The 133,044-nt window shown below is 54.3% G+C and overlaps 2 protein-coding genes and 1 non-coding gene across 6 annotated transcripts; all 3 read right to left on the bottom strand.

The window, feature by feature from the left end:
* Positions 1-16,252: 16,252 nt before the first annotated feature.
* LOC120365652 (U6 spliceosomal RNA) lies at positions 16,253-16,359 on the bottom strand. Its single transcript, XR_005580542.1, has one exon. It is a non-coding gene; the product is annotated as a U6 spliceosomal RNA (small nuclear RNA).
* Positions 16,360-22,243: 5,884 nt separating this feature from the next.
* On the bottom strand, positions 22,244-44,178 carry CLPTM1L (CLPTM1 like). Of its 4 annotated transcripts, none has more exons than XM_074387466.1 (17): positions 43,943-44,178; positions 43,631-43,731; positions 40,998-41,187; positions 38,730-38,878; positions 37,851-37,929; positions 35,176-35,293; positions 34,440-34,534; positions 32,849-32,933; positions 31,042-31,145; positions 29,928-29,993; positions 28,957-29,007; positions 27,792-27,874; positions 27,008-27,042; positions 26,055-26,110; positions 25,861-25,905; positions 24,966-25,148; positions 22,244-22,850 (listed from the first exon to the last, which is right to left on the bottom strand). In XM_074387466.1, exons 1-17 carry the CDS (start codon positions 44,102-44,104, stop codon positions 22,833-22,835), a joined length of 1,620 nt encoding a protein of 539 aa, XP_074243567.1. In that variant the 5' UTR covers positions 44,105-44,178; the 3' UTR covers positions 22,244-22,832. The 4 variants fall into 4 exon arrangements, with proteins under 4 accessions (XP_074243567.1, XP_074243576.1, XP_039323670.1 ...); XM_074387475.1 differs by having other exon boundaries at positions 38,730-38,875; XM_039467736.2 differs by having other exon boundaries at positions 24,966-25,081; positions 43,943-44,177.
* Positions 44,179-85,115: 40,937 nt separating this feature from the next.
* Positions 85,116-131,552, bottom strand: SLC6A3 (solute carrier family 6 member 3). Its single transcript, XM_039469079.2, has 14 exons — positions 131,270-131,552; positions 129,732-129,863; positions 121,097-121,331; positions 111,034-111,172; positions 109,647-109,781; positions 108,023-108,126; positions 106,674-106,798; positions 103,404-103,516; positions 101,110-101,238; positions 100,312-100,411; positions 97,831-97,931; positions 93,577-93,744; positions 91,548-91,619; positions 85,116-85,139 (listed from the first exon to the last, which is right to left on the bottom strand). The coding sequence occupies exons 1-14, from the start codon at positions 131,550-131,552 to the stop codon at positions 85,116-85,118; spliced, it is 1,860 nt and encodes a 619-aa protein (XP_039325013.1).
* Between the last annotated feature and the right edge of the window lie 1,492 nt (positions 131,553-133,044).

Here is a 133,044-nt window from a genome sequence, read left to right as displayed (position 1 = left end):
CGCAGGGTGCAGGGACCCCAGCGAGGGCCCCGCAGAGACGGGTGGCGTTAGCCCAGGCGCGGGGTAACCCGAGGCAGGGGCGATGGCCCTGGGCACAGGTGCGCGCGGCGCTCCCTTCATCGATTTCCCAGATGGGCCTGACCCCGAGAGCCAGGGCTGTCCCCCGGTCCTGACGGGGGGCGTCGGGAAGGAGCAGGCGGCGGGCCCCCGGCACTGGGAACGCAGGGCGCCAGGGGAGGACCCCCAGGGCGCAGCGCTCCCCGGACGGGCACGCGGGGCTCCCGGAGCGCCTCCCTACCCGCGGGCAATACTTCCCCGTGACTTGGTCTCCTCTCCTTTTCTCTTTGCAGGTTCTCAGGCGTCGAGGGGTCCCCACCACGAGCAAACCACCCCAGATCTGTTCATCACCCACCGGGGCGGTCCCGTCGAGGAAGGGTGGGACATGGAGTCAGGTACTCCTCTGGCCCGGCACTGGGTGCCTCACACCTGCCGCAGCTGCCTTTACCCTGGGCCCCGGCGCCGTGTCTACCAGCTGAGGCCAAACTCCGGTCACTCCCGCCCACAGTGGGAGGAGGGCAGCCTCGGGGGTCCGGGCATCTGGCTACAGCTGAGCCAGAAGGCCCGACCTCCAGCCCAGCTGTGGAAGGCACGCCGCCGCTGGGCCCCTGCAGACCTAGGGCCCGGGCACAGCCGAGGACTTCCCCGAACCCCAACTCTGGCTGCTCAAGTTTGGATCTAAGAGGCAAGAAACTTCTGGGTCTCCGGAGGCTTTGCGGGGAGGGTGTAGCTGAGGTCGGCAAACACTGAAATGCTAACAGATGCAACCTTCAATGTAACCTTTCCCACTTTCCGAAAGTGTCGGCGGAAATTGCTTTATTTATGGACCTAGCATTTGAACAGGCCTGGCGCCCTGCCTGAGCCGTCACACTCGCTAGGGGTTCGGCTCACCTTGTAAATACTTAGGATTCCGGGTCGCTCTTCTAGAAATCCCCTTAGTGAACCCGCAGCCTTTTTAAAGGGCTGTGTTTGTGAATTGTCTCTGCCACTCGGGCAAAGGGGCTCTTGTGGAAAATTTGTTCCAACAAAAGTCAAGTTGTAGCTTACTCTGGTCCCCCCAGAGAAACCAACACAGAAAACCTAATTTTAAAAGAGGGAATAGAAGAAACTCAGGCAGAAGATTACACTGGAATAATTAACACCATGTCCCTGGTGAGGAAACGTCTCCCAGCTTTCAATGAAAATCGAAGATGCCCCAGTATTACGGGTGCAGTTAGTCTATCTTTGAAAAGCTGATGATGTCTTAGTCATCACAATGTAAAACATTAAGATGTTCTAAGAGACCGGGTGCGGTGGCTCTCGCCTGTAATCCCAGCACTTCAGGACACCAAGGCAGGTGGATCACCTGAGGTCAGGAGTTCAAGACCAGACTGGCCAACATGGTGAAACCCTGTGTCTACTAAAAATTCAAAAAAATTAGCTGGGTGTGGTAACAGGCACCTGTAATTCCAGCCACTTGGGAGGCTGAGGCAGAAGAATCGCTTGAACCTGGGAGGCAGAGGCTGCAGTGAGCCGAGATGACGCCATTGCACTCCAGCCTGGGCAACAAGAGTGAAACTCCATCTGAAACAAAGACAGAGCGGATTCTGTACCAGCAGTGAAAAATAACAAAGTAAATTGTTCCTTCTTCCACAGAAGGAGTGAGAGGAGCTCGTCCGCCCCTGAGGGGACAGGGAAGGGGCTCAATACCAGTAGAGTAGGCAGAATGGACTTTAATTTCTACTTTAATTTCAATGTCTCAGCACACACTGAGTCGTTGAGACTCAGGATGGTGTCCACACTTGCACCCTGATTCTACATTGGCTTCCTCCTGGCAGACGGTGACCCTGCTGGGACCTGAGGCCTGCAGCCCCCCCAGCCACTGGAAGGGTGGGGGCATCACGGCCCCTGCATTGGGTCCCACAGCATAACAAGTGGTCACAGAAACTGTGGATACGTCAAGAGACAGTGTATCCCGTCTATGAGGAATTACAGAAAATATCAAAGGGCAACTTCCTGAGTAAAGGGGAAACTGAACTCCATAAACTCCCGACCAGTGGGTGTGACTTGAGCCCAGTGACGTTTCAAAATGGTTCAATAGGCCAGGTAGCTCACATCCATAATCCTAGTACTTTGGGAGGCCGAGGTGGGCAGATCACCTGAGGTCAGGAGTTCAATACCAGCCTGGCCAACATGATGAAACCCCAGCTCTACTAAAATTACAAAATTAGCCAGCATGGTGGTGGCGACTGTAATACCAGCTACTTGGGAGGCTGAGGCAGGAGAATCACTTGAACCTAGGAGGCAGAGGCTGCAATGAGCCAAGATCCCGCCACTACACTCCAGCCTGGGCAACAAGAGTGAAACTGTTTCAAAAACTAAGTAAATAAATAAAATACAATGGCTAAATAAATCACTCAAGCCTGCCCTTTCCTTTCCCAAAGGCACTTCAGCTCTGTCCTCGGACGTTTCTGTAAACTTTTGTTTTGAAATAATCCCAGGTCCGCAGCGCTTGGGTTTCCTGTTGCTGCTGCAAATCCCCACACGCTTTGTGCTAGAAGGTGCAGGTGCCCTCCCACGGCGTGAGTGCCCTCCTTAGGCGAGGGCGTGGGTGCCCTCCCACGGCGTGAGCGCCCTCCTAAGGTGAGGGCGCCCTCCTACAACATGGGTGCCCTCCTGCAGCGATGGTGCCCTCCTGCAGCATGGGTGCCCTTCTACATCGAGAGTGCCCTCCTACCATGTGGAGGCCAGAGGTCCACGATGGGCCCTGGTGGGCTAAAGGTAAGCTGTGCCTTCCTGCTGCAGACCCCGCGGAGGGTCCCTTCCCTGCCTTTTCCAGCTTCCCAAGGTGCTCACAGGCCTGGGCTTGAGGTCTCTCCTCCCTCTTCAGCCTGTGACTGACTCTGCCTCCATCATCCTGGCCACCGCCCCCCAACCCTGATGCCCGCCTCCTCCCAGAACCCCTGGATTACTTTTCTGGCCTTCGTGTAATCCCGAATGATGCTGGATGGTTCCAGGGCCGGGCGGGTTCTGTCCATCAGGACGCCGGCATCTCTGGGTCATTATCCTGCCCAGGACACTTGGGTGTGGCAAAGGTGGCACATCGTCTGGGTTCTCCCATCCCCATACCCGATGGTTACGTCCCCCATAACTAAGCCAATACTCCGTTAAAACCAGGAACTTCCTGCATTCATGAATGGCGTGTTCTCGTCACTGCTGAGCAACTGTCCACGGCACAGATGGGCCAGTCTGTTTAAGCATTTTGTCCAAGGACGTTTCAGCAGCCCTTTCCCCACTTCGCAGCCCTTCCAACTGCTGTGGTCGGTTGTGGGTGCGAGTTTGTGCACAACGTGCATGATCATGTGAATTCCCAGGGCTCTGGGATCAGTGCCCAGGAGTGTGACTGCTGGGTCTCTTGGCAAGAGGATGCTTAGCTCTTGTGGAAACTGCCACCCTGTGCTCCAGAGGGAGGGGGCAGGGAAGTGCTGGGCATAGAATGGTGGGTCCCTGGCGAGGGCTCCAGCCCCGGCCTGTGCCCACAGACCCAGGTGAGGACAGGCGCTCCTACCTTCATACCCAAATGTTGCATTTCCCAAGACCACCTGGCCACTGCACACCCATCCTGTGCCTATAAAATCCCCGAGACCCTAGTGGGCAGAGAAGACACAAGTGGCTGGACGTGGCGGGGAGCACAGCCGCAGAAGAACATGCTGACCGCCCGGCAGACACCAGGAGAGCAGGAGGGTCTGGAAAGGGAGGCCCGGGCGCAGCCGGACACCAGGAACCTGCACCTGCCACAAGCCAGGTTGAGGCTCAGAGGAGCCAGTCTAGGAGGCACAGAACCTCCTCCCTTCAACACGTGTCGGTGTTGGGGAAGGAGACAACACCCAGTGTAAGGAGGAACTGTGTGAGCCACGTTGCTGAGACAAGGCACAGCGGGGGAGGGAGGCGGCGGGGCTGGGACACGGGCCCACCCGGGGCTGCTGCAGACTCTGAGCCCTAGAGACACTCAGGCCTGGAGACACTGAGCCCTGGAGGCAGAGGGTGTGGGGGCACAGCTGGCCTCAGTGTGGCACCCCAGGATGAGTCTCCAGGACAGATGCCTCCCTCGGGAAGCAGCAGCCAGGCCCTAGTATCTGGGGAACTGCCTGCCGGGACAGCCTCAGGGTCCTCTGTCTCCCAGGCTCTCCTAGTCTAAAGAAACAGACTGTCCCAGCCGCTATTGTGACCCACCTGCTGGCTGAAAGCAGCCTGTCCTCTCTCCTGTCTCTATCCATCAGGAACGTGGGCAGGGCTCTTTGGTCCAGTGAAAGAATGGTGTTTGTACTGAGTTTGCTGTGGTGTGTCCCGCCTGAAGACGTTGCTAGAATCGTTGTTCAATCCTTAGTGGTGAAGACGAATCATGATGGGAATGATGGTCCCCATCAGTGGAGTGGTGTAATTGACATGGCCATTGCATGCACACGACCTCCTTACCCTCAACCCCCAAGGGGAGCGGGCAGGCAAGGGCCGTGTCCGTTCCCACAGGTTCCAGGCTCCGTGACTTCCTGGGCTGGTGTGGGCGGGTGGCCTCATGCGGCAGCCCCCATGGAGGATGGCCAGCGGTCCTGCTGTCGGCCACCCAGGCCTGGGGACGCTCTCCCTGGCGGCTTTGCCACGCTCATGGTCCTGCCGCCCGCCCCTCTCCTCGTGTACCTTCCCTTGCACCATAAGCCACCTTATGAAAACCAATAAAAAGTACTTAGGGTGAAAAATCCCTCTGAGTGTGGGGATTAAACCCTCGGACCTTGGCAAACACAGCTCAGTTCCTGTTTTACGCCTTTGGGTTTCTGCACTCCGGAATGCTATTTGATGAAATTTGAGAAAATGGTAAGATAAAATTATCCATTCGGATGCTGAAAGGTTGCATTTACTCATGGAATTAAGTCTTTCAACCCCGCCGTCGCTGTCTGCTCCCAGCCACATCCCGGTTTGTCATTAAGCCAGGAACAGACTCCTCTCTCCGGGGCGGGAGTCTGTGGAACCCTTTGCAAGAGGATCCTCAGCAGGGGCTCAGAGAAGCTCCTTGGGGTCGCTCTGTCCCGAGAGGAAGAGAGCAAAGAGGTAAACGGCCACAGAGCCGGGCGTCTGGTTTTCAGTGTGCTTCCGTGACTTTCTGTTTTAAAGAGGACATCTAACTCAAGCTTCCTTCAGAATACACCTTGATCTGTGCTTACGATGAAAGAGGCCGGGCGCGGTGGCTCACGCCTGTCATCCCAGCACTTTGGGAGGCCGAGGCAGGTGGATCACAAGGTCAAGAGATCGAGACCACCCTGATCAACATGGTGAAACCCCACCCTGTCTCTACTAAAAATGCAAAACATTAGCTGGGCATGGTGACGCGTGCCTGTAATCCCAGCTACTCGGGAGTCTGAGGCAGGAGAACTGCCTGAACCCAGGAGGTTGCGGTGAGCCGAGATTGTGCCGTTGCACTCCAGCCTGGGTAACAAGAGCAAAACTCCGTCTCAAAAAAAAAAAATGAAAGAAAGATTTAAGCCACACTTCCGGTGCCCTTGACAGCTCTCCCTCAGGTCCGCGCTGTGGTGAGCTGACTTGGGTTTGTGCAGGAAGCTTCTGACTTCTTCCGTTCCTGCTGGCCGCCGTTTCCAGGCGGCATCCAGAGCCGCAATCTTTGAAAAGCATAAAAAAGCATAAAAAAGGGCCCTTCATGCCTTGCTCGGCACCCGAGGCAGCCCCTCGTCGCCCCTCCTCGCCCTAACCTCCCTGCGCTCCGGTCATCAGGCCTCTGCCTTGCGCCTGGGTCTTGGGCAGGGACCCTGGAGTGTCTGAAGCGGCTCAGGTCCACACAGCCACCTGCTTCCTGTCGGGACTGTAATGCTTCCTGGAGGAAATCACCCGCACTTCTGGTTTCAGGATCCAGTGACACAGAGTAAGTTTAACCAAACCTGAACATGCAATCAAAAATCCCCAAGCACAGGAGAAGAAAATGGATGAGAGGCGGAAGAAACAGGAGAAACACAGAAACGCAGTGTGGTCATGTACGATGGTTCTGCGGCTCTGTTTTAGAGAAATCTGTAATGATTGGTAATTAGTAAAGATCACCTTTCACCACGATTAGCAGTTGTTTGAGGGTTTGTAGAATGCCTCTTTAACTTCTCCCAGCCTGTCTTTGGTTGAAATTTAGTCACTTGCAGAGAGTATGAGCGTCTAACCACAGTAACTTCCACGGCCCCTCCTGGCGTTTCTGCCATTGTGGCGATAACTTTACTTGTCCGGAAGCTAGAAACCCCACAATACATTGTGCTTATTTTAGATTAAGTGGTTAATTACCTTTCATAATTGCTTTAGTTTTAAATTTCTAATATATTAGAGTATATTTTTATAAGGTACATAAAAGATAAAATTTTAATTTTCTTTTTTGTTTTGTTTTGTTTTGAGACAGAGTCTTGCTCTGTCACCCAGGCTGGAGTGCAGTGGTGTGATCTCAGCTCACTGCAAACTCCACCTCCCGGGTTCAAGCAATTCTCCTGCCTCAGCCTCTCAGTAGCGGGACTACAGGCGCACACCACCACGCCCAGCTAATTTTTGTACCTTTAGTAGAGACAGGTTTTCGTCAAGTTGGCCAGGCTGGTCTCAAACTCCTGACCTCAGGTGATCTATCCGTCTTGGCCTCTCAAAGTGCTGGGATTACAGGCACGAGCCACCACACCTGGCCATTAAAATTTTAATTTTTAATATAGTAGGGTTTATAGGCACATGAGATATATTGATACAGGCATATGACGTGTAATAATCTTATCCGGGTAAACGTGGTATCTATCAGCTCAAGCATTGATCCTTTCTTTGTGTTACAAACAATCCAATTATACTATTTTAGTTATTTTAAAACATACAATAAATTATGTTGACTCTAGTCACTCTGATTCCCACCCCTCTGGGTGCACGGTTCTACTCTCTATTTTCATGTCAATTTTTTAAATTTTTAGCTCCCGCAAATAAGGGAGAACATGAAATGTGTGTCTTTCTGTGCCTGGCTTATTTAACTTAACATAATGACATCCAGTACCACCTATGCTGTTGCAAATGACAGGATCCCATTCTTTTTTATGGCTGCATAGTACTCCATTGCATATGTGTACCACATTTTCTTTATCCGTTTGTCTGTTGATGGACACTGAGGTTGCTTCCAAGCCTTGGCGGTTGTGAACAGGGCTGCAGTAAATGTAGAGTGGAGTTAGCTCTTTGATACACGGGTTTCCTTTCTTCTGGCTATATACATAGCAATGGCTTTGCTGGGTAATATGGTGTCTCTATTTTTAGTATTTTTGAGGAACTTTCAAACTCTCCTCCACAGTGATACTAATGTCCATTCCCACCAGCACTGTCCCGGGGTTTCCTTTCTCCGCATCCTCATCAGCATTCGGTATTGCCTGTCTTTTGAATAAAAGCCATTTTAACTGGGGTGAGGCGACACCTCATAGTGGTTTTCATATGCATTTCTTGGATCATCAGTGACGTTGAGCACATTTTCAGATGTCTGTTTGCCATGCATATGACTTCTTTTGAGAAATGTCCACCCAGATCTTTTACTTATTTAAAAAAACCAGCTTATGAGGTATTTTTTTTCCTATAGGTTGAGCTCCTTATATATGCTGGCTGTTAGTCCCTTGTAACATGAATAGTTTACACAAATTTTCTCCCATTCGGTGGGTTGTCTCTTCTCTTGCTGATTGCTTCCTGTGCTGTGCAGAAGCTTCTTCACTTGATGTGATCCCGTTTGTCTGTTTCTGCTTTGGTTATCTGTGCCTGTGGGACATTACTCAAAAAGTCTTTGTCCACTCCAGTGTCCTAGAGTATTTTCTTTAAGTAGTTTCAAAGTTTGAGGTCTTAGATTTGATCCATTTTGATTTCATTTTTGTATATGGTGAGAGACAGAGTTCTAGTTTTGTTATTTTGCATATGGATATCCAGTTTCTCCAGCACCATTTATTGAAGAGATTATCTTTTCTCCAAAGCATGTTCTTGGCATCTTTGTCAAAAATGAGTTCACTGTAGATGCATAGATTTGCTTCTGGGTTCTCTATTCTGTTCCACTGGTCCATGTGTCTGTTTTTATGTCAGTACCATGTGTTTCGGGTTACTATAGCTTTGTAGTATAATTTGAAGTCAGGTAATGTGATGCTTCCAGTTTTGTTCCTTTTGCTCAGGATAGCTTTGGCTATTCTGGGTCTTTTGTGATTCTATAAAAATTTTGGAATTGTTTTTTCTTTTTCTGTAAAGAACATCATTAGTATTTTAATAGGGATTACACTGAATCTGTAAATTGCTCTGGGTAGTATCAACATTTTAACAGTATTTATTTTTCCAGTCCAAGAACATGGAATATCTTTACTTTTTGTGTGTGTCCTTTTCAATTTTTTTTTCAATGTTATATAGTTTATATTGTAGAGAGCTTTCACTTCTTTGGTTAATTTCTAGGTGTTTAATTTTATTTGTAGCTGTTATAAATAGCATTGCTTTTTTGGTTTCTTTTTCAGGTTGTTTGCTGTTGGGATATAGATCACAGGTGTAAGCCACTGTGCCTGGCCTGTATGTTTCTTGTATACCTGTTTTTTTGAGGGTTTCATCATGAAGGGATGCTGAATTTTATCAAATGCCCTTTCTGCATAAATGGAAATAATGATATAGTTTTTGTCCTTCATTTTGTTGGCATGATGTATCACATTGATTTGCATATGTTGAACCATCCTTGCATTCCTGGAATAAATCCTACTTGGTCATAATGAATGATCTTTTAAATGTGTTGTTTAATTTGGTTTGCTAGTGGTTTTTTTTTTGAAGATTTTTGCATCAATGTTCATCAGAGATATTGGTCTGTAGTTTTCTTTATTTTTTGTTTTTGTTTTTGATGTGTTTTTGTCTGATTTTGGAATCAGGGTAATACTGGCCATGTAGAATGAGTTCAGAAGTATTCCTTCCTCTTATTTTTCAGGATACTTTGAGTAGGATTGGTATTTGTTCTTCTTTAAATGATTAGTAAAATTCAGCAGTGAAGCCACTGAGTCCTGGGCTTCTCTTTGCTGGGAGACTTTTTATTATGGCTTTAATCTCATTACTGTTATTGCTCTGTTCAGGCTTTGGATTTCTTCATGGTCGAATCTTGGCAGGTTGTATGCATCTAGGAATTTATCTGTTCTTCTAGGATTTTCAGTTTATTAGTGTACAGTAGCTCATAGTCGCTTCTAGGGATCCTCTGAATTTCTGTGCCATCAGTTGTAACATCTCCTTTTTCATCTCTGACTTTATTTATTTAGGTCTTCTCTCCTTTTTTATTAGTCTGGCCAAAAGTTTGTCAATTTTATCTTTTCAGAAAATCAACTTTTAATTTTGTTAAACTTTCGTATTGTTATCTTTGTTTCAGTTTCATTCATTTCTGCTTTATTTCTTCTTTTCTTCTACTAATTTTGGGTTTAATTTTCTCTTGCTTTTTTAGTTATTTAAGATGCATCATTAGGTTGTGTTCTGAAGTTTCTCTACTTTTTTTTTCTTGAGATGGAATTTCACCCTTGTTGCCCACACTGGAGTGCAATGGTGTGAACTCAGCTCACTGCAATCTCTGCCTCCTGGGTTCAAGTGATTCTCCTGCCTCAGCCTCCCAAGAAGCTGGGATTATAGGCAGGCAGCACCACACCCAGCTGATTTTGTATTTTTAGTAGAGATGGGGTTTCTCCATGTTGGTTAGGCTAGTCTCGAACTGCCGATCTTAGGTGATCTGCCCACCTCGGCCTTCCAGAGTGCTGGGATTACAGGCATGAGCCACTGCACCCAGATTTTATACCTTTTTTTTTTTTTTTTGAGACGGAGTGACAGGTTGGAGTGAAGGTTGGAGTGAAGTGGCACAACCTCGGCTCACTGCAACCTGAGACTCCCTGGTTCAAGGGATTCTCCTGCCTCAGTCTCCCAAATAGCTGGGATTACAGGCACACACTACCACGCCCAGCTAATTTTTGTAGTTTTAGTAGAGGCAGGGTTTCACTTTGTTGGCCAGGATGGTCTCAATCTCCTGACCTTGTGATCCACCTGCCTCGGCCTCCCAGAGTGCTGGGATTACAGGTGTAAGCCACCATGCCCGGCCTCTACCTTTTTGATGTAGCTGCTTATAGCTATAAACTTCCCTGTTAGTACTGCTTTTACTGTATACCATGGGTTTTAGGATGTTATGCTTCCATTATTTGTTTTTGTTTTTGTTTTTTTTTTTGAGACAGAGTTTCGCACTGTCATCCAGGCTGGAATGCAGTGACACAATCTCAGCTCACTGCAACCTCTGCCTCCCAGGTTCAAGCAATTCTCCTACCTCAGCCTCCCAAGTAGCTGGCATTATAGGCACCCAGCACCACACCCAGCTATTTTTGTTGTATTTTCAGTAGAGATGGGGTTTCACTATGTTGGCTAGGCTGGTCTCCAACTCCTGACCTCATGATCCATCTGCCTCGGCCTCCCAAAGTGCTGAGATTACAGGTGTGAGCCCCACGCCTGGCCTATCATTTGTTTAAATAAATGTTTCAATTTCCTTTTAATTTCTTAATTGACTCACAAGTCATTCAGGAGCATATGGTTTAATTTTCATGTAATTTGCATAGTTTTCAAAATTCCTCTTGTTGTTGATTTCTGGTTTTATTCCACTGTGGCCAGAGAAGATGCTTGATATTATTTAATTTTTTTTTCCAGACAGGGTCTTGTTCTGTCGCCAAGGCTGGTGTGCAGTGTTGCAATCATGGCTCACTCTAGCCTTGATCTCTTGGGCTCAAGTGATCCTCCCACTTCAGCCTCCTAAGTAGCTGGGACTACAGGGCACACACCACTATGCCTGGCTAATTAAACAAAAATTGTAGAGACAAGGTCTCACTATGTTGCCCAGGCTGGTCTCAAACTCCTGGACTCAAGTGATCCTCCCACCTCAGCCTCCCAAAGTGCTGAAATTGCAAGCATACGTCATCATGCCTGGCCCAGTTTTTTTTTTTTTTTTTGAATTTTTAATGGGTTGTTCTGTGGCTTAATATATGCTCTATCCTTGAGAATGATCCATGTGCTGAGGGGAAAAAATGCATATTCTGCAACCACTGGATGAAATGTCCTATAAATATCAAGTAGGTACATTTGGTCTGTATTAGAGATTAAGTCCAATTTTTTTGTTGATTTTTTGTGTGACCTGTCCAATGCTAAAAGTAGGGTGTTGAAGTCTCCAGCTATTATTGCATGGGGATCTATCTCTCTCTTTAGCACTAATAATATTTGCTTTATATATCTGGGTGTCCCAGTGTTGGGTTCATATAAATTCACCATTGTATCCTTTTGCTTTATTATTATATAATTACCTTCTTTGTCTGTTTTTATACTTTTTGTCTTGAAATCTATTTTGTCTGATACAAGCATAGGTATTCCTGGTCTTTTTTTGGTTCCCATTTGCATAGACTATTTTCCCATCCTTTTATTTTCAATCTATGTGTATGTTTATAGGTGAAGCGTATTCTTGTAGGCAACAGATCATTGAGTCTTGCTTTCTTTGTCCATTCAGCCACCCTATGTCTTTTGATTGGAGAGAGTTTAGTCCATTTACATTCAGTGTTATTATTGATGAATAAGGAATTACTCCTGCTGTTTTGTTGTTTGTTTTCTGGTTGTTTTGTGGTTGGCTCTTCCTTCTTTCCTTCCTTCCTGTGTTCATTTTAGTGAAGATGATTTCTTCTGGTGGTATGATTTATTTCTTGTTTTTTATTTTTGGTGTATCTGTTGTATGTTTTTTTTCATTTGAAGTTACCATGAGACTTATATATACCTTGAGTCTTGCAAAGGTGACCAGCCAAAAGTTCTTATTAAAAAAGACATATTTATATTTTATAACATAAATATAAATATTTATATATTTTTTATAATATAAATATATAAGTATATTTGTATTTATAATATACATATATTTGAGATGGAGTTTCAGTCTGTTGCCCAGGCTGGAATGCACTGGCCCACTCTTGTCTCATTGCAACCTCTGCCTCCCAGATTCAAGCAATTCTCCTGCCTCAGCCTCCTGAGTACCTGGGATTACAGGCATATGTCACCACACCCAGCTAATTTCTGTGTTTTCTGTAGAGATGGAGTTTTGCTATGTTGGCCAGGCTGGTCTTGAACTCCTGACCTCAAGCAATCCAGCCACCTTGGCCTCCCAAAGTGCTGGGATTACAGGTTTGAGCCACCACACCTGGCCTAAAATGTGTTTTGAAATATACTTTCAGTGGGTAAAAACAAAAAATTAACTTAGCATTTTTTTTCTTTTGGTTTTAAAAAACGTCTTTTCTCTTGTGTTGTTTCCTACAAGAAATCTATATTGTTTTCATTGTTTCTTTGTCATGAATCTCTTTTCCTCTGACACTCTAGTAACATTCTCTCTTTGCTGCTGGTTTTCAGCAATTTGACGGTGACATGACTTTTAGTTTCTTCCTGTTTCTTATGCTTTGTTTCGTTGAGCTTCTTGGAGCTGAGGTTTTATATTTTTCATCATATTTGGAAATCTTTTAGACATTATTTTTTAAAGTGTCTTCCCCCTGCCTCTGCTCCTTCAGGGCCTCTGCTTGCACATGGTAAGGCCTGCGGGACTTCTGCTGACGCTCGCCGACGCCCTTCCCTTTTCAGTTCTTTATGTCGTTGTTTTTTTTTTTTTTTCTGTTTCACCTCACATAGTTTTTGTTGCTGTGTGTTCAATCCATTCAGCTTTCCTTCTGCCGTCCCTCATCTTCCACTGACCTCATCCAGTGTATTTTCTTCTCAGGCATGACACTTTTTATCAGAATTTGGCAAGGGTTTTTTGCTGTCTGCCATGCCTCTGCTTACCATCTTAACCTTTCCTGTAGCTACTCGAACACGCGAGATGAAGGTTAATCACGGTTTTAGTGTCCTTTCCTATCGGTTCTGTCCCGTCGGTCACTCCTGGGTTGGCTCCGGGTGGCTCCTTCTCACTGCAGGGGTTGTTGCCTTGCTTCTTTGCATGCCTGGTAATTTGGATGCACACAGTGCAAGGTTCTTCCTGTTTGATTTTGTATATTTTTGTGTTCCTAAAAATATTATTTAGTTTTTTCCTGGAAAACAGTTACATTCCTTGGAAACAACTCCGTCCTTCCAAATCCTGCACTTCAGCTCCAGTAAGTGGGACCAGGGCAGGGTTTAATCCATGAGGAAGGTTTTTTTCTCGACCACTGAGGCCGGACTTCTGAGTACTCCCATCAATACCTTGTGAATTGAGTTTTTCTAATCCACAAGGTATTGATGGGAGCACTCAGAAGAGTCATCATGCCAAGATAATTGGCATTTGGGCTGGGCATGGGGGCTCACACCTGTAATCCCATCACTTTGGGAAGCTTAGGTGGCTGGATTGCTTGAGCCCAGGAGTTCGAGATCAGCATGGACAACATGGTACAACACTGTGTCTACAAAAATACAAAAGTTAGCCAACTGTGGTGGCATGTGCCTGTGATCCCACTACTTGGGAGGCTGAGGTGAGAGGATCACCTGTGCCCTGGGAGGTTGCAGCTGCAGTGAGCCAAGATCGCACCACTGTACTCCAGCCTTGGTGATAGTGAGCCCCTGTCTCTGAGATCAGGCTCTACTGAGTACTCCAGTCAATATCTGGTGAATTAGGGCTGGGCACAGTGGCTCACACCTGTAATCCCAGCACTTTGGGAGGCTGAGGTGGGTGGATCACTTGAGGCCAGGAGTTCAAGACCAGCCTGGCCAACATAGCAAAACCCTGTCTCTACTAAAAATACAAAAATTAGCCAGGATGGTGGCACACACCTGTACTCCCAGCTACTCAGGAGGTTGAGGCAGGAGAATTGCTTGAACCCAGGAGGAGGAGGCTGCAGAGAGCCAAGCTCGCACCACTGCACTCCAGCCTGGGTGACAGAGTGAGACCCTGTCTCAAAAAAAAACTTGGTGAATTAGGAGCGTTTCTACTCTGGCTAATTAGAACCAGCACTACTCCCCTACAAACAGTATTCCTCCCACTCCTATAGGGCGGTTCTTACTTGGACCTTTTTCTGTAATCCAGTTCCTTTTCTGACGCACATGTGAATCAGCAATCAGCCACGTGCTGCGGGAGGACCCTCCGCCGGTCCGGAGCCCAGTCTCCACACGGCTCGCTCCTCCAGTGCTTCGTCAGACCTCAGCCACCTTGGCCTCTCTGGTCTCCAGCTCTATCTCCTTGCCCCAGGGAGACGACCAGGCCCGGCCTTGGGTAGACACAGTTGTCTGGACAGTCTCCCAGGTAGGCGGCTGCAGGCTTGCCGCAGTTGGCTCCTGCCTTTTGAGGTTCACTGTCTCCCCCGACTGAGGTTCAGGATCTGTAGGGCTGTGACTTCACACATTCTGTCTAGTCTGTTGTTGCTGGTGTTGTCATATTGAATGGGAGGCCAAGTCCTGCTCCTGTTTCTTCATTCTGTCCAGAAGTGGAAGTCCCTAGAACAAGGCTGAAGATTAACGAGCCCATTCGCCAGCTCAAAAGGTATGAAATGAAATATGAAAATAGACCAATGAATGTACAAAGAAGTAACGGATCTGAGCAGAAATCAGTGAGGGAGAAAACAAAATATCAAAACTAGCAAAGCTAGTTTCACTCCCATTTACTCTTCTCGGAAAGACTAATAATAATAAAAATAACAAAAATACGTCATTCAAGAAAAATGAAGACACGAATCACTATGTACGTGATGCAGGACGGGCAAGCCCCAAGGTGGGCTTAGCAGGGGCGGGGTCCTGGCTCCACCCAGGGCAGAACTCAAGGATGAGCCTGGAGTGTTACTGGTGGAGGTTCTTGCTGTTTTGAACAAAGAATTGGACAAAACACACAAACAAAGCAACCAAAAAATCCACACAGATTTATTAAAAGAAAAGTACACTCCACAGAGTGGGTGTGGCTCAAGGGCCCACTTACAGAATTTTGGGGGTTACATACCCTCTGGAGGTTTCCCATTGGTTACTGGTGTATGCTCGATGGAAATGAAGTCGTGGTTCATGAATGGTCTGCTTGGCTTTGGGAAGTGACCAATCAGAGGCTGAAGCGAAGTTACAGCCTTACGCTCCTAGGCAAATGAAGGCTTGGCCCACGACCATCGTGATTGGTGGTTGCAGGAGGGGACTAATCAGAGGTACTTTGGATTTTTCATCTGTCACTCAGAAAAAATGGGGAGGGGTTGCAAAGGGAGTAGTAGCCTCTGGTCCTTTGGTTACTTGGGCATGGAAAGTTGGGGTTTTCCTTTTGATTTAGTTCTAGGAAGTCAGTGTGAATTGGCCTTAGGTTCCTGCCTCCAGACCCTATTCTCCTGCCTCAGTAGGGTGGAAGGAAACAGCTGTATGGAAGCAGCAGGGTTACAGGGCAGGCAGTGTGATGGCTCCGGGACTGCTCCTGTAGGGCAGGGCTCCAGACAGGTGGTGTGCTGAGAGCAGGGCTCCCCACAGGTAGTGTGACACCCCTGGGAATGCTCTTGCCCGGCAGGGCTCCCCACAGGCGGTGTGACAGCTGGGACTGCTCCTGCCCAGCAGGGCTCCCCGTAAGCTGTACACTGAGAGCAGCGGCTCAGGGCAGGTCTGCAGTCAGGTTTGTACCCACATTTTTTTTCTAATGTTTAAATTTTTTTTATAAAGACGGGGTTTCACCATGTTGGTCAGGCTGGTCTTGAACTCCCGACCTCAGGTGATCCACCTGCCTTGGCCTCCAAGGTGCTTGGATTACAGGCGTGAACCACCGCGCCTGGCCTGTACCCACTTTTAATTACATGTAGATTAAGGGCCGTTTATGCAGACATTTCCAGGGAAGGGGTAGTGGGGTCGTTGCCACGGAAGGGAGAGGTAATGCCCAGGTGCTGCCACAGCAATGGTAGACTGACGTGGCACTGGTGGGCATGCCTTACGGAAAGCAGCTTCTGCCCTGGCACTGTTTCAGCTAGTCCTCCGTTGGGTCCGGGGTCCGAGTCCCACCTCTGACCTCATAAGGAGTTGTTACAGGTTGTACTGTGTCCTACCCAAATCTACGCATTAAAAGCCTGACCCCCAGGACTTTGGAATCTGCCGTTATTTGGAAACAGGATGTTTGCGCGTCTGAGTAGTTAAGATGGAGTCACTAAGCCAGTGATTGGTGTTTTTTTTTTTTTTTCTTTAAAAAATTTTTTTTAAAAAAAATATGGAACCCTTCACGAATTTGCCTGTCATCCTTGCGCAGGGGCCATGCTAACCATCACCATATTGTTCCAATTTTAGTATATGTGCTGCCGAAGCGAGCAGAGGTGTTTCTATAAGAAGGAGAAATCTGGACACAGAGACAGACGGCCGTCAAGGGAAGACGATTGAGGGCACAGGGAGAAGGCGGCGTGTGCCAGCCAGGGAGAGGCTGGACCAGACCGTCCCTCACAGCCTCGGAGGGGCCCGTCCTGCCATGCCTGATCTGGGACCGTGGCCTCCGGAACCGAGGGACCAGTGTCTGCTGGTCCGAAGCTGCCAGCTGTAGCGCTTTGCTGTGGCTGCCCCGCAAACTCATGCAGGGGTGGAGGAGCCGACATTGCCACAGGCATCACATAAATCAAGACAGTGCTATGCCAACATCATGCCAAGGTAGTTGATATTAAGGCCAGGCCCGGTGGGTGGCACACGCCCATAGTCCTAGCACTTTGGGAGGCTGAGGTGGGTGGTGGATCACTTGAGCCCAGGAGTTTGCGACTAGCCTGAGCAACATGGCAAGACCCCATTGCTACAAAAAAATACAAAAATTAGCTGGGCACGGTGGCTCACACCTGTAATCTCAGCACTTTGGGAGGCTGAGGCGGACAGATCATTTGAGGTTAGGAAGTCGAGACCAGCCTGGGCAGCATGGTGAAACCTCACCTCTACTAAAAATAAGAAAAATTAGCTGGGTGTGGTGGTATGTGCCTGTGGTCCCAGCTACTTGGGAGGCTGAGGTGGAAGGCTCACCTGTGCCCAGGGAGGCTGAGACTGCAGGGAGCCGAGATTGCAGCACTGCACTGCAGCCTGGGCGACAGAGTGAGACCTTGTCTTGAAAAAGAATGAAAAAAAAGATAATTGATATTTCAGGTCAAACAGACAAATTCTTTAAATAAACAAAATATTATAATAAAACTTCCAGGGGAAATAGGAAACCTACATGTCATTATTATCATAGAAGTTACAGAAATTAAAAAAGTAGTGAAAAACATTTCCCACAAAGGGAACCGCAGGCCCAGGCGGTTTCATCAGTTGCATCTACAAGGGCCTCAGGGGTGATTTTAGATAACAGAGGAAGAGGAAGCACGCCCAGCGTCACCGTGGCCGTGGTCGCAGCAGCCTCCTGAGGCCCCTGCAGGATGAGCTCTGCAAGGTGTGACCGGAAGAGAACAGGAAACAGAAAACTTATGCACTCCACAGAGAGAAGCCACCACGCGGCCGGTGAGGAAACAAGGTTTTCAACGCCACGAGGCAGCAGGGAAATGCACATTTAAACCTCAAAAAGACTCCACTGCACACCCACCAGAGTGGCTAAAATTAAAGACAGCAGTGCCGTGTGCTGGAGAAGGGGTGAGGCCACGGGGCTCACAGCTGGAGTGCACTGCCCCCTTAGAACATGGGTGACGTGTACTGGAGCTCAGCACCCACGCACCATGACAGCCACGTCCCCCCGGGTTGTCTGGCCCCAAAAGCAGGAACAGTCCCCTGCACGATCTGATCCCTAATAGCCCCGGTTCATGCCATGGAATGCCACATGGGAGAAAGTGACAAACAATCACCCCTTCCAACCACACAGATGGATGCCAGGCAGAGCCCAGCCCAAGAACCCAGGCACCAGAGCTCCCAGGGTGACTGTTCGTGTGTGGGACCTGGACCCAGTGACCCATGGCGGGGTCCACCCACGTGCTTTTCACCGAGAGGGCCCCGTGGGGCTGAGGTCCCTTGGTACCGGCTCAGGTGCTTCATGCTGGATCACGGAAGCATGTGTGCGTGTCGGGCTGCACGGGGCACACCTGCCTCCACGCTGTGCAGAAACGGCACAGCAAGTTTTTAAAAGTGCCTGCCGGCCGGGCGCAGCAACTCAGGCCTGTAATCCCAGCACTTTGGGAGGCCGAGGCAGGTGGATCCCTTGAGGTCAGGAGTTTGAGACCATCCTGGCCAACATAGTGAAACTCTGTCTCTACTAAAAATACAAAAATTAGCTGGGCGTGGTGGCAAGCACCTATAATCCCAGCTACTTGGGAGGCTGAGGCAGGAGAATCTCTTCAAACCGGGAGGCGGAGTTTGCAGTGAGCCGAGATGGCGCCATTGCACTCCAGCCTGGGTGACAGAGTGAGCCTCCAACTCAAAAACGAAAGCAAAAATGTGCCTGCTTCTTGGTGCAGCAGCTGAGTCCAGCCAGCAGGACAGAGGCCACTTGGACATCACGACTGAAAGTTACCAAGGGAAACGGTAGGATATGGGGGAGGTGGGCGCCTCCCCCAGAGACATCCAGGTCCAGCCCCAGAGCCCCGAGTGTGACCCTACGTGCGGGAGTGGACTCCGAGGCCACCGTCACACTTGGCACCTTGGACGGGAGATGGTGCTGGGTAATTGGCTGGGGCTGACGGAGCCACGGAGGGTGGGGTGAGGATCAGGGCTATGACCTGGGAGGCAGAGGTCAGGGTGAGGTGAGGAAGGGGCCATGAGCCCGGCAATGCAAGGAGAACAGCTCTCCAGGTGGCAAACCGAGGCCCGGGGCTGCTGAGCCTCTGGAGGGCCCGGCCTGCTTGCAGCTGTGTGGTGCCCAGAGAGGCCCGGGCTGGACTTCCAGTCTTCGGAACCGTGAGAGAATATGCTGCTCGAAGCACAGACGCTGTGGGGATTGTGGCAGTGACTGGGCGACACTCGTGCCGTGGGCTTTTCTGGGACCCGCGTCTCTGTGTAGGCTGCCGCCTCAGAAGCACCACGGACCACAGGGCTTCATGTCCCCTCGGGTCCTGTGCCTTCGGGAAAGGGGTTAACTGTGGGGTCTGTCACCAACTCCTCCTGGCTTCCCTCCTCCGCATGGGTCACTCCTGGAATGAGGCCCCTGCTTCATCAGGGCTCTGTAGCTGCCCCCATCCAGGCTGCAGCCTCTCCTTCCTCCAGGACCCTGGCCTGCGGGGCTCCCCGGGGCCAAGGCCAACAGACCCATCTCGATGCCACTCCAAAGACCTGACAGCCACCAGACTGGCTTCTACGGGGCTACGTGCAGCAGGCATCTCACCAGGGTGTATGTTCTTGTTTTCCTGGGCTAATAAACTCTGGTCTGAAGAAAACCTCTTCTATAAAATACAGAAAACCTCTTAAAAAAATTTTTTTTCTCCTGGTTATTAAAGAAAACCTCATCTATGCAATGAGGGGCAGTGCCAAGGGGTGGCGGCAGAAGCTCCTTCTGGACACTGGCTGCTCTGGGAGGGCCAGTCCTGCCCAGGTACAGAACCTGCAGCTGTGGTCAGGTGCTGTCATTCCACCGTGTGTGACCCTGGCCCTCGCCGTGTCAGACGTGTGTCACAGATGCTGGCGACAGCTTTGAGGGCTTTGACGCATTCTAAAATCGACAGGCACTTGGAACACTTCTGAGTCCCACCTCGTAATCATCATGTAAGACATGGCCTTGATGTTATGAAGAATTATCCAGAAATCCAAGAGAAAAACACAGAACTAAACTCATCAGGATGAATGACGGATAAACCCTTAAGTGCCTTCCAAGTCGCCCAGCAGGAGCCTCTGTGGGGGAGTGAGGCTCAGCGTTCCCCTGAGCTGGGACCTGCCTGAGGCTGAGTGTTGGTCACTCCTGAAACTCTGTCTGTTCGCAGGAGTGCCGGCCCACAGGGCACGAAGTCAAGACTGTCAGCAAGTCCTGAAGCAGGAAGGACTTCAAGGCCTCATTCCCCAAACTCATTTTATGTAAACTTCTGCTCATCTTAAAAAAGGGAGAGGCAGGTGCCCCAGCAACCTCTCAGGAGTAACTGACACACGTGACTAGCAGTGTCTTCAAAGCTACCGTCTGCAACTTGGTACTGTTTAAACAGAGCAGGACTGACAGTCGGCAGCAGCTGGTCCCTGTGTAATGCCCTGTGCAGACCGGACGAAAATGGCCCTGGAGGGCCGCTGGACGCCGGCGTGCCGACTTCAGAGGCAGGTGCAGTGTGCAGCGGGCACCTGCCCTTCCGGGGCCCTGCCCCAGTGCCGCCTGGAAACTCAGGTTAAACTGACTCTGCTGTCAGGCTGAGGAGGCTCCTGCACCCACCTTTGCTCAGCGTGCCAGCCAAATGGAAGAGCAGTTGCTGTGGCAAAAGTCCTTTCTTGTAGCAATGATTTTTGATACTGAAACTGAAAAGCGAGAGCAGCAAAGCTGTCCACAGAGCCCCTGCCAGCTAGGCACGGCTCTGGCTGCTGATGCACGTGCTAAATGACGGTTTCTGTGGGCACAGAGCTGGGCCCTGGCACTGAGCATGGCATGGTGTGCCCCAGGAGGCAGAGGAAATGCTGGGAATGGCACCTCATGCGGTCAGCACCCCCCAGGCCAAGCCCAGCGCCCGACTTCTTCGGAGATTCCTCTTCCGTGTGCTTAGCTGCTGGCAACAAGAGGACACGCCAGGTGCAGCCTCACAGAGCACAGCCCGTTGTGTTCTATAAAGCAAGGCTCCCCTCCCCCAAAGACGATTAAATAAAATGACAGGCGTGGAAGGGACACCCTCCACCGCACCCCACCCTAGTAATCTGGCAAAGGCACGGCGTGAACGTGTAAAACTTCCTGTTTCTCTGATGCCTTGACTTCCCCACCGGCTGGCTGAGCCCCCGCCCCTTGTGACCTGGCACACCTGCGATGGGCCAGTCCTCCTGTGACCTCCTGACCTTCAAACACACCCGTGAAGCCCCTCACGCCTTCTGCTCTTTCCCCACTTCCAATCTGCCTGCGGGTCCACCCTATCTGCCCTGCGAGTGCAGCTGCCGCCCCTGCACCCTCTAGGTCCCCTTGAGGTGCCGCGCCTCCCATCTGAGACCTGCGCGTCTAATACACCCCGGCAGTTCATCTGCTCTCCCAGCCCCCCTCAGACCCCACTTGTAACACGGCTAAGTAACACATTATGGGCCCCGTACGCGTACGTGTTTTCCCGTGCCAACTCATCCAGCACCTTCCCATTTTCATTGCTAAAACTAAAAGATGACCACTCGACCCCGTGCCTTTCTTTCCCGTTGAGTGACGTTGAAGACACCTTAATTATAAACGATGACATTTGTCCAATCTGAGGGGAAAGCAGAGCGTACAGAAACGTCACTGTCGGCCGCGGGTCCTGAGCGCACCTGGGTTTGGTTCTCAGCTGAACGAGCATCTTGCAATTGTGTGTCTCGTCCATTTAAGCGGGACATGTGCGCCAGACCTCCTGCAGATTCAGGGCTGTGGGCGGCGTTCCTGAAGCCCCTCAGCCGCGAGGAAGCAGGCCCAGGAGAGGGGTGCCTGTTCCAGAAACACGAGGATGAAAGCTATGCTAATGCCAAAGGAGGCTCAGAGCAAGGAAAGGGCCAGGAATAGAAAAAGATTCTGTATTGAGAGGATGGGCGCGGTAGCTCAGGCCTGCACTCCCCGCACTTGGAAAGGCCAAGGTGGGTGGATCACTTGAGGCCAGGAGTTCGAGACCAGCCTGGCCAACATGGCGAAACAGTGTCTCTATTAAAAATATTAATACAAAAAAGCTGGATGTGGTGGCCCACACCTGTAGTCCCAGCTACTTGGGAGGCTGAGGTAGGAGAATCATGTAAACGTGGGCGGTGGAAGCTGCAGTGAGCTGAGGAAAAGAGGAAAAAATCCCACAGAAACTGACTTCAATGAACACGATTGAGGCCCGCTGCGCACCGAGTCCTGTAGCTCTCCACTGTCTTTGAAAACACACCCTCCTACCTCATTTCCTCCTCTGCCTCCACCTAGGGCAAGACAGGCTTGACCTGATGGTCACGACTCTGCACGACCATTTAGTCTTAAATAACTGAGAGTCAAGGATCTAAGAACACTCATGACTCAAGGGCTCGGGAGAGGCTCTTTAAATTTGCTCTTTTAATGCATAAAGCAATCCATATTGTGTATTACTTTCTGGAAAAGAGTTAAACTCAAATATCTGAAATACTTTCCATTATTAATACCAGGTCAAAAAAATGCCACAGCCAGAAAAATTTATTTTAAAATAGAAACATACATACATTAAGCTTTAAAACAACTCTCAAACAAAAGAGGAAAGAGCCTTTGATCCCAGAGTCCACATGGAATGAATTCCATACGTGTCTGAAAGTCACATAAGGAGCACTTAAAAACCACCTGAAATGGAAATCCGACAGCCCCCCTGCCTGTGAGGGCTCCCGCGCCTGCCAGCGTGAGAACACAGCTGACCCCCACTGGACACTCACGTGCCGGGAGCCACCATAGCTCAGGGTGACTGGCAGCGCCCAGCTCAGTGACCCAGACAGATGTTCGTTCACACGTGGCGGGGGGAGGGGACATCGTAAGCGCATCCAGCTCCAAATAGGACGGTGTGAAGGAACTCGGGAGGGGTCTGGGCAACGTCCAGAGGGATTTTGGCAACACAGAAGATGCAACGTCTAGGAATTCCGCCAGATGCTTCCAAAAACACTCACTGACAATTCAAGGTGCAGCTGCCCCAAGGGTGGGCGGCCTTCAGTCCGCGTGGGGCGTCCGCGTGGCCTCCTCGTAGGACTCCCCGAACTCGTTCACTCTGCGTTTATCCACAGGATAAAGCCTGCAACGACACCCCCGAGCAAATCAGCAGCACGCCCCGCTGCGGGAGCTACCTAGGGCCTGAGAGGAGGGCGCAGTGCGCCTGAACCCTGTTCCCATAAGCTGCCACGGTGAGCGCGTCAACGAAGTCGAATCTGCAGAACGTTTACTGCCGACAGCCTGAGGAGGGGTTTGAGCTGTGTCTCGTTCAGCCAGGCCAGGCCAGCGCCCTGCTCTCACGGAAAGGGAAGCCTGGCTGAAAGGCGGCCCGGAGGCTGCACGGGCTGCCTTCTGCAAACCGTGCAGCCACAAAGACCCCAGTGATCAGGACAGGAACAGCCACGTTCAGGAACCGTTTCATCAGCTGTGAACGCTTGGCAGGGCACAGTGGCCTCTGATCCTGAGAGGCCCAGAGGCCTGCCAATATGCCCCCTGCTTATGGACAAAGCAGCTGTGGTGTGAAGGGCACAGCCAGGCAGCCCTGCACAGCACAGACAACACAACTACCGGGTTTCCGCTTCAAAACAGACCTGCTGCCCACAAAGGGCCCTGCGGTGCTGGCCAAAACACTGTTTGCAGGCCTGGAGCCTGAAACACACAGAGCCTGAGCATGGCACGGTTTTAGGCACGCCCTGGGCCACCTGTGAGGATCTGGGAGCGGCCTGAAGGGCTCCGGTTGAGACGCGACCCTGAAGAGTGACAACCACAGCAGGCGCAGCAGCGTCCAGGGCTCTGCGGCTCAGACGACCTAGGGGATCTGAGAAGGGTGAACGTGGGACCAGAGCCATGCCCCGGGTGAGTGCTGCTGATGGGGAAACAGCCCTTCAAGCTGAGACACAGGCCTGGGCCCCCACGAGATAGCAAGGGGGTGGGTGGGGGGTGAGTGACTCGGCAGTCCGCTGCCAGGCCTGGAGAGCTAGGCCAGGGGGCCTGCCAGGCACTACCGTGTGGATGTGCCAACTGCACCTGGACAAGGGGTTAAAACAAACAGAACAACGCCAGCCTCACGCTGGCTGGGATAGGGGTTGGGTGCCATGTGGTGAGGCCGCGTGTGGAAATAGGGAGGGGATGGGAGCCCTGTGCTCCCCAAGGGACGGCACCCCAGACCTAGGCAGGACCAGCCAGGACAGCCTGGGGGAAAAGCATCCCCCTCCGGCACTAGTAGTATGGCCCCAGGCCGAGGGGGCCATGGTCTGGGAAGGGTGCAGGGAAGTGCCACGGCCATGGTGGGTCGTACCACGACCGTGGTGGGTCAGTGGTGGCCTCCTGATGTGGGGAGATGGAAGAGGGTAACTTGAGGGCCAGAGAAAGGACACAGCCAAGAGGCTCTGAAACACTTGGTAGCAGGCCTTGGGGGTGACACTCACTCCTTCCACTCCTGAACAACACCCTGGGCGGGGACTGGAGGTGGGGGCAGAGCCTGCAGGGGTTGGGATACACCCTTTCCCAAGGTGAGCCGTGGTGCCCAAGAGACACCTCAGATCCCTGGCGCCTACCACCGGCAAGGCACCGAGCTGGAGGCAGCTTTTGCTACGGAGAGGTCAGATGTCAGCCCTAGAGGGGAAGTGGCAGACCCAGGGTAGGGCCTGAGCCTCTGCATAGCTGTCAGCCTTCAACCTGAAGGCCAAGCTGGGAGGTCCACACAATTTAGTCTTGGGAGGCCCTGATGGCTGGTTTGAGGGTGTGAGCAAGTTCTCCAGTGACATTCTGCCCTGCAAGGACACACAGCCCAAGAGTGGCCCAGAGTCTGTTCCCGATGCTGGAGACCTGGGCCCCAGGCCAGCCGGCTGGACGCTTCGAGGCTAGCACCAGGCATGCAGGAGAGTTAAGCCGTGCTACGGTTTCTGTTCTGCTCAACAGCGATGGCAGTGCACAGGTAAACAGCTTAAGGAGAGAAACCTGCTTCAGTGGCTAATCCGTAATTCACACAGAAATTCAAATTTCTGAAGCACAGCGAGGAGACAGAGCTGGAAGTTTCTCGCCGCGTCGCATCATGGGCAACTGGAACCCACGTTCAGGCAACACAGGAAAAACCACCACCTGCAAATCATCTTTCTCCCCAAACGCAGAAACAGGCGCTGTCCACCCAGCAGCAGGGCCGCGCCGTCGAGACGGCCCAAGAGCCGAGGGCACTCACCAGCGCTGGTACAGGTAGACCAGAAACACCACGTCGTCCCGGAAGCAGGCCAGCCGGTGAGACGTGGGCATGGTGATGATGAAGGCAAAGACGTCGTCGATGAAGGTGTTGAAAGCCTGCAGGGCCAGACGGGAGGAGGGAGAGCCCCGGATGCTGGGGTGGAACCCTGCCGTTTTTGGTGACCTAACCAAGCAAACCGTTTTTGGCAGATAATTCTACCTGGGGCTCCTCCCCCAGGACTAGAAAACGGGCAACGGGCGAGGCCCTTTGCTCCCTCGTGGGCTCCCCCCAGCCACGGGCCCCCGACACCCACGGGCTCCGCCCAGGCGCCCGCATCGCGGAGCTCAAAGAGAAGGGCCTGAAACCAGAGCCAAGGGCAGAGCTGCCTGACCGCCTGGGCACTGCCCTTTCCTCTGGAGCCTGTAACTGACTTCAGAAAAGTCAGGATCCCGTCACATTAACTCAGCTCTGCCCACAACACTAAGCACTTCTAATCCCATGGAGCCAAAGGGGCCTCCGCAGCTCTGCGGCGGGGAACGCTCACGACCCATGGGACCTGATTCCTGCCTGGGAGGCCTGAATCCACAGTCCCCAGGCACCGGTCACTGGGCCACAGGAGGTCTGTGTCTTTATACACTTGCTAAGAAGAAACATAAAAACCAAAAAGAAAACTGAATCTGTGACTCCAAGTGAGGGAACCCAGCCTTTCAGGTCTGAAGTTATTCTACGGCTCCTCACTGTTTTTAAAGGAGTCTCTTCAGCATTTTTCAGTGACAGGGATGGCCGCAGAGGCGCTCTGGGCAGAGGCGGCCCCTGCGATGCTCTTGCTGGAAGATGCCCCTGCTCACGCTCTGCTCAGTGAGGACGAGGAAGTCCTCACAGCTGCTGCACTCACTTTGTAGGTGAAGGCCTTCCAGGGCAGATGTGCCACCGACTTCAACTGAAACAGGAGAGACAGGCACAGGTCAGCTGCGGGCGGCACGGGGGAACGGGCGCGGGCGGCACGGGGGACGGGGCGCGGGCGGCACGGGGGACGGGGCGCGGGCGGCACGGGGGACGGGGCGCGGGCAGTACGCGGCGCCGCCTTACCTTGTAGTTCACAAAGAGCTGGGGCAGCATGAAGAGGAAGCCGAAGGCATAGACCCCTGCAGGACGACAGAGAGCACTCATGGGTGTGGAGGGCCGGGCTGCCACGTCCACGCAGAGCGGGCAGAAAACAAGGCCGCTACCCGGACAACTTCAGAGTTCCTCACGTGACGCAGCTCTCTGGCTGGGAAGTTTACCAAAAGTCTAGGGCCACTTCGGCACCCTGGGGCTGTGAGGACACGGCCTCCTGACCCGAAAGCTCTCACCCCAGGGGTCAAATGTGGGACTCTCACCCAGAAAGATGGCAGTCTGGGTGCCCCCGGCTCTGCAGCAGACAGGCCCTTGCCCTTAATGCTCATGAGACCCCTTCCCAAAGAGACCACAAAGCTGCAATCGGGGCTGGTCTGGTGGGGCAGGTGGGGGTGGGGGCAGGCGGGCCTCCCAGGACATGTGGCCTCCCAGGGCCCCGTGGGGGTCTCCACAGCACACTGGCAGGAGGGGCTCGCCATGTACCGGGGCCTGGTGCTTCCACTTGCTCTAAGGAACCAGATGGGGATGGTGGTGTTTTAATGCTTAAGTTTGTTTTCATGAAGAAAACAGACAACAGTCCCGTACCGCCCGACGACGTTTTGATCCAAGATGGACCACGTGTGCCAGGCTGGCTGCACCACACGGGCTGGTGTGGAGTGGCTGCAGCATCTGGGTGTAAGAGCACTCCCGCCGCGGTACGAGGACCTGCTTCTCAGAACCAGTCAGTGTTCTGAAGCCACACAGGGCTTTATCTGCTCACAGCCTTGGGGGAGCCCTGGGCACTGCAGAGGTGCCTGAACCCCGGGGTGGGGAGGGATTAGCCTCAAATCACAGGGGCGTCTGCCATACTGGGTTCAGTGCAAGAACAATTAAGGTGGTGCCTGCTGTAAACACTGTGACTGAAGCAGGGAAGCGCAAGAGCTCACCATTGACAAAACTGTTGATTAACCAGGAGTACCAGCTGAAAGGAAAAAGCAAGTTGTTACTTTGAAAAGCCCCATTTCTCACACAGCTTAGAATCTGTATTAAATCGACTAAAAATAACTCCACCATTAAAAATCCTCTAAAAACACCCAGGTGCTCTCAAGGCAGCTGGGCAGCAGTGCTGAGCCTGGGTCTCAGGTGGGGACAGCGCGGAGCACCCCTGCCCGGGCTGCAGAGGCTGGGGGCTCCAGGACCCTCTCGGCTCAGGGCCAGCCCCCAACCCGGGGAACCAGAGGCCGGGGGTTCGGGGACTTTCTCAGCTCAGGGCCAGCACCCTGCCCAGGCAGCAGAGGCCGGGGGTTCTTAGGGCCGGCAACCCCACCTGGGCCACAGAGGCTGGGGGCTCCGGGACCTGCTCGACTCAGGAACTCGGGGCCGGAACCCTGCTTAGGGAAGCAGAGGCCAAGAGCTCCAGGACCCCGCTCAGCTCAGGGCCAGCACCCCAATTGGGCAGCAGAGTCCAGGGGCTCTGGGACACCTCTCAACTCAGGGCCGAACCTCCCATGAAGCCTGGTGGCCAGTCAGCCTCTCATCATCTACACCTTAGTAGGGAGGACGTTGAGGCCCGGGGCCCCCCATATGTGGTAGCAGGGGCCGGGCCCCCTCCCAGGCGCCAGCCCGAGTGCCCTGGCCCCGAGCTGGCCTCCGGGCACGGTGCTCTGGCTCAGCCATCCAGGTGGATTTCTGGGGCGAGGGCGCAGCAGGGGGCTGCGTGCAGCCTCCTACCTCTTATACTTGATGTTCAGGAGTGAATAGACAGCACCCCCGACGCAGAGAGGGTACAGCAGGTAAGACAAGTACTTCATGGCCTGCAGGGAACAAAGGGGCTTCCAGTTAAGTCCCAAACGCCAAGTCTCTGTTAACACGCTGCACGGAACTCACCACCACAGGGACAGACAGAGCAGGCTGCAGCACTTGGGGTGGCAGGGTGCTGGGCAGGGGCGGCATGCAGGGCACTGCGCACGCGCCACAGCCCCGGTGTGCCACAGGTGCTAGCTCACAATAACCATCAATTCTGCCTGGTCAAAAACAACCAGCCTGCAACAGACCAATACACAGAATAGAAAGATACCTGAAAAACTGCCTTCTAAGTAATGCAGCTGAATCGCTGGCTCTATCTACTCTGATTTCAGCTTTACAACTCAATAAATTTGAGAAAAACTGGTGAACATTAAACCAAACTAAACTCATTCCTGTGCAGAAACGTTCTACTAAATCAAACGGAGACTTCCAGCTCCCCCAACAGCAATGGGGAAAGGTGACACCCTGTGCTGGGCAGCAGAAGCTGGGGGCTCTGGGACCCCTCTCAGCTCAGGGCCAGCATCCCCCTCTCTGGGCAGCAGAGGCTGGGGGCTCTGGGACCCCTCTCAGTTCAGGGTCAACACCCCCCAACCTGGGCAGCAGAGGCTAGGGGCTCCAAGACCCCTCTCAGCTCAGGGCCAGCACCCGACCCGGGCAGCAGAGGCTGGGGGCTCCAGGACCCCTCTCAGCTCAGGGCCAGCACCCCACCCAGGCAGCTGGGGCCCTCTCTCCAGGCCACTGTGCTGCCGCAGCCGTTACAGGCTTACTGACGGCAAGTGGTTCCCAGCAATCACAGCGGACACCACTGCCTGCCAGCTGCCTGGCGAACGTGACTCACAAAGGATGAAAACGTCCTACTGTAGGGTGACGCAGGCGGGCTGTGCCCACCAGGGCCGGGGAAAGAGAGTCTCCGGGAGCCATGCCCTTCCCAGTAAGAAACGTAGGTGTTACGTGTTCGCTCTCGGAATCTCTGCTCAGGGTGGGCTGCCCCGCACTCCACGGAGACTCGCTGCGAGCAGCAGCATGAGCCCGGTGTCTGAGGGCTTTGGATTTGCCTGGCATGCATGTGCCGCGAATCGCATGGACGTACCTGAGTGTCGTATTCCTCAGTCTTCCTCTCAGACTCACTGTAAGTGCCAAACTGTTGTGAAATTAAAGACTATGATGTCAACAGAGCCAGGGAAGGTATCGGAGCATAGCCGAGCTGGGACTAAGGAGCCCCGCACACAGCTGCAGGGCTGACCCAGGCTCTGGTCCTTCAAAGCCACTCACAGACAGCGCTCCAGTCCTGACCGGGCGAGGAGGCCCGAGGACAGGGATCCTCCCCGCCTCGCCCTGGCCCTGGGTCCCGCAAGCCACACAAGTGGGGTCAGTGTGGCCTCATTCATGTCCTCACGTGGTGACTCGGTTTTCAGTGCTGCCGCTTCAGTGAGAATGCCACAGAGTGCACAGGCACACCTGACCCTGCTCTGAACCAGCCAGCTGGGAGGAGCCACAGGGCAAGGCCGGAACCCAGTGGCTGTGCCCCATCTGCTGGGCTTTCTGCCCTCCCTCTGCCTACAGCACAGAAAAGTGGGGCCGTGACTGCTGAAGGCCCTGCTGCAATCAAGGTCTGTCTGTGGGTGTGGAGTCTCAACTCCGGCTCTGCCCAGCCCTCATCTGCCTGGGGGCCTCATCAGTGCTGGGCACTGGGGCAGCCACCAGCTCAGGGCAGAGGCTCGCTCCCTGGGGATCGCCAGGCCTGTACTGACCCAGTCAGCACCAGCCTCGGGAGGGCTCTCTGGGCAAGGTACCAAACCGAAGTATGCGCACTGGCCAGCCAGAATCCTTTCTCCCAGAGGCCGGCTCAGGCCCAGAAGGGCTAGCCGTCTGCACTGACGAGGGTCAGAAGTAGGTACATGATAGGGGAATCCTCAGGTGAACGGAGCGGCTATAGCTGGAAAGCCAGTGCAGCGTCCACCTCCGAGGCTCCCTGGACGGAGGCCGCAGGGAGTCATCCGCTGATGGCACCCTACTCTGTGCCCGGGGGAAAACCACAGAATCTTCAGGGAGGGCTCCTACCTGAAACTCGGGCCTTAGGCCTCTCCAAACAACAGTCATCTTCAAGGCCTTTTTCACTTTCCACAGCTGAGGGGAAGTCGGGAAATTGCTCCGTTAATATTCCAAGGTCAGGAGACCCCGAACAAATGACCCAGACAGTAACAGATGGGACCCGCCGCCCCGCCCAGTCCACTGTCCTCTTCCTGCCCCTCCCACAGCTCAGGCTGCACCTGGGCCTCTAATCCACGCCCGGCAGGTGTACCTGCTGGGGCAGGGGGGTCCACGGCCACTGCCCGGCAGACGGCACCACCAGTACACAAGTGCGGTTCTCTAAGCCACCTGCCTGCACCCAAGTCAGCCCCCACCTCTCCTGCCTGGCACCTGGGCAGCCCTGGAGCCTGTGTCGGGACCTCTGTGATAGCTGCCCCTCCTGGCTGTGTCCTTGGCTGGCATCGCTCATGGGGCTCAGGACTAGTGCCTGAGACGGGCTCAGCACTGTGACTCGTGCCTACGGAGGGCCCTCTGCCTGTGCTGCCCCAGTGCCATTTAATCCAGTTCTTCCTTGACAGGCATATGGCCACGCAGGCCCCCACCCACGGATGGGCCGTCTGCTGTGGGCCCTCCGACTCTGGCTCCCTGCTGGGTGGCACAGAAGCTGATGGAGGAGCTAGGCTTCTCACTCTGAAGGTCATCACCCCGCTCAAGGTGTTGCTCCCAAGCTGGCCCCTGCCCAACGAGGCTCCCTTTTGGCTAGCTTTCCTGAGCTCCCAAACAACCAGGCTGGAACCAGGGCACCGGGTGACTTCCGTCACTGCCCACCTGGCCACCATGCTCAGGTATCAGCCAAAGAACCAGCCTCTTGAGGCCCTGCAGTTTACCTCTCTGCTCTGCACACGGTGGGATTTCTCAAGCATGTGAAAACACTTTGCTCGGTGGACAGGGCCTCATGAACTGATGCCATCAGAACACCCACTTCCCTGCTCTCCACTTGTTCAAAGCCCTTAAGCCGCTGGCTGCCATCCCACAGCTTCCAGAACACAGACCACCGGGAACAAGCTTCCGCAGATCAAAGCCTTTCCTGAGTGTGCTGAGGCCCAGGGATCTCAGGCAGTTCAGGTTATCAGCTAAGACTCACCTCGATGGCAGCTCCAATGCCGGCCGGGACCAGCACCAGCAGGCTCGTCTGCTCATCCAGCAGGAACAGGAAGATGACCACGGTGCTGAAGCAGCGCCAGAGCACTGGGGACAGGATAGTCGGGCTGGGGGTGTGCAGAGCAGACCCTGCCTGTGCCCCCCAAGTCACACGCATACATATCCCCGCCCCCTCCCAACCCTCCACACCCAAGCAGCTTCAGGTACTCCCAGACCATGTCATCCCGTGTAAGGACAGTGAACCATCCAGCAGCCAGGACAGTGTCTTGAAGGCTGCTGAACGAACAGCTGGCCCCACGCCAGCTCCACAAACACACATCTGGGCCACACTTGCAAATGAGCATGGAGCATGGGCTGAGGTTGGATGACAGGGCCCCACGGCTTTGCTTCCAGTCCGGTTTTTTTTTTTTTTTTGAGACGGAGTTTCGCTCTTGTCACCCAGGCTGGAGTGCAATGGCGTGATCTCGGCTCACCGCAACCTACACCTCCTGGGTTCAAGCAATTCTCCTGCCTCAGCCTCCCTAGTAGCTGGGACTACAGGCGTGCGCCACCATGCCCAGCTAATTTTTGTATTTTTAGTAGAGACGGGGTTTCACCATGTTGACCAGGATGGTCTCGATCTCTTGACCTCGTGATCCACCCGCCTCGGCTTCCCAAAGTGCTGGGATTACAGGCATGAGCCACCGCGCCCGGCCTTCCAGTCCGGTTTTAATGCTAGTTCTGTGACAGGCATGCAGCTTTTCAAGCCTGCACTTGGTTCCTCCCCAGCTGTACCTCAAGAACCACCCCACCTCATTCAACACATCTCCTCCTCCCGAGTCCCCCCAGGGCAGGAGGGGAAGCGGATGCCATGAAGTCACACGACAAATGGTGGTCATGGCTACAGCCATTGTCTGCTGCATACCCCAGCTCGGGATGCCTGGAAAGACAGGAGGGCTAGGAGACAGCAGCAGGGAGCACCCAGGACCGCCTGCTTGGGCGTCTTTTCTAGGTGAGAAAAACCACCCATCTGGGCCGGACAGTGGAGCCAAACCCTCCTCACTCCTAACGACAGGACACACCCACTGCTCATTCTCTCGCCAGTCCTGACGCCGCCCCACCCCACGGTGGCAACCTCCACCTCTGCAAGGTCAGGAGGACCCCTCTCTCCCCACTTGGGCCCCCCACCATGGCAGGTACCCTTGGCCAGCAACGCTAGCCCCAGATCTTGGCAGGCCTACTGCCTGGCCTCAGAGGTCCCTGACCACCTGCCCTAACAGCCGCACACCATCACCTTGTGGGACCCCCACGCCCAGGCCTGTGCTGGATGGGGAAGGAAGGCCGCAGGACGGGGCGAGGGAACCAAGGCAGGGGACGCAAGGCCGCAGCCCCCCTCAGCACCCACGAGTGGCCCGGAAGGCTTGACAGGTCCACACATCTCTCTCCACAGCCCAGGCCCAGACCCAGACCCCACGCACGCCACAGTTCGCAGCCAGGCCCTGAGCGGGGCAGCTGGGCGCCCCACCCTGCTCTCGGGCTGTGGCTACACAGTGCAGCCTCGCCTCTCAACTGTGCTAAGCTGGGGAGGCTGGGCATGGTGGCTCATGCCTGTGGTCCCAGTTATGGCAAGGCCACGGTCACACCACACTGCAGCAAGGCTCCCTGGGTTTTACGATGCCTGATCTCAGCGGCTTCTCGAGAGCCAGGCACATGCTACTGGGGCTGTGTCTGAGCCATCAACCGCAGGCTCGCTCCAGTGAGCTCCCCCAGGGCAGAGTGTGCCTGAGCAGGGCCACGCTTGGGGCGCCTACCTGCCTTGGTGGACATGCCAATCATGCTCTTCTTCTTCTTCCAGAAACTGATGTCGTTTTTAAAGGCCAGGAAATCAAAGAGAAGCTAGAGAGAACAGACACAAAGCAACTCGCATCTCTAGCTGTTTTTATCTCCTGTGAGAGAGACAGAGGTCTCGGATGACCTGAGACTGCAGGTGTGCCCAGCTTCAGGACACATCAGGACAGATGCCCACACTCGGGACCCACGCCTTTACGTGCCCACCTGCCACGTCAGAACCTAGAATGCCAAGGTGGGCTTCGCAGGGGCACTCGTGAAATAAACACATCTTCAACTGGAACTGCTGGGAAAGCCCACAGGAGGTGGAGGCTCTGGATTCCACTGGAGCGTGGGGCCAGCTGGGTGCCCCTACCCTGCTCTGAGGCTGTGGCTATGCAGGACAGTCTTGCCTCTCAACTGTGCTAAAAACGCAGGGCGGCCGCGGGTAGTGGCCCATGCCTGTGGTCCCAGCTATGGCAAAGCCAAGCTGGAGGACTGCCTAAGCCCCGGGGTTCGAGACCAGCCTGGGCAACATAGTGAGAACTGTCTCAGAAAAAAGAATCTTAAAAAAACCAATCATACATGAGCTCCTTACAGTGACCTTTTATAAAAATCATTTAATTCTCCGGCATGGCTTTGGAAAGTTTTAGCTTGACTGACAGCCCAGGCATTCAGAACCGGTGCTGGCGGCACCCCTGGGTGGCTCCTCACCCTTCCAGCCTAACCACAGGCCAGCCCAGCAGCCACAGGACGGCTCTTCCTCCAGCGGCTCAACTCCACGGCAAACACCAGAGCACAGCAGCCTGGCTTCCCGTGGTTTGCTGTCTGTGGCGTGGTTTCAGGTGCCCACGGAGCAGTGTGATGAGACATTGTGGGGTGAGACCACACGCGTGTCACTTTACTACAGTACACTCATAACTGTCTGTTACCAGTTATCATTAACCTCTTACTGTGCTTGATTTATGTTAAACTTTATCATAAGCATTACCTAATATATTATATTTATAAATGTAGGATAAACCAGTCTTTCCAGGTTTTGGTTTCAGGAATCCACTGAGGGTCTTTGAATATATCGCCTGAGGATAAGGGGCACTACCGTACACACACAGGACTGACTTTTTAAGTTTAAAATCAGTGTGTTAGAATTTATACAAGAAAACTGCTTTCTGCTGGAGGCTGCCCAGCTCAGCCCCTGGCTCCGCATGGGTGTGTGGGGCCGGGCCGGGCCTGGGTAGGGACAGCGAGACACCTGCGCCTATTCCTGTCACTGGTGTGTACACTGCTCAGAGTGCTCTGGATCCGCTTTCCAAAACCGTCCCCAAAGCCAGCGCAGACCAAGTCTCCAAGGCTGTGGATAGAGCTCTGTGGTACCCCCTTTTCAGAGCTGGGAGAAACCGTCCACTGGGCCAATGGCTGCCAAGTGTCAGGTGTGCTGTCAGCTGAGTGATGGGACAGGACGCTTGAGGGCCACAGGGCTGGACACAAACCCCAGGTCCAGGGGCCCTACAGGAGGCCCGGGGCCCAGGGAGCCTCCCCAGAGCCCACGCCCCCTGCTCCCAGTGGACGACTCACGTGGAACGCTGCGACAAAGAAGGTCAGTGCCAGGAAGTACAAGTTGGTGTCTACAAAAATTCCTTTCACCTCGTCAGCATCTTTCTCTGAAAACCCTGCCAAGGGAAAAGAACATACCATGTGAAACAGGCCGTGCCAATCCTACCCAACATTACAAATACAGTTTCCAATACAAAGACGCAGGCTGCGCGCAGTGGTTCATGCCTGGTATCCCAGCACTCCGGGGGTCTGAGGCGGGTGCATCACTTGAAGTCAGGAGTTTGGGACAGCCTGGCCAACATCGTGAAAACTCATCTCTACCAGTGACACAACTCAGCCAGGTGTGGTGGCAAATGCCTGTAATACTAACTACTGGGGAGACTGAGGCACGAGAATCGCCTGAAACCCGGGAGGCGGAGGTTACAGTGAGCCAAGATCACGCCACTGCACTCCAGCCTGGGCGGCAGAGGGAGACTCCATCTCAAAGAAAAAAAAAATTAAATCCTGCCAACAGTTAAGGTTCATCTGACCAAAATCACGGCATTTCACACATTATGTTCTTAATAAAGCCAACTTCCAGACAATCAACCAGGTCATTTCCAAGGAAAGGAACGAGGTGGGCACTGAGGAACCTCCAGTTCAATGTCTGTGCAAGGATTTGCACCCGGAGGCATGGAGGTCCCGGCCCGTGTCAGGACCTGGATGCCTGAAGGGTCCCAGGGCAGCCTCATCCAGGCGCTGGCCGCGGGGCACGCACCGAACTGCTGCAGGGAGTACACGGCGTCCTGCATGTGGATCCAGAAGCGCAGCCGCCCCAGTGAGACCTTGTCGTAGGACACGGTGAGGGGCAGCTCGGTGGTGGAGCGGTTTATGACCTGCGGGAAGGCATGCGACTGAGCGAGGCTCGGGCCTCTCCCCTCACGGCCCTGCACCCAGCCGCCTGGCAGCCCTGGCCGACCCTGCTATCCCCGTTCCCATCCCTGGGCGGCCCCAGGTCAGCCATGATCCGGCCTAGCAAGCGTCCCTGGGTCCCTCCTCCTGTCACCATGTGACCCAGGCCCCAGTGCGCCGCAACCCAGCATGGGCAGGTCCCTACCACCAGACCCCGTGAGCTCAGCAGTGCTAGCAGGGCCTGGAATGTTTCTGCTGTGCGTGCCCCTTCAATTTCTAAGTGGCACAAGTCCTGGCGTCCGGGGGGTGGTGCTAGGAATCCATGGCCCAGCGTACAACGCTGAGCACAACCTACAGAGCCCCAGCCCGTCCTAAGAACCAGAGACCATGGGACACGCACAGCCCCTGCAGCACATAGGCAAAGTGCCCTCAGGACCTAACACATGGTGCAGGGGGTAGCCATGGGACAAGAGAAAGTTCTGGAATGCAGAACAACACGGGCGATGGAGTGCACATGTGGGCCTCAGAACCACGAGCACAGTCCTGCAGCCCGCCAGGGCCTTATGCACACAGGCTGCGGGCCAGGTCCCAGGGCACTGAAGCAGGAGGGTAAGGAGTGGCTTCATGAGGGCGAGCCCACATCCTACAGCAAGAGGCAGTAACCACTCTCCCTCCACGTGCTGGGAGATCCAGCGAGGACTGTGCTCTAATCCACCTGCCCTGCCTCAGGTCCTGACCCATCCCAGCGGGCACTGCTGGGGTCAAGGGTGTGGTGGAGTCACAGTCACAACCAGCAGGTGCCAGGTTGTCCTGAGAGCAGTTGCCAGATATCAGGGCACCCTCCACAGCCAAGCGGCATCAGTGCACGTGGACAGTGGCCTCCAAGTGCCCCTCGAGCTGCCAGGTGTGTCTGAGGGATGCCACTGCCTGGGGCTTCGTCTGGCATTGCCGGGTCAGCCACAGAAGGCGCCCTCTTCCTGTGCCTGCTGCATCCCAGCTGCCTGCTTCCTGTCTCAAGACAGCACCCCTCAAAACTGGCTCCGAGTGAGAAAAAGCAACAGTGACACGTGGGATTGTGATTCGAGGGAAAGGCTGCTGACGACCACTGGCACGCAGGTCACCACTGGCACAGGCGTGCCGCAGAGCTGCCCCGGGCCTGTAAGGGACCAATCTGCAGACACACATGGCAGCCTTCCGCAGCTGCCCGTCCCTGTCCACCGTTTCCTGAATGACTGCAAGGAGTCAGCGGCACGAGGCCCCACAGGCAGCCACCACGGGCAGGTGCTGCAGCTTCCAAAGCTCCCCATGGTGCATTTCAGCAGAACCTGCTACGTCCTGAGGTTTGGAAGCAGCACCTCAGCAAACTCCAGCAAACAGAGCAAGGCGCTGGAACTGCAGGGCCTGAGAGAGAAACTGCTCAGGGAAAGGCTGAAGCTGCCAGACCTGCCCGCCAGCCACTGCCTGCCGGTTGTATAGCAGCGGTCAGGGCCTGCTGAAGTGAAGGAGGCAGTATGTTAGGAACTGAGAGGGGTCTGAGGGACAGCCAGAGGGGCTGTTCCGAGAGCCACAGTCATCAGGAGGCAGCAGGGCCTGGGCAGATCAAAGTGGCCAGGAACCCACTCCCCGGGGTCCCAGCTGCACACCCCAGCAAGCTTCCTGCCCTCCCCAGGCCTGTTTCCTCAGCAAAAACAGAAAAAGGGCCCGCCTCAGAGCTACTGAAAGCCGTAAGTGGAAGAACACGTGGCCTGGTTCCTAGTGGGTGCCCCAGAGTGACAGCGATGGCCTGCAGGGAGGTGGGGCAGGGTGGCGAGTCCTGTAGGGTCCTAGCTGAGCATTCACCTCTGAACACTATAAACTCATCCGTGAAACAATGCCACAGCTCCCAGCACCACGGTTACAGGAACGTTCACAAAGTGCTTAGCACAGTGCCTCATGTGGAGTACGGGACTTTAAATATTAACCGCTTAAAAAGATCAAATGTTGGCCACACTTCCTCTACCCTCAAAGCAACCCTGAGAGAACTGGTGCTGTCACTCCATAACAACAGGGCACCAGAGCCCAGAGGGCAGCCACTTCTCTTCCGAATAGGTCTCTCTGCCTTGCCAGGGCCACCCCAGGAGCTGCAGCTCCCAGGCAGGGCTGTCACCCACTCCTCTGGCCCCCTGTGCAGGACCAGCCCTGGCAGGAAGCAGGAGTTTGCTCAGAACACTTTCTGAGTTAAACTACACGGCACACCAGGAGCTCACATGCAGACACCATCTCACACGGCACTCAGGGGCCCGCCCTCTAAGTGCTGCATACACAATCTTTCAGGGCTTTTCATCAGTGAGGACCCCACAGCCAGCTAACAGCAAACCCGGCGCACCCCCAGGCCCCCGTCACAGCCCTCGCACGCCCAAAGGTGGTGCTTCCCAGCACGGGTAAAAGCTCCACGCCAAGTGTTAGCGATGGCCCTGTCCATAAGGACGCTGGGGTGCTGTGGGCAGTCTTGGGGTCAGTGTCTTGCCAGCTGCACAACCAGTGGGCAGAGGCGTCGCTCACCATCAGGTCCTTGACGCGGTTGCTGAGCTGGTCGATAAACAGGATGGGGAGGTAATGCACGGTCTTCCCGAGCTGGATCCTGGGATTCAAGCACAACTTTCTGAAGTCAGAGCCAAGGCTCTCACCTTCTGATGCATCAACACATCCAGACACCGCATTTACCCCAGAGAAGTACCCCCAGGACTACCCTTAACAGCTTCTCAGTCACAGTGACCCCTGGGCACAACCTTTCCAAAAGGAGGCAGAGAGCCCGACAAGGCACGCACGCTTGTGAGACCCACTCCCCAGGAAGTGATGGGCACAGGTGGGAGGAGTGGGGGAAATCCGGGGACACGGCCACACAGTGGAGCCCAGGGCCCTCTGCGCACCGACACGGAACAGTCCCAGGACACGGCCACTACGCTTGGAGGGGCGAGTCACCTGCAGCCACTGGGAGGGGGTACAAGCGTGGGGGGCTCCCCAACACGTGGGAGACGGGGTGAGCTCAGTCAGCCAAACATGTGGATTCCAGGAATCACAGTCAACTGACGGTAAGTGATACTGATGATCTAAAGATTAACTTCCAAGTGAATCTAAACGAGCCAAGTTAAACCACCACAAGGGGAGCAAAGCGACACGTTCCCGTCGGCACCCTCCCCTTTCTCCCCATGGAAGCCTTCGAAGTCAGCAGCAGAGGGCAGGTGCCGCAGCCCGCAGCCCGCACCCCTTTCTTCTCCCTTCCGACCCTGTGCTAGCAGCACAGCCTCAACCAGGCAGCGGGAGGCGCTGGGGGGCCCGGGCAGCGAGTGCCTTGCCACAGAGCGGCTCCAGGACACAGTGACCCGCCGGCCAGCGTCCCGGCGACCTCTCCTGGCGCTCTCGCTCGGGGGCCGCACTCACATCTTCATGTATCGATGCACGTCGGCAGGCAGGGAGGACCCGTCGAAGACGAAGTTGTCCGCCATCACGTTCAGCGCCAGCCGCGGTCTCCAGTGGGACACCGGCTCATCCAGGGCACTCACTGGCTTCTTGTCCGCCTCGATCTGCTGCTGAGTGAGGAAAACAGAGGCCAATGTGGGGACAGAATACCGTGCTCAGACAGCAGGTGGTCAGCACCCTAACCTGTGAACAGAACCACCATGCAGACGGACAAACCATGCCCAGGACAGCAGGCGGTCAGCACCACAACCTGTGAACAGGGCAGCCACGCAGGCGGGCATGACTGGGGAAGGAGTCCAGCAGAGAGGGAACTGCGGGCCCACAGCTGCCAACTCCCCCAGACTCTCACCAAACACCCCCATCCTTATCTCCATGGAAGCCAAGGGGTGCTGCTTTGCAATATGTGGTCACGGGTCTCACCAATTCCTTTTTTGGAATTCTCAAACTAAGTGGGACCACTTCTCAGAAGCTGAGAAGGGCAACAGCCCCGTGACCTTGGTAGAAGACTGAACAAATTCAGGGCTAACACAGCCTTGCAGCTGTAAGGAGCCTGAAGGCATCGGCACGTCGGGTTGCCCTAACGTGGACACACTGAGGACTGTGCATGGCTCTTTGACGAGGTCAAACTGTAAAGAACACTCGCTGACAGGGAATCTTAGCTCATTTCAGATCTGACACATCCCTGGACACACTGTCATCCTACCCATTTCCTACCGAAAGATACAGTTTAGCGATACCTGTAATTTACATTAAAAATGAGTTTTCAGGCTGAGCATGGTGGCTCATGTCTGTAATGTCAGTACTTTGGGAGGCCGAGGCAGGTGGATCATGAGGTCAGGAGTTTGAGACCAGCCTGACCAATGTGGGGAAACCTCATCTCTACTAAAAATACAAAAATCAGCCGGGTGTGGTGGCACACGCCTGTGATCCCAGCTACCGAGGAGGCAGAGGCAGGAGAATAGCTTGAACCCAGGAGGTGGAGGTTGCAGTAAGCGGAGATCGCACCATTGCACTCTAGCCTGGGTGACAGGCAAGACTCCATCTCAAAAAAAGAAAGGGTTTTCATACCTCCTTACATTTGCCACCTGTAAGGGAGGCTCCCTGTGCTACATGCTCCAAACCCACCACCCCACCCACCTTTCAGGACGCTGGTGAGGAGGCCAGCCCCAGGTGAGGGTGACATGGAGGTTGGCAGGTGAGGGACGTTCCCGAGAAGACACAGACATGCACCGAGGGGCAGGAGCAGGAGTTGGCAGCTTCCAAAACCCCATCACCCCTGAGACATCGCGCTCTGTCTGGAACAATTTCACAGCCTCTTCCTGGAAAGCCTCCATCTTTGTTTTGCACTTTTTTTTTTTTCCTGAGGTGGAGTCTTGCTCTGTCACCCAGGCTGGAATGCAGCTGCGCCATCTCAGCTCACCACAGCCTCTGCCGCACAGGTTCAAGTGATTCTCCTGCCTTGGCTTCCTGAGTAGGTGGGATTACAGGCACCTGCCGTCACACCCAGCTAATTTTTGTATCTTTATAGTAGAGCTGGGGTTCCACCATGTTGGCCAGGCTGGTCTCGAACTCCTGACATCAGGTGATGCACCCGCCTAGGCCTCCCAAATGGCTGGGATTACAGGCTCTGGCATTGTTTTGTAGATTATCTCACCTTCCACTCAGCAGAGGTGGGTATCAGAATTCCTGTGCTTTATCCTTGGCCCGTGTTAATGATTACTTAAGTGACTTCCAGTTTTTCTCTGTACACATACCCTTCCACAGATGTACAAACTATACCTTGTACCGCTACTCTTTCCATGATCTTGAATTATATTCTTAGAGTAAAATCTAGGAAGAGCCTAGTCCTACACATAATGCAGAATGGGCTCAGCTCCTTCCCAGAGCTCCCGGTGAGAAGCTGCAGACCGGCTCTGTGGGACCAACGCCCCATCCCACCAGGAGGAGGCAGGTACCCCCAGAGACTGAGGGCCACCCTTGGGGGACTCTGCATAAAGAATGCCAGCAATCACTTCAACTGTCCCTAATTTTAGATAAAACTTGTCTGCAAACTCATGGGTATGATTCAGCTGAAGGTCAAAAAAGCATGCCAGTAACATTCCACAGGCTTTACTCCCCACAAAGTCGCTGGAGCCCTAGACAGTGCCTGCCTGTGTGGAGAAAGACCTGTCAGTTCTGATACGGAGGCAAAGCCTGTTGGTTCTCTCGGTAATCCACGAAGAGCCTCACCTGCACGTCAGATTCCCCAGTGAGCAGGTTGATTTCTTCTGGCTTGGGGACCATGTAGGTGGTCAGAGGACTGACCAGGTGCACCTGCTTCCCATCGTGCCATGGCAGGACCCCAGCGTGATGGAGGAAGATGTAGGCATACAGTGTCCCGTTATTTCTTGTTTTCTTTGGTACAGAAACATTAACTGTCCTGAAACAGAACCAAAAATCCTTTCCACTGCATACGTATGACATTCTGTGTCTAGAGACTATTCAAATCTCTTTATGAAGCTGTTTCAATCAACTAATTTTAGCTCAGCAGTACTAAAAACGAAACCCACCTGCCTGGGGTTTTACGAGTCCTGGGTGTGTGTGTCCCGAGCACTTGGCACAAGTGTGAGGGTCTACAACTGAAAGCAGGAGGGCCCACACTTCCTGCCTCCATCTTGGGAGGCTGAGAGGTCAATGACCTGCCTGAGGCCACAGGGCTGAAGCGGCCAGACGAAAGCAGCACCTGGGCCTGGCCAGGATACCAGCTGACCACACACACCGAGCAACACAACTCGGAAGTCACAGAAGTGAAGGGCAGGCAGCTGCAGGTGCCCCATGTTCTTCGGTCTACTACCGAAGTCTCAGAAATTTCACATGGGTAGTTTTCTTGAGTGTTGCTTTTTTTTTTTTTTTTTTTTTTGAGACGGAGTTTCGCTCTTGTTACCCAGGCTGGAGTGCAATGGCGCGATCTCGGCTCACCGCAACCTCCGCCTCCTGGGTTCAGGCAATTCTTCTGCCTCAGCCTCCTGAGCAGCTGGGATTACAGGCACGCACCACCATGCCCAGCTAATTTTTTTTTGTATTTTTAGTAGAGACGGGGTTTCACCATGTTGACCAGGTTGGTCTCGATCTCTCGACCTTGTGATCCACTCGTCTCGGCCTCCCAAAGTGCTGGGATTACAGGCTTGAGCCACCGCGCCCGGCCGCATTTTTAAAGATAAAAGGATTATCAACCACAAAGGACGGACTTTCAAGCCTGTCTGCCCTGGCTGTGCTGGCATCCAGGGTGAGCTGAGGAAAGGCCCAATGAGCTGCTCCAACCATAGGCCTCAGACCTGGCGCCTGGCTCTTTACCTTCACGCCAGGGCCCAATGTCCACACTACGGCCTCACAGAGAGCCAGGCACTCCGCCTATTTATGGCCACATCAGTTCCTCTTCCTCCGTAAAAATCTTTTTTTGGAGATGAGGTCTCGCTGTCACCCAGGCTGAAGTGCAGGGGTGCAATCACAGCTCACTGCATCCTCAACCTCCCGAGCTCAAGTGACCTGCCACCTCAGCCTCCCGAGTAGCTGGGATCACAGTGTCCATGCCACCACGTCCGGCTAACTTTTAAAATTGTTGTAGAGATGGGGTTTGGTCACATTGCCTAGGCTGGCCTCGAACTGCTGAGCTCAAGTGATCCTCCCACCTTGGCCTCCCAAACTGCTGGCATGAGTCACTGTGCCCGGCCTCTCCTTAAAAATCATACTGCCAAAGTTCTAATGAAAAACGCAAAGGGATCTAGGGCTTCTCACTACCCAGGAAAGACAGTACCTCTCCACCGGGACATCTAAGTGTCTCTCTTCAGGTGGGGCAGGTGGCAGGGATGTGTGCCTGAGTCCTGCAGTGACATCTCTGTGGAACGTGCACGTGGCGACGCCGAGGGGGGACTGTGTCAGGGGACACATTCATTCTCCCGCTTCCTCCCGGCTGGCGCTGTGCCAGGGGAAACGGTAAACTCACTAGCTGTCCTTGGTAACTGGTACAGGGCCCAGCATGGAAGCAGCATTCATGTCTGGGAAATCAAACCCAATGCAAGTGTAACCTGAGCATTTTTGAAAGGCGTGGGCAGTTACAACTGACAGGTGACCAAGCCAGCACTTCCAGCCTCTATCTCACCGAGGCAGAGAGAGGGCAGTAACTGGCTTGAGGTCACAGGGCCAAAGAGGCCGGCAGAACCCAGCCTGCCAGTGCCCTGCTGCCGCCTCCCCAGGGCACCGCCTCCAGTTACCCACAGTGACTGGCCACCTAGAGGGCGCTGAGTCCAGCATGTGCCTCCGACTGTCATGATTCTCTCCTCAAACACCTCCCAGGCAATGAAGAAGCGAAATGATAGAGTTGTGAGAAGCAAATCATACTTAAAATTATACTTATACAATTAAAAAAAAAAAGACCATATGTTAGACGTACTTTTTAAGTTACTCTACATGTTTGGGCATTGATCTATTCTCACATACGTCACATGTCACTTAATTACGGCCTTCTACAAAATTGCTTCCTCCATCCTCATCCCGTTTCCTGCGCAAGTAGCTTAAGCGGCCTACTCCCCCCAGGAAAAGACAAGCTGTCCCCGGCAGCCAAACTGCAGAAGCTGCCTGCTCCGCACCGGGTCGCCAGGCGGGGCCCCCGCTGCTCCCGAGCGACTCGGCCACGGCACACCCCACGGCCCCGGACTCTGCAGAGAGCTGCTTCCTACACCACACGTCCCCACCCGCCCCCTTCCAGGGGGACAGTCCTCCGGGTAAAACCGGCGACCGCCTCCTGGCTCTCCGAAAGCGGACTGCTCAACACTCAACGGGAGTCATCTTTCCCCGTTCTCGGGCACCTCGTCCTTCGCCCGTACCTCTCAAATTTGGACTCCACGTCGAAGTCTTCCACGTTCAACACCAGGTCGACGTTGTTCTCAGCGCCCAGGTGGGACCGCGTCGTGGTGTACACGCTCAGCTGCCAAGGAGCGGCGCCGAGTCAGCCGGCCGGCCGGCAGGACGCACGGGTACCCGGGGCCAGCCGGGGGCGGAAGACCCGGCCGCTGGGGACCCGGGGGGTTCCACCTGCACTCGCGGGGACACAGCTCGAGCGGGGACGCGACGGCGGCGGCCGGGGCTGGGAGGAGAGGCCCCCGCCGCAACCCACCCGCCCGCCCCCGGCCCCTCACCTGCAGCTTGGGCCGCCGCGCCAGGTACGGCTGGATGCAGTTGGCGTCGCCGGAGCACGGGCGGGTGTAGACGATGCCGTACATGACCCAGCAGGTGTGCACCACGTAGACCACGAACACGCCCACCACCAGGCTGGTGAAGGAGCTGCGGCCGCTCCACATGGCCGCCCCGCGCCCGGCGCCCCCGGCGCCCCCGGCCCACCCGCCTCTCAGCCGCGGGCCCCGCCCGCCCGCCCGCCGCGCCCGCCGCCGCCGCTCACGGGACAGCCGCCGCGCGCCGCCGCCACCTCCGCGGGGGAACGACTGCGCCGCGCGCCGCTGCCCGCCGGCCGCCCCGCATACTCCGGCCCCGCTCCGACCTGGCGCCGCGGGATTCGCCGGCCCCGCGCGCCGCTTCCGGGCCCCGCCTCCCGCCGGAAGTAGACGCGCCGCGCGGCTCCCTGGGAAGCAGAGTCTCGGCCGCCGCCGCGCACGCGCGTCCAGGGTCTGGCGCCTGAGTGTCGTCAGCCGCCCGCGCCGCCCTCCCGGCGTGCCCCGCCCTCCCTCCCGGCGTGCCCCGGGGCGGATCGGGCGTTCCGCTGTCGGGGTAGCGGGAGCCTTCGGGGGACGCCGGGAAGGCTGGGGCCGCGGGGTCCCCGGGGCGGCGCCCCTAACCCGACGACGGCTGCGGGACCCCCCAGGTGGGGGGCGTGTCGACGCGTGTGGAGCCCGGGGGAAGGCGGGCGGGAGTTCGGGCCCCGAGCCCGCGACCCTGCAGCGCGTCGTTGTGAAAACGTAAAGGAAAGAAGCGCGAAGTGCGCTCATCTCGTGTTTTCCCCAGAAAAATCCCGCGGGGGGCGCCCGCGCTTTTGGAGGAACGTTCAGAGTCCCAGGCTGGAGCGGCTCCGCCCGGCCTCGAACCTGCCCCAGCTTCCCGCTAAAGCGCGCGCGCCCAGCACGGCGAGGTCCGCGGAGGGGCCGTGGGAGGCCGTGGGAGGCCGTGGGAGGCAGCGCGGGCCGGGCGGGCGGCTCTCCGGAAGGCCGGCCCCTCTCCGTGCCTGCCGCCTGCGCCCGTCATCTGCAGGAGGAGTAGACGCTGCCGAAGACCCGCCGGCCGCCCAGGGCTCTCAGAGCGCGGACAGCTGCGTCGGGGCGCGCGCCCGGGAAGGACTCGGAGGCCGCGCCTGACTCGCCCGTGGGACAGGGACCGGCGCGGAGGCTGCCCGGGGCGGGCACCCGCGGCCGCGCGCACGGGCGGTCCGGGGCCGCCGAGCCCTGGAAGCCGGGCCGGGAGCTGCGGAGCGGGGTGGCTGTTTTCCGCCCTCTCGCCCTCGGGCGTGTGGTTCCCCGCCCCGCAGAGTCCTCACTGCGCGGTGTTCGCGTTCGGCCGAAATGACAATGCTGCCTGACTACACCCAGCGCCTCTGTGCTCCCCCGCCAGTCTCTCCTCGCTTCTCGGCACACCTGTCCTTGGAAAACCCTCTGCCGACTCCTGTTACTCTGATCAAATCCATGCTCTTCAGCAGGCTCAGGAGCCCTTTGCAAAGTGGCCCAAGAGGCATCATGCCCTGCCCTCCAGCCACTCTTGGGGGCTCCTGCAGGGCCAGGCATCCCGCACCGGCAGCGCGTGCTCGTCCTGCCACAGTCTGAGCAGCGTGTGAATGAAGGCTGTAGTCCTGTGGTCTGCGGGAGGCATGTTCCACCTCCAGCTGTCAAACATCAGGGGACTGGCAGTCCATCCCGGGTGGGCGTCTCATGGCATCCAAAGGCCAGTACCTAGCCAGGCCTCGGGAAGGAACTGTAATCCAGGACTCTGGGGTGTGGCTTCATGTCCGCCTCCCTCCCTCCCTGCCCCCATCTCTGTGTTCCTGAGATGGCTCGTTTCCTGTCAGGCTCCTGGTGTGCTCTAGAAGCTGGAATCGCGTTGGTGCCTCCTCAGTCAGTGTCCACCCCTAGTGTCATCCACAGTGGCCAATGGAAGGGTGGCCGGTGGTGCAGGACAGTTGCCATCTTGGAAGAGATCACAGGGACAGGAAGGGCCTCTCCACCCGGGCAGAACACATTCACACACACGTGGCTGTCCCCCTGGTCTGTTGGGAGCCCAGTTGAAAGGGACATGTGCATCTGTCGCCTTCCGACTCTGACCTCCTGAGGCTGGGCTGCTGCTGTGCCACGCCAGCATGTGACAGCACTTGAAGGAAAGTCCCTGGAAAGAGTGTGAATCGTTGCAGAAATCCCATGAGGAGGCACCCCACGGGGGCTCCATGCAGCACCCAGCAGAACTCCTTAGACTCCCATGTGCCCCTCAACACTCCACAGTGTGGTGGCTACTTCCATCTCGCCAGGCTTAGCTGGCCTGGATCCTGCAGGCCTCTCCCCCCCCCCCCGTCCCCACACAGCACCCTCTCTGCCACTGCACAGCTGGATGAGTGAAGGCCAGGAGGCTGTGGCTGCTTGGGCAACAGGAGCAGCTTGGCCCTGTCCTGGCCGTGGCCCCACTCCCGTGGAGAGCCAAGGCTCCCATGTCTCTGAAGCTAAGGCTTTCTTTATAGGCGTGGGGGAGGCACATCTTGCATTCGTACTCACTGAGACCCATGTCTGTGGTTAGAGAATTTATCAACGTTTTAAAATGATTGTTTTCAATTCCGTCATTTGAGGGCCCTGTGGCAAGGAGCCCGTTAGTACTTGGAGTGCCCACAACATTCCAGAATTCGTGTATGAAGAGCTGGCCCTTGCTGTTCTTATTCATAGGACTCCAGTGGCCACTCAGGATGACTGGGGAAATGGAGGCTCCAAGAGATTTGGCTCCTTTGTGAGGTCCTCAGCAGTGGTCAGACATGAAGGAAATAGGTGTGGCACCCCCAAACCACACCTCTCCCTACGGGCCACAGCTGCCTGTGCAACCTTGGGAGGGAAATGGAAGGACAGAGTAGGGTGTCTTGAGTGTGGACACACCCTGCTGCGAGGGCCGAGGGGTCCTCAGACTGGAGCCCGCCCCCAGGCTCGGCTCAGCTCAGCTCAGCGCAGCTCAGCTCAGCTCAGGGATCTGGTGCCCAGGCTTTCCTGGGGAGGAAGGTGTTGGATCTCCTGCCTCTCTGTATTCATTCATGCTTTGGGTTTCTCTAATGCACATTCCAGCACCTGCAGGATTTATGGATGAAGGGTCGCAAACCCACATTTGCTGTCATTCCACGGACGCTGTGTCCTGCCCTGCCCTACACCAGAAGAGCCTCTGCAGGGTGGGGTGGGACTCTGTCTCTGCCCACACTGCCTGCCCCTCGGGTTGTAGTTCTAGGAAAGCAAGTCTCAGACTGAGTTTTGATCCAGATTAAATTTTGTCCCAGGTGCAGATATTTATAGGCAAAGCTGGGTATCCTGCGATGTCTGCCTTTGGGAGTGCCCAGATAACAAGGCCATTTCCTGAAGGCAAAGCAGAGGGGTTCCGTGGCAGAGCAGCCAGCTTGCTAGCAGGTCAGAGGCAGGGACTTCTAGGCCCAAGATGTGACCCCTGTGCCCCGCTGCTGGCTCTCTTGCAAGGACGCAGCTCCTGCAGGACTCTAGCCCGCCCAAGAACACTTTTCTATCATTGAGAAGTCATTGGTAAATGCCACAATATGCACGAGCAGCCCTTCCAGTGGTGGCTTGTGGGCTGGTGTTTGAGAATCTTGCCATTTGAATGTGGTCATCTGCTTAGGGTTCCCCAAAGGCTAACCTTTCATGCCAGAGGGAGGCCACACCTCATTCCTAGGTGAGACTGGGGCACATGCACACACAGGTGTTGATGGCATGGACTATAATGAGTTGAGTGCCTGCTGCCATGTCCTAGTGCAGGGGCGGGCAGGGGGAGCTCCCAGAAAAAGAGGGGAGGCTGCTACTCTCCAGGGCCACAGGGAGTCCAGAACTCTGTCTTCTGGTGTCAGCAGCAGCAAATCCTTATGAGTCTGCAGCAACTCGGTTTTTGCCTTCTCAGAGGGAATAATTCATCCAAGGGGCAGAAGGTGGAGTGAGAGACTGAGGCAAGTTTCAGTGCAGGGGTAAAAGGATGTAAAGCACACTTAGAAGGGGGCCAGGTGCACGGTTTGGACCTTTGACTTGGGGTTTATACGTCGGCATGCTTCTGGGGAGTTGCGTCCCTTCTCCTGGATCCCTCCCTTGGGGTGGTTGTCCGCATGCACCAGCACATGGGAGGGCTGCGTGCAGTGTGCCTTCTGGAGCTGTGCGGCGCTCTCTTGAGGCAGTCTTCCCCTACCAGTCGAGTGTTCCTAAAGGAAGGTCATCTTGCCTCTTCGCCTCGTACTGCTTGACCTCACCAACTCCTGAGACCTCACCAGCAAGCGGCTCGTCTCAAGCTTCAGTGTTTTCCATCTGTTGGGAGCCTACCTTTCCCTGGCACCAGCTGCAACCAATGATTATTTTAGACGCTTGAGCATCACCTGATGATCACCTGACATTTCTGGTGGGGTGGTGGCCCCTCTCCTGCCCTGCTCATGTGGGGCTTGCCCTGCCCAACCTTTCCCCAAGGGCCTGTCTTGACTTTCATTTGTGCAGAATGGACTCTTACTATGATCCCAGCAACTGCTCACAGCCACTTCTGGATGAACACCTAGCGGCTGCTCTGAATACATGCTGTGAAAGTTGTCAGAATCAAAATGGAGTCACTAATGTTAAGAAAGGCCTGACAAAGAGTAGGGGGCAGGCCCTGAAGAGAGGACACTTAAGCTCACATGCCACATACCAGAAAGGACTGCAAAAACCACAGGCTGACACAAAGGCCGTCGCACCCTTACACAAAAAATATTTCTGCAAGGACAGGTGCCCAGCAACTGCCTGTCCAACCTCCGACTGGAGTCGCCTTGGCTATTGATGTTTGTAGCCCAGGATAATTATCGCTAAGCCATTGTGGTCATGCTCATGTTTCCTTTAAAGACCTTTGTCTTCCTGGACCTCCCTGAGCAGGCGTGTGGTTGACTGTGGCGTGCCTATCCCCTTGCAGGGTTCTGTTCCCAAGCTGACATCTATTCTAGAGAGCCTCTCTGTTTCCTGCTTAGGTGGACGATGCTGTGGATCTGGGCTCCGAGGAACAGGGGCTGACATCAGAGGGGCGGAAAGAGAACAGCCGCTCTCCTGGAGGGAGTGCTTGCCAAGGATGAGGAAATGATGGTTCTTTGAGGATTATTTTATATTCATCTAAAAGGGTATTTTTGTTGTTACCCCTAGCTTTTTTCCCTTTTCATTTTCTGATGAATAATTTATATAAAGAAAACGCATTCTAACTGGGCGATTCTATGAATTTTGACAAATGTCTTCACCCATGCAAACCCTGTTACAACAGACATATAGAACATTTGCATTACTTAAAAACTGCCAGGCGTGGTGGCTCATGCCTGTAATCCCAGCACTTTGGGTGGTCGAGGCAGGAGGAGTACTTGAGCCCAGGAGTTCAAGACCAGCCTGAGCAACATAGTGAGGCCTCATCTCCACAAAAATAGTAGAAATTATCTGGGCGTGGTGGTGCACGCCTGTGGTCCCAGCTACTTGGGAGGCTGAGGCGGGAGGATTGCTTGAGCCTGGGAGGCTGAGGCTGCAGTGAGCCGTGATTGCACCACTGCACACAGCCTGGGTCACAGAGTCAGATCCTGACTCCAAACACAAACGAAATCTCCTTCTTGCCCCCTTGCAGCCAAACTGTTTTCTGTCATTGCAGATTCGTCTGTTCTAGAAATTTACATGGATAGAATCATTCAGTCTTTTGTATCTGGCTTATTTTACTTGGCACAGTGTTTGTGAAACTCCTCAGTGTTGCACGTAACAGTAGTTCCTTTTAATTGCCAAGTGGCATTCCTTGGTGTGAATGCACCACAGTTGGGCTAACCACCAGATGCTGATGGCCAGTAGGATGTCCCCATTTTTGCGTACAATGAATTGGTCTGCTGTAAGCATTAGAGTATAATTTTTTTTTTTTTTTTTAAGAGACAGCGTCTCGCACTGTCATCCAGGCTGGAGTGGTGGCACAATCATAGTTCACTGCAGCCTTGAACTCCAGAGCTCAGGCAATCCTCTCATCTCAGCCTCCAGAATAACTGAAACTACAGGCATGCACCACAGCACTTGGCTAATTTTTCAACTTTTTGTAGAAATGGGGTCTTGCTGTGTAGCCCCGGCTGGTCTTGGGCACAAGCAATCCTCCCATTTCTCGAGTAGCTGGAATAGGTGTGAGCCACTACCCAGCACCGTTTACTGAAGAATCCGTCCTTTCCACAGTGTTCTTGGCACCTGTGTTGAAAATCAGTTGGCTGTAGAAAGTGGATTAATTTCTGGGCCCTCCGTTTTGTTCCATTGGTCCATGTGTCTGTTTTTATGCCACTTCCATGCTGTTCTGGTTACTTTAGGTTTCTAGTGTATTTTGAGGTCTGGGAGTGTGATCCCTCCAGCTTTGTTATTTTTGTTCAGGTTGGCTTTGGTTATTTGGAATCTTTTGTGGTTCCATACAAATTTCAGTATTGTTTATTTTTCTATGAAGAATGTCACTGGTATTTTGATAGGCAATGCCTCGAATGTGTAGATTGCCTTGGGTAGCACAATCATTTTAACAATATTAATTCTTCTGATCCTTGAGCATGAGTTGTCTCATTTGTTCATATCTGCTTCAGTTTCTTTCATCAGTGTTTTGTAGTTTTCCTCGTAGAGGTCTTTCATCTGTTTTGTTAAATTTATCCCTAGGTTCCCAGTGGACTAGTTTTTCAGGAAAAGGAAAAAAAAAAAAAAAAGGAAAAGAAATTTATCCTTAGGTGTTACATGTTTTTTGTAGCTATTGGAAATGGGATTGCCTTCTCGATTTCTTTTTCAGCTAGTGTTTTGTTTGTGTATAGAAATGCTACTAATTTTTGTATATTGCCAGGGGCAGCCTGTGGGACTTTTTCTTAGGCCCTTATTGGAGGTACAGGGCCACTGAGCAGGCCAGGGGCGTATCTGCAGATGGTAGGCGCTGTGGGGCTGATTTCTCAGACGCTGAGCTCCTGCTATCAGTTGCTTGGGGGCAGGTGGGTCCTAAGTGGGGAGACCTGCAGCTGTTTGGCTGGCTCAAGGGTGGGTTTGCTGCAGGTGGGATGGGCAGACAGCTCCTCCTGCTGGAAGAGCTGCGGTGGGGATGGCTCTCCCTGCTGTGCAGGACCAAAGCTGCCAGCTGAACCTGGGCCCAAGCCCCAAGAAGCTGGGGTTGTGGAGTTCAGTTGCCCGTGTGGGTTTGGCAGCATGGAGGTGGAGCCCTAGTGCCGGAGAGGTGTGGGTGCTACTGGCCCCAGGTCCACCCCCTCCAGATGCAGTAGCAGCTTGGCTGTCGGTGTGGGTGTGGGGTGGGAAGTGCCCACGTTGTGCTCCTGATTGGGACGGCGCAGCTGTGTGAATTCCCTGCAGTGCTGCAAACTGGGCGCAGGGCTTTGCAATGACTGTGGGTTCTCCTGCAGCAAGGTCTGTCTGTGTTGGCTGTAGTGGTGGCAGCTGGTGGAGATCTGCTGACCTTTTCCTGGCCACAGGAGGTCCCTCTTTGCTTCTGAGTCAAACTGGTGGGTGAGGAAGACTGGGCGGCAGAGGCCGGGTGGCTCCAGGCTGCCCTCCTGGACTTCCAAGCACCACAGGTGTGTCTCCACAGCTCTGCTGCTCTCCAGCACTCTGCCTTGGACACTTGAGTCAAATTGTCGCCGTTGGCTCGTCGCCTTGGTCCTTCCTGGGGGCGGAGGGGATGCGTGCCGGGCAGTTCTAGCCAGCCCTCTCGCCAACACCACTCTCCTTCTGGTGTCTTTCAAAAAGCAAATGTTGGAACAATTTTACCACATCCAATGTAATCATGTTTCAGTGATGAATATTTTTGAATTTTGCTCTATGTATTTAGAAGCTCTGTTAGGAGCGTACTCATTTGGGGTCATGATGTCCTCTTGATGGCTTGACTCTGTTGTCTTTCTTTATCCTTGGTGATGTTCATTGTTCTGACGTCTGCCTTGTGTCATGGCAACATGACAGCTTTCTTTTGATGGCATTTCCCTGGCATACCCCTGTATCGCCTTTTCCTTTTAGCCTATCTGTGTCTCATATATATATATGTACACACACACATAATATCTAAGTGCGTACGTATGTATATGTGTGTCTGTATATATATATATGTACACACACATAATATGTATGTGCGCACGTATGTATATGTGTGTCTGTGTATATATATGTACACATACATAATATGTATGTGTGTATGTATGTATATATGTGTGTGTATATATATGTACACACTTAATATGTATGTGTGTACGTATGTATGTGTGTGTATATATATGCACACACACATGTATGTGTGTATGTATGTATATGTATGTGTATATATATGTACACACACATAATATGTATGCGTGTACATATGTATATATATGCGTGTGTGTGTGGGGGGTGTGTGTGTGTGTGTGTGTGTGTGTATATGTATATATATTTTTTTAACATGGAATTTTACCCTTGTCACCCAGGCTGGAGTGCAATGGGATGGTCTCACTCTCACTGCAACCTTGGCCGGTGCCCTGGTTCAAGTGATGCTTGTGCCTCAGCCTCCCGAGTAGCTGGGATTACAGATGCCCACAGCCATGCTCAGCTAATTTTTGTATTTTTAGTAGATATGGGGTCTCACCATGTTGGCCAGGCTGGTTTCAAACTCCTGACCTCAGGTGATCTGCCTGCCTTGACTTCCCAGGGCACTGGGATCACAGGTGTGAGCCACTGTGCCTGGGCTTTTTTTTTTTTTTTTTAAATAAAATTTTGAGGTGGGATCTTGCTCTGTCACCCAGGCTGGGGTGCAGCGGTGTGGAACCATACTGGCTCACTATAACCTCACCCTCCTAGGCTCAAGCAATCCTCCCACCTCAGCCTCTCGAGTAGCTAGTACCACAGGGGCACGCCACCACACCAGGTAATATTGTATTTTTCATAGAGATGAGGTTTCACCATGTTTCCTGGGCTGGTCTTGAACTCCTGGCCTCAAGCAATCCTCCTACCTTGGTCTCCCAAAGTGCTGAGACTACAGGCATGAGCCACCATGCTTGGCCTTAACCTATCTGTGTATTGATATGAAAATGGGTTTCTTGTAGGCAGCTTAGAGTTAGTTATTCATTTGTTTATTTCAGTTGATAATCTCTGCCATTTAATTGGAATGTTACATCATTTAAATTTAATGTAATTATCAATGTTTTTAAATTTGTCCTATCTGTGCTTTATCCTTTTTCCTCTTTTTTCTTCCTTCTTTTAGAATTATTAATTTATTACAAAAAATTAGCTGGGCATGGTGGTGCGTGCCTGTCATCCCAGCTACTCAGGAGGCTGAGGCAGGAGAATTGCCTGAGCCCAGGAGGCGGAGGTTGCGGTGAGCCGAGATCGCGCCATGGCACTCCAGCCTGGGTAACAAGAGCGACACTCCGTCTCAAAAAAAAAAAAAAAAAAAAAGAATTATCAATTTATCTTGCTTTTGGATTCAAATGTGTCTTACTGGCTTTTCAGCTAGACCTTTTTGCTTTACTTGTTGAGTGCTTTTTTCTGCAATTGTCAATCGGCAGCTGAAACTCAAGCTAGTCTACACCCAGATGATATGATAACCCTTAACGTGAGTGCTAATCACTTTAAACAGTGAAGTTCTGTTTCTGTTCCATTCGTACTTTGTTGTCACGCATTTCACTTTCGTGTGAAGTACGGCCGATGTGTTCCCTTTAGCCTCAGCAGCTTCCTCCAGCGTTTCTTGTCATGCAGAGCTACTGAAAATGAATTCTACCAATTGTTGTTTGTATGGAGATGTTCTGAATTTGCCCTCATTTTTTGAGAGATATTTTCACTAATTGTCTAGGTTGATGGGCACTTCTTCTTCTGTCACGAAAGCACGTGGCTCCATCCATTGTCTTCTGACTGGAATTGCTTCCAAGGACCCATTGGCGGCTGCCCTGTTTCTTGGTGTTTCACATGTGTTTCTCTGGCTGCTTTTCTTTGTTTGTCCTGCTCGAGGCTTATTGAGCTTATCAGTCTGTGAGATTCATCAAGTTTGAAAATATTGCATCCATTTCTCTAATGACCACATTGAGATACCATCTCACACCAGTTACAATGACGATCATTAAAAAATCTGGAGACAAGAGATGCTGGAGAGGATGTGGAGAAACAGGAACACTTTTACATTGTTGGTGGGAGTGTCAATTAGTTCAACCATTGTGGAAGACAGTGTGGCGATTCCTCAAGGACCTAGACATAGAAATTCCATTTGACCCAGCAATCCCGTTACTGGGTATATACCCAAAGGATTATAAATCATTCTACTACAAGGACACATGCACACAAATGTTCACTGCAGCACAGTTTACAATAGCAAAGACCTGGAACCAACCCAAATGCCCATCGATGATAGACTGGACAGGGAAAATGTGGCACATATACACCATGGAATATTATGCAGCCATAAAAAACGATGAGTTCACGTCCTTTGTAGGGACATGGATGAACCTGGAAACCATCATTCTCAGCAAACTGACACAAGAGCAGAAAGTCAAACACCGCATGTTCTCACTTGTAGGTGGGTATTGAACAATGAGAACACATGGACACAGGGAGGGAAGCATCACACACTGGGGTCTGTTGGGGGAAACTAGGGGGGGGACAGCGGGGGGTGGGGAGTTGGGGAGGGATAACATGGGGAGAAATGCCAGACATAGGTGATGGGGAGGGAGGCAGCAAACCACACTGCCAAGTGTGTACCTATGCAACAATCCTGCATGTTCTTCACATGTACCCCAAAACCTAAAACGCAACAAAATATATATTTAAAAAACAACAACAACAACAAAAAAACCCAAACAAACAAAAAAAGAAAATGTTGCATCCAAGGTTTCTTCAAATATTTTTCTGCCTGCCTCTTCCTTTTGGGACTCCAGTTGTATGTATATGAGCAGCTTGATGCTGTTTCAATGTCAGGGATGTTCTGTTTATGTTTAAACTTTTCTCCCATCTGTGTGCTTAGGTTTAAATACTTTCTAATGCTTGTATTCCAATTCTCGCTTGTATTCAAGTTCGCTGGTATTTTTCTGCAGTTTTCCAACTGCTGCTAAGTTCATTTTGTGAATTTTTCATTTCAAATGTGTTTTTCATCTCAGAGGTTTTGTTTAGTTATATACATACACAATATATGTTTCTAGGATATATCCTTTGGTTAAAAAAATGTCTGTAGGTATTAAAAGTAGGACTACCTTGAATGGCCTTGAAAATTCAGTTTCTGATATTTTTGACAGTGTGACTTTGATAGCTGCTTAGGAGTGGAATTGTAGGATGCAGTTGTGAACACACACGGACCTTCCCAGGCTCTCTGAGCTTCCTCCCACAGGGGCTGTGCTGTTTGCATCCCAGCAGCAAGGCGTGAGATCGCGTGTTTTTCTGCAGCCTCCCCGTCAGGGTGCGGTGGTGACCTTGTGGAGTTTTGCCAATCTGATAGGACAGATATGGTACCTCAGTGTCTTTTCATTTATAGTTCTCTGATCATGAAAAGTAACAGGCATGGCTGGGTGTGGTGGCTCACACTGGTAATCCCAGTCCTTTGGGAGGCTGAGGTCGGTGTATCACCTGAGGTCAGGAGTTTGAGACCAGCCTGGCCAACATGGCAAAATCCCGTCTCTACTAAAAATAAGAAAGAAAAGAAAATGAACAGGCTCATTTGCAGCCGGAGCTGTGGTGCCCCTGGAGGATGTGTGAACTCCAGGGGTGAAGCCGTCACCATCCATTCATCTCAGCTCATGGGGGACAAGCCCTGTAGGATTCATCCAGTAAAAATAAAATCCTACCAAGTGAATTTGTGGGCTTGGGAAGGTGTAGACAGTGCAGGTCAGGCGTCACCTGCATACAAGCAGAACTCGCAGGAACAGCTGCTGGGCGATGGGATGGGACGCAGCTCCCGCATCTGCTCGGTGGTGTCAGGCCGCTCCCCTGCTTCCCGCCCTTGTCGCCAGCATGGAGGAGGCAGAGTTCAGACAGGCGGTCACTGCTTGTCCCCAACACTGGACTCCGACTCCAGATGAGGCAGCCGCTCTCAGTGTCCTGTTTCATGACTCCAGAAAGCCCCTCTCTATCGAGTGTCAGGAAGGGCCCATGACCCACAGAGCCACTGAGCAGTGCCCAGCACGCAGGACAGGCCGCACCGTGCCACCCTTGGAGCACTGGGACAGAAAGGGCGTGAGTGCGGGTGCGTGGGTGCCTGGGCAGCCCGGGTAACACAGGGCCTGCTGTCCAGCTCTGCGTCGGTGGTCCCACGTGGCCATGTGTAGCATGGATCTTGTGCAAGAAGTAATTCAGGATGAGTCCGCAGTGCCAAGTAAAAGCAAGTTTATTAAGAGAGTGCGGTGGTGAAAGAGCGGTCACTCCACAGGCGAGCAGGACGCACCCAAGAGTAAGAGGAGGGGCCGTGTCTGCCTAGGCACAGTGCTTGTATGTGTGGGGTGTGCTCGGCTGCGAGGGTTGGTGACAGAAGACTGATTTTCTTAATTACTGTGTTTTGTCAGAATCAGTATTACTATCTTTACAGCAGAAGGGGGAATGCCTTTGCTCTCCGGATATGGGGGTATCTGGGCCCTCCTGAGTCTGGGTCTGTTTAGTAACGTGATTAATCTGTTCCTGAACTGTAAACCCCTAGAGCCCCGGGAGGTCTGACTCTGGGCACACAGTCCAGCCAGTTCCGCCTCACTTTCCCAGCCCTCACTCAAGATGGAGTCGCTCTGGTCCGAAAGCCTATGACATTCTGGACAGCAGGCTGGGGCTTAAACAGCAGACATTTATTGCTCGCAGCACGCCCACGGGGCTGGCAGTCTGAGGTCACAGCAGCGCTGCTCCCTCCTGAGGCCTCTCCTTGGCTGCAGACACCGGCTTCTCCCTGAGTCCTCACGGGTCGCCCACTCTGCCTGTCTGCCTCCTGCTCCCCTGTGCCTACCAGGACGCCGGTCACGTCGAGCCCACACTCATGATCTTGTGGAACTGAAATCCTTTCTGTAAAGACCGCCATCTCCAAGTAGAGTCACATTCTGAGGTCCTGGGGTCAGGACTTCAACATTTGCACCTGCAGGCAGGCACAGTCCAGCCCACCACAGCTGTCATCCTCCCTGAGGGTCAGCATGGGCTCTGCCATTGTGAGCTTCACGGGAATGAGGGTCACAGGGGTGACGTGGAGGAGCTGGAAGTGATGAGGAGGGAGGTGGGACGAGGGAGGACCCTGGACCCCGCCCCCGGGGGTCCCCACCCGGGCAGGGCTGTGGGAGGGGCAGCACGCCACCCCTGTCGGTGCCAGAGGGAGGAAGGGCTGGGTGGCAGGCACTGTGGGGAGGAGAGGGCCCTCCAGCACTCGGATTTGCACGCTGTGACCGCGCTGCCTGGACACTGAGCACAGGAGGATGTGGCGGCTGGCAGGGCTGTCACCTTTGCGGATGGCCCAGTTTCCCAGGAGGAAATCGAAGGGATGGCAGGTTTCAGCACAGAGCACACGAGCCCTGCTATTATCTTGCAAAAGCCAGGCCGGCCTCCTGCAGCTTTCCACGTGAGTTAGCGTCAATATTGGGGGTTTTATAGTTACCTCAGGAAGCCTACTTTTGAACGAATAATAGATTATATTCTCTGGAACACAGGGGGAGCTAAATGACTTTTGACAGCCAGCAGCTTATGGAAATAGCCCTTTTCCCGGCAGAAGAAGCCGATTCCCCAGGCCACGTGTGCTGCTTCATCCAGCTTCCCCTCACCCTGCGTTGACGGTGCCCGTTCAGCACCCCCCAACTGCTGCTGCCATTGCGCCCTCGACCAGTGCGATAGTGACGGTTGTGACATATGATTGCAAGGCGGGACACAGAGCCCTCCCAGAGCAAGGCAGCACCCCTGGGGGCCAAGGGACTAGGGCCACTGGGGGACCCTGGGCTCTTGGGACGTGGGGCTCGGGTGCAGACAGGACCAGGTTGCTCCCAGGTGCACGCTGATGGCAGGAGGCCCCATGTCACAGAGATGTGGCCCCAGACGCTTGAGAAGAGATGGCATGAGATGACGTAAAAAACCCAGTGGACCTATGTGGGTGCCATCCTGAGCCCTGTCGGTGGATTAACTTGGTTCCATGCCCACAGCTGCCTGAGGTGGAGTGCTGGTCATGCCCACTGCACAGTTGAGGCTGAGGCCAGGAAGGGTTTCGCCAGATGCCTGGGCTGGGGCCAGGGCTCAGGGCCACCTGCTGAGCTGCCCACCTGGCCCACCCCGGCAAGTGAGTGAAAGGGCCTAATGGTGCAGACGAGGAGGGCTGTGGGGAGGAGGTGATGTTACCCCGGGAGTCCCAGCCCCATCTCGGGGAAGAGCGGGGAGAGCAAGGCTGGGGCCATCCCTGGGGCTGCGTGTGTGCCCCCTGCCATGGGAGGACACAGGCCACCCTGCATCTGTGCCATCCAGGGAGCGGGGAGGAAGCACGTGGCTGTGGAGAGCTCAGCAGGTAGCAGGAAGGGCTGCAAGCCACCCACCACGGGGTCACACGCAGAGGACCGAGCCCCTGTGCGGGAGCTGGGCTGCACCCCTGCATCTGCACCGGCTGAGGTGCAAACTTGGCATCAGCACTGCCCTCCCGTGAAGACGAAGACCCATGCCGCATGGTGCAGGAGCTGTGCACTGGGCAGCCACGAAGGAACTCCAGCCAGCAGCGCCAGGAGCAGGGCCAGGCCTCGTAGTGGGGTACAGGCTGGCTCCTGGCAGTCGCTCAGTTCTCCGGGGACAGGCAAGGACGTGTAGAGAGGGGACAGCGTGGGCATAGAGGCTGAGGCACTGGCCCCTCCCAGACTGATGTCCAGGACCACCCTTCCTGCCCCTGGGTACCCCGCTGTGCCTGGGGAGAGAAGGGCCACTTTGGGTTGAAGGCTCTGGGGACACTGTCTTGAAATTCTTACCAATTTTATCACTTAAGCTTGTATTTTTCCAGCAAGGTAGACAGGCATGGAGCACCCACAGGAGCAGGCCACAGGCGCCCTCTGAGCCCAGAGCAGTTCCAGCGCTGCTCAGAACCTACATGGAGCACACGAGTGAAGCTCATGGCGACCGCAGGGCTGGTTGCAGCCAGGGCGGGTGGGGGCTGCAGCCTCAGACCCGCTTTCCCTTCAAGCTGAGCAGCTTCCAGTGGGAGGAAACACCAGCGACCAGCCCCGTGCTCCCTCCTCAGCGGGTCCAGGGGAAGGGGAGGTGCTGGTGGAGTGTGATGACCAGGGGATGGGATCAAGGCGGCTGCCGCTGGGTTTTGTGGGACGCGTCCTCCTTTCCAGCGGCCACTGAGAACAGGTGTGTGTGATCTGTGAGACAGAAACTGAGATTTCACCTTCCGGATGAGTTTCACCTAGAAGAAGATTCAACTTAACCTTTATCTCATCTTCAATACCAGAATAATCCCCAAAGACCAGAGATCTTCGTGGAGAAGGAAGTAAGGTCTGGCTGAAAACACAGGTGCAGGATGTCACTGGATGGGAAAAGGCTTTCTAACTGTACCTGACAATTCAGAAGAACGGATACAAGATTGCCAAAATTTACCACTTAAAATGATGTATACTCAGGCCCGGCACAGCAACTCACACCTATAATCTCAGCACTTTGGGAGGCTGAGGTGGGAGGATCACCGACGTCAGGAGTTCGAGACCAGCCTGGCCAACATGGGGAAACCTCATCTCTACTAAAAATACAAAAATTAGCCGGGGATGGTGGTGGGGTGGCGGGTGCCTGTAACCCCAGCTACTATGGAGACTGATATATACATTACTAGGGAGTATATACATGTATACACTCAATCCAAATCCTAACACGTTATTCTGTGGATACTGACAAATAGATTCTGAAGTTCACATAGAGAAAGAAAAGACCCGGCACAAGGAATACAAAACCGAAGAACAAAGTCACGGACTGACGCTGGCCGACTTCCAGGCTCAGGATGAACCTGCACTAATCAAAGCCGGTGGTGAATGAAAGATGGACAAGCGGGCAGAGCAGAGAACCCAGAAACAGACCCTCGTGGATGCGGTCAGAGGAGCGAAGGCCATTTCAGGGGGCAAAGAGAGTCTTCTCAACAAATGGTGCTGGGACAACAGGACCTCCATGTGCAGAAAAACAAATCTAGACACAGACTTCCCACCCTTCACAAAAATGAACTCCAAATCGATCACATACCTAAACGTAAAACACAAAACTATAAAGCTCCTAGAAGATAACACAGAACAAAACCTACATGGCCTTGGGTATGGAGATGACCTTTTAGATCCAACACTCATGGGTAAGTTGGACTTCATGAAAACGAGAAACTTCTGCTCTGCCAAAGACACGGTCAAGAGAAGTCGAGCTGCAGACTGGGAGAAAATATTTGCAAAAGACTTATCTGATAAAGCACAGGACTGAAAATGCACAAAGAACTCTTAGAACTCAACACTAAAAAGCGGACAACAGATTTTAGAAGTGAGCAAAATACTGGAAGAGAAATCTCACTGAAGAAGAGCTGCAGGGGGCAGTGAGCACATGAGGTGTCCAGCGTCACGTGCCACTAGCTAAATGCCAATTGGAGCAACACGAGACAGCAGCACACACCCACCAGCATGGCCAAAACCCAGACATGGGCACCCTCAGGTGCTGACGAGGAGGTGGAGTGACAGGGACTCGCATCATCGCCCGTGGGAACGCACAGTCGGGCAGCTGCTGTGGAAGACTGTTTGGCAGTTTCTCACAAAACTCGACATGGTCTCACGGTGTGGTTCAATCATCATGTTTTCTCAGTGTTTACCCAAAGGGGCTGGAAACTTCTGTCTACACAAAACCTGCACATGGGTGTTTACTGAAGAGTTTCAAAACCTGGAAGCAACCGAGGCGCCCTTCAGTAGGTGAATGGATAAATAAATGGTGGCAGGTCCAGACGTGGCCTATTATCCAGCACGTGGAAGCAGTGAGCTGCCTGCCTGCCTGTGAAAAGGCACAGAGAGACTTGAGACACTTATCACTAAGAGGAAGAAGCCAATGTGGAAAGGCTATAAGCTGCAGATTCCAACTCGAGGAAATTTGGGAAAAGGCAAAACCCTGGAGATGGTAACTCGATCAGTGGTTGCTAGAGGCTAGGGAGGGACGGTTGAACAGACGAAGCACAGAGGACTCCTAGGGCAGTGAAACTCCTCTGTGGTGCTATAATGGTGGATACGTGTTGTTAGATATTTGTCCAAACCCTTAGAGGGCACAGCACCAAGAGTGAACCTGAACGTGGGCTACAGGTGCTGGGTGACAATGGTGGAGGTGGTTGCAGGTTCATCAGCTGTAACACGTGCCCTGCTGGTGGGGAAGTTCATAGTGGGGAGGCCGTGTGGGGGAGGGGAGGCGAGTCTGTGGGAGATCTCTGTATCTTCATCTTAATTTTACTGTCAACCTAAAACTGCTCTAAAAAATAAAACATATTAAAAAATGAAATATACAGGGTGGGCGCAGTGGCTCACACCTGTAATCCCAGCACTTTGGGAGGCTGAGGTGGGTGGCTCACCTGAGGTCAGGAGTTCAAGAGCAGCCTGGTCAACATGGGGAAACCCTGTCTCTGCAAAAATACAAAAAAAGAAAAAGAGCCAGGCACGATGGCAGACACTGTAATCCTAGCTACTCAGGAGGCTGAGGCAGGAGAATCGCTTGAACCTGGAAGGTGGAGGATGCAGTGAGCCAAGATTGTGCCATTCCACCGCAGCCTGGGTGACAGAGCAGGCCTCATCTGAAAAAATAAATACACATTTTTGCATTAACAAAAGCCCATGAAGAAAATGACAGACGTAGCACATGGGGAAATGCTTGGAACTTATTGCACAAAGGACCAGCTCTGCAAACTGTAACAAGCTCCTAACAGGCAAGGCAAAAAACCAATTATCTGTTGGAAAAATGGGCACAGAAAAAGAAAGGCAAAGGGCTCTCCCTTGTGAAGAGACCTGCCCTGAGAAGAAGCCTCACTTACAGTAAGAGTGCACACGCAGGTCCTCTGCACGCCGGTTCCCGCCCATCAGATCGGCAGAGATGCAGGCTTCCCACAGCACCTCTGTACCCCCAAGGAGATGGGCGGCTCCTGGGCTGCCGCCACCTGGGACGGGAGGTGGCTGTGGGGAGGCCTCCCTGCATACCCAGCTATAGAAACAAATGTGACATCTGTCCCCGAGATGGCCAGACACGCAGCAAGTGCTCCATGCTGCCCACTGTGGCATCACAGATAGTGAAGAAGGTTTGGTAAATTAACTGAGAAACACCTGCAAACGCATCTGTAAAGAAGACTCAAACAGTTATCTCTGGGCCAATATGCAGTTATCTTCCAGAGGTGGTGTTAAGTGCAAGTGAGGTGGGAGGGTGGCAGGCTTGCGTCTTGGTCACAGCCTTGCTGACTAAGGCAAGACCCAGTCCAGATGAGGTGAAGTGGAGACTGGCAGAGACCAGCAGATGGTAACAGGGCGAATCCTGACTGCCCACGTTGCTCGTTAGCATGAGGCATGCCTACCAGTGCCATGACAGTTTACAAGTGCCATGGTAACAATGCAGAAGTTACCACTGCTTTTATGGCAACAACATGGAAGTTATCACCCCTTTCCCAGAAAGTTCTAGATAACCCACCCCTCAGTTTGCATTGACCTGCTGCTTAAGTTGCATGCAATTGAAAGTGGGTAGAAGTGGGTATAAATACAGTTGGCAACAAGCCATATGCTGTGGACTCTGGGCACACTGCCTATGAGTCAGCCCCGCTCTGCACGGAGCAGTGCTGGCCCATAAGATTGCTGCCTGACACTGCCGGCTCACCCTTGAATTGTTTCCTGGGTAAAGCCAAGAACCCTCCTGGGCTAAGCCCCAGTTTTGGGGCTCACCTGCCCCGTATCATCTGGCAGACATGAAGATGAGGCAGTGGAGGTGGCGGTGGCGGGTGGAGGGGTGGTGGTTGGCAGTTGGTGGGACAACTGAGGTCTCTTGAAAGAAGAGAAGTGGTGAGGGGGCCACTGACCAGAAGGCTGGGCGGTGGAGAGGGAGCGAGACAGCAGCTGGCAGAGCAGTGGTGATTGGCCAGATGGTGATTGGCGAGATGGCAAGAAGCAGTGATCAGAGAGAGATGGCGATCGGCTCTCCAGCGATTGAAGAAAGTCATAGAGCTGCTAGTGCAGCAGAGCTGTAACCTCAGCCAAAGGCGCTTCCATAGCCGCCATCTTTCCCGGCAAGCAGCAGGACTGAGTGGTTATGGGAGTAGCCCCAGTGCCACCACCACACGTGGGACCCCTGCTCCGGCTGGCAGGTCACCGGTCCACATGCCAAGGCTGCCCAAGCTGGGGAAACCCTGAGAGGAGACCTTGACCCAGGCACAGAGGTGGAGACTGGCCGCCGCCATTTTGGCTCCTGCGGACGGGTGAGTGTCCTCCCGTCTACCCACCCCTGCCAATATCAGGTGAGCCAGGAAATTAGACCTTTGGCTAGATGGTCAATTCAAAGTCCCCAGAGCATGACCAGCCACATCCTTGTCATTCCTTCTCCTGGTCCTGTCTCCTCTAATGCCATTTCATTTCTGTTGGTCATTTTGTTTTATTTTAATTTCTGCTTTGAAATGTATGTTTCATTTGCAATGTTTGTTTGGGCTCCCTGCTGATGGTATTTGGGCAGTTATTGAAGGCAGGACACTTGGTTGTGAGAGGTCCCCTGTTGTGTACCCTACGACAACAGGGTCATGTTGTTCTGTGGCCCCAGCTTGGACTTTGGGGTTCCCTGTTGGACACCTGCTAGATGCACTGGGGTTTTGGCATTTGGTGTGGGAACCCTCACTGACTAATACTCAAGAACTCTGGGTTTTGGGCATTTGGTATTTCAGGCCACCCCAAGGTGCACCAGGGTTTTTGGCATTTGGTATTGAGGTCAGCCGCAGGCGTGCCAGGGTTTTTGGCATTTGGTATTGAGGCCAGCTGCAGATGCACCAGGGTTTTCGGCATTTGGTATTGAGGCCAGCCGCAGACGCACCAGGGTTTTGGGCATTTGGTATTTCAGGCCACCCCAAGATGCACCAGAGTTTTTGGCATTTGGTATTGAGGTCAGCCACAGGTGCGCCAGGGTTTTCGGCATTTGGTATTGAGGCCAGCCGCAGGTGCGCCAGGGTTTTCGGCACTGGCATTCTCTCTAGGATTGTTAGAGGCTACCCTAGGGGGATCTTGGCCTTGCCTTTTCTTGTTTTTGTTCCAAAAGTTATTTTCTGAAACGGTATTTTCTTACTGTCACTTTATCTACACTTTTCCTTCTATGCTTTGCTTGGTTAAACTACTTCTTTTGTCATATTTTGTTCTCCAGCACTCTGTAAGGCCTTGCTACCTTGACTTATTCCTTCTCAACAGGATGTGGGAATCTAAAAGGGAGTGATGGCAAAGGTCCGGCTGCGTTTCCTCTTGCTGGCCTTAGAAAAACTCCTGTGCCGGCAGAAATCCGAGCTAGACATGGGGAGGATGATGAGCATCCCAGAGCACTTGAGACGAGCGTTTTTTATGCTGGCCAGTGTTTGAAGTACTCTGGGGCACTAGTTCTAGCTCAAGAACAATCGGCATAAAGCTGTGGTTAGACCTGCAGATTTCTGAGTGTTAGAGACAGAATGCTTGTTCTTAGGTACTGCAAGGAAAAATAAGCATTCAGACAACAAGTTTTGTCAGCAATCTTGCTACAAGAGCACACAGAACACAGGAAAGGCAGGAATGTTTATTCTTTACACATCGGGTCTTTACTGCTGTGTCTTGTCTCTGTTGGCTGGAGCTGGACTTCACAGTCTAAGCTAAACTCGATTGGCCAACAACTTAAACCTGTCTTAAGTAGGTAAAAGCAATAGAAAACAAGGAAAAGAAGAAGTTGCTTGTGAAAGGACCGAGAAAAGGAAGAACATTTATAATAAGGAAGGGGTGTAGGCTGTGAGCTGGGAGGCGCCGGTGAGTGTGTCCCACACAGACATCTTGGTTAAAGCACAAGGACATGGAATGGACTCATTCCCTTATTTCTAACAGCTACATAGGATAGAGCTTAACACAGAGTTACTAGCAAAAAGCAAGAAGGCTTTGAAGAAAGTTAGTCTTTAAAAGAAACTATGCCGGGCGCGGTGGCTCAAGCCTGTAATCCCAGCACTTTGGGAGGCCGAGGCGGGTGGATCACGAGGTCAAGATATCGAGACCATCCTGGTCAACATGGTGAAACCCTGTCTCTACTAAAAATACAAAAAATTAGCTGGGCATGGTGGCACGTGCCTGTAATCCCAGCTACTCAGGAGGCTGAGGCAGGAGAATTGCCTGAACCCAGGAGGCGGAGGTTGCGGTGAGCCGAGATCGCGCCATTGCACTCCAGCCTGGGTAACAAGAGCGAAACTCCGTCTCAAAAAAAAAAAAAAAAAAGAAACTATTATTTCTGACATTTATTGTTATTCTTTAGCAAGAAGGGAAACTGAAGAGGAACTTTTTACCCGCCACACTGTGCATTGCTGCTGGTAAAGGCCTGGTGGTGCCTGGTTTAAATGTCCGGGATTACGTCTGTTTATAGACCTGGTGATGGTACAGGTCATGTATGTAAAACACCTGCTGATGAAATTAGGATAGGGAACACCACTCAGTTGTCAACTTCGTCGTAGCTCACAGTAATCACAGCTCTCCTGGCTTTAGATCTGTTGAGTATGTAGCAGTCAAAATGTAAGTCTTCATAACCTGTGTAGTCATAGCGTCAATATCATCTGTGTCCTATAGTTTTGATGGTAAGCAAAGGGTTAGTAATTTCATCTGTGATGCAGAGAATATGTAATAGATGAAATTTAACTTAAAGAGATTTATTTTCTATTGCAAGACCATTTGGGTCCAATACAACAATTAGAAAATCGAGAGATGTGGTCTACATATGGTTCTATACACTATAATGCTATTTCACAATTGGACTTATTCTGTAAAAAAGAAGGAAAATGGGAGGAGGTCCCTTATGTGCTGGCATTTATGGCCCTTTACTGGCTCATGTTACTTCCAGACACCAGGAACCGCCATCTAAGGGAACCCCTCCTAGCTGCCCCCACTGGAAGGCTGATGTCGTCCTTGTGGTCTCCTCAGTCCCCCAGTTCGGAGGGGGGTTCGCCCAGTGCAGGGTTCCACCCCAGGATCGTCAGGGCCCCCTCCCTTTTAGCCAGCTAGCCCCAGCCTATACCCCCGACTGTGAGAAAGCAAGCCCCACCGGCACCAGCCCAAGTGAGGCCCCATCAGCCCTTAAAGTCAACCTTGTGTCAGTGGCAGGAGGCAGCCGATGGAAATTGGTGACGGGGGGGTGGGGGGTCGGGGCGGGCATCTAGAGTGCATGCACTGTTTTCTGTGTCTGATTTCGCTTCCTGCAAGGAGACATGTGCCCAGTTTTCAGATAATCCAGGGAGTGTGATGGAAGAATCTGTTACGTTTACCATGTTCGTTGACTTACCTTGACTTGCAGGTATTGGTGCTCACTTGCTGTGCCATGAGGGAGGAGCAGAGGAGAAGGTGTGTGATTCAGCCCGTCAGATATGACAAGGGTAGAGAAATAACTCAGGAAAGGATGAAGATGGCACTCTGGTTCCAGGTTGTTTGGCTGAGGCGTTCAGGAAATGGACTGACACAGACCCGGCCTCCACGGGACCAGCTCTCCTGGGTATCCATTGGATTCCTGAGTCTGCCTCTGAGATGAGGAGGAAGCCCCAAGAAGCAGAAATGGCACCTCGGACGCCTGTGAGCCAACTTCTAAACATGGCCTTCGACGTTTACAGCAACAGGAACAGGGCAAACGTGGCAGGAATGAAAGCAAGATAAATAGCCGGAATGTGTGACTGCTCACGGATGCCAGAAGTGCCCTGCCCCTCAGCCTTACCCGTCCCGAGAGGGTGTCATGAGATGGGCATCTGAGATATCCAGACAAGAGCTCTTGATTGGGCCGGAATCAGTGCCTGCCATAAGCAAAAGGGCCATTGGCAACGAGAATGTCCTCACCATCCTGGGTGAGAAAGGAAAAAGCTGCCTATCAACACTAGAGCTAACCGTCTTCGGCTACCCCCACAGAGGCGTTTTGCCCAAGTCTGTGTACTGGGGGCCTCGGACCCTGGACCTGATGGGCGGCTTCCTGCAGGCAGACAAGTGGCCGCTTAAACATCTTTCTTTGGTGTCTCTGCTGCTGGGTAAGTTCTCCGGTGGCTCGGAGACTCCAAGGTCTCATGCTGGACAGTGTGATTCACTCCCTCCCTTCTACAGAATCTGTCTCCACTTCTCCCTGTCTTTCATACGTACCAGGGCACATAAGATGTGGTCAGATAAACAGGTCCCAATTTTATAAATAATTCAGATCCAGCTGTCTTGAATAGTCACTTCATTTGCATGATGTGTGTTGTGTCTAGCATGCTATCAAATTGGCTTATAAATAAAAGAGTGCTCATAAATTAAATAAGTCTAAACTCATGGGCATAGGATAGGATGGGTTGAAGCCTGCATCGTCTCCGTGCGGAAGTATTGTAGTCTAGAGGACTCGAGCTTTGCTAGGAGCCAAAAGTTAGCAATGATGAGGTGTTACTAAAGGTCCTGAGAAAGGTCCAAGCCAGGCGAGGAGGGCTGGCGTGGCTGATGGCTGCCCAGCTCCTCCTCACTATGTGGTTTATTTGTGCATTTGCAAAACCGCAGCTTCACGCTTTCCAGGGTCTCACTGGCGTAGGTCATGGTGCCCTCCTCTCATGCCTGCAGGGACGCCAAAGACGCAGCTTTCCTCCTGGACAGGTGTACCCAGCGAGTGCTTTCCTGAAGTTTAACAGCAGTGGGAACACTTACAGTGCCCGACACGTTTGCTGGTAGTTGATCCCTGGGGGTCCCTTTCAAGGTCTTTGCCAGACTGAGTCTTCTGGCTGAACAGGGAGTCATTTGTTCCTTTGTGGGAAAGGGCAATGCTTCTGTCTTATAAATTTTTTTGAGACAGAGTCTTGCTCTGTTGCCCAGGCTGAAGTGCAGTGGCGCAATCTTGGCTCACGGCAACCTCCCCCTCCCAGGTTCAAGCAATTCTCCTGCCTCAGCCTCCTGAGTAGGTGGGATTACACGTGCACACCAGCACACCGGCTAATTTTTGTATTTTTAGTAGAGAAGGGGTTTCCCCATGTTGGCCAGGCTGGGCTTGAACTCCTGAACTCAGGTGAGCCACGCACCTTGGCCTCCCATAGTGCTGGGGTTATAGTGAGCTCCTTCACGCAGCCTTCAGGTGGCTTCTCAGCACAGCACTCACACTGTCTACACTTAGTAGGATATTCTCCAAGGACAAAAGATAATTTTTGTTTTCATTCTTAATTTCTATGATTTCAGTTATAAAAAAGTTCCCCAAAACAAAAACAGTACGAAGAATTCCGGCCTATCTTGTAAGCAGTTCCCCTAGAAGTTATCATCTTATATAGAACCATGGTGCAATGTTCAAAATTAGGACATTCACGCCAACACAATTCTACTTTTTAAAAATTATTTTAAATGCGATACTATGACTGACCTATAGGTCCGTCCTGGGTCTTCGTGGTGTACGGCCCAGTCCACGACCACACATTGCATTGGGTTGTCATTCTGCCTGGCTGCCTCCCAGTGGGGACAGCTGGGAGAATGTGGCCAGGGCCCAGCACACAGCTGCTCTTCGTGACTGTGTTCAGGACACGCTGTCTGGGCAGGACCCACAGAAGCCACGCCAGGCTGAACTGACCTCGAGTGTCTCATGAGGAGACCTGTGAAATAGGCCTGGCTGTGGCAGGTGTGTTAAGCTCGGTTGCTGAGATCAGGGGTGTCTACCAGACCTTTCCATGGCAGAGTTACATTTTTCTCGAAGTGCTGGGATCACAGGCCTGCACCACTGCACCTGGCCCTTCACTATCATTATTTATTGTTTTGCTCTGATGGTCCCAGGTTTGGCTCTGGAGCCATTTAGACTGGTCCGGTGTCCTTTTGACACCCTGCTGCCCTTTGGACGCTCTGCCTCGCTTTGTAGGACCACAGGTGCTCCAGATTCACCCAGGACCCTTCCTACCTTGGGGCTCTCTGGGGGCCCCAGTGCTTGGCCCTGGAGAAGGATGTTGGTGCCCGAGACTGGGCTCTGGGGATGCCCATGGCTGCGGGGGTTCCCTGCTCTGAGGTTCCTAATGGACAGAGCTAAAGCCCCGAGGAGAACACACGGGCCCATGCCAGGCTCATACCTGTCTACCCAGCTGTCTTCCGACGCTTCTGTGCTGGAACCACAGCTCCTACTGCTGCCTCCCCTCCGGCCTCTCGCGCTCCTTACTCACGGCTCCCTTCTCCAGCAGCGAGACTGTCACCCTCAGCATGGCCGTGGGCAGGTGACCTGGGCAGCCCCATGGGGCCTCCTGCTCAGGGGTTCAAGGCTCCGCTGTTGCTGTCCCGAAGTTCTTAATGACTTTGGAGCAAGGGCCCCGCAATCTCATTTTGCGCTGGGTCCCGCAAATTACGAATCTGGCTCTAATTACCCACAAAATGCTTGCTTGCTCAATTCTGGAGCACACACACAGTAATTTCACAATTCCTCACTCCGGTTGTCATACAAAACAGCTTCACAAACTAGGGCACAGCGTCCGCATGCTGTTCTTTCTGCCTTACAGCCTATGATCAAGACTGTCTTCCAAAGCGGGTGGTAGACTTCCTTCCACACTCCCCGGATGGAGTTCCTCTGTGACTGCTTGCTTCCATTCTGGCGACATGCCCCGACCCTGGTTGATTTTAATCTCTTATTTACTTCGGAGGGTGTGTAGTAGATTTCTGTGGTCTCGGAAGGAGCACAAAAGCTGCAGCCTCCACAATTAGCCAGGCCCCCCAGCGCCTGCCTCTTTGAGGACCAGGAGGGAAGGTCCTATCTCCCTGTTCCCTCCACTGACTCCCCCACCTCTCTGAACCCCCACTTCTCCTGCAAAGTGGGGACTCACTGAAGGGGGAGGAGCAGGGTGCCAGGGCTGCAGGGGGTGAGGGGCTCCTACCACCCACGGCTGGGTGCAGTGGTTGGCCATGCACTCACTGGGTAAGTGTGCCCTGGGCACTGATGTCGGGGCCAAGTGCTCCTCTGTCTCACACGGGCCGGCCCAGCACAGGGGGAGGGCCGAGGTTCTGAGGAGGGTGCAGGACAGAGAGAGAGGGACATAGCGGGGCTTATGCTGGGGGTGGGAGCGCAGGTGCTCAGGAGATGGAGTGCAGGCCCCTGTGGGACATGCAGACAGATGCAGACAGGAACCGGAAGGGACCAAGGAGTGTGTGGTACTTTATCTGTACTTGGCTATGTGAGACGCTGTCATCGGCATTAGCTAACCCTCACAGTAGAGGCAGCAGCCTACATCTCTCCTGAGAGGATGTGTGAGTGATGTCCACACTGACTCCCCCGGCACCACACGATGGCTGCCTGTGGCCTCGTTAGGGGTGGAATGCAGTCACAAAGCAGGCACCAGCCCTGGAGGGCAGGCCCGACGGAGGGACGCTGGTCCCTGCTGTGCCCACACACCTCTCCTGGAGCAGCCGTGAGACATCAGCTCCGGATGACGCGGAGCCATCGCCATCGGCAATGTCGGGACATTTTCATGATCTTTATTTCATTTTTAGCTCATCTTTAGAAACTCACATTTTGGACTGGGCACAGTACCTCACGCCTGTAATCCCAGCACTTTGGGAGGCCGGGGTGGGCAGATCACCTGAGGTTGGGAGTTTGAGACCAGCCTGACCAACATGGAGAAACTCTGTCTCTACTAAAAATACAAATCAGCCAGGCGTGGTGGTGCGTGCCTGAAATCCCAGCTACTCGGGAGGCTGAGGCAGGAGAATCACTTGAACCTGGGAGGCAGAGGTTGCAATGAGCAGAGATCGTGCCACTGCACTCCAGCCCAGGCAACAAGAACAAAACTCCACCAAAAAAAAGAAAAAGACACTCACATTTTGTGGTGGCTTCACAATGTCTCAGCATGCACAAGTGGTTTCTGTGGCCTGAGTGTTGATGGCCCCCCAAATTCATAGGCTGGGACCTCACACCCAATGTGGCGGTGTTAATAGGCGGGGCCTTAGGGAGGTGAGCGGATCCTGCGGGCTGGGCTGTGCTGTCAGGAATGGCATGAGGGCCCAGGTAGAAGAGGCTCCAGGGAGCGCCCTCACCCTGTCCACTGTGAGCCTGGTCAAGAGGCACCCTCTTGGGAGCAGAGAGCAGCCTCATGAGACGCCACGTCTGCCAGCACCTTGGTCTTGGATCTGCAGCCTCCAGAACTGTGAGCAATACATGTCTGTCGTTGAGAAGTGAGTGGCCCAGGATCAGGCATGTTGTCACAGCAGCCCGAGTGGACTCCAGCAGCAGAGCAGTGAGGGCTGCAGGTTATGCATGAATGTGCCCGCCGCCCCCCCCCCGCCTCCTTCCTGGCCCCACCACCCTCCTCCGCCCAGGCATACGACGGCCACGCGGCTGCATCCTGCTTCTGGGCTGTTCCCTGCATCTGTCCCCCTCATCGCTGTCTTCCCTGGCTCTAAGGTCACATGGATTCCACCTTCAGCCCACTCCCATTTCCCCCAGATTTCACTAAGTGATTTTGCAAAGTGATGGCTGTACTTCCTCTGTGCGCTTCTCTCTGGCTGGTTTCTACTCCAGATCCACTGGAGGGGGCCAGAAAGAACAGGAGGAAGGAACCCGCGGTTCCTGTCCACCATGCACCGCCACCAGGCGTGTGCACACCTACACTCACCCACAGCCCACATCTGCCTGTGCACACCCCACACCCACACACACCTGCACACACCCACACACCCACCTGTGCACACTCGTACACACCCCACACACCCACATACAGGCGCACACACCCACACATGCATGTGTCCATACACATGCATGCCCACACCCATTGCACAACTGCCTACACACACCCCACACTCATGCACGCCTATGCGTACCCATGCACATCCATACACACTGGCACTCCTCCACAGGTGCACAACTCACACCCATGCACACCTGCACACACTTGCACACTCACCTACACCCACGTACATACATCCATACACACTCACACACCTGTGCACACACTCCTACACAGGTGTACACACTGACACGCACATGCTCACATGCATGCCCACACCCACACGTGCATACACTGTACACTCCTGCACACACCCACATATGCGCACGGTCAATACCCACCCATTCGGGCCCTCCTACCTGCATGTATGCACACAAGCACACAGACACGGCCTCTTTTGTGGGCACGCACCCACACACGCCCACATATGCACACATGCCCACCTAAACCACTGCCAGGTGGGCACGCATGTATATGTGGGCATGTGTGGATGCATGCCCATGAAAGTGGGGTGCTGCAGCACTGACAGTGGGGGTGCACAGGACATCATCCGGCCATCCCGGCCTCTGTCCATTGGATAGAGCACCTCTCCCTCCTGTAGTGACAATCAAGAGTGGGGTGGGGAACCCCCCAGCTGAGAACCCCGGGGACAGTATGGTGGTTACCAGCTGGCACCCAGGGAGGGCACGTCTGCCTGCTGCATGACCTGGCCAGTCAGGGTGTCTCCTCGCCTCGGACAGCCGGGGAGACGGTGGGGCCATGCTAGTCCCGCCAAGGCTTAGATGTGAAACCCCACGTGGGGCACGGACACTGGAAGTGCTCGGCCTGTGTGTGAGGACATGGGGAGGCAGGCCCTCCTCACCCCTGTGGCACTGACATGGGCAACTGCCCAGGAGGAGAAGGTGGTGGTGCTGCCCTCACCCAGACGTGGCTGTGGGCAGCAGGCGCCAGGGCCAGACACAGGCATTGTCTTGGGGAAGATGGGGCCTGGGGCTCAAGTGCTGTGCTCCAGAGCTCAGCGGACAACTCCTCTGCCTTTTCCTTTGGGAAACCCCAAAGGAGAAGGCAATGACCCCCTACGGTCCCCCTGAGCAGGCCCAGCCCCCACCTCTCTCTGTCCCCTGAGGGGCCTCATCCTCACCAGCCCCGGAGCTGCCCTGGAGACCCTCCTTGTCTGTTTCCAAGGCCTCTTTTCGTGTTTCTTTTTAAAGAGGCCTAGGGTGGTCCCAGCTCCCATGCTGCGACTGCGGGTGCACGCCACTGTGCCCGGCTCTGGGGCTCCTTCTGAAAACACAGACACAGCGGTGACGAGCGTCCCATGGTGACAAGGGCAAGGCACAGAAACAGGAAGCGGGAAGGGGCACACCTGGCCTGGAGCACGTGCTGCTGTGGGCTCTTAGGGCTGAATCAGGGACACAGCCGCCTTCTCCTCCTGCTCTGCCCTCCCCACCACACCGGCAGCCTCTGGGCACCACATCTGTTCATTTCTTTACTGTCAGTCTCCACCAGCGGGAGGGGTGTGGGGCTCCCCGCGCGGTTGCTGGGGCCTCCTTGTGTTTCCACTGCACCAGGCATGAGTGTGACAACTAGGAGCTCAGGTTTTCCAGAGAGCGCCTGGTCCTGAAACTTTCTGGGCATTTCAGGAGCCAAACCCTCTTGATCGTGTGGATCCAGAAGAAGCCCGTGCAGCACCCGCTTTCCTGGGCTGCAGCCGCCATGATCCCAAGAACGGGAGTTGGTTCCGCAGCGCCCATGAGGGAAGTGGTCTCCCGGAGGGCAGGGAGGCTTCGGAGGGGGCGGCTGAGCAGGCTCTAGTCTCAGGAGGTGCCTGCCCTGTGGGTGGCACCCGGTGGACCCAGAGGAGCTCTGGGGTGGAGTTATGGCTCTGAGCTGCCCGTGCTGGCGGGGAGGCTTGGTGCCCGTGCGTTCACCCCTCGGTTGCTGGGTAGGGGCCTCCCAGGATGTGACTTCAGCATCCCCGTGGTGCAGAGGCCTGGAAAGCCTGTTGAGGCTGGAGGGTCGGGCACACCCTGCTGTGTTGTGGGTACGGCTCCCTGTCTAGGGAAGGCTCTGTGGTGACCACACAGTCGCAGGAAGTATTTCAGAGCCCAAGACGGGAGAACAAACCGAACAACCTCCATGTCATAGTGCATGTCGGCCGGGCGCGGGGGCGCATGCCTGAAATCCCAGCACTCCGGGAGGCCGAGGCAGGCAGATCACATGAGGTCAGGAGTTTGAGACCAGCCTGGCCGACGAGGTGAAACCCCGTCTCTACTAAAAGTACAAAAATTAGCCGGACACGATGGCGGGTGCCCGTAATCCCAGGTACTCAGGAGGCTGAGGCGGGAGAATCACTGGAACCTGGGAGGTGGAGGTTGCAGGGAGCTGAGATCACCCCACTGCACTCCAGCCTGGGAGACAGAACGAGACTCCATCTCAAAACAAAACAAAGCAAAACAGTGAATGTTATGACTGTTCTCTTTCACGGGCCTCCCCTCGGGTCCCCAGGGTTTCCGAGGCCCCTCCCTGCCTGCCCTCCTCCATCGTTTCCACGGTGTTTCAGGCATGTTCTGTGCCTGGCCCTTCCCAGGGCTGCTAATAAGAAAACATAAAATGAAAACCACAGAGAAGTGAGTGCCTCCTGCGCATGGCAACGCCAGCCATGAGCCAAACACTGACAGCAACCGGTGTCCCCTCCCTCTCGGTGTCTGGGATCCCCTGTCAGGCCTCACCCGTGCAGCCCGTCAGGCCGCTGCTGTCTCACCCAAGGCTCCTGGGGGACAGGGTCCACTTGGCTCTGTTCCTGGGGAGATTGGCAGGATCCTGCACCCTGTGGCTGTGGACTCGGGACTTTACTTCCTTGCTGGCTGGAGGGTGCCTCGAGCTTCCAGAGGCCACCAGCTATTCCTGTCACCTGGGGCTCCCCAGCCTGGCTATGGGCTTCCTCAAAGCCACAGGGGAGGGACGGGCTCCAGAGAAAGCCCGTTGCAATCCTGTGTTACACAATCCCGTCCTCCACTTCCTTTGCTGTGTTCTGTGGGTTACAAGTGGATTATCGCTGGGACACCAAAAAGGGTGTCACCGACAGGAGGGGGGCCTTGGGAGTCCGTCTGCCACACGGGAGGAAATAACAGCTCACCCCATCACTGAACCTGAGCTCAGCAGCAGCCCTGAGTGTCCTGGTGGCCACGAGGGAAAGGGACTCAGCTCAAAACACACGAGAGCAGGACACACTTCCTGCTCTCTAGCCCAGTGTGGAGCCCGTCACAGGTGGCAGGTGTCCCGGCCTCCCATCTCAAGGGCATGATTTCTGTGCAGGCAGCAGTCACTGCGCTGTCCGCTCACGCCCTTTGGACACACACACAACACAAGTGGTCCCAGAAGCCCTCTGTGTCCTCCCAGGTGGTGGCAGGTGGGGGCGACTGTCCCATGTCCTGTCAGGTGGTGACAGTGGGGGTGACTGTCCTCTGTGTCCTCTCAGGTGGTGGCAGGTGGGGGCGACTGTCCCGTATCCTGTCAGGTGGTGGCAGGTGGGGGCGACTGTCCCGTGTTCTATCAGGTGGTGACAGGTGGGGGTGACTGTCCCCTGTATCCTGTCAGGTGGTGGCAGGTGGGGGTGACTGTCCTCTGTGTCCTCCCATGTGGTGGCAGGTGGGGGTGACTATCCCGTGTTCTATCAGGTGGTGACAGGTGGGGGTGACTGTCCCCTGTATCCTGTCAGGTGGTGACAGGTGGGGTGACTGTCCTCTGTGTCCTCCCATGTGGTGGCAGGTGGGGGTGACTATCCCCTGTGTTCTATCAGGTGGTGGCAGGTGGGGTGACTGTCCCCTGTGTCTTGTCAGGTGGTGACAGGTGGGGAGGTGACAGGTGGAGGTGAGTGTCCTGTGTCCTGTCAGGTGGTAACAGGTGGGGGTGACTGTCCACTGTGTCCTGTCTGGTGGTGACGGGGGGCGACTTTCCCCTGTGTCTTGTCAGGTGGTGGCTGGAGGGGGTGACTGTCCTGTGTCTTGTTAGGTGGTGACATGTGGGAGTGGCTGTTTTCTGTGTCTTGTCAGGTGGTGACAGATGGAGGTGACTGTCCCCTGTGTTCTGCCAGATGGCAGGTGCCGGTAGTGTCCTGTGTGTTATGACCCCACTGTGTGATGGCAGGGCCAGGCTCATCTCCAGGAACCTCACCTCAGGGATCCCCACCAAAGCCTTTTTATATCGTGTCAGAATCTGGAAAGCCTGTTTTATTTCGTTTTCTGAAATACTTTTAAGAGCTGATAACAATAGCCTTAGACTGATAGTTACATGGATCTGGGACATCAGAGGCCTCAGCACATACATGTCTAAGCTGTTTCCACTGTTTAACTCATTCAGCCCTTTCAACAACCTTCCATGCTGGGCGCAATGACTGCTCTCTGCACAGATGAGTAAACTGAGGCACAGGTGCCAGGACCCTTGCCAAACAGTGAGGAAGCCGGAGATTCTAACCCAGGACCCAGCGCTGAGCCCAGCCCTTGCCCTCTCCTGCTTTCTCCGAAACCCTGAAACCCAACCCTGAATGGAGAAAGTGCAGCGAGGGTCTGCGGCTGCCCGGCAGCGTCCCAGCCACAGGACCAGAGCAAACCTCAGCGTGGGGAGCACCGGACAAATGCAGAGCACCTCAGGGCGCTGGCTGTTTCTGGGTAACGAACCTACAGGTGGTTTCTTTTCCCCTTCTTTCTAAGCTTTAAAAATCACCATTGTGATATAATGGAACATTTTAGAATTTTAGATACAGTTTCTCTGTGTGAACAAGGCTTAGAGGATATGAGAATGTTTCCGTAGCTGACAGTCATAATGCTGTCTTTGAATACACGTATTGAAGAACCACTTAAATATTAACCTTTGATTCTGAACCAGGATGGGCTTAACAGTGGGGACCTGCAGGACATGGCCGGCTGGAGCCCGTGGCCAGCAGCCGTGGCCGAGAGCACAATTTAAAAGGCACATTTCTGTCCCACTAACACTGTGTAAATATGTATGCCATCCAACTTTTAATCAAATAAAACGTTTTGTTTGATGGGTCCCTTCATCTATATGACAAACAGTTTTAAGGAAAGAGGATCTCAGCTGGCAGAATGAGTAACATTATTTAATTTCTAGACAAATACGTTCAGTGCTTGATGCAGTAATGCTGGCTGGATTTGGGAAGGTCAGTCATATACATGGAAATTCATCTGCCTTCACCCTAGAAGTGGGATATTTTAGGCAATAGAGTCTATGATATTGTCTTTCCACCCCACCCACCCACTTGGTGTCTGGCCCTGTGTCCTCAGAGGCCATGGCGGGCTGGTGTCCTTGGAGAGGAGGCCTCTGTAGGACCACCAAGGGGGGGGGCTGTGGCCTCGGGTGGGCTCTTCTAGTGGCATGAAGTGCACCCTTTATTCATGCGAGCGTTTTGAGGCAGGAAGGGAGGCCCACCTCCCTCTCCTTCACACACACCTGAGGCCCAGGTCTCAAAAAACAGCCCTTGCCCCTCTGTGCCAGGCATGTGGCTCTCTTGAGGTTCCCATCCTTTGTAGGGATGCTAATGGCTGTGGGTCTCGGCTGGGGCCATGGTTCTCACCCCCGGCTGCACAGAACAGCTGGACACTGCAGCTCCGTCCTGCCTAGCTCCGCATGAACCGGGTCACTTAAGTGACAGGCTGGGGTGCAGGGTGGGGAGGCCATGGGGTGACCATCGGTTTCAATTCTGTTTTCTCTAGCTCCCCGAATCAGCCACCGGTGCACTGGCCATTGGTTTGCGGGACCCCTCTCTGTCTGTAGGACACGAGTATCCCTCTGCTCTGTCCTGCTGGGAATCCTGGGTCCCAGCCGCAGCGTCAGGGTCGGCTGTGTTTGTGACCTGGTTCGTCCTCAGGAGAAGGAGAGCTGGCGAGGTGCCAGGGAGTGTAGGATTTGCTAATGAAATGTGCTTCAAAAAAGGTGGCGTTTTTTGTGTTGTCAGACATCAGGAAACAGGTAAAGGCTGTGACCTTTGGGCCAGTCAAATGCATCTACAGAGATTAAAGGAGGATTGTGGAGTGCCAAACAAAAAAAGCCAAACAGAGGAATCCGTTTACCCTTCCAGCACGTATTTCACTGTTGCCGAACCTTTATTAAAATGCTTCTCTCAAAGGAAAAATCGTACGGCTTTTTCAGGCTTTAAAACCCCAGGCTGCGTGTCTAAAGGTCACTTGGCAAAGAGCACAAATCCAATGGTAAAGTGCAGGGTGCGGAGGGGTGAGCCTCCTGTCCAGCACCAAAGCGGCCTCTGGCGGGCTCATCCCTCCCAGGAAACTTGGGTTCTGCACAAAGTTGGGGTGAGAAGAAAATATTTCTTCAGATATTTTGAAATTAACATGTTTCATTTGTATGAAATAGCCCAACCCTCTTTGGGGAACAGGTGTTGAATACGGCATTCATACTGCCAGCCCTATGGGGGAGTTTTAGATTGGACCAGAATGGTGGTCAGGTACATGTCATCCAGGACCTCCCACCCATCCACCCATCCATCTACACATCCATCTACCCCTCCACCCACCCATTCACTCATCCATTCCTCCATCCATCCATCCATGCATCCATCATCCATCCATCCATCCATCCATCCATCATCCATCATCTGTCCATCCATTCATGTGTCGATCCATGCATCCAGCCATCCACACATCCATCCTTGCATCCATCTGTCTATCTTTCCATCCCTCCATTCATCCATAACCTGTTCACACATCCATTTACCTATCTACCCACCCAACTATCTATCCATCTACTCATGCATCCATCCATCCACACATTTATCTATCTGTCAACCCAAGCATCCATTCATCCACACATCCATCTACCCTTCCACCCACCCATTCACTCATCCATTCCTCCATCCATCCATCATCCATCTATCCATGCATCCATTTGTCCATCCATCCACCTATTCATCCATCCATACATCCATCCACCTATTCATCCATCCCTCCATCCATCCATAATCTATTCGCACATCCATTTACCCATCTACCCACCCGTCCATCCACACATCCATCATCCACTCATCCATGCATCCATTCATGCATGCATCCATCCATACTTCCATCCACCCATTCATCCATCCCTCCATCCATTCATAGCCTACCCTTACATCCATTCGCCCATCTACACATCCATCCATCACCGCCTCACCATACTGTCAACCCATCCACCCACACACCACCCATTCATTCATCCATCCATCACATATCCACCCACTTGACTACTCATCCATCCATCATCAACCCATCCACTCACCCATCCATTCACCTATCCATCCATCTATCCACCCCTCCAACCTTCTCTCATCCATCACCTGCCTGCCCATCCATCCAACTATCCATTCATCCATCCACCCAAGCATAAACAACCATCTATCCACCCAGCCATCTACTCACCAATTTTCCCTGTTACCCTCCCTCCCTTTCTCCCTCTCTTCTTCCTTTTGTCCATCCACACATCCATCCATTTACCCACCCATCTATTCAACTCTCCATTCATCCATTTATTCATCCAACCATCCACCACCCATCCATCAACCCACCCATGCATTCATCAATCTACTTATCCCTTTCTCTCTCTCCTGCCCTTTTCTCTCTGCTTTCATTCATCCCTCCTTCCTCCTGTCCATCCATGCAGCCTTCCATCCATCCATTCATCCCTCATCTATCCACCCATCTATCCATCCACCCCCCTTCACCCGCCCATTCATTCATCCATCTGTAAACATACATTAAATGCACTGTCTTCCAGGTACCAGGCCTGTTCAGGACACTGGCAGAAGTGAGACTAACTCAATTCCTGCTGGAAAAGACACAATGAGCTGTCTGCCTTCAATAGGACACCTGCTGGGGAAGACCTTGGGAGAATGAGGGTTTCAAGGAACACTGGCCAAGGGTCAGAACCCAGAAGCTGGGGTGGGAGCAGACTTCCAGAGGCGATGACATGGCATGGGAGCAAGTGGGTGAAGCTGGGAAAGTTCATGGTGGGAGCAGACAGAAGGTAGTTCCAGATGAGAGAACAAGAGGGAGGACAAGAGGGTGGGGGGGGGAGAGTGAAGCCTGGGGGAGCGTCCGAAGGGCCAGGGGTGTCGCAGGTGCCCGGATGCCCAGGTGGGACGGACCTGCTCTCTCTAATGCCCTGGGGAAGCCCACCACAAACTGGGCGCTCATTGTCTCGCAGCTCTGGAGGCTGTAAGGTTGAAATCCTGGGCGGGCAGGGTTGGCTCCCATTGGAAGCTCTGGGCAGCATCTGTTCTGTGTGTGTCTCCAGCCCCTGGTGATGCTGGCAGCCCCCTGTGAGCCTTGGTTTGCAGGCACATCCCTCCACACCAGTTGTTGGATTGAGGGTCTCAGTGTCTCTGCCCTCCTCTCATCCAGTCCCCGTCACACTGGGTTTAGGGCCCACTCTACTTCCGTATGACCTTGTTTTATCTAACTGCGTCCACAACAACCTTGTTTTCAGATAAGGAGCCAATTCTTTACTTTTCTCGGGGGACACAATTCAAGATTTCACGCCACCTCAGCAGCCAGGGCCAGGGCTCTCGGCCCTTCCTGCCACGCGTGCTCACTCAGTGCTGGCCTTTCTGCTGCTCCCAGTTTTGGCTTTTATGGACACACTGCACAGGCCTCTCGATGTGTCCATATGCTGGTCTCTGTTAGGCATGCGGAGAATGGTGGGGCTTGCGATCATGTCTCTTAGGTTGGAATCCTGTAGACTCTTCTTTTTTTTTTTTTTTTTTTTTTTTTTTGAGACGCAGTTTCGCTCTTGTTACCCAGGCTGGAGTGCAATGGCACGATCTCGGCTCACCGCAACCTCCGCCTCCTGGGTTCAGGCAATTCTCCTGCCTCAGCCTCCTGAGTAGCTGGGATTACAGACATGTGCCACCATGCCCAGCTACTTTTTTGTATTTTTAGTAGAGACGGGGTTTCACCATGTTGACTAGGATGGTCTCGATCTCTTGACCTCGTGATCCACCCGCCTCGGCCTCCCAAAGTGCTGGGATTACAGGCTTGAGCCACCGCACCCGGCCCCCTCCTGTAGACTCTTGAGTGGAGATTGTTGTGCTCCTGACTCACTGGGACTCAGAGGAGAAAACCAGGAGAGAGCGGGAAACGGGCCAACAGAGGAGAGAGGTTGGAGCAGGTGTGGTTGCAGGTGGGGCCCAGCCCATCCTCACAGGGACTCTGGACATGCATCAGACTGCAGGTCGGGATGGGGACTTTGCTCTCAAGATGGTCAGGGTCTGGCCCTGGGCCACCCTGGCACAGGCTTCAATCCCAGGGGCCCTTGGACAAGGGCCCAGCTGCCCAAGGCCAGCCCTGGGGGCTTCAGGTGTGAGCTATTAGGGCAGCACCTCCCGAGGTGGCGGGGGGACGTCGTGGCCACCCGAGAGTAACGGGCTAAGTGATAAAGGGGAGGTTGGGGGGCAGCAGTGAGGCTGGGGGCAGGCCCAGCCCTCGTGGGCAGCGCAGCACTTTTCCTGCCACGGAGCTCTCTCACCCACCTGAAAGGTGCGAGTGTCCTTCCCGTCCACACTCAGCCACACAGGGGCTCAGCTTCTCAAAGCCCAGCTGCTGTGATGGGTGTGTGCCGTGACATTACAGGGTGGCCGACTGCGTTTCCACGACAACTGGCGAGGTTGGGCCACTTTTCATACGTTTGTTGGCCATGTGGGCATTTTCCCTTGCTGGCACTCATCCAAGGTTTCTGTCCCCTCTTCTGATGGGTGTCTGCCTCTTCCTTACGGACCCGCGGAGTTCTTTCTACTCCCGGGGTGTCCGTGCCCCTCCCTCACCCGCTCCCTCAGGCACCCTGAGTAAATTGCTCGGCACGAGCACCCTGCATGCACCTGCACTATGCTTTCTGGTTGCCTGCAGAGCCCGAAAGCTCGCCAGTGGCCAGCAGGCATGGGGCTGGCACCGTGTGGGGTGTGCAGGGGCTGCTTAGTCGTAGGGCGCCATCAGCCTGGAGTGCTCCCGTGCTCCCCCCAAGGACACCATCCACAACTCACACACTGGAGAGGCGACACCCCACATGCGGGCCCTCACTCCTCCCTGCTCGGGGACGGCTATGCCTTTGTTTTGGGGGCTGGGGAAGGGTCTCAGCTGGTTGTTCCCCCAGTGTCCTGATCCCGGGTCCACATGCCACCAGTCCCTGCAGGCCCCACACCTCTGAGAAAGGCTTCGGTGTCATGGGCCTAGGCGGGACCACGACCCGCTCAGCAAAGCCCAACTGTGTCTGTGGCCAGCAGCCATCTGGGCTGGCCCTGCTGCTGAGCTGCTGGGACCACAGGCAGAGGAGACCCACTCGGCCCTGGGGCCCACCTCTCCAATTGCTAGGACTTAGTACAGTCACCCATGATGGTGTCGGAGTCCTTCAAGTCTCAGCCCACATAGTGACTTATGGCTGCTCACAGAGCATCCGCCTGGACCCCCAGGCCTGTGTGGCCAGCAGGGGTGCCTCCACCTGCTGCCAGGCACAAAGCCCTCAGTGTGGGGAAGGGGGTGCCTTCGGGCGGTTCAGGGCCAGGCTGCAGGTGGGCTGGCAGGAGTCACACTTGTCCCACAGGTCGCCGCCTGGAGGGGATGACTGCCATCCTCTCACAGGTCAGCTAAGGGTATTGGTGTTTACTCCAAGCACTGGGATAACCCTGGGGTTTCCCTGGGTTATGGCCTGATCTGTTGGCATCTAGAAGAGACCTTTAAGCTACAGAGTGACAAAAGACACTTGGACTGAGGGCCAGGAGCCACTAAGATCTGGGGCAGGGCTTTCAGGAGGCTCTCGGGCTGGGCAGCGGCAGTGGTCAGGCAACGTGGTTGGAGTCCGGACACACGGGGAGCCCACGGGAATGCTGGTGGGCAGGCAAGGGGCAAGGGGAGGGTGGTGCAGGATGGCAGCGAGGTCCAGCCTGGGCAAGTGGGCACAACATAAAGTAGGTGCCACAACCTGCCACAGGGACCCCGCAGGAGTGTGGACCTGGGTGAGGGTCAGCACTGCACCCAACACGGCATGGCAGCCCGGGAGGAGGGACAGGCCACACCCAGCACGCCTGTGTGGGAGCCTGGGAGGGGGGACGGGCCACACCCAGCACGCCCGTGTGGGAGCCCGGGAGGGGGGACGGGCCACACCCAGCACGCCCGTGTGGGAGCCTGGGAGGGGGGAAGGGCCACACCCAGCACACCCGTGTGGGAGCCTGGGAGGGGGGACGGGCCACACCCAGCACGCCCGTGTGGGAGCCTGGGAGGGGGGACGGGTCACACCCAGCACGCCCGTGTGGGAGCCTGGGAGGGGGGACGGGTCACACCCAGCACACCCGTGTGGGAGCCTGGGAGGGGGATGGGTCACACCCAGCACACCCGTGTGGGAGCCCAGAGAAGGGGGACGGGCCACACCCAGCACGCCTGTGTGGGAGCCCGGGAGGGGGGACGGGTCACACCCAGCACACCCGTGTGGGAGCCCGGGAGGGGGGACGGGTCACACCCAGCACACCTGTGTGGGAGCCCGGGAGGGGGGACGGGCCACACCCAGCACACCCGTGTGGGAGCCCGGGAGGGGGACGGGTCATGCCCAGCACACCTGTGTGGGAGCCCGGGGAGGGGGGAGCCCAGCACAGCTGCACAGGAGCGTAGTGGAGGTGTTGCCTCCAGGTTTTGGGGGAGGCTGGAAGGAGAGATGTGCCCAGAGGCATCAGGTGTGGACGCCTTGCTGTGGGTGGGCTGGGCTGGGGTGGAAGCTGCCCTCCGGGTGTGAGCAGGGCACCTGGGCCCATCCGAAATGAGGCGGGGAGGCTGAGGCGGTGTTTCCACCGTGGATGTCTTTATTGTGCCTAGGGACCCATAAGGCGCTGACTAGAGAGGAGAACAGACACGGACCACACCCAGGTTGCTACACGGAATCCCTCCCCAGATGGCGGCGGGGAAGCCACCCTCTGTGCTGACCGCAGCGGCCTCGCGGTTCACAGGCTGACGGCTCCCGCTGAGCGTCACCCTCCAGTCCCTGGAGCCCTTGTCCACTTGCAGGGATGTGACTGGCCCTGCACGGTCCCTGCCCCTGGGCAACATGCAGGCAGCCCTATCTTGACCCATGAATTCAAAATACAATGTGCACTTTCCCGGCGTGACAGAGGGCAGCGTGCGTGGAAAGGTGGGTCTTGGCTAATTTCCTTCGCTCAGTATTGCTGATTGTTCTTGTAAACAAAACCTGCAACATCAGCAAACAGATTCGCAGGCATCGCATTCTTGAATTTGTTTTGATTCACAGGTAAATGTGATTTTAAAAAGCCATTTCCGAACATAAAAACTGTTGTTATTGATGTGACATACACCTGAGAAAAATAAAATTCCAGGGGGGTGCCTGGTGGAAGGTCACGGCTCAAGGCCAGGAAGAGTGTGGCCTGCAGGCTGCCTTCGAGGGAGCCCTGCATGCGTCTTGGTGTAGGATGTGCTCCTGTGAGGGGTCTGCACGCGTCCCGGGGCAGGACACGCTCCTAGGAGGGACCTGCATGCATCCTGGGGTAGGCCACTCCTCTGTGAGGGCTACACCACAAGGTCCCACAGGCAGCCCGAGTGGCAGTAGCCTGAGCTGGTTTCAAGGAGTTTTATTTCTCTCTACTGCAAGAACATAAACAGAATTTCCTGGTGAGACACACCGGGACCCCTATCCTCCAATGCCTCTGAATGACTCTGTGTGCAATGTGTCAACTGAACGCTCCATTTACAGCCTCTGCTGGGAGCCAAGCATGAGGAAAGGACTTTGCAGGAACTCGTGGTTTCTTCCAGTTCACCTTCTGCACAGCTAAACAAAGCAGGACGCACGGCTTTTTAACACAGGCAAAATAAACGGCCTAGGAAGCGACTGCGCTGAGCAGTCCGAGGCATTCCCGCTGGGTGCGTCTACAGGGATGGGAATCCCATCTGAGAACACAGTGCCCGGGCAGCCTCGGAGCCGGGAGCCGGGGCGGGGAGGGAGCCTCACACAGACAGCAGGAAGGTGGGCGTTTTACTGCCCTGCGGGGGCAGGAATGGAGTGGACTGCACTGCACAGATCTACGTCATTATTACAGCAACACAAGACGGGGCGAGGTGTGCTCCCGGCACGGAAAGGTGTAAACAGTCAGAAGACAGGAGCCTCTGCTCCTGCTTTTTTGTTTTCGGTAGAGGTTGGAGAGTAGAAGTCGCCTCTGCTCTTCAAGCTTAGATTTCCTTGGTTTGTTGGTCTCTCCCACTGCGGGATGATCTCCTGGGGTCTTTGTCTCTGCTCCTTCTACACCTTGAGCCAGTGACGGAGCTGGAAAGAAAACAGGTTTATTCAGAAACAGTGAGGCTGCTTACAGAAGGGCAGCCCCGGGCCAAAGCCCACCTCTTGTGGCTGGGACCAGCCACCGGCAGTGAGCAGACAGCTTGTAGCCTCCTGACCACAAGCCCTGGGAGAGCGGGGGGCTCGTGGGGGGCCCGGACCACCATGCTCCTGACAGGCGCCAGGGATCCGAAGCCTCATTCACTTCTGTAAATCAATTATTACTTGATTTTTAAAAAGCAGTGAGACTGTGTTTGCCGTGGTGGGCATGGTGGCCTTTGGGGCGTATTTGAGCTCAGCTGCTGGGTACGAGAGATGCTGGGCATGCTCAGTTTGGGGCTGGTTCTAGACTGTACCCCAGTGATTTGGGGGTGATGTGGTGATGTCACCTCTCTCTCACGTCCCCGCCTCCTTCCTGGGGGTCTCGGATGCGTTGCCAGAGTGAGATGCTGCTTCTGCAGCTCTGTCTTGCTCTCGGTGACCCCGGCGGGCACAAGAGCAGGGCGTGCTGACCGCTCAGGGACTGACAAGATAGACAAGAGCAGCTCTTCGGCCGGCCGGCAAACGTCACTGCCCGCTATCATGCAGCCGCAAGTTCAGCCTATTTCTGAGCAGAAGCCTCTCGATAGCACGAAATGGCAAGAGGTGTGCCTCACAAACATTTCCCAGTGGCCATGCAGGGCTTGCTTCTGACAAAACCACACTGGCCACGGAAAGCCACTGAAACTACCACTGGCCACACCACAGACTTCTTCGGCCGCTCCACGGAGAGCCTGCAGGGGCCTCTGCAACCTGGCTGGGATCACACGACAGGCCAGGGGTCTGCAGGGGGCCTGAAGCAGCCATAGCAGACACCAGCACAGGCAGCATCCAGGTGACGCTCGGGGCTCCGTGAAGGCTGGTGGGCACAGGGAGCCCGGCCAGGACCCACAGCAAGGGGTGGCTCAGTGGTTGGAGCACTGGAGCAGAGGCTCTGGGTGGCAGCCGTGCCTCAGCCTAGTGATGGGGAAGCCATGCTTGGGACTCCAGCTGTGAACCTTCCACCTGCGGGAGAAGCCGTTCTCTGTCCTGCCCTCTGACAGAAGCAGAAGGCCCCCCTCTGGAGGAAGGTGTGCCTGGGGGACCCCCAGATTCCCACAGAGTAAGATCAAGCCATAAATGTAAAATAAAGACCAGAACAGAAGACAGCACCCATTCTGAGCGAGTCCCCGGAAACCAGACCTCCACTTGACCCCAGAGAACCAGACCGGTTGCAGCAGATTACAGGACAGCCACACAGGGGGCTCTCGACAAAGGGACACTCACACAACATGGTGATGAGAATGTCACGAGAAACAGCAGAGCACACGTGCGGTTTCTGGAGACGAAGAAGAAAAGGGGACGGCTGGGAAGGCAGAGCACGGGAAGGGGCGTGGGAGGCAGAACCTGCAGCGCTGAGCTGTGGTTTGTTTACACGATGGACAGTCAGCGACCAGTCACGTGGGTGAACTGTAGCTATGGACACCGACATTTCTGATCTACACGGAATAGTAGGGGCTGAATTTACCCTACTGTCCAAAACAACCCCCAAATAAACAAAATACATGCACCAATGACCTACCAGACACTGGAAACCACAGCGTAAGGGTCAGTGGTCCCTGAGGGAAGCAAAAGGAGGGCCCCCGACCAGAAAGGCCCTCTCCACCACCCTGCTCACTGCCTCTAGGGAGTTTCTAGACTGCAGCACAGGGAAGGTGCAGCCTAGCGGACTCCCTGAGCGGAGAGGCTAGGGAAACAGGTGGCCGCAGATTAGAGGCCAGAGCGCCAGAGAGGAGACCCTGGACAGTGCCCCTGACCACCACCGAGGGTTCCGCAGAGCACATCCCACGTGCTTGAGGAGGCTGGGGAAGGACTACCAATAGAACCAGAGAGAAGGAACGACCTCTGATGCCCACACGGGGCTGGGCACAGTCCCTGCTCCCCCAGCCAGGAAAGACAGCAGGGTTCTCTGGGCTTCACATGGAGCATGCACAACGTCTCACCTCAGCAGGGGTCAGTTAGGGCTACACCGAAAGCTGAAGCCAAATAACACCCTGGGAACCTAGAAATGTTTAGAGATGCAACAACACGAGACCATAGGAAGGGCAAGGGAAAGATCGAGCTAGACTCAGGGACAGATGGGTGTGGGCAGCTTCCACAGTGTCTGGTTTCCCTGCTGTGGGCTCACAGGGTCTGTCTGTTACACAGACAAATCAATCGTTTAAAAATGGCCACCTGTGGATTAATGATAAGCGTGTGCTACTCAACTGTGCACCCGAGATTCAAATGAAGACAATTCCCGGGGACAAAGCGGACGCACCGGAGCCTCATAGCAGAAACAGAGGCAGAAGGCAATCTTCCAACATGCTGCTGCGAAATTCACAGAATCACACGATTTTTGAATCTACAGATCTGGATGCACAACATACCCAGACAGGATAAAAAAAGAAGAAACCCCGGTCCCCACACTTCACAGTGAACCTGTAACATGAAAAGCACAGGAAACGCAGCCGCGTGCAGGGGTGAGGCAGGGGTGAGGAGAGGCAGGGGTGAGGACAGAGCACGGGAAACTCGGTCCTGTGCAGGGGTGAGGCAGGGGGTGAGGACGGAGCAGGAGAATCTCAGCCATGTGTAGGGATGAAGACAGAGCACCAGAATCTCAGCTGCGTGCAGGGGCGAGGCAGGGGCGAGGCAGGGGTGAGGACAGAGCAGAAGAAACTCAGCCCCGTGCAGGGGTGAGGCAGGGGTGAGGACAGAGCACAGGAAACTCAGCCACATGCAGGAGTGAGTCAGGGGTGAGGACAGAGCACAGGAATCTCAGCCGTGTGCAGGGGTGAGGCAGGGGTGAGGACAGAGCACAAGAAACTCAGCCCCGTGCAGGAGTGAGGCAGGGGTGAGGACAGAGCACAAGAAACTCAGCCCCGTGCAGGAGTGAGGCAGGGGTGAGGACAGAGCACAAGAAACTCAGCCACATGCAGGGGTGAGTCAGGGGTGAGGACAGAGCACAGGAATCTCAGCCGTGTGCAGGGGTGAGGCAGGGGTGAGGACAGAGCACAAGAAACTCAGCCCCGTGCAGGAGTGAGGCAGGGGTGAGGACAGAGCACAGGAAACTCAGCCACGTGGAGGGGTGAAGCAGGGGTGAGGACGGAGCACAGGAAACTCAGCTGCGTGCAGAGGTGAGGACAGAGGACACGGCACAGAACGGCTCACGAGTCTGTAGGTCTCAGCACAGCCACAGAACACTGATGCCTCCAAAATGCTGATGGTCACTGTCAGGCTAGGACCCAGAGCCCACTACAGTGCTTTGGTGAATGAGAGCAGTGTAAAGACGTTCACAAACACCAGTAGTGAGGAGGCTGGCAAGAGACCTCCTCTAAGGAATGTCTGAAGGATGCTCTTTGAAAAGCAAAAAAGTGGTCCTAGAAGAAAGTAAGTCTATAACAAAAGTATGGGCAGCAACAAACGCCAAGCGTGCACATTAGTCCAAGGAACACAGTGAGTCGGTACAGAATAACAACAACGAGAACAGCAGCAGTGTCTAATGTGTGGGTTAAAAAGACAGAAGGATTTGAACAATCACAGCATATTCATCAGTAGAAGGAAGATTTAAGTCCTCGTGATGAGACAGGGTTAAGACATGGTTTAATTGTACAGTTTAAGTGAAAAATGTATGGTACAACCCAAGAAAAGAACAGAATAAGGCTGGGCACAGTGGCTGCGAGGCAGAGGTGGGTGGATCACTCAAAGTCAGCAGTTCAAGACCAGCCTGGCCAACATGGCAAAACCCTGTCTTTACTAAAAATACAAATATTATCCAGGCATGGTGGCAGGTGCCTGTAATCCCAGCTACTCGAGAGGCTGAGTCAGGAGAATCACTTGAACCTGGGAGGTGGAGGTTGCAGTGAGTGGAGATCACACCACTTCACTCCAGTCTGGGTGACAGAGCAAGACTCCATCTCAAAAAAAAAAAAAAAAAAAAAAAAAAAAGTAGAAAGAAATAAATGGAATAAGAAAAATAAATGAACCAAAAAAATCAATCTATAAAAAGGCAATAAAGGAGAAAAATAAACATTAAAAAGTGGGACAAATAGAATTGAAAGACAGTTGAATTAATTTCAAATATATCAACAATCACAACAAATGTAAATGGATTGATCTGCCCAATTGTCAGAGTAAAAAATTCTAGGTGTTTGCTGGGTTTGCAAAAGACATCTAAATCTTAAGATCACTGCAAAGCTAAAAGTTAATAGATTGCAGAAGATATTTCTGGAAAACTCAGAAGACACCTGGTGCAACTACAGTCATCCCAGACAAATCAGACTTTACATTCAAAAGCTTCATTAGGGAGTTCACATCACCAGGAAGATATAATCCTTCTAGACATGGATCAACCGCAGGTAACAGCCTCAGACTAGAGAGAGCAAAACCTGGTATAACTGCAGGGGAACAGCAGACCAATATGCTATTGAGGTAGAATATGCCTCAGGCAGCTCTCAATTACTCATGGTCAAGCACCCCTAAAATGGACAAAGTGTAGACAATGTGGGTAACATGACAGACAAGCCTATTCAAATGGACGGGGCAGAACCGTGCATCGATCACTAGAGAAGAACACGTTCATCTAAAAGATGTGCAACGTTTATCAAAGTTGATCAGGTACAAGGCCCTAAAGAAGTCTCAATACATTTTAAATAATAAGTATCATATGTGTTTGAGAACAAAGAATGAATTTGGAAATTAGCCACAAAACGATGAATAAAACATCTGCATGTATCTGGCAACTTAAAAACAGACTTTTAAGCAAATTATGAGTTGACAAACTCACAATGGAAATTAAAGTATACTTAGAACTAAAAGGTAAAGGAAGTACTCTGTAAAATGTGGAATGCAACACATGAAGTATTTTGAGGAAAAATCATAGCCTTGAATGCTTACATTAGAAAAGAACAAAGGAGGATCATTAATCTAAGGTCCAAATTGAAAAGTTAGCAGAACTACAGCAGAGTAGATCCAAGAAAAGCAGAGGAAGAAACAATAAATACAGGAGCTGAGGTTAATGTGACAGGAAGCAGAGCAAGAGTCCCACATGAAGTCAAAGTTAGATATTTGAGAAGACGAGCAAGATCCTCTACAAAGTGCACCACCCCCAGGTGTAGGACTCTCACAGGAGAGAGGCTCTCGTGGACTTGGATCAGAGGCCAGTGGGGAGGGGCTGGGGTCCCCTGGACAGATGGCTGTGAAGCCTGGATGCTTCTCCTGTGTTTGCAGCAGGTGAGTCACTGGGAGGACAGAGGGAAGGATTCCGAGGGAGGGAGGCCGAGCCCACACCAGAACTGGGACTTGCAGGGAGGAGGAACAAGGAAAGCTGTGCTCCTTGCTGCGGTCCCCGTGCGTGAACTCATGAGACCCCTGCTGGGAGGACTGTTCACCAGGAGGAGGCACAGAGAGGTGGCTGGAGGGAAGAGGCAGCCCCGAGGTGGGGCCTCGGTGCCCTGCACACCAGCCTTCTCTGCCCTTTGCCGTGCACTGGACTCTGCTGTCAGCATTTGTGTGACGTTAGTGCTTGGAATCATGTCCGGGCTGAGGCCGCTCTGGGGTGGAGAGGACAGTGCCATGGGCCCACGGCACAGCCCAGGTGCCTCTCCTGCCGGCCAGCTCTGTGATGGTGGGCACATTCCCAGGCCTCTCTGGGCCTCAGGGGCCTTGTGTAGAGAGAGTGGCGGGCTGCCTTTCAGGGCTGTGGGAGGAAAGCCTCGTCAAGTGTTTCCTCTGTGCCCCCGGGATGCACATGCTGCAAGGCAGGTCATGAACACGTGCGATGTGCGCACACTCCTGGATGGCTCCCAGGGTGCAGGAAAGACCTGGTGTGACCACTGTCTCACCTGGAGCCTGCTCCAGGCTCCCCGGGCCTCTCCCAGTCCCTCCAGGGCGTCCTGTGGCTCCCGATGACCAGGCCCAGACCTCCCCTCCTGGCCTGCTCCTGGCACTGTCCCTGGTGCCCCTGTGAGGCGGGCGGGTCCTTAAGCTGGCTTAGCTGGCCCTGCAGGGTGCTGCTCCCATGTCTGGGATGTGCCCAGGTCTTTGCAGGGATCGTGCATACTGCAGGCATCTGCGCAGATGCTCCTCCTGGGGCCCCCCGCATCATGCACCCCCTCCCAGGTGCACGCCTCCACTGTCACCTGCCACTGCTGCCTGCCTGTCCTCGTGGAGCACATGCTGACTGAGTAAATGAGTGCCACCTACAGCAGTCTCATCTACACCAGCCTTGTCCACACTAGCCTTGAAGCCCTCTGGGGGCTGCAGGAGCAGCGGGGGCAAAGAACACCATGCTTGGGACCATTCGGAATTCCCCGAGAGAGGCCCGGGGGGCTGTGACCTCACCGTGAACTGGCGCACCTCCCCTCTGTCCAGCAGCTCACGGTCCTTCTCAGGTGCAATGGCGTAGGCCAGTTTCTGAAAGACAAGGAGAGTGCGGGGGCCAGTGCAGACCAGCACCCACCGCTGACTCTGCCAGCACCCGCACCTGCCAGCACCCCTCACCTGCCAGTGCCCACCCGCCAGCGTCCACACCACCCGCGCCCAGCGCTGACACACTGCCAGTGCCCACACCGACCTGACACTGGTCAGGCCTGGAGGCCGACGTCCTGATGGTCTCCTTAAATGAGCCCTCACTTGAAATAAAACGTGGTCTTTGAGGCCTCTCCACTGAGGCAGCTGTTTCTAAGTCACCACATGTGGTGGGCTCTGAATAAGAAAGTGCCCATGCCCTGGTGGGCAGCCTTGGCGCCGCCTGCAGCTGACACATTCCAGGAGCACTTGCCTTTTGTCCCCTGTGGCTCCTGGGAGAGTGACCATTGGGCCTGCCTTCCTTTCACGGCCCGCTGCGGCAGCTCCTGGGGCTTGGACAGTACCGAGTCCTCCCAGAGCTGGTGGTATCTTCGGGGGCTCACACTCGGGGGCCTGGATACCTGTGTCTGGATCTCTGAGGCCAGATGACTTCTCTCAGGGACCCCTGCACGTGGCCCTCACCCACGTCATCACCACAGTTCCACCTGTACCCGGCCCAGCGGCTGAGGTTTTATTTGGCTTATGCTCAGAGTTTGGCCGTGTGAAGGGTAAGGAAATCGGCTATTCAGGCCCGCTGGGCTGCAGCTCCGCGCTGACCTTGGCCCCTCCTCCCAAGTCCATCCAGACTCCCAGAGGCGCTGTCTCCCTGCAGGGACCGCCCGGCTGCTCGCTCTTCCCCTGCGCTGGGTCCTGGGAGGTCAGTGAGTGGGGGCCTGAGAAGGACTGTCCACAGCAGGGTACCATCAGCTTTCCTGGGGCCATGGCAGCCCCTGAGACCCTCCCACTCCAGAGAGGGGCCACGTTCTGTGCTTTGCTTGCACTGGGCCCTGGCCTGCCAGGCTGCTGGAGAGACTGGCTCAGTGCCAGCCTGGGGCACCTGTCATGTGTCTGAGCCCAGGTGTGGACCGAAGGTGGACTCCTTGAACACGGCTGGTGCAGCTATGGGGATTTGCTGCCCAGGGCCAAGGCAGTTCTTTCTGAGAAAGACTGGGATTCGAGGCAAGCAGCTCCCAGTGGCTGGCTCTCAGATGAGGGCGACCTTCTTCCAAGGAGGGCGGGTCCTTATCTCTTCCGGGGACCACAGAGCCAGGGTGTTAAATAGGGGGACCCCCATGACTGGTTCACCTGCCTTTCCTCTACACGAAGGAGGCAAAGCCAAGAGGAGGAGCAGAAGTGCGTGTCAGTGACTCCACAGAGCTCCCTCCACTGCCTGGGCTCCAGCTGCCCCTGTTCGGCCAAAGTGGGGCTCAGCCCTGGGGGTGACCTAGGTCACGCCTGATTCCACCGCCCTCAGATGGCTGCTGTGTCCACCCCACCACACACTATAGTGTGTAAGCATGCATGCACTCAGTACACACAAACACTTGGACATGCATGAGAGCACAAACCCAGGCACACACACATGTGCACAGAGACACAGACACACACAGACAGGTAGATACAGTGGACGGACGCACAGGCACATGCACACACAGACACACACAGACAGGAAGATACAGTGGATGCACACACAGGCACATATGTGCACACAGACACACAGGTTGATACAGTGGATGAACACACAGGCACGTGCACACACAGACACACACAGACACGTGACATACACAAAGACACCCACAGGAATGCACATATGGACACCCGCACCCATGGACACAGGTGTGCAGGTAGACACACACACACACACACACACACACACACACACACACACTGTTGTGGTGGCAACATCCAGTCTCCTCCTCTTGGCCACAGATGACCCAGGCAGGTGAGGACTGGGCTGTGGCCACCCAATGAGCCTTCCTGGAGCACTCACACTCAGGCGAAGGCACCCTGTCCGAATACCCACCTCTCGAAAGGACCCGGGCAGGCTGCAGAACTTGTAGGCTGCGTAGATGGGCACCATGGCCATGGACGATGTGGCAATGACCCAGCCCAGTGCATTGGCCCAGTCGGGGAAGATGTAGGCTCCGTAGTGGGGGGGCCTGAAGGTCACAATGCTGACCACGACCACGAACTGAAACCAGTGGACACAGAGGTCAGGCAGATCTCAGCCAGCAGTGCCAGGAGAAAGCAAGGCTCAGACAGGCACTTCATGACACAGGGTCTCTTGGCTCCCACGGCTGTGCACGTGCAGACCCCAGCAAGGCCTGCAGACATGGCAGCCGGGCATCCACAGCCTCCTGAGGCATGATCTAGCCTGTCCTGTCCTATCCTGCTCTGTCCCATTCCGTCCCATCCTGTTTTATCCCATCCTATCCCATCCCATTCCACCCCATTCTATCTCATCCAGTTCTACCCCATCCCATCCCATTCCATCCCATCCCATCCCATCTCATCCTGCTCCATCCCATCCCATCCCATCTCATCTTGTTCCATTCCATCCCATCCCATCCCACCCTATCCCATCCCATCCCATCTCATCCCATCCCATCCCATCCCATCCCATCTCATCCTGCTCCATCCCATCCCATCGCATCCCATCTCATCCTGTTCCATTCCATCCCATCCCACCCTATCCCATCCCATCCCATCCCACCCCATCCCATCCCATCCCATCCCATCCCATCCCACCCCATCCCATCTCATCCCATCCCATCCCATCCCATCCCATCCCATCCCATCCCATCCCATGCCTTCCTGTTTTATTCCTTGCTTGAAATCACAACAAAGCAAATCTGGCCACTACTCAGTACACTGAATCTATGCTCCATGAACTGAAGACAGAACTGTGAGACATGCAGAGACAACCCTAGGGACATCTGAGCTCCATATCCCTACTCATTATAGAAGCAAATCTGATAAAGTCACAGAGCTATCTCAGAACACCACCACGAAGGTAATTTGGGCGGGGGGTGGATGCCACTTGGAGGGGAAGCTTCCCACTCTCCGGAGACTTTTCCTAAGGCAGCTCATGCATCTGTTAATCCACTCGACAAAACGCAGCACCATCTAAAAACAGCCTCCACGTGCCTACATATATGCCGCACACCTATGTTCCATGTACCCACATGTGGACTGCACACCTATGTATGTGCCGCACACCTGTGTTCCATGTACCCACATGTGAACTGCATACCTACATATGTATTGCACACCTGACTGTGTTCCGTGTACCACAAGTGGACTGCATGCCTATATGTACTGCACACCTGACTGTGTTCTGTGTACCACATGTGTACTGCATACCTAAATATGTGCTGCACACCTGTGTTCTGTGTACCACATGTGGCCTGCACACCTACATATATGTCACACACCTGCGTTCCATGTACCACATGTGGATTGCCCACCTACATATGTGCTGCACACCTGTGTTCCGTGTACCACATGTGGACTGCACACCTACATATGTACTGTATGCCTGACTGTGTTCCGTGTACTACATGTGGATGGCACACCTACATATGTACTACACACCTGTGTTCCATGTACCACATGTGGACTGCACACCTACATATGTACTGCACACCTGTGTTCTGTGTACCACATGTGGACTGCATACCTACATATGTGCTACACACCTGTGTTCTGTGTACCACATGTGGACTGCACACCTACATATGTGCCACACACCTGACTGTTCTGTGTACCACATGTGGACTGCATGCCTGTATATGTGCCACACACCTGACTGTGTTCCATGTACCACATGTGGACTGCACACCTACATATGTACTGCACACCTGACTGTGTTCTGTGTACCACATGTGGACTGCATGCCTGTATATGTGCTGCACACCTGGGTCCTTTCCAAGGAGACAAGGAAAGCTCTGATAGATATGGCTTATGAGATAAGAGCTTAACATGCAACTTTTTCCAAACTGTCCATTTTTCCTCAATTTCAGAAAAGTTGAACATCCAAGCCTTCTACCCGGAAAGCACGTTGGATGCGGGTCTCATGCCAGTCTCAGCATCTTCTTCAAGTGCTGCCTCGAGCCACCTGTAGGTTTGGAGCCGGGTAGCAAAGGACTGGGAAGGGGTTGGGGTCGGGTCTGTCACATGACCAAAGCCAGGACAGGCAGCTCTTTGGCAAATGAGGCCAGTGTCCTGGAGCATCTGGGATTAGGGGCGCCTGCCCTGGTTGCAGAGAGAGCCCTGAGCACACTTTAAAGGGCCATGCGTGCCTCCCTAGACACGGCAGTTTTGCATAATGGACATGTAGGTATTGCTGTAATATGTTTTCTTGCATTGTTCAACTTCTTGCTAGCCAGCACTTTTCTTAGGAAGACCATGCCTCCGAGGCCACCGTCCGCCCATGCGAGTTGCCTTGCTCTGGCATAATTCCTTTTCAGCAGTGCGGCAGCATCTTCAGCCACAGAGTCATGTCAACAAGCCTGGGGCATGTACACTCCTTACAACCAGGGGCCAGCACATGCCAGAGGGCAGGGGACTGTACCGCAACCCGAAGAAACATACAGTAATATGGACATTGCTTTTCTGCTAAAATGGAAACTTCACAGGATTGCACTGCAATGTTAAATACAAAATGGCACAGAACGATGAAATTGTCATATCGCTCTAAGTTGGCAAAATGAAGTCCTGTTTTGTATAGTTTGTAGGTTTATCTACAACTACGAAGTGTGTTTCTGTATGAAGTTCAAAGATTTAGTCTAAGATCAGTAGAATGTTTTATCTCCTAAGATCAAGGTCAGCCCTCTGGATGTTAATAGGAGAAACCCCACCAAAGGGAGCCAATGTCTTCATGCAAAACAGCTCGGTTTCAACTAAAGGCTGAACAGTGCGGGGAAGAGGTCCTGTGCCAGGCAGGGGAGAGCAGTGGGTGAGTGAGAGGCTGATTTCCCACGGGATCTTTCCCCTCTGCTCCAGGCCAGGGAAAGTGGAGGGTGGGTGGGAGGCTGATTTCCCAGGGGGGCTGCCTCACTTTCCCCTTTGAACAGCCATGTACTCTGTGTCCTATTAAAAGACTGCCCCTGAATCCAGGAGCCTTCAACGAGAGCCTCACAGGAGCAGTTAACTGAGCTTGGACTGCTTATGTGCAGTCAGTCACCTGGAGCTCAGATACGGTGGAATTGCTGCAAGATGCCAGGTGGGTTCTCTGACACTGTCGAGCTCCTCTGGGATAGGGCCTGTCTCTCATCTCTTTCCTGCACCCCAGGCACCTGCCCTTGGGTGCTCAGACCCCTCTGCTTGCAACTACAGGGCTTTCCCACCTGCTGTGTACAGGTGATGAGGGGTCTCCACACACACAGGCCCTGTTGACCCCAGGACCAGCCCTTGGTCCATGAGAGGGTGCAGCCTGAGTCCCCTGCCCCATTCCAGCCACCTCCTTGTGCCTACGGGACTCGGCAGGTGCTTTTCTGTGTGAGCAGCTCAAAGGACCTGAGCCTCAGACCTGGACAGCTCTTAGGGGGCCTGTCTAGACCAGGCAGTGCAGTTTTGCTTTGCAAGCCTCCTGGCCCCTGGGGGAAGCACTGCAGGCAATCCCTAATGAATGGGCATGGCCCCGTTCCAACAAAACTCCATTACAAATGCGGGCGTCTGAAGGCCTTGCCTGGTGGGCCCTAACTCAGCGGCCCAGCCCAGGTGACAGAAACAAGTGCCTCCTGGACACAGTGGTGCTGCTGAGTCAGAGGGAGGCCTGTGTGAGCAACGGGACAGGGCCGAGGCCACTGCTGCCCTCAGGGTCTCCAGCCCTCAGCGTCCTCTGTCCCCGCTGCCCTGGAAACTCTTCCACCTTGATCCTCACGGCAGAGGTGAGTGCATGGCCCGACTCACCTCCAGCTTCCCCTCCCAACACAGACACTCGGCCCAAGCACAGGACTCACATGGCCTGTGACAGGGGTCCAAGGCTACCTGGGACCACACGTGAGGTTTCCTGGGTGGGCGTAGAGGGGAAGGTAGAACACCTACAGGAGACAGGCCTGCCCTTCTGGGCCGAGTTCCGAGACCCTTGACTCCAGCCATAGTGACCTCAGTCTCAAAGCGGCCTTTATGGGCCCACCCCAGGCCCTGCTCCCAGACTCCTGTGCACTCAATTTGCTCAAGCAACAACCTCATGCAGCCATTGGACCCCAGGGGCAGGTGCCAGAGCGGGGGCAGTGGGCCGATAGGGAAGGGGTAGGCAACTGAGGTCCCTTACCAGAAGGAAGCAGGGGCTGACCAGCTTCCAGCACAGCCGCCAGTACAGGCTGGGCCGCTGCCCGGTCATCTGCTGGATGTCATCGCTGAACTGCCCGACACCTGCGGGGAGAAGCAGCAGCTTCAGCGCCCATCAGGGCAGCACATTCCCCTGATGCTGGACACGCGTGGGGCTCCTCGCTGACCCCGAGTCCCACCCACTGACCCCAGGCTCCTGAAGAGGGGGCCGGGCCACACTCCAGCCCACTGGGTGCCTTGCAGATGGGTGGGAACCCGTGTGCCCGCTCCACTCTGGAGACACACCAGGAAGACCCATGCCCCAGCGGGAGCTCCCCGTGCCACAGTGACAGCCCCTCGGGTCCTCCTCCCCATCCCACAGCTCTCCTATCTCCCTCTGCCTCCAGGAATTTTTTTCACTTAAAAAGTTTGTGGTAAAATACACATAACATAAAACTTAGCATTGTAGCCATTTTTATGTGTAGAGTTCATAATGTATTATTAATACATTCAGATTTTGTGTTCCCAACACCACCACCCAACTTCCAAGCTTCTCCATCTTCCCAAAAGGAAATTCTGACCCCACTACATGTCAATTTCTCCTGACCCCCAGCCCCCACCGAGCTGCTGTGCCATCTGCTTTTTGTCTCAATGCATGTGACTCTCCTGGGGACCTCTGTGAGTGGGGACACAAGGCGTGAGGGCTTCTGTGACCGGCTTACTTCCCGTAGAGTGTCCCTGAGGCCATCTGAGCTGCAGCCCATGTCGACATTCTTTTCTTTTTAAGGTCGAATCATATTCCGTCATAAGAATACATCACTGTGTCTTCAGAAAAGCTACTTCTAGAAACGTAATAAACATTTTTCTCCCCAAAAGCAAGCACCAGCAGTCTGCTTTAGAAATGCACGTTTCCCTTTCACTGGTATTATCTATATTATCTACTTCTTTTAGGAACTGACCGTAAGAAGACCTTAAGAATGATTTTTCCCGCACATCTGGCCTGGTGTGTGACTCGTGCAGCCATAGCTGATCTGCTGAGATTTGGGGCAAGCCTTGTGGGTGTCCTGTGTTCTGTCAGAAAGAAGCCTCCATGCAGAACCCCCTCCCCACACCCCACCTGGGGATCTGGGCTCGACATGAGAGATGGACGTGGGAAGGAGTGGGGACACAGACGGGTGAGGCCAGAAGCAGCAAAAGGGAGCATCCCCAAGGCCCCTCAGGCTCTGGACTCAGCCTCCCACCAGCAGGTCCGAGGGCCCTGCCGGAGCAGGTGGGGTGAGCTCCAAGACCTGCACGCCCTTGGTGCAGTGGAAGCCTGGTATATTCCAGTGTATCTTATTAGAGCACAGATTTTGTTTCATTTAGATGAGGGGTGCTGGATTCCTCTTTGGAAATATAACACAGAGCTTGGTCTTCTGAGGTGCAAGATGCCAGGGCCAGCTTTTCCCCGCCCCCCATGGTTTCAGAGGCCATGGTGCTGGGGTGAATTCGAGGCACTTTCTCCTTCCTCTGTGAAGCTCTATGTTTTGTTCAGGGGAGATGACAATTAAAGTGATAGATAAAGTATTGATTCCAAGTACCCGTGAAAGCACAAGTTTGATATTTCCCTTTTCTGTAGAACAACGCTGAAAAACAAGAACACTGAAAAGAATATTCTCAGGATAGGAGCTATTTGTCCTATTTGTCTCAATGCCAGGGTGTTTATCTGGTTATAAATTCCACAGCTCTGAGGCAGAGAAAATGACCCCTCGTATGCAGGCGAGCTGGGCGTCCTCCAAAACCAGGGTTCACACAGCATCAGAGACATTCAGCTTTGGCTGGAAAGACACACCTGTTAGGCCTCGTCAGCTCTCCTGAAGCCACCTGGCCAGGTGAGCAGAGCCGGCATCACAGCCCCATTTTACAGAAGACAGAACTCAGGGGAGTGGAGGTGGCTTGCCAGGTCAGCATGCGTGAAAAGGGTAGCCCTGGTGCCAGGCTGGGTTCGTTGCGGTTTAAACCACCAGTAGACATTCCAGGACACAGCTGGGGTGGCACAGTGGGCAGGAGCTGCACCCTGTTGGAGGGCCACCTGCTGACCCTCAGGCCTGACTGCTCTGGAGCCCTGGTCAGCAGGGAAGGCCATGACAGCACCTTTGAAATGCTATGTCACATCCCTGCTGAAGCCCCCAGCATGGATCTGATTGTGTTCCCCTATGTGGGGTGGGCTCGCTGGTGCCTCTGGCATGGAGGACGTTGAAGCCACCTGGCTGCTGTGAACACCTCTGACCACAGTGTGTGTCTTCTGGCTGCCATCCAAGCTAAGCACCTCACTGATCCCATCGAAGGGACCAGTGCCAAGCCTCTCCCCTCTGTGAAGCTGTGATGACCCCAACCCAGGCTACCTGCAGCTGAAAGGTGTTTCTTCATGGCGGCTTTGTCACATGGGGAGTGGCACAGCCACCAAACAAGAGGGCGCCAGCCTGGTTGCCTCTCCTGGACTCACCATAGAACCAGGCCACCCCAATGGCTTCGATGAGCACTCCAAAGAGGATGGACGTGCCGGCCGCGAAATGGTCCAGCAGCGTGAAGACATAGATGCCGCCCTGGAAGAGAGGGATCCTGTGGACCTGCGGGAAGGCTGTTCCCAAAGGTAAGCCTAGCCTGGGGACACACTGCACACACAAGCTCTGTTTCACTCACTGCAAACTCTGGTTTCAGTCCCTAAAATTCAATCCACATGCAGCTTCTTAGGGCCACTTCTATTACAAAAAATAATAATAATTAAAACGACCTCTCCTTTTCTTTCCTAGGGCTTCACGTGCAATTAGAAATGGAAGCAACCGAATGTGGAAGTTGGCAGTGCCTCCCTTGGAGAGGAGGTGGCCTGGGCTCTCCTGCCACATAGATAGATTCTGTCACCCCCAGCATCCCCCAGTCCTCAAGCCCTAGAGGGAGGCAGCTTCAGCCTTGGGCGCGCCTGGGGGAGCTGTCCAGGTGCTGAGGTGACCATGGGACTCATACTCCGGGGAACTGTCCAGGTGCTGAAGTGACCACGGGACGCACATTCCGGGGAGCTGTCCAGGTGCTGAAGTGATTGGGACCAAGCTCCGGATGTGCAGTTAACCCTGTGCACTCGTCTGTGTGCATTCGTGTGTGTATGAATCATTTGCTGGGTGGGTGGGGACGCAGCTTCCTGGAAGCACTGTGGTTCTGTCTGACCTGACAGTCCCAGCCAGGCCGCCCTGTGCCACATGCTAAGGAGACATAACCAGGAAAAGGTGAAGCCGGCAATGGTACGTACGTTGGTGACGCAGAACAGGGAGAGGAGGAAGGTCGCCAGTACAATGAAGAGCGTGAAGAGCTCACGGTGTCTGTGCAGCAGCTGGAATTCGTCAATGAGCCCGGTGATCACCGACTCCATGCCGCCCATCTGCACACAGAGCACAGGGTCAGGCTGCAGGCTGGGGCACTGTTCACTGCAGCCTGGGCCGAGATCTACTCATCACTCAGTGGATGCACACCCAGAGATGCACATGGAACGGCGCCGCACGGCTGTCCAGGGTGCAGGACACCTGGTAGCAAGGACAGCTGTTGGCGAGAGCTTCTCTGGTGGCACAACCGCAGGAGAGAGGACCCAGAGGGACCACGCTATGCATGGTAGGGGGAAGCTCAGAGAGACCACACTATCCACGGAAGGGGGGACCCAGGGGGCCACTCTATCCACGGTAGGGAGGACCCAAAGGGACCACTCTATCCACGGTAGGGAGGACCCAGAGGGGCCACTCTATCCATGGCAGGGGGGACCCAGCAGGACCCCTTTTTCACGGTAGGAGGGACCCAAAGGGACCACTCTATCCACGGTAGAAAGACCCAGAGGGGCCATGGTATCTGCAGTAGGGGAGACCCAGAGGGACCACACTGTCCACAGTAGGGGATTTGTAGCCTCATCAACATCTCTGGATGGGTAAGATGTGGCACAGCTAAAACACCACCACCCTGTCCACTGCTACTGCACAGGCTTGGCTCGGCCAAATTTTCCTGAGCAAGATGACCCCCACATGCAAAGCTTTTGGGTGCACCTGGCCCGGTCACTGGCTACACCTCCCCAGTGGAGACTCCTGACTCTGAGTGTCCTCCCGTGGGATGCCATCCAGGTACCTGACTCCTGCTTAGTGACCTTCTTTGACTTGCTTAGTCCAGACCTCCCTTCATGCTCCTACATCAGGAACATGAGGCCTGTGGTCAACTCAGGGGCGGTGGCCCAGCTGGGTAGGAGATGAGTGGGGGCTGGATGTATGACCAGTCTTTATGTGGAAAGGGATTCTGGGTCCCAAGCAGCTGACAGGGAAGAAGGAGTCTGAGAAAGTCCAGCTGGTCCAGGGTTGATCAAGGGCTGGACCCACCACCCCCAGTAGCTGGACATGCAGAGGCCACACGCAAAGCATTCGGGGCCTGGCCTGAGATCCATGGGAACCAGGAACTTCTGCTGCCCTCCCCATTCCTTGTGGGGGAGCCAAGGGTTCCAGGGAAAGCCCCGAGACAGGAAGAACCTGCTGTGTACCAACCAAGGCCCCACCACTCTGGTGTCCTGAGCCAAGTCTTTGGTGGCCGGGGCCCTGCTGCATGTGTGTGCATGCATCTATGCATATGTGCATGTGTGTGAGTGCATACATGTGTGAGTGCATGCATGTGTGTGTTCATGTATGTACATGTGTATGTGTGCATGTGTGTGAGAATTTGTGTATGTGTGTGCATGCATGTGTTTGCATTGCATGCATGTGCATGCATGTGTGTGTGCATGAGTGCATACATGCATGTAGATTCATGTGTGTGCATTCGTGTATGTGTGTGCATGTATGTGTGTACATGTGTGTGCACATGTGTGAGTGTATGCATGTGTGTGTGCATTCGTGTACCTGTATATGTGTGTGTGCACTTATGAGTGCATGCATGTGTATGCACGTGTGAGTGCATGCAATGTATGTGCGCATTTGTATGTGTACCTGCATGTGTGCATGTGTGTGTACATTCGTGTATGTGCGTGCATGCGTGTGCATGTGAGTGCATGCATGTGTATACGTGTTTGTGTACCTGTGTATGTGTGCATGTGTGTGAATTTGCATGTGTGTGCCTGTGTGTGCATGTGTGGGTGCATGCATGTGTGTGCATTCATGTGTACCTGTGTGTATGTCTGCATGCATGTGTGCATGTGTGTGTGCATGCATTCATGTATGTGTTCGTGTGTGTATGTGTGCATCTGTGTGAGCATTCGTGTGCGTGTGCATTTGTGTGCATGTGTGTGCTTGTGCATGCAGGTGTGTGCATGCACATGTCCAGGATCTGTAGGTGGCTCAGGGCAGGTCACACAGGTACCCCAGAGTAGAGTGATAAAGGAAAAGTTAAACTCCAGTCACCACTCACCCCAGCCCAAGAAAGGTCTCCCAAATAATCGTGGGGCTTACTTGAGTCAAGCACAGGAGGCCTGGGGGCCGTCTGTGAGCCCAGGGGTCTTGCCTGACCCGGGAAGGGCAGGGCCCCCTTGGGTGGAAGGAGCCCAAGTACCAAGGATGGGGCTGGATGGCGCAGGTTACTCACGGCACTGTCGATGCCCAGGGTGAGCAGCATGATGAAGAAGACCACGGCCCAGGCCGAGGACAGCGGGAGTGTGGCGATGGCCTCTGGGTAGATGATGAAGATCAGCCCCGGCCCTGAAACCAGAACCCACTGTGCTTTCCACGGAGCTCATGCAGTGCTCTCCCACCTACTCCATCCCGAGAGGCCAACACGGCCCACCACAGGCCTGTAAGGACTAGGGCTAGTGCAGCCCTGCTGAAAGCCTCCCTCCTGTGCATCCAGCAGATCCTGGCCTGGGACTCAGGAAAACGGAAACCCAGAACCAATCCGAGGGCTTCAGTTCACGCCCACTACCCAGCAGCGGGGCTCCTTCAGATCACCTGCATCCTCGAGGGCTATGGGGGCGCTGGGAGAAGGAGGGGTCAGAAACAAGGAGAGGGCAGGAGGGGTTTCCAAGGTGGTCCTGCCCTTCGTCCCAAGTGACACCTGCTAATGTCCTTCTAGTTGGTTTTTCCTGCACATATCATGTGATATACACACACAGGCACATGCACACACATGTATGAACACACATTTGTGCACTCATACTCATATGTGCACAAACACACACACACACACACACAAATAGACCCAGGCACACGAGCACAAATACACACAAATCATACACATCCACATTATTTAGTAGCCTAATTTCTAAATTTAGCAATACATTAGGGATACGTTCCTGACCTCTGCCTCCCAGGCACACAAGGAGGTTAAGGCCCTCCCACGAGGTTGGATATGGCTATCCTTGGCCAATGCATGGTGAACCCACTATGCGAGTGAAGCTTAGTAGAGGAGCATGTGGCTCCTTCACCACCCTCCCCACCATAGGGTCCGGGAGGTCACATCGACACAGGCTGCTATCAGCTGGGGCCCTGAGGGCTCAGAGGAGCAGCACATCCTGATGCCCACAGGGTCGGAGACCACAGGGGCCCAGATGGAGGCTTCGAAGATGAGAGATAAACCTGCAATCCTGTTATCCCTGCAAGCCAGGGAGGGGCATGCCAGGCTGAGGGTGGCATGGCCAAGGCAGGAGGTATCCCCACACAGCTCTCTTGGGAAACAACATGTGCTTCCTGCTACCAGCAGGCAGACTCAGGTGGAGATGGAGGGGTTGGGAGCATGGTAGCCACGCACCCGAAAGTCAATGCAATTTGGTGTCCAATGACCCCAAAGTGAAAAACAGTCCCACAGGCAACTGACCATGGACCACTTTAGAAGCCTCACGTCCTCTACTGGCCGGCTGGTCTCCTGAGTCCAGTCGGCCTGCAACAGACTCCCCTGTCCTCGCAGACACGTGTCTGGCCCTAGCCTACGGGAATGGGCCTGTGTCCAGCCTTTTAAACGATCAAAGGCCAGAGCCAGGGCAGTTCCTAAAGGTCTTTCAGGGGCCTTACTGTCAGCCAAGCAGCAGGATCAGGCCCGGCCCTCGCAACTCCCTGATACCCTGGTGGCCGGGGGCAGCCTCTGCGTGGGGTTGGGGAGGCAGGTTTGCCTGAGACCTTCTGAGGCTTAGATGGTATAAGTTAGGAGCCTGGGAAGAGATTCATCAGCTCCGGGAACATAATGTCAACATCCTCGCCTTCATTTCCGTACCTGCGTTAACATTTCACCCTGTTTTCTTGAGAATTAAGGCTGAAAATGACATTTACTTTGCTTGTCATGAAACGCATAGAAGATATTCCACTATTTTCAGGGGTTAATAGAGGTCTTGCAAACTATGCTAGTTATCATAATAAAGGGCAAAGAGTGGAGAAAATGCAAAAATGCAGCAATGAGTAAATTTCACTGCTCTGCATTTATTTGCATGATGTTTCCTTCTCCCGCTTTGACTGAATTTTTTCTTCTAGAGGAAAGAATGTGGGCTTAGGAGGCCCACCTCTGAGCTGTGGCTCCGGCCCCAACCCCAGCTTTCTGTTGCAAGGGTGGAGGGGTCCTTTCAGGTCTCCAAGCCTGTTCCTACCTGCAGTACCAGGGTCCTAGTGACTCAGAGGGGGCAAGGCTGCCTGGCCCTGTGCTTGTCACTCCCCACCCTTGCTGAGCCCCAACCCCCAGGTAGAGGTCAGTCAGCGACAACACCCACGGGACAGGGGCTTTTCTGAGCACGATCATTCCTCACCAACCTTGACCCCAGGAGAAGACAGTCCAGAGGAGCAAGGATGGGGATGCAGGATGGGAGCCTACCCAACCCGGGGGCCCATGTCTGGAAGGAAAGGGCCTTGTCCACATCCGTGTGGCACAGAGGCCTGGAGGCAGGCGGGGGCTCTGCTGGCTGCCAGACCGAGAAGCCTTGGGACTCCTCGGAGCTCTTGGCTGGCCCAAGTTAGAGCTGCCAACGCCACGGCTTCTCATTCCAAGCACCAGAGCCGGGCAGTGACCCCAAGTGCCTGGGCCTCCCCTCACCCCAACATCTGTGCCCGTCCTGCTGGCTCCTTCCTGCCTGGCACACTTCCTTCTTCAGCCAAGGTCTCCCCTTACCCTGGCATCTGTGCTGATCCTGCCGGCTCTTCCCGCCTGGCACACTTCCTTCTGTGGCCGAGGCCTCCCCTCAGCCCTGGCATTTGTGTCCGGCCTCCCAGCTCCTGGCACACTTCCTGCTGCAGCTGAGGCCTCCCCAGGTCACCTGCACCTGCCCGAGCCCTGGACCCCTCCTCACCCCCTCAGAGACAACTCCAGGCATGCAGGGACACTCGGCGTCACACGTTGGCCTGGTGAGCAGGCAGGGACACCTGCACTGGAGGCCTCAGGGGTCTCCCAGCTGCTCCGTGGCCGAGCCGACGTCCCTGGCGTCCCAGGCCGGCTCCAGGTGATGCTGGAACAGCTCGTTCCGCCCCTTCCCCAAACTGCACGTTCCCTCACCACGTGGCAAGCAGACATCTAGAGGGCCCTGAGTGACAATCTCCGCTGGAGACCCTCACAGCGTGCCTCACATGGCGTCTGCAGGGAGCAGCAGAGGGACCGCGGCACAGCTGTGCTGCACAGGTGCATGTGGGCTTGAGGTTCCGCATACAGGGGTGGAGGGCCCGGGGGGGACAGGGCAGGGAAGGTGCAGGGGCGGCGGGGGCGGGCAGGTCTGTGCTGGGACGTGTGCCGCTCCGGCCGCCACCCTTTAAGAGTAAGGCAGCAGCTCTCTCTGACATTGCTCAGAGCATGTGCGTCTCCTTCCTCTCTTGCAAGGAAAAAGGCTTTGCTGAGAGCTCGGCGCCACTGCTACACGGAGCCGGCCCGGATGCAGCAGGAGGGGCTCACCGTCCTTGGCCACGTCCGCGATGGGCACGCTGTGCTTCTGTGCCATGTACCCCAGGAAGGAGAAGACCACGAAGCCGGAGGAGAAGCTCGTCAGGGAGTTGATGGAGGTGGTGACAATCGCATCCCTGCAAGAACAAGACAAGCTGTCTCAGGAACCAGCTGAGCTGCAGAGGCTGCAATTTTCCAGTCATTATTCTTAATTAACTGTGTCTGGGGAAGGGGCGGAAGGTCTCTGGAGGGGCCAGTTTCCCCAGCGAGCTGGCCCCTTAGCAGCCAGGCAGAGCTGTCCTTCGGCCACCTTGGCCCGCTGGTTGAGCTGCTCAAGGTTCAGCCATCAGGGCTCAGGGTGGGCGACTGCCCCTGTGCCCAGCGAGTCCTGCGGTGGGCGTCCCACCCACCTTGCCGGGCAGAGCTTCCAGAACCTTGAGGAACACACACCTCCTGGGAACCTCGCTAAGATGCAGATGCTGACTGGGCAGGTCTCGTGGGGTCACAGGGGCTGCGTTGCCCGTAAACTCCCAGGGTGCTGGGGTTGCTGGCCTGGGAGCCCCACTCTGAGGGCTGGAGGCAAGCAAGGGGGGACCAGGGAGGGTCCTGGGGTCGGTCAGGGCATCAGCGTCCTCCTCTTGGGTTCCTGTGTGGTCTGTTGCCGGGCTGAAGGACCACATGCTTCATCTGCAGAGTGCCTGGACCCAGGTGGACGCAGGCGGGCTCTGAGCAGGGCTGCCGAGCTTGGGACCTGCCTTCTAGCACCTCCTCTCTATGGAGCCTGCCTGTGGTCTGCCCGGCCATTCTGCCACACACACTGTTTCTGTGTTTTTACTGTGCTTATCCTCATGATGTGAAAGAAAGTAAACACAAGCCCATAAAGTTCAAAGAAAGCAGGTCCCACATAAAATTCTGCTTCTGTTTTTAGGAGGATTTTGGGTCCAGCATGAGGCTTTGGGTGACTGCCGGTAACATGGGTGCACACGGGATGGGGTTGTGAAGCCAAACCGTGAGGGAGGATGGGGACCTCACTGGGGCTGGTGTGGGGAGGAGGGTATGTCCCTGTGGAGGGAGGGGCTGGCCTTGCCAATGGTGAGGGGGGCATCTGTGGGGAATCATCTGCCAGCAGGTCAGGCCTAGGCGGGCCCCTCCCACCAGGTTCAGCACCTTCACTAGAGTGGAAGTCAGAATCGTGTTGGGAGCTGTCTCACTGTCACGTCTGTCTGAAAGGCCACACAGCTCACGGGCTTGTGGGTTCAGTTTACCCACCCTGTCCTCACCCAGGGATGCACAATTTTTAACAGTCAATGACCGCTCCCCAGTACCGGCAAGGCCCCTGCCCAGCCCTGCTAGGGGCTCACCTGTAGCAGTCGTTGGTGAACTTGTTGTAGCTGGAGAAGGCGATCAGCACCCCGAACCCCACGCCCAGGGAGAAGCACACCTGAGTGGCGGCATCGATCCAAACCTGCAGAGCCAGAGACCGGTGAGGGGCTGCCCCAGGAAAGCGCAGGCCTGTGGGCAAAGGACCCGAGCACCCTCCCATCCCGGCCCAATGCTGAGGCCTCTAAACTCAACAGCAGCCTCGAGAAGCAAATGGCAGCAGCACGACCGTGGAAAACGAACTCTCTGGCCAGCGGCCTGAAAGAGCCAGAGAAGCAGGAGGCTGTCTGTCCATTGACCTGCGATTCCCCATGGAGTATCTGTCAGGGCAGCGATTCCGCGGAACCAGAGGTGCCCCATGGACTCACTCACACACTGCAGGATGGTGGCGCCCTGATAACCCTCAGAAGGTCATGGACTCATCCACATGCTGCATGATGACAGCCCCTGATAACCCTCAAAGACATGGACTCATCCACATGCAACATGATGATGGTGTCCAAATTAGACGCACACCAGCGATGCCTGCTTTGTATCATTTCTGAAGCGTAAGCAGCACAGAGGCACCTGGGCATGGCCAGGAGCCCACCTGCGGCTTAGACACTGGTGCTGTGCCTGCCCGGCTCGGTCGATGGCACCCATGACTCTGGACATGAAAGGAAAGGTGGGTGGGTCCATGATTAGACCAATATGGTGTTTTAAAAAGTCAGCCACAAACCTGCTAAGGCGAGGGCACTGCACAGATTATTCAGTGGCTCTGATGCCCATCTTTCCCCTGCCCAGGCCTTGGGTAGGGGAGAAGGATCAGTCAAACCCCTTGGAGGCATTCAGGGGACTGGTCAGTCAGGGCTGTCCCTGCGAGTCCATGAAGCTCATGGTACAGGCCTGTGGGCCAGGATGCTGAGGCGGAGACATGAGATGCTCCTGCTGGGAAGGCCAGGTGGGTCTCAGGGGATCCCAGGTCCCAGGTCAAGCTTGCCTGAGCTTGACTGAGCAGGTAAGCTGGGTGCTGCAGAGGAGGTGGGGCCCTCTGTTCTTTCGGCAGCATGTCAGGGCCTCAAGGCCACCCCAGTTCCTGGGACAGTGTGTTTGAGGGCAGATGGCCCAGCCCCGCAGTCAGGGCTGTAGAGGTGGCCAGTGTCTCAGCATGAGAGGAGGAGCCAGGCCTAGAGTGGCTGGGTGGGCAGTGGGTGGAGAGGCTCATACCCTGCTGTCCCAGGTGGGTCCCATGCTGGTCATCAGTCACCTGCCTGGCCAGGTGTCACAGGGGAGCGCGCACCTCCTCCTCAACCAGAGCTGTGTGTGCAGCTCAGGCCTCTGCTCAATGCCAACCCCAGAGCCAGTGCCCACGGCTGCCTCCCTGGGCCTCACCTCATGCGCTTCCACTCCAGGGCCTGGAATTGCCCTTTCCTTCCTGATCTTCCTCACTATGATTTAATTTAGATGACTCATATTGTACCATGGGCACTTGGAATTTGGCTTCCTGAGGAAAGAATCCTGGCTTCTGCAACTCTGACACATCTCAGCCCTGGCAGGCCATGACTACGGAACCGTGGAATTCCGGAGCCCCCATGGACTGGGAAGCCGGGAGAGGGCTGTACTCACAGACGCCTCGCAAAGCCGATAGAAATCAACGCTCAGGTACGCTCTGATGCCGTCTATGGCTCCGGGGAGGGTGACCCCACGCAGCAGCAGGGCAGTGAGAACCACGTAAGGCATGGTGGCTGTGATCCATACCACCTGCAGGAGAGGACAGTGTCACCAGCTGCGCAGGCGGGGTCCTCGGTGGAAGCAGACACTGGCAGGAGAGCACAGGGCTGCCCTGACGGCTTGTCCTCTGACTGGGAGGCCCAATTCCCAAACATTTCCTGGGACGCCAGCTCAGCAAATGCTTACTGGAGTGAGAAGGTCAGACGCTTTCTGTCCTGCACGTCCTCCCTGGGGATGGAACGGGAAGAACAGCTCGGCAGGGAAAGCACATTCCTTTTCTGCATTTGCTCTGCCAGAGCAGCTGGGAGTGGCTGATGGGGATTTCTGATGTGTGGAATGTGAGTGGATTCGCACGGGGGAAGGACACCGTGGCACGATGAAGGGCAGCTCTGGGCTGCGTCGCTGCGGGAGGCTCCCACAGCTGGTGCCATACCACACGCACTATTCCAAGGGAGAGGCATGCCTTGATCAAAACTGGTTTGGGCCCACATAACACAGTTTTGTTATTTATTTATTTTTTTTTGAGATGGAGTTTCGCTCTTTCCCAGGCTGGAGTGCGATAGCATGATCTTGGCTCACTGCAACCTCTGCGTCCCGCATTCAAGCAATTCTCCTGCCTCAGTCTCCTGTGCAGCTGGGATTACAGGCACCCGCCACCACACTCGGCTAAACTTGTATTTTTAGTAGAGACACGGTTTCATCATGTTGACCGAGCTAGTGTTGAATTCCTGACCTCAGGTGATCTGCCCACCTTGGCCTCCCAAAATGTTTTTATCAACAAAAAATCATGCCTCTCAAAGTATCTTTATCAACAAAAAGTCACGTCGTGTGTGCCTTTCTGCCAGAAATACTGCTGCGGGTGCTTCCCTCCTGAGGCCCTTCCACAAACACAGACACATATGGACCCCAAACCCAACTGTGCCATGTGTCCACCGGCCCAGCCAGGACCACGTGTCCACCTCTCCCCACCCAGCCATGGCCATGTGTCCACCCAAGCCAACCCGCATGGTCACGGGTGTGACCCCAACCATGCCACATGTATACTCCCAACCTGATGACGTGGACACGTGGCCACATGTACACGCCCAACCTGATCACGGCCACGGCCATTTGGGTTTCCCCAAACTCAGCCTCGGCCACATGCCCACACCAACCTGGCCATGACAACATCTGTCGCACAAAACCCTACCAGGGCCACATGTGTACCCCCTGCCCAGCCATGGCCACATGTCCACTTGGTGGCCCCATGTCTATGGGCCTGGTTAGTGACCCTGAGCCTCACCTTCCCCGAGGTCTTCACGCCCTTCCAGAGGCTGAAGTAGAGCAGCACGATGACCAGCACCAGGCAGGCTGTGAGCTGCCACCGTGGAGGCCCCAGGTCGTCGATGCCATGGCTCTGGTGGAGGTGCAGCACACCACGCCTGCAGAGGGGAGTCAGCGGGGGGCTCTGGGGGGGCCTGTCACCCCACCTGTAACTGGACTGCTGAGCTTACCCAGCGACCTGCCCTCCCCAGCTCTGGAGAGCAAAAAGCATCCAGTCTGATAGACAAGAGATGCCCTCCAGGGAGGTCTGGCCCCAGGCCCTGGCAGAGGTGTCAGGCCTGCCCTGGAGATCATCAGAGCACACGGAGGCCCAGGAAGCCCCGCCCACCCTTTGCCCTTGACGCCCCTGCTCATTGGAGCTGAGGAGGGAAAGACCACCTTGGGTCTTTGAAGGAGCCACAGAAGCCGAAAGGAAGCTTCTGAGCAATGCTGGGCACCCGCTGCTGCCCAGAGATGGCCCTGGATCCCTCCGCAGGGATGAGGCTGAGCAGACTCTAGCAATAATGCCAGGCATGCAGATGCCAGCCAGCACTGTTTTCTGAGGGTGACGGCTCACACCTGCTCATACAGCCCCTGCTGCTTTGAGGATTCCACGATGAATAGACTCAGTGGGTGACTCAGCTCCAGCAGGAATCACTCATGTGAAGGATCCATACCTCACAAAGGGCAGAACAGAGGGTGAGGGATGGAGCTCACCGTCGGCCATGCTCCTTGCCCCAGGCACAGATCCTGGGCCCGCTTTCTGTGGGAACTCATTCCACCCTGTGACACTCTCTGCAGGAGAACACGCAGCAGGCCACGTGCAGTCGGCTGCATCACCATTGCAAACCGTGACTTGGGGCCAAGGCGACTGTAACAGCCGTGCTGCTGCCACCTTGGAGTTGGGATCCGCATGATGAGAGGAGCTCCCATGGCAAAGCCCAGCCAAGGGCAGCCTTGGAGAGCTTTCCACCAGCTGCAAGCCATTCCAGGGCCATGTTCCAGGAATTCGGCCCTTCAAACTCCAGAATCATAGCCAGACATCCTGGCAGCAGCAATAGGGAAGGCCCCACAAGCACTGAAAGGGCTGGGATCAGTTCTTCCATCTAACCCAGAGGGCGCCCAGGCACAGGCCCCAGGTTGGCCCCAGATGGCTGCACCACTGAAACCATCAGCGCTATCCTCTGCTCTTCTCCAAGGGCAAGCTGCTCAGTGTCGAGGCTGTCTGTCACCCACACAGTGCAGGGAAAGTTGCTGGAGCTGGTGGAGGTCGCACTTGACGTTCCCTGGGCAGTGGGGACTCCCGAGGCCTTCTTCTCACTCCCCCCACCACACACGGAGCTCTGCCCCTGCTGGCTAACTCCCCGTCACTCTGCTCCGTAGCCTGGCCTTACCACTGAGTGCCTGTGAGACCCTACAGCAACTTCGTGCAGCCCGGACCACGCCCACTAACTGCCGTGGTGTCTCTGACCCCAGCATGCCACCCACCCATGCCTCGGCAGTCTCAGTGCCTCGCACATACCAGCATGAATTACACACCAGACCAGACAGCACACCCTGTCCCCGTTCCCCGTGGGCCTGGAGAAAAGGCAACTCAGCCAATGACCATAATGGCTCAGGCCCTCCTCGACCTGAGTGGGAAGGCCTAGGGAAAGCTCACTGCCGCATCCGGGGCCTTCTCATGAGGCATGTCCACAGTACACACAGCAGGCTCAGCGCCAAACATGAAGTCACCTTCGGAAGCAGCACCTCCACATGCTGGGTCGACCCCCTTCTCGAGATTAGAAGGTCATTGTGCTGGCCAGGCACGGTGGCTCAAACCTGTAATCCCAGCACTTTGGGAGGCAGAGGTGGGCAGATCACAAGGTCAAGAGATCAAGACCATCCTGGCCAACATGGTGAAACCTCGTCTCTACTAAAAATACAAAAATTAGCTAAGTGTGTTGGCATGTGCCTGTAGTCCCAGCTACTCAGGAGGCTGAGGCAGGAGAATTGCTTGAACCTGGGAGGCAGAGGTTGCAGTGAGCCGAGATCCCACTACTGCACTCCAGCCTGGTGCCTGGCAACAGAGCGAGACTCTGTCTCAAAAAAAAAAAAAAAAAAAAAAAAGAAAAAGGAAAGAAGAAAGTCATTGTGCTTTGAGGTTATTTGAAGTCCCACAAACAATTTAGAGAACATGACACTCCTGAGTGCTGTCAGCCCAAGAAGAGGGGTCCCCACAGCTGACCACAGCCTGGTGCCCAGCCACACCAGGAGCAAGGGAAAGTGCGTGGCTCCCAGCATGTCCATGCTTCCGAGGGCTGGGTGGGCAGGACAATTGAAGGACGACTGGAAAGGGGCATGGGGCTCATGTGCAGGTGTTTCTGAAGCCATAAATAGTTGGGAGGACCAAAAAGCAGTGGCCCAGGACTTTCACCAGGTGTGGAAAAGGCACGACCTTTCCCACTTTCTGCTGAGCTCTTTTTCCTGGTGAATTCATGGCCACGAATCTTCAATCAGGTGACAGTGTAGCTGCTGGTGGTGATCCACGTATGCTCAGACCTCCCACGCATCATTGTGATGACCTCACAGCAGCCCTCTCACCCCGTTTTACCAAGAGGGAGCCAAGCCAGTGAGGGGGCAAAACAAGCTTCCAAAGGATAAAATTGTGCCAAAACACATCAACTTCCTATTAGAATAAACCTAACACTCTTTAAACAAAGACAACAAGAGCTAAATACCCATTAGTATAAAACTCACCATGTCTAGCACCTAATAAAAAATTACTAGACATGGCAAGAAGCAAGAAAGGTGATCCACAACCAGAGGAAATCAGTCCACAGCTACTTCATATCACATACAAAAATTGACCCAAAATGGATAAAAGAGCCAAATATAAGGGCTAAAATCATAAAATTCTTATAGAAGAACATAGGGTAAATCTTCATGGTCTTGGACTTGGGAATGGTTTCTTAGATATGACACAAAAGAAACAAAAGCTGAATCGGACTTCATTGAAATTTAAAACTTCTGTGCACTGAAGATGCTATACAGAACAGAAAAGAAAACTACAGAATGTAAATAAAAATTTGCAAATCATCTATCAATCTAATAAGAGACAAATATCCAAAATATGTAAAGATCTCCTAAAACTCAACAACAAAAAACCAGACAACCCAATCCCAAAATGGGCAAAGGACATGGATGGACATCGCTCCAAAGATGTTATACGAATGGCCAAAAAACACATGAAGAGATGTCCAAGGGTCACTAATCCTTAGGGAAATATAAATCAATACCGCAATGACAGACCACTTCACACCCATTGAGATGCCTATTGTCAAAATAAACTAGCAGAAAGTAAGTCTTGTCAAGGATGTAGGGAAATCGGAGCCCTTGTGCATTGCTGGTGGGAATATAAAACAATGCTTCCACTGTGGGAAACAGTGTGGTGGTTCCTCAAAAAATTAAGCACAGAATTATCACATGGCTCCAGCAATTCAACTTCTGAGTATCCAGCAGGTACTCAATATTGAAGTTCATAGCAGCATGTTTTTACGGTAGCCAAAAGGTGGATGCAATCCAAATGTGCATCAAAAGACAAATAGATCTGGCCAGGTGTGGTGGCTCATATTTGTAATTGCAGTGCTCTGGGAGGCTGAGTTGGGAGGATTACTTGAGCCCAAGAATTTAAGACAGGCCTGGGCAACATGGCAAGACCCCACTTTACAAAACATTTTTTAAATTAGTTGGATGTGATGTCACACAACTGTAGTCCCAGCCACTTGGGAGTCTGAGGCAAGAGGATTGCTTGAGCCCAGGAGGTCAAGGTTGCAGTGAGCTGTGATCGTACCACTACACACTCCAACCTGGACAACAGAGTGAGATAAATGGATAAACAAAACACAATATATCCATACAATGGAATTGGAATATTATTTGGCCTTTAAAAAGATGGAAATTCTGACACTAGGTTCTGAAATTCTTCAACAAACCTAGAAGACATATGCTAAGTGAAATAAGCCAGTCACAAAAAAATAAGTGATTCTACTCAGAGGAGGGACCTAGAGTAGTTAAATTCACAGAGACAGAAAGTAGAATGGTAGCTGCCGGGGCTGTGGTGAGGGAGAATGGGGACTTCATGTTTAATGGGGAGAAAATTTCAGCTTTGGAGGAGGAAGAAGTTCTGATGGATGATGGTGATGGTTGCACAACATGTGAACGTACCTAATGCCACTGAATGTCCACTTAAAAATGGTTAAGATGGGCCAGGCATGGTGGCTCACCCCTGCAATCCCAGAACTTTGGGAGGATGAGGTGGGGAGATCAGAAATTCAGGAGATGAAGACCATCCTGGCTAACATGGTGAAACCACATCTCTACTAAAAATACAAAAAATTAGCCAGGCATAGTGGTGCGCACCTTTAGTCCCAACTACTCAGGAGGCTGAGGCAGAAGAATCACTTGAATCTGGGAGGTGGAGATTGCAGTGAGCTGAGATGGCACCACTGCACTCCAGCTTGGGCAACAGAGTGAGCCTCTGTCTCAGAAAAAAAAATGGTGAAGATGGTAAGAAATGTTATGTATAGTTTATCACAATAACCCCCCAAGAAGGCAGAATACTTTTGTGTAAAGCCCAAGCTGAACCATTGCCAGCAAGTCTATGCTATAAGAAATGATAAAGGAAGTTCTTTAGATGGAAGGAAGATGGTCTCAAATGGAAACTTGGATTTACATACATGATTAGACAGCACAGGAGCTGATGGCTATGCAGGTAAATGTTTAAAATGTAAATGCTTAAAGCAGAAATAACAGCAATGTATCATGGAGTTGATAACATATTGTAGAAAAATTAAATCTATGACAACAATTACACACATTACTTGAGAGAAACAGAAGTCTGCTGTTACCGGCCCTTCCGTTCTATGAAATAGTATCATGTCGCTTGAAGGTATACTGTGATAAGTTAAAGGTCAATGTTGTAAACCCTATAAAATCCATGAAAAATGAAAACAAAAGCTATAGTTTATTAGCTAATAGTGTTGATAAAATGAAAGCCTAAAAAATTAGCTCAAAACAGGAAATAAATGGAGGAGACAAGAAACAAAGAAGAAATGGGGCACAATGAAAAACAAAGCCAGCCACGCTGACAGTTATTGAATGGAAACTCTGATTAAAACACAGAGATTGCCTTATTGAATAAAAAACACAACCAACTCTAAGGTATTGGCAAGAAATTCACTTTATATATAATGACACATATGATTGAAAAATAAAAAGCTGGAAAAGATATATCACACAAACAGTAATCATAAGAAAGTTGTGGTGGCCATATTACTGTCAAAGCAGACTTCAGAATGAGAAATCTAACCAAGAAGGACAGTTCAAATGGTAAAGGGGTAACTTCAAAAACTAATAATAATAAACATGTATGCACTTCATAGCAGCTTCAGAATACATGAATGAAGCAAAAACTGGTAGAAGTGAAAAGAAATAGACAAATCTACAATTATAGTTGAGATTTCAATACCCCTTTCTCAGTAACTGATAGAGCAAGTAGACAGAAAATCAGTAAGGATGTAGAAAACCTGAACAACACAATGACCTAACATGACCTCTTCGACATTGGTGCAATGCTCACCCAAAGACAGCAGCATACATATTCCTTTTAGGTGCACGTGGAACCTTCACCGATGTAGACCATCTAGCAGGTCATAAACAAGTCTCAGTATACTTTGAAATATTAAAGATGCATAAGCATATCATCTTGCCAAAAGAGAATTAAATTAGAAATCAGTAACAAAAATATCTAGCAAACCTCTAAATATTTAAAATTAAACAACAAATTTCTAAGAATGTCCCATTAGTCAACTAGAAATCAAAAGAAAGATTAGGGAATACTTTGAACTGAAGGAAATGAAAACACAGCATACCAAACTTTGTGGGATGCAGCTAATGCAGTCCCTTCAAGGCAAATTTATAGCTTTAATTCATAACTTCATCATTTATATTAAGCAGTGCTGATGTGTATTTACAGAAGTTGGGAAACTGTGAACTGGTCAGTGTGATGTGATCCTGTGTTGGTGTTTGAACACCCACATGCACTTTCCTGGCTCAGACTTCACATTTCTCGAGTGGGTTTACAATGCCCTTTCACACTCTGAAGGTGACAGCAATGTACCTGTGGTTTCTCCTCTGAGACTAGTATCTTCTCATGCATATGCATTAGGAAGGCAGCTGGAGAAATGTCAGCCAGTGCAAGGAAGGAAACAGGTCCTGAGGGAGAAACCTGGGACTTTACAGAAAGGGCAACCCAGGGATAAACACTTTAAGGGTTTCACTGTTCTCAGATGAGTCACTGCAAATAAAGGTGATGCTTCTTGCTTGAGTCACTTGACAATAATCTCCAGGTTCTTGCTGGGAAGGCTTCCTTTCGTTTCTCTGGTGGAACCATTTCTGTCACCTCCCTCTGGTGGGTGGGCTGCTGCCAAGAAGGAAGCAGCAGCACAGGAAGGCTGGCTGGGACCTGGGGGCTGGGGGTGCCAGCATAGCATCTCCCGCCGGATATGTCTCATTTGCCAACCCTGAGGGACACTGGGTGCAGGAGCCAGCGCCGCACACGGCATTTGTGGCATACGGAGGAAGTGCCATCAACGGGGCAGCTTGGCAGTCTTTTCTGACTTAGAGCCCAGAAGACATGGCCAGCGGCTCACCCAGGTTTGATAGTTACTTCCTGAGGACCCGGAATAAAAACGCAGGATGAAACCCTTCCAGATCTGCTCCTGCTAACATCTTAGCCATCAAATGTCTGATGTGGCAACTTCGTACATTGTGTAGGAAACTCAGTCCCATTTGTGGTTACTGACAAAGCCAGATGTGCCCACTATCTAGGACAGAGAGCCGCACTGTCGTGCGTCATAGCCACTCTGGCCTTCGTGGCCTTTCACGGTGGGGCGTGCACTCCCTGATTACGTGGGCCAGTGGGAAACCCACATCCTTTGTCCAATGATCTGCTTTATAAAGTGGGTTCGAAATCCAGAAACCACCTGCCGCCCCGCAGACCTGAGCATGTTACGACTGTCCTCCCTGCCCTCCAAGAGTCACTGGGGCCTGTTTCGGGGAAAACTCAGTTCTCTTCAGAGGGGGTGGGAGGGGCGCCAAGCACCTCAGTGCCCTGGGTCATTAATCATTTGTGAATTCATCTTAAACCATCTCCAGCTTCCCACGTCTGCCCTAGAGCTGTGGCCAGCTAGAGTGTAGCACGTGCCAGTGTAGACAGGGCTTCCGAGGGAAGGGCTGGGCACCCTCCCGTTCCCTTCCTTCCTTCCAGACTGAGAACTTCCAAACAGACTTCACTAGTCTGACTGTTTGGAATAATAGCATGTGTTCTTTCCTTCCAGCGTTCTTAACAAATCACTGGGCTCACCATGACACTGAATTTTCCTCTCCAATTTTCTCTCCTGAACATCACCTAGATGAGTCAATGCTTCCAACACTGCCCAAACAAAAGGCAGCTGGTGCCCAAACAGTGGCGCTCGGCAGCTTTAGCAGGGCGTCGGACACTGGGGACTCGCAGGTCTCTCTCCGGGGCCCCCGTGGCCTCTGCCCTGGCTCCGTGCGCCCCCCCCCCCACTCTCTCTCCTGCCGGCCCCTCTCTTTGATCACACGCCAGCCCTGAGAGCTGGCCACACAGCAGGAGCCCATGCAGCCCGGCCTGGTTCCTGCTCGTGGGTGTCTAATCAGGGAAAAGTAGGTGTGAACAGGCCACCCACATGCCATGGGAGTTTTCTCCCTCCAGACTGTTAAAATCTATTTGGACAAATGCTGTGACTGGACATTCTTTGGGCAACTTTATCATTCCCTGCTTGCCTGTCACCCACGAGAGTCCCGTCCAGACTCTCCCTCGACCCTGCTTGCGGCTACACTTCCCACGGTGAGGGTCACCCAGGTGTCTTTCAGGCAAACCAACTGGGACTCATCCCCGCGCATCTGCTCTCCCCACCTGCCCCGCCCTCCGAAACCAGCCCTCCTCCCATGAGCACCTTCCCAGCGCTGCAGCCCGGACGCTCCTCCTGCAGGGCATTTGGCGGGCCCCTCTCTCCCACTGTGGAACCATCTCCTGGGGGCTTGTCACTCTCATCCAACCCCAAACCACGAGAAAGGCGCACACGACACTCACCCTCACAACCCACAATCTTCCTTAGGCTCTAAGAAAAACGCCAGGTGGTCCCCCGAAACCTGCCTCCACCCCTGCTCCTCACGTCTGAAGCCAGCCCGGCGATACACTTCCATGCCCGAGGAGGAATTCTAGAACCAGCCACCTGGGTTCTGAATATCTGAATGCAGAGCAGTTTGAGAGACTGGACGCCCGGCCACTGAGAACTGGCCCGGTTCCGGCAGCTTCAGCCCTACTGTCTCCAAGCCACACCCTCCGGGACAGCTCCATCTCAACTGTCTCTGACAAGACCCCCAGGAGAGGGTGACCGTCCCTTCCCGCGGGAAAAGGCCTCAGTGATGTCTTCTGATAGGTTTTCAGATGTCACCATAGAAAGCACCGCTGGGAGGCTGTGCTCCCCGAAGTTTCCCTGGCAGACCAAGACCCAAGCTCTCGAGCATGATCCTGCCCCCAGCAGAGGTGAGGTGGGGGCTCCTCTGGTCACCTCCGCCTGGCTGCTCTTAGGACCTGACTTATACAAACGCAACGTGAGACGCTTCCCTTGCTTCCAGCTCACTATGTTCTGACTCAAAACAAGTTCTGCAAAGGCGCCTACTTGCTGTTAAAACCGGAATTATTCTTACTGGTCAAAGCTCCTTTCCCCACCCTGAAGGGGACCCATTTTTGCATATAAACGTGGATAAGATGCGTCTAACTAGGCAAGGGAGCCCCCGGACAGAAGCGCCCTGGCTGACGAGAACAGCGGATGCGGCGGGAATCATGCAAACGTCCCCTCCTCCTCTCCCAGACGGCAGCTGAGTTGAAGCGTCCACCTGTCAGAACGGCGACCTGGCTTGAGGCCCCAAGTGTGGCTGGTGGGTGTGGGATGTGGATGGCACCTGCCAGGTCAGATTCCAGAAGGTGTCCAGAGGCAACAGGGGACCCATGGGGGCACTCACAGCCCTTCCAGGCTGGGCCAGGCCACGTGGTGACGAGGGAGGGCCAACAGGAGCTGGCACGGGGCACGAAAGGGCTTCATCGAAGACATCAGGGTCCAGGAGAGCGGTTGCTATGGAGGGATGGTGAGGGGCGGGTCTGGCCAGGGTGGACTGTGAGGTTTGGGCCTGGCCAGGGTGGATGGTGAGGGGCAGGCCAGGCCAAGGTGAACTGTGTGGGTCGGGCCTGGCTGGGGTGGATGGTATGAGAAAGGCCTGGCCAGGGTGGGCTGTGCATGTTGGGCCTGGCTGGGGCACAGGGAAGAGGAGACGGAGACCTGGGGACTGCTGGGCATGAGCTGCGCCGGAGCGGGAGGCGGAAGGAGACAGAAATAAAGCTGTGCACGTAAACGATGAAAGTCTCACAAAAAGCGGACAGCTGGGACTCCCTGGAGACAGGGGCTGCCTACTGAAGCCAGAGACTTCTGCTCAGTGATGCCCAGAAAGCCATCTTTTCTGGGGAGGGCAGGGGCCCGAGGGAGGCAGCTCAGCCCTAGGCTCTGCGTAGAGGACGGGCAGGGAAGAGGGGAGCCGGGACACCAGGCTGACTCCGTCCAGAGATGCCGCTACAGCTCCCAGAGACCAGAGCTTGCCCGCCTTCCACACGGAGGCTGCTGTATTCCCCACCAGCCGCTTCCGCCCCAAGCGGCAGCTGGGAGCAGGAGCGTAGGCAGGGGAGCCCTCAGTGCCCTGTCCCTGCGGAGGGCTCGCTCTATGGGAGCTTTGCTGAGCTCCTGGAGACCACCAACGTGATTCAGCAATGTGCCCCTCCAGAGCACTAAAGGAGGGAGTGCAGGAAGAGGCCCCTCCATGCATCCCGGGGGGCAGCAAAGCCAGGTGGCCAAGCAAGGGGCTGCCATGGGGGACCCGGCTGCGTGGTCTCTCCTGTTCCCGAGGACCTGACTCCCACTTACTCGAAGTACTCGGCTGCAGGCGTGGTCCCAAAGGTGTCGTTGAGGCCCGAGCTGTCGCCACTGGAGTCGCCAGGGTGGGCGTCTGAGCAGTTGGGGCTGTTCCAGGAGTTGTTGCAGTGGGTCCACGGGAGCTCCGTGGTGAAGGATGAGAAGAGATAGTGCAGCGCCCAGGCGATGATGACGTTGTAAAAGAAGCCGACGTACAGCGAGATGAGGATGACCGTGAAGCCCACGCCTGGCGGGAAGGGGGTGACGGTGAAGCCCACACATGGAGGGGAGGGGGTGACGGTGGAGCCCACACATGGAGGGGAGGGGGTGACGGTGGAGCCCACACATGGCGGGGAGGGGGTGACGGTGGAGCCCACACATGGCGGGGAGGGGGTGACGGTGGAGCTCACACATGGAGGGGAGGGGGTGATGATGGAGCCCACGCCTGGTGGGAAGGGGGTGACGGTGGAGCCCACACATGGAGGAAATGGGTGATGGGTGAGCCCACACCTGGCGGGAAGGGGGTAATATTGACTCCAGGCCTGGAGGGAAGGGGGTGACTGTGGAACCCACGCAGGTGGTGAACAGAGCCACCATGGAAGTCCCTTCTACTGCCCCTCGCAGGAGACGTCACCCTGAGCCTGCAGCTCCTGGACAGCCCTGGTGCTAGGCAGCATCTTCAAACACGCAGGGGAAGGCCAGTGAAAGGCCTGAGGCCAGACCTCATGCTGTGACCACAGAAAAGAAGCTGCCCACCCCCTAAAACCATGCACTTCTGCACAGGGACTTTCAGGGTATCTCTGAGGGGCATCCAGGGCTATGGTGGGTGTCCAGGGCCACCCTCACACACCCAGAGACCCCCAGGGTCACTGTCACTCGCACCATACATAGTTATCCATCACCCCAGCCACTCAGGATCCACAGGGTCATCTAGGAGCACTGAGGCCATCTGGGGGCTACTCTGGGTGACCCAGGGCAACCAGGTCCATGTGTAACCATCAGAACCATCCATGGCCACCCAGAAGCACCCAGGGCTACTAGGGAACCCATGCAAATAGGGCCATCAAAGGTCACCTAGGGTTACCCAAGTACACCCAGTGTCTCATGGAACCATCAAGACTGCCGTGGTCACTAAGGGACAACTGGCGTCCTTGACAGCCATCCATACCCACCCAGGCTCATTCAGGACTCTGGAGGGCACCCAGGACCACATATGATCACTCATGCTAATCCAGGGCCACTTGGAGCCACAGAGGGTATCCACGGCCATCCACAGCCATCTATGTCCATCCACAGCCAGCTCCATTCATCCACATCATTCATGGCCATCCATGGCCATCCACAACCACCCACATCCACCCCTGGCCATCCCCAACAATCTGCCACCATTCACAACCATCCACAGCCATCCGTGGCCATGCATGCCATCCACAACCATCCATGGCTATCAACAGCCATCTGCATTTATCCACAACTGTCCGCAGCCAGCCATAGCCACCCACAGCCAGCCATGGCCACCCAGGGCCATCCACAGCCACCCAGGGCCATCCACAGCCACCCATAACCACCCACAGCCACCCATGGACACCCAGGGCCATCCATAGCCACCCATAACCACCCACAGCCACCCATGGACACCCAGGGCCATCCATAGCCACCCATAACCACCCACAGCCACCCATGGACACCCAGGGCCATCCATAGCCATCTATGGCCATCTGTGGCCATCTATAGCTACACATGCCTCTCCTCAAAGACTACCCAGAAGAATCAACTGGGACCATTTACAGCTACGTGGAGGCATCCAAGGTCCCACCACCCATACACGACGACCATCCAGGGTTTCCTAGAATCACTCAGGGCCACAGAAGATCACCAAGGTCCACCCAGGGCAGGTAAGATCATCCAGGGCTTCCTTGGACCACCCAGAGCCTTGCATGACTATGAAGGACTGTGCGGAGCCATGTTTGACCTTCCACGGTCTCCCAGGATCATGCAAGACCATCCACAGCCATCCGTGGCCATCCAATGCCACACAGAGTCTTTTCGAGTGCCCTTTCCAGGACCACAGACCTAGAATTTGGGACCCATCATTTAGGGGCCCCTGGTAAACTGGAACAGAACTCATTGGTCAGCAGTCTTGGGAGCGGCGTCAGCCTGACTGGTGGGCAGATGGCCTCCTCCTCGTTCCTGGCTGGATGGGCACCATCACGTTCTTGCCACTGCGGTTGACTTCACTAAGCTCCAGGAAGAATTCTTTTCATTCTCACATTCCTTCTGAATTTGCTGACATGATTAGTTTGGGCTCCAACTTTGAGTGACTTTATGGAAACCCAGGAGGCGCCATGCCATCTTGCCTGCTCGTGGCCAGGGTAGGAGCGTGCCTTCAAGGTGACTTTCAGGGAGTGGCCTAGTTGCTTTTATGATCTCAGTTCCTAAGAGAAGCTGTTCTTATGCTCAGGGCACCTCAGTAAAGTTCTCTTCCTACCCTGAAAGCAAAAGAAAGGCTCCAAACTTTGTCTTAAATAGATCCAGGACCAGAGCGCATACCATCTCTCTTGGAAAACGTGCTCAGTAGTGGCGATGGAAAAAGCCAAGCTGTTGCCTTTAGAAGCCCCTCTCCCACACGGAACTGGTCCATATTAAATGATTCTGTATCACAGTGTATATTACGAGTCCCTTAGGAGAGAAGCTGGGTTGTGCTTCATAGGCACTCACCCAGATGGCCACACTGGGAGCCACGTTGTAAGAAGCCACATTGTTTCCAGAGAGCACTGTTGGGGATTTTCCGTGGTGGCAACTGACAGTGGACGCCCAATTTGAAAAACACTTTCAAAGTTAAAACTTTGTGTACAAGTCCTTAGCTTGAAACCCTGGGAAGCCTTTGATCAAACACCAGGGTGGATCCCAATTCAGAGTCCGAAGGAAGGGCTGGCTGTGCCTCGCGCCCTTCCGGAGCCACCACTGTTGGTTTCCTACCCTGTACCCCAGATTGGCAGGGTCACCATGGGCTCACGACATCACCACGGCCACGGCACATGACATCACCATTGGCCACACTGGCTGGCTGACATGGCTCATGACATCACCACTGTCCACACTGGCTGACATGGCTCCCAGAGCAAATGGGCCCACTCTGGTCCATGGGAGAGTGTGCCCCCACACCGAGTCCCCCTTACCAGGAGGACCCCTCCTGGATGCTTCCCCAGGCAACTGGGTGAGGAAACGGCTCCCTTGGAAGGTGGTGGCCAGTGTCAGCACTAGCTGGGCATTTGGTGGCTCCAAGCCCTGCTGTTTGAGAAGGCAGAACCCCTGCCCCGGGCACTGACACGTAGCCCCTCACCAACCAGCCAACTTCACCACAAGCTCCTCAAGCCCACTGAAGGCCCGGACACACAAAACCCGCTCCCCTGTTTGCTAAACAACCTTCTGGTGGTCTCTGCTCATGACATCACTGTGGGCTCTAGATGAAGCTTCACCTGACACATTTCTTAAACACCATTTAGTGACACAGGAGGCTTTCTCCCCAGGCAGGTGGCAGGCGTGTTTCCAGGGAAAACGGTCATGAGAACGTGACGCTTCCCTTCCCTTCTGTCTGACGCCCGGCAAGCTCAGCGCTAAGCGTGAATTTCAAGCATAGCTCTTAAGGTCAATTTCCTTAAATTTATTTTATGCTTAGTACCTTTTATATTATCCTTGCGTGCATTTTGTTTTCTGTTTGAGAAATCACACTAAATTATGATTGACTATTAAATATCTCATATTCGGTACAATCGAATGGTGGGGTTTCCAGGGCATCTGTAATATGCGGTTGCCTTTGGCAATGAAATGGAAATCTGACAAACAGAAGCCGGCTGAGGGTCCTGCCTGCGATTGGTACTTAGCCCACTGAAGTACGGCCGCCTTGCACCAGCCCTGAACACCAACATACCCCCTGGCGCCCACAAGAGCTGGCTTCAGGAGAGGGTGTTGTCAACACATGCACGGATCCCACAGGAGGAAGCCTCTGGTGGAGCAGCCCCTCCACACCTCGCCGGAAGCATCCAGGTGGCCCTCAGAAGAAAGACAGGAGAGGACACCTCCCTGTCAGTCTGGGTCTCTAATATCTGCTTGCTGTGTGTGCACGAACCAGAGAGACAGAGAGGAGGAGAGACAGAACCGGAGAGACACAGAGGGAGGAAAGGGGGGAGAGACAGAGACACAGAGGGAGGAAAGGGGGGAGAGACAGAGACACAGAGGAGAGACAGAGAGACAGAGGGAGGAAAGGGGGGAGAGACAGAGAGAGGAAAGGGGGGAGAGACAGAGACAAAGAGGGAGGAAAGGGGGGAGAGACAGAGAGACAGAGGGAGGAAAGGGGGGAGAGACAGAGAGACAGAGGGAGGAAAGGGGGGAGAGACAGAGAGACAGAGGGAGGAAAGGGGGGAGAGACAGAGAGACAGAGGGAGGAAAGGGGGGAGAGACAGAGAGACAGAGGGAGGAAAGGCGGGAGAGACAGAGAGACAGAGGGAGGAAAGGGGGGAGAGACAGAGACGCAGAGGGAGGAAAGGGGGGAGAGACAGAGACACAGAGGGAGGAAAGGGGGGAGAGACAGAGAGACAGAGGGAGGAAAGGGGGGAGAGACAGAGAGAGGAAAGGGGGGAGAGACAGAGACAAAGAGGGAGGAAAGGGGGGAGAGACAGAGAGACAGAGGGAGGAAAGGGGGGAGAGACAGAGAGACAGAGGGAGGAAAGGGGGGAGAGACAGAGATGCAGAGGGAGGAAAGGGGGGAGAGACAGAGAGACAGAGAGAGGAAAGGGGGGAGAGACAGAGACACAGAGGGAGGAAAGGGGGGAGAGACAGAGAGACAGAGGGAGCGGGAAAGAGAAAGTGAGGGGCAGGGAGGAGAGGGAGAGTTTTAAAGACCACCTCTCGGGACCCTGGGGTGCACTGGGGCTGATGGCCCCGAGGCCCCGCTGGCTGCAGTGCCCACCCCTCAAGCGGCTCGGGGAGACTCCGGGAAACACAGGCGAGTCCTGGCGTCTGAGCAGCTGGGCCTCGCCGTGAACTCCACCCGCTGGCTTTTGAGTTGGATCTTGGTTCCCAGTTAGGAGCAGAAAGCAGCTCCCAGGTCTGCGGAAGGGAAGGGCTGGGGAGAAGGAGGCTCCAGGCAGAGCTGGGCTTCATTTCCCCTGTGGACTTGCCACCTGCTCAGGGGCGCTTGGCCTTTTAGCTTCATAATGATTATTTTGGGCACTTCAGCTGATGTCTTAATTTACCACGTGGCGCTTCTATTTAATGGCACATGAAAATGCATGTATTTTTATGAACTAACTTTATAAGGGACAAAGGAGAGAAGGCACACGTATCAGGGTGCTGGGGAAGCATGGCGCACACCGTTTGGCGAGCAGTCTCAATCTCCCCTAAACCGGCACCCCGCGGTTGACAGGCAGGCAGAACAAACCGGACGCCGGCCTGGGACCTGCAGCATTGCTGAGATTAAACCATTCAAGGTGTGGCTTCTCTAAAGAAGTCCAGCTTTCATGCATCGACTCACCCATCCCTTCACGGCTCCAACAGTTCCCTTTCTGTGGTTTGTGATTTTCCTTCCTCACCAGGTATGAGGTGGGCGTGAACTGGCTCTGCCCGAGATCTGCCCTCGGGGCCACGAGCCTTTCTTCCTGCGGCCACGCTTCCCAGACATCCTCGCGGACTGGCCTTCAGAATGAAGCCCACATGGCATGCGGGATGGTGGGCACATGTGCTGTGCCACAGAGGCGGTGACTGCCCAGCTTCCCCAGGCGGCGCGTTGTGGGGAGGGCAACGAGATGCTGCAGCCGCCAGCTACGTTTCTCCACAATGAGGTGCCACTGCTCACACCTACGGAAGTCAGAGGCTCCCTATTAGCCCAAGTCCCGTTGGTTACCACCACAGGGTGCTCTGAAACTCTTAGAAATAGCTTCTTGACGTCTTGTCAACTGCATCGTGAAGACCCACGCTGGGAGCTTTGTGGGTGAACCTCCTTTCCGTGTACGGACAGAAGGAAATCAGCTCTTATCCGCTGACCCTCAGGCCCCTTTTCTTCCTGCGCTTCTCACCCGAATCCTGCATGTGAAGAGGTGGCTTAACTCGCCCCAGCACCAGGTTCACTGGCAGGAGTGGGGTGCAGGGCTGTGGGTGTACACACTCACGACAGACTCCAGGGTAGCTCTGGAACATCCGGCAAAGCAGTTCGACGTCGCCCCAGCCCGTGCCAGAGCCTGAGGTCGGCGTTCCGCGCTGTTTCCCTCCCCCTACTGGGCTGGCCTCCTCCCTGATTCAGCGTCCCAAGGCTCTAGGCACTCGGGTGCCCTCCTCCATGGACATGGTGCAGGCTCAGCGTCGCTCACGACTGCAGATTCAGGCAGCATCTCCTCCCTGAAATGTGTCTGCGCTGCCGGCCAGGGCCGGGGGGACACAGGCAACACATGTGCCTCTTGAACCGTTAGCCTGGTTCACTGTGATGCCCAATTTGACCTGCGCACCTGCCTGTCTGGAAGGAGGCTCCTGGGTCTTCCGTTGGCTGCTGCACTCCTCCACCGTTCCCGGCAATTCTGTTGCGGTGTGACCTCTCCCTGCTGATCCTGCCGAGGGGCCGTCTGGCCAGGTGTGTGCCCCCAGCATCTGTCTTTCACTCTGAAGATGTGTGCAGGGTGGGTGTGGGGAGAGAGTCCTCTTTTTATGGCTCCATTTCAGTGTGGTTCAGTGAATATGGAGCCTAGGAAGAAATGACTGACGTCTTAAGGTTCACTGTGCAGCCCACTAGGAATGAATGTGTCTCGTGCCTGGGAAAAGCCATCACGCCTGGCCAGTCTCAGCATCTCCATGGCTGCGAAGATGCCTTCCCCTCCCAGAGCCCAACCTCAGCAGCTGTGAAATGCCACCTGTTCCCTCTCCTAAGGTGGGTCAGCAGCTCGCCTCTGAAGGTCCACCCTGACCCACTGGTAACACGTCTTGGGATGGTGCTGGGGCCTGGCTGTCTTCTAAACACACCAGCGTATCCAGAACTTCTGTGAGTATCCAGAGACTGACCTTCCAGTAGTCATTTTCTTAATGCCAATTTTCTGAGTGGTGCCTCTGAGGAAATGCCCGAATCCTCCCTGAACCACCAGCTCCCAAGAGGTGGCTGTGCCATGGGGCAAGCGTGATCTGCGTGCATGGACTGGGGAGTCAGAAACACCTGGGATGAAATCCCACTCTTCTCATGGGGAGACCAGGGGGAATGACCCCAGCCCTCTGGTCCTCAGCACCTGCATCTCCAACACAGAGACATAGTGCGTGCCCTTCCAAGGGTCTCATGAGGATGGAGTCAGAAACGCTGGGAGAGGGCCTGGTGCTGGGCAGGCCACCTGTGCTCAACACGAGGTGTGTCCACTTCATGGTGCCAGAGCAGGGCACCAACAGCCGGAAAGGCTCAGTGACAACTAGATGGATCAGTAACTAATAGACAGACGGACAGGTCGATAGGTGGATGGATGGATGGATAGATGGATGAATGGATAGATCAATAGATAGAAGGTAGGTGGATGGATGGATGGATGGATGGAGCCATAGATAGATGAATGGATGAATGGATGGATGGATAGATAAATTGGTAGGTGGAGTGATGGATCAATAGATAATGGCTGGACAGATTGATGGATGATGGATCCATAGATGAATGGATGGATGGATGGATGGGTGGGTGGATGGATAGATTGATAGGGGGACGGATCAATAGATAATAGATGAATGGGTAGATGACAGGTGAATAGATGATTGACAGATGATAGAGTTATGAATTGTGTCCATCCCCCAAATTCATCTGTTGAAGTTCTAACCCCTCAAACCTCAGAATGTGACCTTATTTAGAGACAAGGTCTCTATGGAGGTAATCAAGTTGAAGTGAGGTCATTAGGGTGGGCCCTAATCCAACAGGACTTGTGACCTCATAGAAAGGGGGAGTTTGGTTGCAGAGCTATGTGTAGGAGGAAGCGGCATGAACAGGCACAGGGAGAAGACAGTCTCTAAGCCAAGGAGAGAGGCTAGAACAGATGCTTTCACACAGCGTCAGAAGAAATCAATCCACTGACACCTTGACCGTGGACTTCCAGGCTCCAGAACTGTGAGACTATAAATGTGTGCCGTTTAAGCCACCCAGTGCGTGTCATTTTTTACGGCAGCCACAGGAAACTCACACTGACAGATGATGATGACAGATGGTTGGATAGGCAGGTGGGTAGACGGGTAGGTAGACTGATGGGTGAATGATTGATATAAAGATCGATAATAATGATAACATAGATGATGGAAGGATGATAGATGATTTGATGAATGGATGGATGGATAATGGATCGATTGCGGATCTATAGATAGACGTGTGTTTTATCTTAACTACATTTTAACATCTTGGCAAAGTAACACCATGAATGAATTGCAGGATAGCCTCACCTAGAAGCAAGGGAATGAACTCTCAAGTCCTTGTCATCACAGGTCTTTAAAGTGGGACCCAAGTTCAAGTGGCATGTGCCACGCCTGTGTCTTAGCAAAGCAGGGCAGCATGCCCATGATGGGGCTGGCTGGCTTTGAAAGCTCCAGCGCCATCCCCAGAGTCTGCGCTGCGCCAGGGTGAAGGGAGGTGCCGGCATGTTACCTTTCAGTACGGGGCAGATCTTCCAGACACCAGCAGCCCCTTCCCTGTTGAACTGGCCAAGGGCCAGCTCCATGTAGAAAAGTGGCATCCCAGCGATGACCATGAAGAGCAGGTAGGGGACCAAGAAGGCACCTGTGGGGCAGAACAGCACCTAGAGTTTGGGGCCTTGGAAGGGCCCGTCTCTCCTCATGGAAGCTCAGGCTTCCACCCCCGCCAACCCCCCGTGTCCTGGCCTGACCCTTTCACCCCACTCTCCAACGGGAAGCCCCAGGCTGGGGCCGACGAGTCCCCAAGCCCGTCCTGCATGGCTGTCAGTGCCTGACACACTCCTCCTGGATCCCCTCAGCATTGTGTACCCCGAGCTGTGAAGTCAAACCCAGGAGCGCTGCAGGGAGGCCCTGCCGGTGCTCGGCGCTGCTCTGGATACTGTGCTTCCCCGAGGTTGCTCGGGTGCCCTTCCCTGGCCTGCGTCCCCCGCCTTTGCCCTGATCCTCTTTACCTCTTGCGTTGTGAATCTGTGACCCCCACTCTGCCCCTGAGCTGAGTGGGCCCTGCAGTCCTGTCCCGGGGTTCCGGGGCCCCCATTGCCCAGTGGCTGAGGGGCTTTGCTGCCTCAGGTGTTGGAAGCCCCTCCAGGGTAGGGTCTAGTTCCTTTGAAACCTGCACCTCCCCAACCCCAGCACAAAGTCCGGGGCCCCCTAGTCTCGGCCTCCTAGATCCTCTCTGCTCCCCTGGTCTGACCTGAGTGAGGGAAAGCTTACCACTCTCTCTCCTGGGGAAGGGGACGGGGAGGCATGGGTCCCTCAGCTCTGTCTTTGGGCAACTTCTTGGACCTGCTGAGGCCTCTACCTTCCCCTTTTCTAGGTGGGCATAAAAATGCCAACTTCCTCACGGGCATTCAGTGAGGCCTCCCCCCAAATTCTTTCCCAGGCCTCCCTTCTCAGACCTGCCATAGAGGCCAACCAGGGAGGCCAACCAGGGAGGTCCAAAGAGGCTCCTGGGAAGGGACCACCAATGTCCTTGGACTTCCCAGGTGGCCCTGCCTCGATCTTAGCCTCTGACTCTGTGGCCGGGTTCTGGAGGGCGCAGGGGTCACAGGCACGCTCCCGGGGCCTCCTCTGCCACTCCAGGTTCCAGGGCCTCCACACACTTTGCAAAGGCTGCCAAAGTCGGCCAGAGGCTGTTCTTTGGGTCTTCGAGAATTTTCTTGCCAAAGTGAAATAGGCTCTGGAAATAGGAGGCAGAGCCAGGCTGCTCCGTCCACCGCCCTACCCCCAACCCCAGCTTCTTCGAGTGCCTCCCTTTCCTGACCTCTGAAATGCCCGCACAGGGCCAGGCAGCTCTAAGCCCTGCTCTGTGGTTCTGTGACATCCTCCGGGACAATCTGCCCCCACTGCAAGCTCTCACCAGGAGCCCCGTCTTCATGCATGAGAACAGCTTTATCTCGTCCAGGTTGTGCCTTGCCCCAAAGCCCTGCTCAGCTGCCCCATGGCCCCCTGCCTGGCCAGCGTGCCCAAGAAGGCTGAGATGGGACTTACCCCCGCCGTTTTTGTAGCACAGGTAGGGGAACCGCCAGACGTTGGCCAGGTCCACCGCGAAGCCAATGACGGAGAGGAGAAAGTCAATCTTCTTGCCCCAGGTCTCCCGATCCTGGGCCTCCACGGGGCTCTGCTGGTTGGTGAGGGTGGAGCTGGTGAGCTGCACCCCGTTCTGCTCCTTGACGAGGATGAGCTCCACTTCCTTCGGGCCCATGGCGTTGGGCTCCTTAGCCGGGGCCACCACGGAAGACATGAGTCCCACAGAGCATTTGCTCTTACTCATGGGCACACCTGGAATCGAGGAATTCTGTGCCTCTTGTTGCTTGGTCTTCAGCCACTATGAAAAACAAACACACAGAGGAATGCAGCATTCAGCCGCCAGGGCTAGGGGTATGCCTGGTGTGGAGGGCAGAGCCCCAAGGCATTCACTGGCTTTCCTCTGGGAAGGGACAGGTGCATTCCCAGTGCCTGAGACGGCACAGCTGGGGCGCAGAAGCTGGGAGGTGCAGCTCTCACCACAGGGCTGGGGCACAGCCCATGGAGGCCCCGAGACAGACTCTCTGGTTTGCCCTCCGTCCCCGGCACCCTCCTCACTCCTACCAAAGCGCGATGCTGTGTAAGCTCGAGCGCGGCTTTCTAATATCAATAGATGGATATTACCTCTGCCTCCCCCCACACTTCCAGAGAGCAATTTTATAATCTTCAAAAAGCATTCAATAACGTTTTTATGACTGTTCATCTGTATTTTTTTCTTTCTTTTTTTTTTTTAATGAGATGAAGTCTTGCTCTGTCACCCAGGCTGAAGCATAGCAGTGTGATTACAACTCACTGCAATCTCAAACTCCTGGGTTCAAGCGATCCTTGCCCCTCAGCCTCCTGAGTAGCTGGGACTACAGGTGTGCACCACAGCGCTGGCTAAGTTTCTTTTTGTGTAATTTTTGGTAGCAACAGGGTCTGACTATGTTGCCCAGGCTGGTCTTGAACTCCTGGCCTCAAGCGATCCCTGCCTCAGCTTCCCAAAGTGCTGAGATTACAGGCATGAGCCATCAAGCCTGGCCTGATATTGTTTATACTCAGTAATAAAGAGAAAAATTTATATAGCCAAAGTTGGCCACTGTAAAGAATTTAAACAGAACCATCACAACTGTTTCCTCAAAGAGTGCCTGTGCAAGCCACATCCACCCATGTCGGGTGGCACCACCCCATCTGAGAGACCCGGGCAGAGGGTGGACATGGCTTCACTGCAGAGACCAGCTCCTGGGCCAGCAGGGCAACCTGAGAAATCCTTTCCAAACGGCTCCATAAAGTCCCCAGCAACAACACAGCGCAGGAGAGCCCCAGCCAGGGCCACTTCTGGCATTTGGATCCAGCAGCAGGTTTCAATCACGCACGTGCAGACACACACACTCACACTCACAGGCGTGTGCACGCACACACCCACAGACGCATACACATACACAGGCGCGTGCACACACACACAGGTGTGTGCATACACTCACAGACGCATGCACACACACAGGCGGGTGCACACACACAATGTGTGCACACACAGATGCATGCACACACACAGGCACATGCATATACACACACAGGCGACCACACAAGCACGCACACACACACTCATACACAGGCGTGCACTCACACGCACGTGCACACACGCAGGCGACCACACACACAGGCACACGCACACACATACACAGGGGTGCAGTCACGCACGCACGCGCACCCACTCAGGGGCATACGCACTCACACACAGGCGCACACGCACTCACACA

This window comes from Saimiri boliviensis, chromosome 1, assembly GCF_048565385.1.
Source record: "Saimiri boliviensis isolate mSaiBol1 chromosome 1, mSaiBol1.pri, whole genome shotgun sequence".
In the NCBI taxonomy this organism is placed as follows: Eukaryota; Metazoa; Chordata; class Mammalia; order Primates; family Cebidae; genus Saimiri; species Saimiri boliviensis.
Note: the sequence above shows the minus strand (reverse complement) of the source record. Positions and strands in the feature narration are given on the sequence as shown.

Bases quoted from the DNA above. Each gene is read 5' to 3' on its own strand.
- SLC6A3 (XM_039469079.2), bottom strand. From the start codon at position 131,552: ATGAGTAAGAGCAAATGCTCTGTGGGACTCATGTCTTCCGTGGTGGCC. The intron at 108,127-109,646 runs GTGAGTACAGCC...CTGGCTCTGCAG, and splicing joins ATCGGCTTTGCGAGGCGTCT to GTTTGGATCGATGCCGCCAC. The intron at 97,932-100,311 runs GTGAGTCCAGGA...TTCTCCCCGCAG, and splicing joins TGGGGTGGCCTGGTTCTATG to GTGTCGGGCAGTTCAGCGAT.
- CLPTM1L (XM_074387466.1), bottom strand. From the start codon at position 44,104: ATGTGGAGCGGCCGCAGCTCCTTCACCAGCCTGGTGGTGGGCGTGTTC. The intron at 32,934-34,439 runs GTGAGTCGTCCA...TGTTCTCTCTAG, and splicing joins TCTTTGTCGCAGCGTTCCAC to CTTCTCTTTGATTTCCTGGC. The intron at 27,043-27,791 runs GTAGGAGGCTGC...TTTTCCTTTCAG, and splicing joins CTGAACATCAAGTATAAGAG to CTGGTACTCCTGGTTAATCA.